General features: G+C 33.7%; 1 protein-coding gene and 3 long non-coding RNA genes across 5 annotated transcripts; 1 reads left to right on the forward strand and 3 right to left on the reverse strand.

Annotated features, from left to right (window-relative positions):
* Window positions 1-10,648: 10,648 nt before the first annotated feature.
* On the reverse strand, window positions 10,649-31,855 carry LOC119643441. The gene is made up of 3 exons (XR_005248289.1): window positions 31,389-31,855; window positions 11,655-11,843; window positions 10,649-11,594 (listed from the first exon to the last, which is right to left on the reverse strand). It is a non-coding gene; the product is annotated as an uncharacterized LOC119643441 (long non-coding RNA).
* Window positions 31,856-32,063: 208 nt separating this feature from the next.
* LOC119643443 lies at window positions 32,064-33,556 on the forward strand. Its single transcript, XR_005248291.1, has 3 exons — window positions 32,064-32,221; window positions 33,174-33,289; window positions 33,347-33,556. It is a non-coding gene; the product is annotated as an uncharacterized LOC119643443 (long non-coding RNA).
* LOC119643442 lies at window positions 32,647-34,459 on the reverse strand. The gene is made up of 4 exons (XR_005248290.1): window positions 34,257-34,459; window positions 33,202-33,235; window positions 32,828-33,132; window positions 32,647-32,741 (listed from the first exon to the last, which is right to left on the reverse strand). It is a non-coding gene; the product is annotated as an uncharacterized LOC119643442 (long non-coding RNA).
* A 12,192-nt stretch (window positions 34,460-46,651) lies between these two features.
* On the reverse strand, window positions 46,652-120,031 carry LOC119643437 (paired box protein Pax-6-like). 2 transcript variants are annotated; one of them, XM_038042781.1, is made up of 10 exons: window positions 119,977-120,031; window positions 102,162-102,327; window positions 97,698-97,895; window positions 87,579-88,258; window positions 81,527-81,627; window positions 80,685-80,922; window positions 75,018-75,113; window positions 49,395-49,958; window positions 49,036-49,143; window positions 46,652-48,956 (listed from the first exon to the last, which is right to left on the reverse strand). In XM_038042781.1, exons 1-10 carry the CDS (start codon window positions 120,029-120,031, stop codon window positions 48,787-48,789), a joined length of 2,376 nt encoding a protein of 791 aa, XP_037898709.1. In that variant the 3' UTR covers window positions 46,652-48,786. The 2 variants fall into 2 exon arrangements, with proteins under 2 accessions (XP_037898709.1, XP_037898710.1); XM_038042782.1 differs by lacking the exons at window positions 49,395-49,958; window positions 75,018-75,113.
* Between the last annotated feature and the right edge of the window lie 10,785 nt (window positions 120,032-130,816).

Raw genomic sequence — 130,816 nt, forward strand, 5'->3', positions numbered from 1 at the left:
TAATAAACTGTAATTGTCAATTAACTGTTAGGTTATCCATAAAGACAAATACATGAAAAATAAGTTGGTTAATACACACACATATACGTTTGTCATCCCCTTAAAAATCGCAAATGACAAAGCATAAGCATCTTAAATGGATTTTGAACCAATTTTAAAATTTTATTTAAAATAACAAGAACAAAACTAATAATTTTATTATAAATGCATTTATTTATTTATACAATATTCTCATAGTTAAGATAAAAAAAAGGAGAAAAAAAAAGAAACTATGTAAACAAAAGAAAAATATATAAATAAAAGAAAAATAACTCGAATCAAACCAAATTAAATGTTTTTTTGTTTTGCATAAAACTAATTCTTATAATTAGACTGTTATACTCAAGAAAGGAAAAAATAAAAGAAAAAAGAGTTATGAAGTGTCGTTAACAAGTCTAATGGAAATATTCCTTTCTATAAAATCTATCGAAGAGCTGAGCGTAAAACGAGCATATCAGATTGTTTTCTCTTGCAGTATGGGATTTGATGGCTCACGATATGGAGGGTATTGGTAGTGTGCCAGCAGGTGTTATAATCAACTACCTAACTTGACCGTGGATGTGGTGTACGGGTTTGTATTAGATTTCCTTATGCATCAATATTTTTGTAGCTTTTAGGTTAATGTTGATTACTTGCTGGTTTGATTCCATAGTTGTATGTTATATGTGTCAAAAAAAGAAAATAAAAAAAAGAAAGAAAAGAAAAAAAAGAATGATGCTAAACTAAGCAGTCTGCAGGTACCGCGGAGACGGGGCATGAGTGGGTGTGCGTGTGAGTGACGATAAGGGACAAGGAATACGGATTTAAGGACCAAGAATAAACCAACAGATCGCGAACGGATCTTACGGACGGACTTACGTCAAGTTATGGCTTGCGAATGGAACACCTTAAAGAAAAAGAAAAAAACATTTTTTTTTGTCATGCAGCATGTGCTATAAAAATCATAAAGCTCTACTGCAAAGTAACTATGGCCATAACAAGTAAAAATGATGAACTAAATGACTTTTTCTGGCAAAAATTGTAATGTATGCCTGTTTGATGGAAGGTGAACTAAATCAAACACAAATATATGGTATTCAAACGTAAAAGAAATCGGTTATAGCAGCTCTCAATTTACACTGCCGTCAAAATCTGATGATCGAACGCTAGGTAAAACAAAAAATAGGTTAAGATAAAATTTTCGTTAACTTATATACTGGGCTTATTTACGAGTCACTGGCATTCATATTACAGATAAAAGTGCCCACCACTTCTAATTTATAATTGTCTTATCTGGTAATTTTTTTTTGCGTTTCTTAATTTGTTCCTTTTATGTGTATGTGCCTTGGTTCTATTGTTTACATATGCAATCTCAAATACATGGATATCTGCTGCTATAACTGTGGCTTTTGCAGATTCACTGTAAGACGAAAACTTGTTTCAATGGCCTGCTCATTGTTCATTGTAGTCTTGGTTGGCAAAGCACTCCTCTTAGTCAAGACGGCTTCGAAGGTGAGCCACTCTCTGGCCGAACAGAGAAAGGGATGACGTGTCTGTTTTTTTCAGCACTGCACCCGAAGATTTTGCGGAAGTTACGACCACAACGTTATAGTTTATTTTCTTTTGGAGTATCTTCAAGTGCTCGACGTCTAGATCGTTTTTCTGACTCTCCAGAAAGTTTGCACGTCCGTTACTCTTGTACTACTTGAATAGGGAAAGTATACGACGAATACATGGAGACGAAGTATTTCGTCCTCAGAAACGGCTTTTAGCGCGATGTCCCAGAAACGGAACTCACCCTAGACCAAACTGCCTAATTCCATAATTCTGACACATTACACTTGGTGTCAAAGGCATCGCTGGCTCAACGCTTACACGTTCGTTTATTGTTTCCTACTTCATTTTAAAGTTTCATATTTTTCTACAGCGTTTAAAACGCTTTTCGTTTATATTCTCTACTCATCCTGCGTAGTCAAAGGCACGGTGTGATGAACTGCGACGTTAATTGCAAATATTCCAGCGAATAATCTAAAAAAGTATTATGAAATGAGAAGAGGCCCGTTTCTCTAATGCTGATAAATTACTTTATGAAATTAAAGTGAACAATATATTTGTGGGCGTACGCACTACAGCTTAACTCAGCTCGTTCGATTGTCATATATTGATTACCCCGGACATTCAATTCTTTCGCCCGTTTCAGCTAACCATGACACATTCAATAGTTCACAAGGCGATCGCGAAAGTAAGCAAAAACCTTCACGAGTAAATTAATGGCAAACATTAACCGCATTGCAGACAGAAAAAAAAGAAATCATATGATCAATACCCTGATAATAGAATTTCGAATCGCTCGTCCTGTGAAGGAACCTACTTTATTTAAAACGAAACAAAGTTGTAAACAAACTTTTCCCAAAGTCATCAAAACCATAGCGGTTCCATAGCAAGAGCAAACGGAGGGAAGATGATGATCAAAAGGTCAAGATGCATTTACCTTTTCACATGGACAAAAATACCCATGCATACAAAGCAATCAGCTGTGCGGTATTATGTCTGATGAACAAGAAACGACAATAATCGTAGAAAAAAAAGTTAAAAAAGAGCATATTTATGAAATATTTGCCAAGGCTAGTACATTTGCATTAAGGACTTGTAAAAATAAGGCATTTCATTCACCAGAATGAATAGTGGGACGCGATAGAAGACATTAAAAATAACAATAAGTAAAAAATAAATATGCAATTTTACGTTAGTCAGTATTGTAACAAAAAACCGTAGGTTACAAAGTGTAAAGAATTGACTGACAGACTAAGAGCAAACTTCATTATATCCTACAAAACTTAAAACGCATGCGGTGCTCTTAAATGAAGTTCTAGAGCAGCAAAGGTTTGAGTTACAATGAAGTGCAGATGATACCGAAAAGTCTGTGCCTAGTCCTATTACCCTTACGCTAGCACAACCACCAACGCCCAATAACCACTAGCTTAAAAACCAAAACGCACACACTCTAAACCAAGGAAGGCAATCGAATGAACGTTATTTTCAAACTTTTAGGGCAAACTGCATCGATTTACACAAAAAAAGGAAGTATTATAGATTTGAATTTCATTCATTTTTTCTTTAGAAACGAAAAGTTATCTTTGACAGATTTTCATTCTCTGTCGTGAGGTAGTACTAACCAATGTCACTAACAATTAGGGCTATAAAAACACCTATCCCTGCCTATCTCTGGGAAGAGTTAAATTATTTCAAGTCCACTGACTCACACTATGCCCTTATTAAAGAGGAAATAATAGAAAGAAAATAACAGACTTCGAGATTGCGTGAAAATTTCTACTCCTATATACAGCATCTGGCTTGTCGGAAGAAGAAGGAGCAATCTGCGGGCAAGTCGATAAAGATAATTAAAGCTAACGATCAGTCCACTGTCGCCAAGTTTATTGTTGGGTGCAGACAAATAAAGATTCAAAATCGAAAACAGAATATTGTAGTGTGATCGCATACCGTCATATGCATCCACTTTGAAGTGCGACAGAATTATGCTGAATTCGAATAATTCTGTAGCAAGAAAAGAAAAACAAAAATTTTGTCGTACTTCAACTGGCTGGGTATTGCATTACGAAATGCAATACGATGCCAGGCGCCCCAATTAATTAGTGATTACGTTAGCATTAAGTCAACTGTTAGAATTAAGTATAAATAGTGGACTTCTCAATAAAGAATTTTAATTGTTATCAAGCAATTCAAAATTACCAAGCGTTTAATTCGCTAACAAAGTAATAGGCGTTAAATCCGCCCAAGGTTAAAGTTGTAGAGACCGTCTCATGCCGAGATTCATTGGACAATCTATGAGACGGAACGACTTGGCGTTCTTCAGCCGAGTAGAATAGGGATACACTTACACCTCGTCCTTTTTCTAAGTACCTTTACCAGGGAAGGACCCATAGGGAATCCTTCCAAATAATACTGCAAAACATTTTGTCAACACTACACTCTGTTGCATTTAAACATCTTTTATATTACAATATAAACAATCACAAAGACCGATAAGAGAGATCCACACTAAAACGAGTTTCTTGAGCAAATTGGGATGGCCGAATGTAGGAACAATCCGATGATGTGGCAGCAGTACATACTATCAGTCAAAGGGGCATAATTGCGAGTACCTCACGTAGACCTAAATTCACACTTTTAGCAGGACTAGCAAGTCTCAGCATTTTATGTGCGAAAATTCACAAGATTTTAACATTTTTTTTCTGCCAATCGATTTAGAATCAATTTTGCCAAATGTTTGTAGTTGAGGATAGTATCGTCTTTACTTTACTGCTGCATCGGTGAATGTGCCGACATGCATAAACACTAGGGTTTGTAGACGTTTAATACCATATTATTTAATGACTTCGAAAAAAATGATGGCCTATGTGTGCAAACGGTCGCTGCATAATCGCACTTATGTGCACACATGCCAACGCAACTACAAACAGACAGATTTATAGTAAGAGTATATTAAATACTAAAAAAAAGGAAAAACCATGCGCATATATCTATGTGCATGAACAACTATGTTAGGTAAACTGCTGTAAAGTATTTAATGACCAACCTTGTCCAGTTTCAATATTTAATTGTTTCAATTAAATCTGCTTTGCCGAAAAACTTTTTCTTTCATAAGTGTTAGTAGAACATATAATACTACCCCGTTCTTTTTTATTAAACAGTATTATGACTTCTTCAAATTATCTTCAAACTATCTTCATGTTTTACGCTGCTGTATAAGGCATCTCATAAAATGGTTACCAAATAATATTTTTCAGTTTTGGATCTTTTGAATAAATTACGGGGCAAAAAACAGCAAGGATGGGGTTAAGAGATTTGTCGTGCTTAATTCAAAAGCGAGTTTTGCTAATCGTAACATCGACAAAAAACCTGAACATGTTACCACCTATCTCTAAGCTAAGCAGATGAAGAGAGAAATTGGATTTAGTTCTTCTAATATATACAAGTAAAACTTTTCAGTGAAAAATTGAAATCTTAGTTTGACAATTCGTTTCGGCTAAGCTATGCATACAAAGTCATTAACGAATTAAATTAAAATGAGCGTTTGTTGTTAAGCTATGCTCAAGTTATTTCAAAATATTTATTCTCTCGTATATTTCACCTACTTCTTGTGCTATTGTCAATAAATACGTTAATGACAATATGCCTTTTCGCATAATAGTAAAGTAATAAACTAGTACGAGCGTCGAAGATATGTAAATTTACAATGCAGGCTTACTTCCAAGTGGAAAGCCTGTGACATGTAGTGCAGTGCTTGGAACAGGATTCTTCAAAGTAAATTCTCACACGTTCAAATCTTACGCTGCGGGTCAATCTAATGTTGCATGTTCACATATAAGAAGCTACTACGGCGTAGGATGTCCGAAAAAACTAAAGAAAGCTTTCCGAAACTCCGGCCTAACATAAGGGGTAAGCTTGTTAAGAAGACTCACAAACAAAAAAATGGAAGAATGTAAATCTATAGAAATATATGTAAATATTATAATGTCGACTGCAATAAAATTACCGAGAGGGGGCCTTGAGAGCTAAGGAATTAACACATTATTATGTAAAAACGAAGTTGTTCGAAAATCACATGCATAACTTTTGTTGTAAAACACCAAAAATTACGCAAAAGTAAAAGTCTAAAATGCTATAATTGATGAAACTATGCCAGATGAAAGTGAAAGGAATTGAAAGAGAAGAAGACTTATTCCAACAAAAACGGCAGAAGGAAAGAACAATGCTTCCGCGTTCTGAGCGGTAAATGCTACGAGTAAATTCCACGTGTGTGAACAATTTGAAATAACTACCATAATCTTTTGAACAATTATTACAAATTCCAAAGTTTTCATTAAATTATTATTAATATGCATGGATTTGTTGGAGGAAAGTTGTTAGAAGTCGAACTACTTTTATACATTCCCGAAAGTCATTAAAATCTTATACAAAAATGAAGTCATTCTTAAGGGAATTAGATATTTGGTCATCTAACTTTAGTGGTATACATTTAAAAATGGGGAAAGACATTATGCATGGCGAAAAGAAAGCTGTTTATTTGAGTAATTAAATCAATATATGAAGGAAAGGAAAAATAAAGAGTCTACCGTTTAAGGATACAGATATAAGGGCTAAAAAGTTCCTAGGAATTAAACGCACTGATGTCTGCGATCCTATAAAAGAAACTTAATTTAATAGGTCTCGATCAGTATCTTATATTAAATTATTTACATATCCTACATTTTAATATATTTCAGGCAATATATATTCATATATAACACAATATGTACATACGTGGTTATGCACTTCGAGTAATGTCGTAAGGAAAGTATCATATTTCTAATAAGGAAAATACACTATTGACGATAAGGAAATATAGTATTAATAATTGGGAAAAATGTAATATATAAAATATGGAAATATAGTAGTTATAATGAGGCAAAATATAATATTTAAGAAAACGAAAATATATTCCAGGTGTGTAACCAAAATGACCCTGGGACTTTGGTCCTCACAAGATATAAAAGAAAACAACTAGATACACCCTCACCCATATATGAGCAACGCAAATTTATATATACTTGTAATTGGAAAACATTAGATTTCTATGTAAAATAAAAAAGAAAATAAGTGGAACGTGTTGTATAAGTAAATTATTGAAGTCAAAAGTAGAGGCAAAACACAAAGGAGAAGGAAATATAAGTCTAGGTAACAGGTAAGCCTGTGAATAAATTTAGGCTGGATCACAAACAGCTTGAAGCAATGAAGCCAACTGGTTACTCTACGTAAGTCAATTTTGCCACTTAAGATAAGTAATAATTTTCTTTTCACACTGTATGTATACATATTGCTCTACAAAAAAAAATGTAAGGCTATTGATGATGAACATGGAGTAATTTGGTGCCAATTTTTGTGAGGAAGGCTATCTAGAAAAGTTAGTTATTAGCAAGTGTACGATAAGAGCACAAGCCGTGATTGAACGGATGCACAAACTATAATGGACGAACTGCAGGGAGCATCAGACAAGTAACGAATGAATAGCTGAAATAGGACAGACGATCAGTCTTTTCATCATTTCTTTCTCCTTTTTACCACCTTTTCTAATTTTATATTTAAATGTTTTTTGCTTGCATTGTAAGGTCAGATGAGCTAGCTAAGACCGAATTAGATAACCTAATAAATATTAAATACCTTCTGACCGTTAGAAAACATAAATCAAAATTAAAATGTATTTCAAACAACAAAAACCATTGAACGGGAAAATTGTGAAATAATGTAAAGCGCTATGTAGCTGCACCCGTCAAATGCTTTCAGGTAATAGCGGCTGCCGTTTACCGCGATGGTCAATGACCATCCTTGCAAGGCAAGGAACATTGTTGATTCCTTCACAACAGTTGCGTGCACTCTAAAGTGCTAAATCGTGAAATTCGTGATTTAACTCTTGCATCTCCTATTTTGACGACGGTGTCGACGCTTCGCAAGAGGCTTTCTAGTTGAGACGAATAAAAGAAGAACAAATAATCTGCGCAGTCAAATTGAATGTCTTGAAATAAAAGATTAAGGCAATAAATCCGATTTAAAGCGTTTTGTGAAAATGAAATTGTTGGCTTTATTTGTATAACACAAGACTAGGATTGATCTGAAATCCATTTTGTATAATTATAAAATAAAAATATATAAAATTTAAAGTTCACTATTCAAAGTTTTTTTAATAAATATTTTCATTTTTAATGTAAGCATTTTATAAAATTATTTAAATTTATTTCATGTTATCAAAAATTTTATATAATTTTGTTTTTATTTCGTCTGTGAGCGAACAAACGTGAAAGTTGCTTCTCATTTTCTCTTCATTTTTTCGAAATAAATTTAGAATGACGGAACCCATACATAGTTTACCACCAAATGCCTTTGAATGTACAGATTTCAAGTAAGTTACCAAAAAGGTACACAATCAGTGCCCAGTATTGCCAAACCACCTGAAGGATTAAACTTGCTCTAAATTGTTATAAGTTAGAATATTGAAACATATTATTATTATACACTATTTTTAGAAGTTATAATTAGATTTGATGTGAATTCTTTTGAATTTAATCTGATTAATCTAATATTAATATTAACCAATTTTTGTTGTAAAATTATTATATATTATATCTTGATTTGTAGATGAACTTGGATTTCAGAACGCTGCTTTCTTATTAATGTATTATAACATAGTACCGACGATGATGTTATGTGATACCATAGCTACGTAGACCACCATTTATGCGAACAATAAGTAGGCACAAAACATGTTTATGGATATAAGATTTTGCAATCCCAAATAAAAGCTGTGATGCATTTATTTGAAGAGTCGAACAAGAAGTGACTATAGGTATATAATTACAATAATGTTGGGAACTACAATATTATTTTACAGTTGACTGCAAGAGAAGTTAACAACACTATACAAGCTGACTTCATAAATTAGGGCTTAATTCGTAGCGTCAAAAATAAAATAAAAATTCAGGTAGAAAAAGAAGGTATGGGGAAATTCACCCCAAAAATTACTTTTTGGTTTCTTTAATCGTAAGAAGTAAATCTCGCGATGTATACCTGATTTCTGCTTTACATTTTCTTGGTTTAATTTCTTTTCAGTACGTTTTTGTACATCCTTATCATTAGCTTATTCGATTTCTTCATTATTTTGGACATTTTTGATTATGGACTCTCTAACATGGATCGAAGGGTCCGACATTCAATGTGATCCTTTCGTATAGAAAGACTACGGCCCCGTATAGGTGCTACTTTGATGTAACGTAAAAAGTGTTTGCGATTTGATCCTCTGTGTAATGGAAATTATGTATGTCGAAAAAGTCACAAATGTCTGAGTTTGCAACGGATACACGCACGTGACATGGTAAAGCTAGCTTGTGGCGTAGCAATTTTGGGGATTCAATTTTCATCTAACAAATACTTCCTCGACGGTTATACGCAAAAAATAAACGTGCTAAGACCATTATAAAGACAGATGAATATTCGAAAAATTCTTATCGGGCGTGCAAGTGTACTGCTCCGGGCTGTTTTATATCCTACCCAACCAATGATTTCTTTTCGACCAAAAATGTTGTGGGACATCCCGAAGTGCGGTCTGACGATTTACCCTGTGCTGACTTTAAAAAAAAACTCACTCATTCTTTTTTTTGTTAGATTAAAAAGGGATAAAAAAGGAAATATTTAATAAAAGCAAATTAGCATATTTGTTAATCTTTTTATATATAAATCTTATTTCTTTAAATGTATCTAAAATTTTCAGTTGATTGTTGACGAGTTGTTAAAAGAAGTGCACACTGGGACAAGCAAAAACGTCTGTACATTATTAGTTATTAGTTTTCGAAGGGAACAGATCTGACTCGATTTGAGGAGCTAGTAGTTTTGGTTGAATTAAAAGTAACGTGCCATGTTGCCTATTGCATTGTACCCATGACTATAAAATATTTTGACTATTGTCCACAGCTTTTTGGTTCTCTGCTACCGCACAACAACAATACTATTTTGTAATGTGCATGTCACTTCATAAGAGCCTCTTTTAATTATTTTTATGCCCATCATCGCAGTGTATATCCATACTGTTTAAAGGTTCGCAAGCAAAAGAAAGCTTCAGAGATCGCACAAAGTATACATATTCTATTCACTATCTGTTATATATATTCTCCTTGTCGCAAAAAGGCAACAATCGACATGAATTTCTATTCATATTCATATTTCTATGCCATATTCTGGCACAAATCCGCTACGCCTCCTCATTTATATGATGTGTCATATTTTCCTAATTTGGAATTTTTGAAGACTTAGAAGCAAGCTTCAAAATTCGAATAAAGTATATAAGTTTGATCTGCCCGTTAGTGCATAGTAGCTGTGGTAAACATTCGGCCGTTTGCAAAAATACAGACATCGCAGAATACAGATTAAATAAAAAATTTGATATAAATTTCCTGTGTGTCATTTCCAACTTAGTTTTCTCGAAAATAAGTTTTCAAAAAAAAAAAAATAATTGTAATAATCCTTTATGCTTTGCCATGTGCATTCTATGTTTCCACCATAAGCTTTGATTTATAATCTATTTTATTATGCCACCATTTAAAAATATACTTTTCTTAATATTTGTATCATTGCTTGACAATACATTTTTCTTAATTTTCACATGATTGAAAAATCATAATGATATTTCACTATCGCGAAGCTTCAAACTCTGCACCTGAAAATTTATTCTTTTTTTTACTTCTTAGGTACCAAATTTTCCAAGCATACCAACTTTCTTCTTTACTAATAAAAGGCATTGAACTTGACAAACCAGGATTGCAAATGCAATAAATGTTGCAATTCTCGTTTGCAATTTGCTTCTTTTTCTTTTTTATTTACATCATGAGTTTTATGGCTATTGACGCTTGATATTGATCATTCTGCTCCCAACGTTTTGATTACTATATTTAGAGCACAAAATTTTTTGATGTGAGTGTCTTTCCAAGTCTGTTCTTTACAATTTCTTACAATGTCTGCTGTCCTACTTACTTAATGATGGTGACTCTGGCGCCAGATTTGAATAAGTTATTATTATTATATATTATATAAAATATTTTCGTGGCTTACATTGTTGCTTTAGAACAAATTTTTTATTTTTATTTGTATTCTGCTGTTCTTATTTGTATACGTTAATTAAATCGAACCTGTTTCTTAAGTATTTTTTATAAAGCTGATGCTTTCAATAAATGAAGAGTGTTTCGATAGTCTTTCGACGAAACAACATTAAACGATATTGAAACCATATTTTTAGGTGTGCTTCAAGGTATCTTTAACGATATTGACTGCATTTTCAGCCTGACCATTAGTAGCTGGATTGCCAACAAGGATAGTGATATCTATGATTTCATTAGTCTCCGCAAAACATTTAAGGTCCTTGGGAAAGAATATTGTGTGTTTATTTGGGTTAAATATTTGGGAAGACCACAAATGTTGAAAGTTTCCCTTAATCATAACAGTGGTTTTATTTTGTACTATTAGATATAAACACAACTCTGTAAAATGCTGTTAATCTTTGAAGTATGCTTTGGCAAACTTTTGTTAACGTGGAGAGTTGCTAAGTAACTGCGGTAGCGATCAATGCGTTTATTAAAAGCACAAACTCTGACGGCGATTTCTCCAGTTATTAATGTTCTTCGGTGTTTGTAAGCATTTATAAGCGGTGATTTAGCAGTGTACTAATAACAAGCCTAAATGCCTTATCGTAAAAATCGTTGCTATATTGCAAATACTGTTAGGAATACTAATAAAATAGAACGAATAATTGATTCAAGTGTAATATATTTAAGCAGAACTTTACGTATTTTTCTGAGCGTTTGAGAAAGGAAAATTTGCAAAAGAACATATTATCCAGCATTTTCTCGAATAAGATGTGTTACAGACAGCTGAATTGCTGAGAAAATTACGATTATTGTTTGGTTGCGTCAAATGTACAACAATATACAAAACTAACAACAGATATAAAAACATAAATAAATGCGATCTGAAAACTGAAAAAAAAATGTTTTTATGCTTTTAAATAATTTTAATCAAAAATAATTTATATTCACCAAATCAACTTGTTCACCGTTACGAAAAGAAGCTATTACGCGTTATGTGTGTTAAAACCTCATCGTTAGTGTTCCATGTTCATATGAATGCTATTACGTATACAAATACACATATTCTTGATCTCAGGCGTCATCAAAATATGGAGTATGACTGATGCGATGAAAGGAGAAATAAGCGCAACGAAAATTCTAGAAAAAGATATATGAAACGAAAGTAATCAGATGAAATTAGAAATGATTGCATCATAAGAATGCAATTAACAAAAAATTATGAACGGAAGAAATAAAAATATTTTCATATTATTGTGATTGATTTCAATATGTAAAAAATTTCAGTATGCTAACACACTAATGTAAAAATGAAAAAAATCTTCAACAGATTACACGAAGTTAGATTGAACACTTATGTCTGAGAATTATTTTTTAATATACATAAAATCATACTGTTGCTACAAATTCGGAGAATTATTCCTAATATATTAACACTTAACGTATTATGTGAATTAGCTTGTGTTTAATATCATGCTAATTTGGCTTTATGTCTACTACCCCATAAAAGTATATCAGGACTAACTAAAACTTTGCAAAGTGGTCCGTAAAGAAATTTATTGTAAAACAATCATTAAAAACGAATAAATTAATTATAAAGTTATAAAGTTATAAAAACAACAACAACATTAACGACAAAAAACATAATTTCAATTTTTCTTAGTGATTTTTGTCACAAATTGTTCATGCTGAATTTCTGAGTTTACGAAACATTTAAAGTATACATTAGCCACATTGAATTAGTATTGGAAAATAAGTTAAAACTGAAGTTTAAGTTAAGTAAAGTGAAATAATTCTACAAACGGCGGGTGCTTTTTCTGATTTGATGAACAAACTGTACTTTATATCAAAAATATACGATTTTAAGCAAGCCAAGCTAAACCAAAGGAAAAAATGTAACCGTGCAAAGAATAGCAACTACATATGTACATAAATTCGTGGGATGTATGCCTAATGTGAAAAAAATTAAAACATACTCAAATGCCCAAATGAAAGGAGGAAGAGCGGGAGACATTTAACATTTTATTATTATTTGCGCATTGTTTTTATTTCTTTTTTTTATAGTGTGTACAATGCTATGATTAAGAACTAATCGATGTACACTTCCTAGTAGGTTTTTTTAAGTTTTTTATTATTGTAAAATAGCGTAAACTAAGATATAAAAAAAAGTTGAAAGATGTTCAGTGAGTAGAGGAAGAGACAGCTTCGTGAAGATAGAGTAAGTAAGTGAGTGTGTGCGTGTATGTGGGTGTAATCACAGACGATGAGATTAACGGACAAGGGAACAATACCGAAGGACCGTACGACTATTAAGTGACGTCATGCCATTATTGATCCCGATAGGTTTACATTATTTATAATTTATTTTTGTAAATGTAGCTGAGCTAGCTAGGCCTTACAGCTCTATCTCTATTACTACTATTACGGTTTATTAATTTTATTTGCCTACACATTTATCTTTGAAATATTTTATCCGATTTCCATATCGCACGTTATTCTACACGGTTGTTATTACATTATTTATATTCCAGAATTAAACAATTAATTAAATTAGTAAACTCTTAAAAACTAGTCATTAGTATTACCGTATGCAATTGGTACTGTTTTAATTCTTTTGATAAATTTTAATCCTATAGAAAATATATGGGCTGATCTAAAAGGTCGAATAATTTCATGCGAAAAGTTGGTTTATCTCAACATTAACAAAATCCGCTATCCCCATCCGACATGGGTACAGTTTTGAATAGATAGGTTTGTCGGGAACCATTCGGATGCGAGCGACGATACTGGTACTATAGGGCACACACACAGGATTAGCAAATTGCTAACTCTAGTTTTTATCACCTTCTGAAAATTTATCTTTACAGCCGCGTGAATATTCATTTAGTCAATTTCAAGAAAGTTAAGTTCCGTACAGTCAAAAAAATTAATTTTTCATACCAGCACCATGACGGAATCTACTTATTCCCATATCAATCGGAGTATTTAGTCAGTTGAACAGATGAAAACCGAATATTTCATCAAAAGTAGATAAAGATTTTAATACAAAAAACGTTGCGTTTTCCCTAATAAGCGTTTATTCCTTAGTTAATTCTAGTCATGAATAGATTGGGCCATGGAAGTTGTATTCACAGGCGTTATTCCTTTTAATTAGTTTAATGTAGTTTCATCAAGTGGTACGAATCCACTCGATAAAGTGGTACATGGATAAGTTAAAACCCCGTTATCTGCGTATGTAGCTTTTTTTTCGGCTTTCATATTGTATACGCCTTAATTGTATTACGTGACACCACAGATACGTATTGACGTCAACGAAGATGGGGCTTTTATAAACATGTATGTAACATATGCGTAAACATGTTTCATTTGATAATAAAACCAATGTAAAAAGAAAAACAAAACTATACTCCAACTACAGCGGTATGAAAACAAATTGCTATTCATACTTCATCAAGAGAACATTACAAAATACACATGATAAAGAGTGTAAAGCAGAGTGCGGCGAAAAATATTCACTAAGAAAAATTCAGAAACTAAAAAGTCTTACCATTGAACCAATAAAAATGTTGGTACAATACAATAGGGTAGAAATATACAAGTTCTTTTTAATTTAAATGCATAAATTTGCGCTTCTTTCATGATCGTGTTCATGTTAGGTGATATACCTCGGAGCAAAGAAAGTAGGAATATATATAAACACTTATATATGCATATATCAAGGAACTAAAATCAAAAGAAGTGTGAAATATAAATCACTTAAAAACAATGAATAAATGTATAAAATGAAATGGCAAAGAAGAAATATCTTACAAATTTTACATAATTAAAGCTAAAGATTTCATTTAAATTTGACAACTTATGCACATGGTGCATCATTGAATACAAAATAAACCGAATTAATAACAAATGCAAGAACAACAATATTAATTTTAATCAGCAAGAAAAACATAATTACAACAACCTTTACAAAAATAGTTCATCATCACAACAAACAATATTTTGAATACGCGTAACTGATGTCCTGCATGTCTGCAAGTTGCGATTCTAGTAGCACTCTGAGCAGTTCCTAACTTGTAGCATCTGTGAAAATCATTATCAATAAAATGTACGGCGTTTGCAAGCAGTAAAACCTAAGAAGTTTTCGCCAATTTACCCGAGGGCTTACGAAGAGCGCAGACAATTAGATATAAGCTTTTTTAAGTTATTTTATGGTACTACAGTAAATAGGAGCTTGCGGTGGTTGTTATTGAATTTGGAATTGTTCTCAAAAGTCAGTTCGAAAACATTTACGTCTCTTGCTCATATACTTCTCCACTACCACTTTCTATACATTTGAATCACGTTTCCTTTTTTTTAATTATCGAGGGAAAGCTAGACACGTTGCTTCATAGAGTACTTCGCGCTATGGCTATTGCTGTTCCCGTAAATCACTTTTCTCATTATATACCGTTCCCTGTTTAATTCTCAAAAGAACCAAGAGGCAATTATATATAAAAAAGGGTTTTTTTTAAGAAATTCAAGAAGTAAAACCCCTTTATTAATTACACTTAGTGCTTTTTCGCATCACCAAAAATTTAATTTATCAAAGCAATATAGTAAGATCTCCGACGCCTCACCCACTTACCGTTACTACAACACCAAATTAACATCTGCCTCAATCACAGCAACAACATCAATATGAATATATCAAACAAAATCAAAAGCATCACCATCATCCGCATCAGCAGCAACATCGTCATCATCACCGCAACGTACAGAATCAGCAACAATCGTCTTCACCTACATAGTCTTCCGACAACAGTATTACGGGTCTTAATTTAAGCACAAATGCTTCGCTGACTGCAACACAATTCCAGCACATCCACTACCAAACGGCCGCTCGACAGTGATAAAGAGTGAATTTGAATTGTCTACCAACACGGATGATGAGAGTGTTAATGATAGTAGCAATAGTCTAACACCGTGAGACTTGGCTACGGAAGCTTAAGAGATGTTCCAAAAGTCGGGGAAGTTTGTTAAGCATGTTGCAAAGAATTTTAAATGAGATTCAACGCTATCGTAAGAAAAATCAACAACTCAAACAGCTGCTTGAGTTACGAAATGAATGAGATTAGTAAACTTAATCACGATTTGCAAGTTTGTTGACGTCAGCTAGACAGTCGGTAGAGCATGAGACATTTAATATCAGGGTGTGGGTTGAAGCCACACGTTGTCTGTAGTTGTCAGTGTGTTAACAGTCAGTCGGTCCACGTCCCTTTGGACGTACACATTCCATATCGCCAGCGATATCGATGGGTTCAAGCTGTAACGTCCGCGTACAAATACTGAGTAGGGGCTTTGCCGGTCTGCCTTGACCAGAAATGTCGTAACAACGTTATGCCGTTATTTGATATCGCATGATCACAAGAATAGCGGCTTGCCGCTATGCAAAAAAAAGGAGAAAAGGTTTGGAAGTAGATATTTTGATTTTTTTTTTTTTTTTGGACAGCAAAGCGGAAAGTCTTTGTAGAGCAGTGAAAGTGTAAAGTTAAAGTTATTGAAAAGAAGATAAAAGCCTTTTGTTATAAGAAATATTTAAGAAAAAAAAAGAAGAAAAAACAAGAACAGAACTTTTTTAGAATAAATAGAATTCACATAAAAATTTATATATAAAAAGAAATATAAAATAATTGAAATTACATTAAAGTTGAAGTAAAAAGGAACATCTTGGCAACCGACGCTCAACATACATATTTTTTTAATGTGTTATTAAGTTAAGCGATTTTACACAGCATATTAGTGCTTTTACTTACTTTATAGAAAAAATTGTGAGCCGACTTTTTGCAACTTGGTGATAACCTATTAAAAAAATTTGTTTAATCCATCTGAAATATTATTGTTGCTTTTTTTTGATTATTCGATTTTAAATAATCGCATGAAAATTTTATATTGTCTAATGAAAAAATTATGGGTTATTGGCTACTGTGTGCAATGTATAAAACCAATAACGGCACAACATATACGCACACAGAGAAAACAGCAGAAAAGAATTGCAAGCGACAAATGTACGAAAAGAAAAATTTTTTTAAAATTAAATTACAAGTTGATCTACTAATAAGAAATATAATAAACCAAAAAAGAAGACTTTTGTTTTGGCCAAATATTGAGGTTGCGCTCTAATTATCGTGAAAAGGTAAACATTGAAATATAGTTATTGAAACGATGAACATACCAGCACAAGGAGGTTTACTATTAACATGTGGTGTTCGTTAAGGCGGCTGAGCAAATTGATTACGACTTAATAACTTTCCTGCTTGACCTGCCGCCTGCCCTGCTTAGAAAGGATGACGATATTGTAGGTAGTGCGCCTACATGTGGTTTTGTAAGACCTCAGAAACTGAAGCAACCATCGGGTGTCTTTCACGAAGATGTTACATCTTTAGCTGGCGCCTCATCTCTCAAGAGTCAGGTTTTATTGACGTTAATCAAAATGCCGGCAGTAATGAATAAAAATTAAAATTAGATGTGCTTGGCTACACAAAAAAAGGAAAAATGTGTGGCTAGGCGCCATACTCTAGTGTGGGTGAGTGTACACACGAGTGCAGGTAGAGGTACTGGGAACTGTTACTGACGGGCTAAGAAGGGATTAACGAACGACGTACAGGACGAACAACGGACCTCACAAACGGACATACACAGTATGAACTCAATGAAAGGTTTGACTGAACCTTTTCTTTTTTTATTTGTTTTGCCCTATTTCAAGTGCAAATTTTTTTTTTATTGTTTTCATTTTTTCTTTAAAGTTAATATATTTTCCTTGTCATGCGGCAAAGCAGGCCGAATATTTTGCAAACGCTCTACCGAAACCTGAGCTATGCCCATGACAATGTCTATCTAGCACATCATAATTTTTTCGCGCAAATGTTGCTAGTAATATATCAAGAAACTACAACCAGAATTTGTGTCCATACGAATAATCAGAATGAAAGACCAATCTGTTAAATGGCTGCTAATTAACAGCTGTTACTGCTGTTATTTATAACAGAAACACAAATGCCCGTAATAATTTCCTAATTTAAATTTCGCTCAAAGTGTTCAACCATGTATATATTTCGTTCTCTGATAACTAAAACTGTATGTATAATTATTAAGTTAACATACGTATACCTTAAAGAGGTGGTAATTGAGATAATCATTAGCGAAAACAAATGTGAAGTACAGATTGTAGACTAAAAATCCCTCGTGGTAATAACCCAATAAATACCAAATACCTTCTAAACGTTACAGAATATAAATCAAAATTAAAGTAAGAATATACTTGAACAAAATCAAAATACAAACGTACATGTTGAAAGTAAAAATCTGAATTTCGTAAGATAAACTACAAAATTAATAGAGGACACTAATTCGTTGTTCATTTTGAGAATCTGTGCAGACGAGATCCGTATTTTGATTACTAGGACTTTCGGTTTATCTTTACAGATTAGAAACAACCCTTACGACGTGGAAGAGCAGTCTCATCCTCCCCCTGCACAAAACTAGTAAAAGCCACTTATTTGCTAAATAAAGGGACATTTCTAAAGTTGGCGCTTTACCAAAGTTTTTCGAATATCACATTCTGCGTCATGTTTAATACACTAGGCGTTCTCTAATCGTCTTCAAAGCCATGTGGTTAATACCGATTTCTCCCAAGCTCTTTCTCTCTCACTCTGCAAATTTTGAAACTTGATTTTATGGACTTTCCTCCGTATTTTCTGAACGGAGTTGCTTCATATTCAAGCATTCAATGCATATTCAAAGTATTCAGAATATTTTATTTGGATCCATCAAATTGGTAGACATCATTGTTTGTGTCCTCTCCTCTTTGCTTTATGCCTCAATGACTTACCATCATTCATACGACTTTCATATATTTTCATGTATAAGGTCGATATCAAATCGTTTCCATCGTTTAACACGTCGCAACTTCGCCATGCGTTTAAGTGATTTAAATGTATTTACTGAATGGTGTTACGTAATCTTTATGTCAGTTAATTGTAATAAATACAAAAAATAACACTGAATAGACGTGCATCTCTACACATTTCCTATTGCTCTCATCACGTCCACTTGTTACGTATACTTTACTTTTGTATTGGTGTCATTCTTGACTGTCTGTTACGTTTTAATCTACTCATTGACCAAGTAGTCAATACTGCGTAAAATTTTCTTGAATTTGTAAGGCAATGGTTGAGTGAAGTTTTGAATACGTATATTAAAAAGCCGCCAGTCGTTAAGACATGCTTTGATAGTGAGGTTTTGCGGGTTGGCATATCGATTTGGACGTATTTTAAGCACAGGCTTTTAATCAAATTATTCTATAGCTAGGAGCTCTTTTAAACTAAATTAGCCTAAATGTTTTGCATACAGCCCTTAGGCATTGTCGTCTTGTTAAGCTTGATTTAAGTATGCAATCACGCGTTGTCCAGCACCGTGAACATTACCATTATTCACTTATTCTTATGTGATTTCTTGTCGAACATATATCATTAATAACGAATGTTTGACAGTTTACTATCCAACCCATTTAAAATAGGTATTAAATAAAAAGGCCTAGAGAGTAGAATGTTACCAATCTACTGTGCTATTTTTTGATTTTATTTATTTATTTATTCCATATAATAATAATAGTTAACAACAATTAATTTTCGACTCATAATGACTTTTTAAGGTTAAAAGTTAGTTCAAGTACGACATAGGTAAATCGTGGAATGTTGCTTTGATGGACTTTAAAGAGTCCGTTAATGAGAATAAGTGATAGACATCATTTAGGTTCTTACATACTACTCTGAGCTAGTTAAACAGTTCGTAATTATATTTGCATTGACTAAGCTTTATCAAGATAAAGTGCCTAGAGAAGCGGTTAGGGGCATTAAAGCCTATCTCATGAAGTAATGCGAGCAATTCAAGTCACTTTGAAGATGATGTGATTGCGATTCTACGGAAAAGGAAGAAAATAGTTTCACATCATCAGCATACATTAAGATCTCGCTGAATTTCGCCACGGAGGGCAAATCGTTGATGTATAAATTAAATAAAATGGGTCCTAAGCGGCTACTTTGAAGTAGGCCAGACGTCACGGGAAATTCATCCGAGATAATGAGGTTCAAAAAAACCCTGAACGATCTACCATGCAGATAAGAGTTTAACCATTCCACTAAGAAGAAAGTTTAAATATAAGTAAGTTATGGTTAACCAAATCAAACGCTTTGCTTAAGTCAGTGTATATGGCGTCAGAGCGAGAGCCACTAGAAAAAGCCTTGAAAACGTGAGAAGTAAACTCTAACAGATTGGTGACCGTAGATCTTCCCTTTCGAAAACCATGTTGGAGAGGAGAAATAGAAGATTTAATGGCAAAGGCCAAATGCTGAGTCACTATTCCCGCAAACAGTTTAGGCAAGACACTCAGTTTGGCAATGCCTCTATAGTTTTCAACAAGTTGTCCACTTCCACTTTTGTGAAAAGGAATAAGGAAAGAACTCTTCCAACATAAAGGGAAAACACCTAAATTCAGTGACTTGTTGAAAATCTTTAAGATAATACCACATAGCTCGCCAGCACCAGATATAAGTACGCACGAGGGGATTCCATCAGTTTTATTGTGAATTAAATTTTGCGGATGCCACCATGAAGGGGATTCCAATTTTTAAAATGATCTTGTCGATATCGACGTCAAGTAAGCGTGCTTTGCGAATAGAAGGCGAATTCTTGTAGAGTAGAAAGTGTGAAATAAACTGTATAACATTTTTTTTTTTAATTCAGTTATGGTTGAAGTGAACTTAAAAGTGAAAAATAAATTTAATTCTAGTATTTGGCTATTAATATAAAACTACTAAAATGCAACTACTATACAGTAGCAGTAAATTCTTTCGCACTTGGGAACCGATTCATTATTTTTTAGGAATAAAAGCCTTAAGTTTCGTTATATTATAAGAAAGAAAATTTTTCCTCGCTTCCTACTATATTCCGGATCTATCTCTCTGCGTACATAGAAATACGAAGTCGAGCTCTTTGATGCTTCCTACAATTTGGACTACTGTGCCACTACTGAATCCTTTTAGTACAATAATTTTTTTAAGAATTTTATATACAATGAAGCAGGTTCGGCAGACTTCGGTAATTTCTTTGGTTATTGGTGCGGAAAATATAACTCCGAAAAGTCATGTCTTAACGTCTTAGTACACTTTCATACTCTTATTGAACGTGACATTTTTTCTTTTATTGAGTATTCAAACTGAATAAGGAGAGCTAAATTTTTCGGTTAGTAAATTGTAGTCACACAATGTGGAGAAATTTACATTAAAAGCTTGTGATTTGACACCAAAAGTATGTTTATTTGTAAAATGAACTTACTGTATGATCCAAAACTATAGTTTCATCTAAGGGTTGAAAAACGTTAGATTGCGTCAAGTTGAGTCAAGGCTATAACGGTTTATTTTTTCTTAGAATAACGTTAACGTCGCTTCAATACATTTGAAAAAAAACCATCCTCGGCTGTTATAAATGGAAGCTTGGCTGCCCTACCCTATTATTATATAAAAACTTACTCAATTACCGCTTCTGTCCAACATAATATTTGTTCTAATCAAACCTATAAGTTAATACTACGATAACAAAGACAAGTACTAGCTTAATCAGGCTTTTTAAAATTCAGTTATGTCCATATAGAAAGCACTTAAAGCTTGGCGTCTTATACTAGGCGATTAAACCAATCTGCTTCACAAACAGTTTAGACACAAGTACAATGAGGTACTCCGCAGCAAAACAGTGCTACACTAACTCGAAAATCTTTCGCCGTGAAAAAACCCTACCGCATAGATTCCTATTCTCTTAGAAAACCACCACATAAATTATGGCCCAGTTGGTATAATTAATATGCTGACGAGATTGTTATTAATTGAATGACAAGCATTGTTTTTTCTTCATCCTCCTCTCCTGGCGTTCACTAACTACCTCTTATGTGCTCCAGTTTTGTGTGTTCACTTATTTATGGTGAGGATCGCCCGCCGGTCCCAGACCTTCATTTTACTGAGATGGATTTGGATATCTTTAGGTGGTCAGATGAGTAAAAGCTCGTACAATTTCCATTAACGTTGCAAGAAATTTAAAATTTATATATTAATTTACTTGATGCTGCTCCTAGACACTTAATAGCTATTACCATGCGCTTTTTTAAGTATCCATACATTTTATGTATGTTACCTAATTTTAGATGTTGTCATTATGTAATTCTTTCATATCCTTCCTTTTCTATTGTGATAGCCAAGTGGTCTTTCACACTTATCTTGAGTATTATAAAGCAATGAATCTCGAGTATATAAATGTCTAACCCAATCCCTTCTGTACTTACTTTTAACATATGCAGCTTCTTCTAAATAATCCAATTTAGGCATTTCAAACGATTTAAAACTCGGCACATTTAGTTAAGGTATCCCTGAGCAAAGGCGTAATGTGGGCTGTGTTGTGCTTAAGGATATTCAAGGCAAGTTCTCCATAAAGATAATAAATTAAATCCTCTAAGGCACACTATCGCGAATCTTCGCTTTTTAATCGCACTGCCTGCTTTTGGAACAACTATTAATACAGGTCCTCCCCACTGCTCGTCATGTTTTCATTTCCAAGTAGAACGTACGCAAATACTATTCCATTCTTTCCTCGTCCGCTTTATAAAATCCTTCCAGAAATATATAGTATAACGTCGACGAAGGTCTACTGTGAAAAACACAGCAATTTCCATCCAGTTCCAATCTTGTTGGTAGTTATGTGAAATCTATGATTGAAACTTTTAGATTTACAGAACGGCCTAGCCATAGCCAGAGTTACGACACACACGGCTAAAGCCATACTTAGAGTGATAAGACATGAAATACAACAGAATTAGCTTGCACGTTATAATATATAACACCGGTTGAAGTTATTTATCAAGTTATTATCAAAGCTATAACATAGAGTTGGCAGCCCTGTTCGGTAATTTACAGTATACTCTTTTGCGGAATAGTTGATACTGAAATTCACACTTTTTTTTAACGTTGCCTTCATTTTTCATAAAGTGACTGGAAATATATACGCTACATTTTTACGGATTGTTAGTTTGGGCATGAATGCAGGCATTGGGAGTACTGGCGCTTCTGATATATTGAGCAACAATAGTAAGAATAATAGTATCGTCAACTTATTGTATTATTGTATTACGACATTGTTGAAGTTTGCTTTACACTCATCATTTATCAATTGTTGCACCATCTACTGAAATATATATTGCGCACAACCTAATTGCCAAATTAGAAATCCTGACGAGTGTTATTCAGCTGGCCATTTGTGCGACAAAGTCTTTCACCGTAAAGGTGTCGGCATAAGTGGCCGCACATTTGATGTGATCATGGACTAATCTGAAGGCTTATTGTAATGCGTATAAGCAGAAGGAGGTGGAGCACCACATACTACTTTTTCGAAGCAGGACCGGTTTTTAAAAAATTACTAAGTGCTTTATGGAACTGAACAAATTGTTCGAAGATGTACAGACTGCTTTAGATGGATTTTAGTGCTTGCATGATGTGTGGTTGAGCGCATATCTGCAGCCTCGTCTAATGTTGAAACTAAAACCAAACGTCCACTTTGAGTCTGGCAGCGACTGATATTGATAGGACGGTTCCCAACTTATTGACAGTAGTTCCAGCCCGGAAATCAATATGTTTATCATCTCTCGCTGCGGATACAACTTTGGAGCAGCTTAATGATCATATTAGAGCGACGTTACCTCATTGTGATCTTAGCAAGATTGACTGGCAAGGGATATTGCTTAATGTGAGATTCTTGTGGCGACTAATCTGTATAATATTATATTCTATAAATGCTTTTGGCTTGAGAGATGTCTCGTTTGGCATGTTAGACGTTCTTAAGCCTTACACCAAACTAACCCTTAATCAACGTGGTAGCGGTTCAAAAAAGTAAAAGGCTCCATCTTTTTTATCAAAATGTTCGCGGTTTGAACTCGGAATTATGGACAGTGCTTCTTAACTCTGTTTACTGTGAATTTTATATGACTGTATCTCTAGAAAAATGGTTTAAGCCATGCATTCATAAGGTTGAGATTGTTCCTACGGACGGTACAGAAAAGAGAGAATTAATGATAGAGCCAGATAAAGTTGTTTTTGTCATATGGAATTCGCTTGCTACTCATTTACTTATACTATCAGTTCAAGTGAGTGTTGAGTTCTGCTGTGTCCAAGTAAAGATTGCTAATATTTTTATTTATATTACATGTTTATATATTAGTATTGATATTTGCATTAGTCGCTTTTTACTCCTAAGTGGGAAATGATCGCTTTGAGAAACGTAGATTTATTCTTGGTGTTGCTTTCTTAATTAAGTTAATTAACGGTAGTATCGATTCGCCCACATTACTTGGTGAAATAAGTTTTAATGTCCTTAATCGCTTCTCTAGGCAATTTATTTACATTAGTCAATGTGAGTATAATTATGAGCTGTGTAATAAGTTCAGAATTGTTTGCAGAGACTTAAATGATGTCTATCACTTAATCTCTATGTCACACTCCTTAAGAGTATTTAAATCATTGTTGTCGCGACGTGTAGTTTTTGTGCAGAGGTACTGCGTATTCCTTTAAAAATTGTTAATAGTAGTCTCATGAAGGGATACTGCCCTGAAAGCATGAAGCAATCTTATATTATACCGCTCCCTAAGATCCTAGAAATCTGATAAGTAATTACAGAGGTGCCGCAAAGCTAAGTGTAATTACTAAACTTTTTGAAGATTTATTGGCGGCCAGAATTGAACTGTCTATTCGAGTTATCATCTCGCCTCAAAGCATGGTTGTTTACTAAGGGTAAGTCTAGGACGATTAATCTGCTGGCATTAGTTTGTAGTGCGTTTTGTGGCTTTTCGGTAAGAATGCAAATAGATATAATATACACTGACTTTTCAAAGGCTTTTGATAGAATGCCCCACTCTCTTCTCCTACATAAGCTAATGTTCATGGGCTTGCCCTTTAACTTTATTGAATTGGTCAAATGGTATATTTCTGGATGTAACCAATGCTTTATTTTTAACGGTTAAATTTCTCACAAGATCGCAAGTTATATCAGATGCACCGCAAGGACGTCACCTTGGTTCTCTCCTTTTTTTATTGCGCATTAGTGACCAACCTTCCTGTGCAAAGAATTCTAATCTTTTAATGTTTACCGCGGAAAGAGCGAAATCTCATTAAGTTATCAAATTGGTACAAGGATAATGCTATGACCTTAAATCGGGACAAATGTAAAAAGTTATCAACATCTAGATCTATCCCGATATCTGTCAATTACCATTTAGATTGTCATTTGGTGGGCAATGTTTCGTTTGAGTTATTGATTCGAAATGGATTCCATTTGCAGATGATCTCGGTGGTTAAATATATTGTGGGTTTCGTTAAGTGTTGGCATAAATAATTTTTGGATGCGTATGTCACTAGAAGGCTTTATGTTGTACTAATTAGATCTATTCTTGAATGCACGGTGATTATATAGGCACCAAATTATAATATATACATCGCTCCATTGAATCTTTTCAGAAGCTGCTTATGAAATTTGGATTACGCGGTTTGTGTTAGGATCCTGAACGAATGTTTCTCCCCTTATGACAGTCGCCTTAAACTTAGTAATTTCGCCGTCTCTTCTGAAAAGACACACTTGGATCGGGGTATCCTTTATTAATATGAACATAAGTGTTCTGTCTCGATGTAGAAGGCATAATGTTCTTGTTAAGTTATCTCAGTGTCGAACAAATTACGAATTATTTCATCTGTTGAGAGTTCTAATTTTAATGAATACTATAATTTGTACCACGTTCCCTTGACTTTCATAAATTATGTCTAGGGTGGTATTCTTGAATAAAATAATGAAACCAGGCATGCATTCAGTCTATGTTCACAGGCATCTTGCAAAGAAATTTGTCAATCTGATGGAACTATTTGTATAGATCTGTACACATTGGTTGAACTATAATGTCCGCAAAACTTTTTACTAGAGTTACTGGATTTTTATATGCATCATCTAAAGATGAGGGATATATTCATTTTAACAAAACGTTTGCAACGCCCAAAAGGAAACCCCACGAAGTATATATACTCTTGATGAACATCAAATTCTGAATCGATTTAAGCCTGTCTATTTGTCTGACCGTTTGTCTGCGTAATGTCTATTGTAAAATTTAACTTGATAGTAAGAATAACGCTATCAACTACAAATTTGTAACAGTAAAAGTTCTTGCACGCAGATTGGTATTGAAAATGGGGCCAAATCGGCCGAAGGACACGCCCATAGCATCCCCTCTTTTTCAAAGGGAATGAAAAATTGGTTTTTAGCTCACTACTCATAAACTATAGCAAACAAATGCACAAAAATTTGAAAGCATATTCTATGCGCGATGCTGTACCATCTGTGCAGAAAAATTGGAAAAATTGACCACAACTACCCAATATTAAAGTGTATCAAAATTGAATAATTTTTTCAGTACTTTTATAACGCGCAGAAACAAGCTTCAAAGTATATAAATTTTTGGCTTGTTTCAAATTTGGAATGCATCTAAACATGTCCGTCTTCTGTCCATCTGTCTGTTTGCCCAATTTAGTGTGGTAAATATTCTCCCGTTAGCGAAAATGACGATATCGCCTACAAATTTGTAAAAGTATTTGGAATTGACCTAAACGTTTCGAAGGATGCGCCTACAACGCTAATATGTGTTTATGACAAAAACTTTTATTTTTAAAATAGAAGAAAGCAACTGCGCCCACTCCATATTATAGAGCATGAAAATTTTGTTATTTTACTTCTTTTGCCTTTTTTGCGGTAAGCGATGATGGGTATACAAGATTCGGTTCCGACCGAATTTAATTTTCTTACTGGTTTCTGTTTATACCCACCACTGTTGGATATAACACCACTGGAGGTATACTCATTTTTACTTCTTCATAATGTATGTAACAACCGAAAGGAAGTTTCAGAGACCTTATAAAGTATACATATTCTTGATCAGCATGCAATTTTCAATTGATTAAGCCATTTCTGTCCGCCTCTGCGTGTGCGTGGCATTTGTTGTTGGCACTTTCCTAGTCGCAAATATAGAGATATTTTCTTCAAATTTGATAGATACATTGGAAGTTTTTGCATGCATGTTGGTATTCAAAATGGTTCAAATTGATCAGAGCAAAAAAGCGCGCTAGAACATAAACTGAACGCGACACCGTTTTTCTTAACTAAAATTTGTTGCCTTTTGCTTGTTACTCAAAAATAAAAAAGTTAGTAGGCTGAAATTTTCCACATTTGCTTTATGAAAAATTCTACCCTTTTCGTGAAAAAATGGAAAAAACTGACCATGCCCACACGAAGTTACAAGTATAACATTTTATTTTTTTAACTTTTTTGAGATTTTATACTAATTTATCATAACGCAAACAAGAAAGAATATTTAAAACTATTTTGCAGATTCCTCAAATGAATACATATTATCTGCCTAAAAATGGGTTTATTCTAAAATAAATATGGTAGCCACCACGATTACTTTTTTTATTAGTAATACCATCGATATGGGCATCAAATAAAAGAATTTGGAGAGTATAATCCGAAAAGCATAGTGGCAAAAAATTAACTTTCTTACTTGTTTTACATTAAATTTTCTTTTAATAAGGCAAGCGTTTCTCTCTATTGACCTTATTTCTTTCTACGTTTTTTTTGGATCTGCCACAAATTTGCTATTTTCCTCCGCTTTTTCTCTTTCAGCAATATATGCTTTGTGTTTGCGATTGGCTGGATTGATTGCGTCTGTAAAGTAAAAATTTGCTATCATTTACACTATATAGAATTGGGTCAGTTCTGAACAGAATTTATTCAATTCTGTGTAAAATTGCTTCAATTCAATACGTCAGTATAAAGACGCGACAAGATTGTTTATGCGGTATATAAATTGTGCCATAAAACATAAAACTGTGTTTCTTTTAAGCAAAGATAGGGTAATATATGCAAGCTTTGTTCGAACGGAGCGAAATGGATGCAAAAAACTGTCCACAACGAATAACAAAAATTATTTTTGAATGGATTCGATTTTACCAAAATAACAACGACAAAAGTTGACGACACGACCGAATTGTATTCAAGCCTAGGCGACCAATCCGAAAACTCCATCGGTTACCTAAGACCACCAAATCTTCTAAAACAACGCGTAATAAACCTTAAGAGCAACCAAAGCAAAATTTGTAAGGCGGCCTAAAGCGGAGATGAGTCTGGCAGCGAATTAGAGGTTAAAAAATATTCGCAGGTCTAATAAGTTATGATGAGTAAAAGACTAATTTTAAGAGATTGTTGATAGTTGATCAGTCGATAGCAAAAGCTGCTTGGCTAGTGATAACATGTCCCTACAAATTTGACAGTAAATTCGATAACTCGCTAGAATTCCCAATAGAATTTGCGTTTTAATTTTTCTGTAATGACAGAAAAAAATCGTTCGACATGTCATTAACAAGCTCATCTTTCGTGAATGGGTCGAAATTTTTAATACCGTGTTATTTCAACTCCATAGGAAAGAGGTTCTTTTGTGACCGAATGTGTAGCAGTATCTTCAATATGTTAGATCTTGGCGTTTTGACAAAAAAATGTTCAAGTTAGAAGAGAAAAGAATATCTTTGGTTTTGTATAGATAGACGGAGTATACTATCGAGGCAGCAGTTAAATTTAAGGTACTCCGACATTTACTACAAAACAAAGAAGAAGAAATTAAGGTGAGATTTTTTCTAGAGTGGAGGGCCTACAATTTTACAAAAGTATTTTGAATTGACCTTAACTTTCAAAGGACGTACCCACGACTTATACGACAGAAGCTTTTATTTTGAAAATAGAAAAAATCAGCTGCGCCCACTCCATATTATAGCGCATGAAAATATTGTTCTTTTACTTCTTATGTCTTTTTTAGGATAACGGTGGTGGGTACAAAAGATTTGGTCCCGATCGAATTTGATTTAATTTGGTTGATATTGCTACATAGTTTTAAGATCATTACATCTAATTAGTTAAATATTAGATACATTTTGTTTTTTCACTTTTGTTTTATTGCGGATGTATTCTGACTTAGTATGTATGCTATACTAGTTATTGGTTACAAGTTTTAGATAAACATGGTTATAGCTCGGATGACGAAAATTTGTAGCCGAATTTTGTTGTTTGAAATAAATAAATAAAGATAAACTATAACAAAACTAATTTACTTTGCAAATTATAGTCAAATAATTCTAAACGACATGAAGAAGTTAATCCCAAACTTTAGTATTTTTCCAGTGGTGTAGGCCATTTTACATATAACGATTAACACGCTAACAATGGTAGTCATTATCTATAAAGCAGTGAGCAACCGTGAATCTGTCTTTTTAGTGTAAAACGTCATAGAGTTACAAATCGGAACTCAGAAACTGGTATGCACAGTTACCATTCCCGAAACGCAGAAAATTGAGCGAACTGTCAAAATTCCCGTACGTTTGAATTGAAAATTTTTATCAAGATACGAAAAATTCGAATATTTTCTTTGTTCTTGCAAATAAATTTTTTAAAACGGATTTGTTGGAAACCCGTTAGACCAGTAACATCATTATTAATAATAGCGCCTTGTATTAACTACAAAGAAGAGTTCCGGTATAGATAAATCTGTACAAATAGGCGGTACTTTTGCCGCTACTCTGTTCCCACTGGCCCCACAGAATGTGTAACATATTTTAATGCACGACTGCCAAGTCCTTTTTTAAAAAAAAAAGTATAAATAATGTATTAACTAATGGTTGGTACATTGAAAGATTCCCGCACCACTCGATGTAGGCAAAACGTAAATAACATAATAAGAGCCCTTCTATATGTCAGTGGAAGATGATAGGAAGCCGATTGCGATTTGAAATATTTTTAGCAATTGAACTGTTTAACATGGAAAAAAAAATGTTGCTTGAAACACCTGTTGATAAGATGAATAGCGCCATTGTAATTCCTATTTCTTCTACAGGCTAAAGTATTTTTTTTTTTTTTAATCTGAAAGTAAACTGTTGCAGTCGACAGTTCGCAACCATGTATGTATGGCGACTCCGATAGTGTAGCGCAAGCATTTATAAATGCAAAAGCTAATAATTCTACAGTAAATAAGACAGTCTAATAGTTGTTATAATTCCAACATCTGTTAATTTTAATCGTTAGTGGTTCTAGAGAATGAAGTCGGTATAGCATGGAAGAGCCGAGTTTTTCACATGGCGACGAAAAAATTAGTGTAGAATGAAACCTGAATGCATTACTAAAAAATGAAGATTGAGTATTTTATTTTTATAAACAAGTTCATATAAGACAAATAAAAAACCACTAAAAGCAAGTGCTAGTGAAATAATAATAAATGTCGCAAATTTTTGATACGTTATTGTTCTCGTCTGTGTGGCTTTGTCGCATTAATTAGCACTTCCCATACTACACATAACCAAGAAGAGGATAAGTTCTGTTACCGTTATTTTCTCGCGAAAATTTAGGTATGGGACAAAGTTATCAAAATCTAAATTTTCTACAGATATTATATATATATATATATATATATGGATATGAAAAAATGTACGGAATTAGAAAAATAATAGAATAAAAGGGAACACAGAAGCAAGTGTAATATGTATGAGTTTGAGTGCATATAAAATTGAAAACTACTGCATTTTTAAATGTTTATGATGTCATTGTTAGGTTAGTAGTAGGACAAGGAAAAAGAAACGAAACTGAAAATTGTTTTTTGTATTGTATTGTATTATACAAATTTGAGCACAAATAATTTTTCAAACACATTTGTTGAAAATTTCGCTAAAAATGTTGCTGAAACTAACGAAAAAAAAAAAAAACGCAAACAAAAAAAGAAAAATCCAAAAAAAGAAACAGTTAAAAGAAAAAGTTGAAAAAAGAGAAATGTTTTTCACGCATAGATGTTGAAAGTTTTTAAGAATTTACACACTTGTTGATACGAACATTAATAATCACCAACATATATGTATATAATATGTATTCATTTGTTGGCTACTTTGTTGGAACTATTTTTTGCAACTGTTAAAAGAAAAGTGAAATGGTTAAAAACTAAATCAGATGGTGTTTTTTGAAGCAATGGTAAGGTAGCCATAAATGTGTTTATCACCACGACACAATACAATCGTCAGCCCCAGTCTTATCAACAACAATTGTAACATTAAATATAAATAAATATTTATTTGTTCTGTCAGTTCTCTAAACCGTAAAAATGTTACCTGCACAAAAATGAGGGCAACTTTGTGGTACCATTTGAATAGGAATAGATGCCTATCAAGTAAGTCTACTTGCCACAGCTGAGCTAGCTAGTTCGTGAGATGTGGGAGGGGTTCTATAACTTGCGCATGGACTCTCCTAGGACAGTCACACCAAAGAATTGACGCATACTTGCCCATATTTCCATAAGTAGCCATTTTTAATCAACCATTAGAGTAAGTAAATGCTCTTTAAACAAGTCAAAACAGATGTGACTGCTTTCAGCCAACGTGCAGTCCTTATCAAACTCATAGAATTTAATATTTTTCAAATACAAAGAATAGTTAGCCAAAAATGTCGTGGTTTTTGTTTGCCTAGTGAAACTATAGCTGTTTTGATTACCTGCCTTATATGTGTGCGCGGTATAAAGCGATGCAACGACACACTATTAATGATGTCTCCTCAATTTGGCTTTATTTAGCGGAAAATCCAGTTTCCTTTAAAGTGATTGTACAATATTCATTATTCATATGCGGCGTAAAACAAGAGGGACCTTTCCTTTTTTTCACTTTTTTTATGCGTTAGAGAGCACAGAAATATATCGCTTAATTGTTTATCGTTTAATGTTATAGCTATTTTTATATTAATTTGTGGTATTGTCAAGCACATTCGAACACGATAAAAACAAAGTGTAGCACCGTAAATATGAGATATGCCCATTTGAATTTGCGAAGACATCCAATGGTATAAAAGACAATAATAATAAATGCTAAAATTTTTCTCCAATTTTATATTTGCTATGTGAGTTAATTAAATGTACACTTTTGTGGTTGATGTTATTTTCTAAGAACGATTTTCTAATCAAACTTGGTAAATTCCACTTTTAAATTTGTAAGACTCTTACTTTCATTTATTTACTCATTTTCGATCAAAGAAAAAAAAAAAACTTTATTTTTTTCATGATTGTAAAATCTTTTCACCGCTTTCACTTTCTCTTTTTTTCCATTTTCTTCACTTTTCCACGTGTCAAAATTGACTTTTTTTCCCACACGAGAACTTTACAATCCCTTTTTGGCGCAGAGTTGCATGCTTCTTTTAACAACAATGAAATGAAATACGATTGTGAGAGAAAAAAAGATAAACCTTATATTGCGCAACGTCGTTATTATCGGCGTTATCAACAGCACCAGCATGTAGACATTGTTCCAGTGTACGTCGACACACAAACCCACAAGGTATTTTTTTATTTTTACCTTTTTATATTTAATATTTATTATATATTTAATATTATATTTGCAACTTAATAAGATGATGTAGATATATACTTGGTTCTCTTTCTTTTATTGTTTGAACGGTCAGCAGGAGACTATATTTCAAACACTATTTTACACAAATGAAATGAGAATAGAAATTTTTTTTCTAAATAAATATCCATATTTTTTATTCTATATTTTTCTAAAATACTAGAGAGGCGCTAAAATTTCTATTTAAATAAGAAAAGTAGGCTGGAGGGTTTCTTCGGTTTCTCCCACTCAAAAGTATGGGCCGAAGGTATATAGTGGCCCTGGGCATTAGATTAATCCTTTCCATAAGTAGGCCTTGTCCGTATGTATGTCTGTATAAGGGTAATTGGACGCGTTCTTCTTGAGTGTAACTGCTCGTGGAATCGGCTATATTTAGCCTTCCCATTGCTGCCGAACTACCTAGCTTTGCGATGACATGTGCATTTATCAATTACAACCTACAGCGATCTGACTGAACGAATTGGAAAATTTTTATATTAGATATCAATTTTTCTTTTCTTGTTATTTGTAACATTTTATGAAATAACAGTGACGTACCTTTATTAACCTGTGACTCATATCTTCACTACTTGCTAAATATTGTATAAACCGCTTGGTCCCCTAATATACGGTTGGGATGCCACCACTGCATTTAGTTCAATTATAATTTTTAGGATCAAATCTAGGTAATTTAACACCGTATTGCGATTGACTATTTTTTTACTAGCAAGTATCATTCCTTCAATTTTCCCGCACTCTTTATCTGCAAGTTCACTTCCACGTAGTATTTTCAGTTAGCAGCAAAGCTATAGGCACAATTATTGCTTAAACTATACGGAAACTTACTTATGACGAAATATTTTCTGTAAAACATAGGATAAAAAGTGATATCTTAACTTTTCAGCGACAGACACGCGAATTGTGATAATTACCCATATAATTATTTCCCATTGAGCTACCAGCTTTCTCCGATAGTTTGAAATGATGGGAGAGAAAAAGAAAGTACCCGATAAAAGGAGAGTATGTATATATAGAAATATATTGTAAGACTAAAAATAATTTACCATTAATCTTTAGGCGTAATAAATTAAACTATATTTGCGCATGTAATTATCTGTCAGAGTTATATGGCACACATGGGTCGCGTGGTAATAGCGTTTCTACTTTCACGGTGGTTGAATATCTGTGAAGCAGAATTTGAGATGCAAAATCACTGGAGTACTGACTTCAGCTTTGTTTAACCTTTTGTCATTTGCTCAGCTTCAGAAAAATGTTGCCATATATGTCAAATGTGCAATAAAAAAGAGTCGGCTCAAGTTTAAACCTTTAACCAACGTAAATTTAGTCTTTTAACCACCTTAATATATACAATAACCTAAATGATCTTTTTAATACTCACAACGATGCTCACCTAAAGGAATTAATTTGTAGTTACCTCTGATAATATTAATTCGAACTACTACATTTCTCCACAACATTAATACTTTGAATAATGTTTTTACCGAGTTTATTATACTTATTATTTTTTTCCTTTGTAAAACTGCTTTTAAATCGGATTAAGCCTTGGAAAACCTAAAGTCATACATTTTAATCTGACTGCATATAACGACTGTTACAAATGTTCCTTAATTTGGACATACAAGCTATATCGCATTGGCTTAGTTCTTATTTGCTTGTTACTTACAAAATCGAAACAAAGTAGAAAATTCGAAAGCAAAAAAAAAATTTTAAGAGGTAAGTAGTATAATGTTAAATGTTAAAAAATAATCGTTTAGTGTAAATCAATATATAAATATTAAGCAGAATTTTTTTGATATGTTTGTGTTACGTATATATATGCAAGGTGGTGGAGAGCTGATAGCGAAGAGTAAAACGAATGAAGTAACATTATATAGAATCACAGAGAAATAAATATTGTTATATGTTATATGTGGAGTTAAAAAATACAGTCAAAAATACAGTACAGTCGTTAAACGTTTGTACTTACAATCATCATAATTATATATATATTTCCATCGTATGGTCGTCAACGACACTTTTACCAATGAATGAATGTAAAGTTGTTAAAGATAAAGTAGAAGAATGGCTGCGAGTTGGAGTTACTAGGTCGCCCACATCCCAATGGTAGAAAAAAGAGGATTAATATACAAATAAGTCGACGGTAACGACGTTTGGTTGGTGTCAAATAGTATTGAGCTGAAATTATTAAAAACATACGCGATCAGGCTCATTCTGCTGTACAGAAAACAATTCAAGGTTTTAAACAACAATACTACGTTACACACGTAGAAAAAGATGTAGACCAATGTATTGCGAATTGCGTTGGATGAATAATTCACAACAGTGGATTGGGAAAACGAGGGGACTTTTTAATTTGCATACAAAAACAGGTTACACACTCTACACATCGACTACTTAGATTTACTAGACGCAAATAGTAAAAATTAAAAGTATGTTCTATACATTATGGATATTTTGCCGCAAAACAACAGCCTGTGAAAGAGATATATAAAATTTTAACGTGTTCTCAATGTCTTTGGTTATCCAATAAGAATAACTACCAATAGAGGTTCTACATTCATGTCGAAAAAATTTATTAGCCTTTGTTCAGAAAATAATATTAAAAATATTCGGATAAAAACTGGTGTGCCTCGGGATAATGGTTAGATAGAAAGAATAACTCCAAGTATAGTAGCAAATATGATGCAATCGCCATCGGTTGATTCATCGGAGTGATATAATGTTGTTAGACAGGTTGACAAGGCGATAAACTTCACTTTAAATGTTTCAACGAAGTTTTCACGAATTGAAACATTGCTCGGAACACATATGAAAAGGAATAAATTATGTCAAGGGGCTAAAAAGTAAATACAGTAGGCGTCAGATGCATGTAAGCAGCACTACGATAGACATCGCAAGAAATAAAGGAGTTATGAAGTTGAAGAAGTAGCGACCATGAAAAGGGCACAATTAGGCTCAGGGAAAAAGCTGGCAAAAAAGTATTTAGGTCCATATCGAATTGTCAATATAGAACGTAACAGGCACTATGATGTTGAAAACGTCGCGTACATTGAAAGTGCTCGTAATACAACCGCCTGTTTTGATTATATGAAGCCATACAAATCTTTAGAAGATGAGGAAGAAAACTATTATCATCTTGTAGAAATGATGAACAGAATCGCCAAATGTAAAGTGCAGGTGCCTCGCAGACCAGTAAATAGAGGAGAGTTGATAGAGGAGTGTACAACGAATGATATAAATTTGCAAAGAAGCACAGAGAAACTAGAGTCAGTCATTAGTCGGTCGTCAGTTCTAAATTCGCACAGTCGTTAAATTAAATTCATTGAGTTAAGTTGTAAAACGTTGCAGTCGTCAAACCTTCTTGCTAACTTCTATTATTTCCTTGTAATTAGTTAATCGTGATATTAAACTCCACATTAAACATTATTCTAATACCATTATTTCTGATAACAAATATATCACGATTGTATAGACACATAACGACGCAGGTGGATTTCTGAAAATTTTCGCGTCTTAAAAGCAGCTTTTAAATATGTATTATAAACTTTTGGATCAAGCAATGTTTTAGGAGCAATACTTATTCTGATTCCAGTAGTTTATGTCCTTTATAATGTCTTTATACATGACACATATTTCCTGTTATTTTTAAGCTTTTCATGTAGTGTGTTTTCATTTTTGCTAACTACTTCAGCATTTCCATTAAATCTTTCTTAAACGTTTTTATTTTGTTGCTGCTCTAAATTATATTTGCTTACACTTTACTGCTTACTATTTTAGGCTATTTTTGTGAATTCTCAGCCGTCTTTTGCATCTTTTTTTTTTATAGTTGCGACTGATAAATCTTTGTGAATACGTGCTTCTAATAAAAAATGACAATAATACCAAAAACTATGAAATGTGTTAATATGCATTCTACCAAAGTACAAGATTTTAACTAAAAACAGAAGTGATTTAAAGAAAGCTTAAAAATTGTTTTCATTGAGTTGAAACAAGGAAAGGAACTATGTACTATTTAAGCTAAACTTTTCAAGATAAAAAAATTTGTCTAAATCATTAATTGTCAGTAATTTCTAATGTAATAAAATAGATTCGCTGGGGAGTTGCTTTCACAAAATCCATGTCTGTTTCTAATGGAAGACGCATGAAACATGGTTAATAATATTGCATAGCGCTTTAATGCACAGCGTCAGGAGTCTAGGAGAGGACAAGCAAATCGCTGTTTTAATAGATAATTTTTTCCATTTGGCGATTGATTTTTACTTACTGCGGCTTTGATTGGAATTTGCAACGTTTTATAGTTTTCATAGTAGCTGCGGCTACTATTTCAGTAGGTTTTTCACAAATTGTAAGTTTAATTAATTAACTTGACTTAAACTTAAAATGAACTCTTAAAATTTAGGTATTGCCGTTTGTCACACTAAAAGTTTAAAATGTTTAAGCACTTTGAACTTTTTTTTTGCTTGTTTCCTTATTTCATCGGAAAACCCAATGTCGTTATTTTGGTTTTGACAGTCATAAATAATAAGAACAAAAATTTCCTTCTTTTTTCTCCTGTTTCAATCCACATAAAATATATGTAACTATCCTCAGTACAATTTATGTCAACAATACTACTACACATTCGCGACCATGGTCAATGCAATTCCACCACGGAAACATTACATAAAATGGATCAATATATATGTCATACCCAAAAGTGTATAGCTGCTTCTTGTTTACTATATTATTATTATTATTTTAACTTTAGACTAATGAAATGAATTCTTAAACTAAAAAAAGACATTGAGCACTAGCAACACAGGCTATCGGCTCTAATTAAAAAAAAAAAAAATAAAATTTACATTAGATAATGAGCTTAGTAGTGTTAATAGAGTAATGTATAGAATTGATATTCTGTTCTGAAGCTGATTGTAGAATGTTCAAAGGGTTAATCGTTCCAAATGCAATACTTCTAGCCAAGGAAAAGTTGAGGGAGTCGCAGAGAATGTGCTTTATGGTAAGAGTTTGTCCACAACAGCAATCTGCTGGAAGAAGACTTCTTCAGGATCCATTGGTGAGTTGCAACTGTATGGCCAAGGTGAATTCTCGAAAATGTTTGGGTCTTGATTCTCTCAACATTTGTTGGATATAAAGGTGGAATTAATTGAGTGTTAGCAGAAGAGTAGTGCTGATGATGGTATTGTAGATTTCCTTCTGTAATTTTCTCTTTAACTTTTTTACAATGTATCTTTGAAGATCCAACATTTCCATGACATCATCCATAATTAGAGGTGCATAAGCAGCATACTTCGCCGCTCGATCAGCCGGCTCTTTTCCCGACATGATTTGGTGACCAAATCATTTCAATTTTTTCGCCGGGTGTTGTAATGATATTCCTTAATTTGTTGATGGTGCTCCATCTCAAAGTCGAAGGGTTCCGAGTAGCTTGTAATACAGACAAACTGTCGGTAACAATGACGGTTTCGAGTTTGTTTTTATGGGCAAGGTTGGCAGCGTGAAGGATAGCTCTGGCTTCGGTTATGAAATTTGAAGTACTTTCGTGAAATATGTGGTTGAGAAGAACCCGTCCTGTAGCATCTACCACCGCACAAGCAGGAGGCAGACCAGAAAATTTTGAGCGTGTGTGTGTATAAAAGATTCCAGCCAGTACTCGCCAGTATTTGAGTTTTCTCAGCTGTTAGATTCTCGAAGACGTAATTTGGAGTATCTTCTTTCTTGTGCATAGACAGAGAGATGTCAAAAGAGCAGTCTTTCAAAATCCAGGGAGGTTTAACACCAAAAGAGCGGGCAATTTTTAAGGGAATGTTCAATTGCTTTGCGATGCACAAACAATGGTCAATTGCAGATGGTGACTTTGGAATTTTCTTCGCAATAATAATCTTTCTTACGTCATCACCGAGAATGGATTTGTTTGAATTAAGAAGCCTAGGGAATATTTTAGCTTTTAACTCATAAAGTCTATTTTCTAAAGTTGGGAGACCAGTTTCAATTATAATATTATTTATGGGCGTCGTCCGAAAAGCATAACAACTTGCTCTAACGGCTTGGTGATAGACCGGTTTAAGGATGTTGATATTAGATATGCAGCTATTGCCATAAATTATCAAAGCACAGTCAATCTTGCTTAACACAAGCATTTTGGTAAGATAAGCGATAGTGTTAATATGCGCATGGCTTCTCCAAGCAACGTACTGTATGAAATTTACCCTTGTTAAAAGGGAGTTTTTTAACCGAAGGCAGTGTGCTTTCCAACGATAATTGTTTGAAAACGTGAGCCCGAGAACATGGAGCGTCTGCACATTTAGTACTGGTAAGTCGTTAATATGCATCAGTAGGTTTCCTGCATCGCACATTTGTTTTCGACAAATGTGCATTTTTTTTGATTTTTGTATAGAGATTATAGCTCCTGACGAGTTTGCTCATGTGGTGATCTCACATGCAATAGATTCGAGGATGTTGATTGCTTTCGTGTTGTCTTTTTCTTTTGTAAAAATGTATACATCGTCCGCGTAGAGACAAGGTTCCACTCTTGGTACACGGCAAAGAATTTCGCTAATTTCGTTGAAAGCGATCTGGAAAAGCGTGACAGAGAGAGGAGATCCTTGCGGAATGCCATTCATTAGCGGAAAGGAATCAGAGAGATGATTGTTGATTCTAACTTTAAATCGCCGAAGCGACATGGATGACTTGATGTGGTTGAAAAATTTGGGTGCAACATTCCATGATTTCAAGAGTCTTAAGATAACATGAAGACCAACTCTGTCAAATGCTTTTTCGAAATCTATTGAGAGAACTGTTACGTGAATTCGTTCGGAAATTGCATTGCTTGTGAAATAATCAATATGTAGCAGAGCGTCGATGCATCCTCTACCCCACTTGAAACCAACTTGTTGCTTTGTTATCAGGTTCTTGGATTCAAGAAACCAAGATAATCTAGATGCCATAATCTTCTCTAAAACCTTAGAGAGGCAAGATAAAAGAGAAATTGGGCGATAATCAGATGCGATGGAGACATTTTTTGACTTTGGAATTGGAACAACTGTTGCCAGTTTCCACATGTAGGGTATATGGCCAGTCATAAATACCGTATTATATAGGTCCAGTAATTTCTTTTTACTAGTTTTAGACATAGCACTGATCATTTGGTATGAGATGCGGTCTAGAGCAGGTGTCTTCCCCTTCAAATTGGAGAGACAACTTCCAAGTTCTGAGGTAGGTACGCAATTTTCCAGGAACATGGCACATCTGTCAATACTATTTGAAGGAGATATTGGAGTCCTTTTATTTTCAATGAAAGCACTGGAGAAGTTGCTGTCAGAGGAGTATTCGCACCACACTTTTCCAAAGTAATTAGAAATCTCATCTGCGTCAGTTAAAGTTCCATTGGGAGTGCAGATGGCAGAAATTTGGTTCAGGTTTGAAGTCCCATTAAGTCTGTTGATTTTGTTCCAGACAACTTTCATTGATGTATTTCTGTGAATTCGTCTCGAGAAAAGTTCGAAACTAAGTGCCTTTGATTTCCGTAATTCCTTCCTGAATAGAGCACTGGCCTTTTTGTATAATAACAAGTGATTCTGATCAGGACATCTCTTAAAGCGGTGCCATAGATCCATTTTATTTTTCCTCAAAAACGGAAGCGTGTTGTTCCACCAAGGAACCCTAGCTCGTTTAAAAGAGGTGTTGGATTGAGGAATAGAAAGATGAGCAGCCGTGCGAATCGCTTTAGACATAATAGCAGCATCATGGTTGCAGTTCCCGTTAAATGGCTTTGAATTCAAAAATGACTCCACCTGTTTGGAGTAATTGATCCAATCCGCTTTATCTAGGAGGAATTTGGACTGTTTTGCTGGAGTAGCAGAGGACGTTGAAAGTTTAAGATCGATTATGATTGGAAAGTGATCACTATTATATTTTTATAAGTTTGTCAATTCCAAAAGAAAAATCTCCATGTATCCCCCGCAGGTTCCGTTGAATCGTTTCGATTCCTGTTGGCATATTGCTGAATACTTCCGGCGTAATTTTTCAACTGCTGCTTCTGATTTAACTGTTAACTATCCGTATCCGCTAACCAACTCGATTTCAATTCTAACTTGGTCATTTCAGAAAACGACTGTTTACATATTTGAGGCCCTCAAAATATAGCTATGAGACGGAGCCTGACGGCATTCTATCATTTATTCTGAAACCATCCTCTGATAAGCAGTATGTCGTAGTTTCAAAGTTTCTTAAACACTCCTTGAAATCATCTGTTTTCCCTTTGTGCTGAAAGAGTAGTTTCCTTAATTGCTATATATGCGGTAGTGCCGTCTTATGCAATTGAATTTCCCACTACTCCCGATTTTGAATTTATCGCCATTCGAGCGAAATTTCCTAATAAATCGTTATATATAAAGTACACTTATATTCCACCAAATTCGGATAGCTCCATTTGTAAGAAACAGGTCGCCCTCATTTGTGAAGTGGCCAAGCAATCTAGATCTGCCGATATAGTCATTGCGTGGGGTGACTTCAATTTGCCTCAAGTCACTTGGTGTTACAGTGAAAGTTCTGACTATTTGCAGCCGTAGACTGCTTGATCTTTGCTTTGCCAATTTTTCTGCGATTGTTGTTAATCCTACCTTTTAGTTTCCCTGAGGATCCTTATCATCCAGCAATATGTATTTGCTTTCATTATAAGCATGATGGTTCGTTGAACGTTTCTACTGTTCTAAATTCGACTTTTTCAAATAAATATTATGATTTCATTACAATCAATATTTCAATGCTAAAGTTATATCTTTCACATATTAAGCTTGATTTCTTAGCTGAAAGTATTGATAGCTTACTGTAATCGTTCAACAATATATTAAATCTAGCTATTTCTACATCCATTCCAATCAAGCAGTCTTCGCAGTCAGCAGGTGTCCCACGTGGTTTAATAAGAAAACTAAATTTTACAAGAATAGGAAAAACCAGCTTTTGAAAACTCTTGTGGAAAAGTGGTTCTCCCTTCGACTATTTCTTTTACTCAGTGGCAAAACATAGATTTAATTCCCTCAACCACCAATATTATTGCTGATACCTTCAGTTCATTAAATCCTCTCTGTTTGCTAGTCCTAAATACTCTCTTAAGATTGTTAATTATAAAAGAAAAATCTCTATAAATGGCTCCCATTTTTTTTTTAATGGCTCTGGCTTCTCAGATGATACTGAAACTTCAGATCTCTTTGCCGACAAAACTTTTCGACTGCGAACTCTGATTTATCAGCAAACTACTCATTACCGTTTACTAACTTGGTTTCAATTCCATATGTGCTTATTTCTGAAAATGACGTTCTTGGAGGGCTGAGCTCTCTAAAATATTGTTGCGCGCCTGGGTCTGGTCGAATTCCATCATGTGTGCTTAAATCTTGCGCTGTCGAGTTATGTGGTGTGATCTCAAAGATTTTTAACCTGTCTTTGAACTTAGGTGTTTTCCCTTCGTGTTGGAAGAGTAGTTTCCTAATTCCTATCCACAAGAGTGGAAGTAGACAATTTGTTGAGAACTACAGAGGCACAGCCAAGTTGAGTGTCTTGTCCAAGCTGTTCGAGCGAATAGTGACTCAGCATTTGGCCTTTGCCATTAATTCGTATATTTCTCCACTCCAACATGGCTTTCGAAAAGTAAGATCTACGGTCACTAATCTGTTAGAGTTTACTTGTTATATTTCGCAAAGAGTTTGATTTGGATAACCATAAACTACTTATCTTTAAACTCCAAGTCTCTGGCTTCCCTTTCTATTTATTGAAATGGTTAAACTCTTATCTGCACAATAGATCATTCAGGATATTGTTTAACTTCATCACATCGGATGAATTCCCCGTGACGCCTGGCGTAGCTGAAGGCAGCCACTTAGGTCCCACTTTATTTAGTTTATACATTAATGATCTCCAATCTGTGATTAATTCCAGCCAGATCTTAATGTATGCTGATGATGTTTTCTTTTTTCTCCGTAGAATCGTAATCACATCAACTTCAAAGTGACTTGAATAATTTGGTTGCATGGTGTTCTTTGAATCTTCTGAAACTAAATCTAAATAAATGTTAGAAGCTTTCTTTCTCAAGAAGGAAGTCATTCATTACTCAGTATTTCATTGATTCGCACAAGTTGGAGGACGCCGATTTGTTCACAGATCTAGGCGTTCTATTTCACGATACGTTTTAACTTGCATATTGAGTTCTCGTTAAGCAAAGCTAGGTCTGCATTTGGTTTTATAAAGAAGTAGTCCAGAGAGCTGGAAGATCCTTATGTTTCGAAAAGGCTTTATATGTGTTTGGTTAGACCTATATTTGACTATGCCTCTGTTGTGTGGTCTCCTTCATATAGGTGCTACGTAGATTCAATTGAATCTATTCAAAAGCAATTCTTGCTGCTTGCCCTTAGGAATTTGGGTTGGGACCCGATTGCCTCTCTTCCACCCTATGAAAATAGGTTGCTTCTATAATCCTTACCGTCACTGGAGAAACATAGATTTGTTCTTGGGGTTTCCTTCGTAATCAAATTAATATATGGTACAACTGTCTCGCTCGCATTACTTCGTGAGATAGGCTTTAATGTCCCTAACCGCTTCTCTAGCCAGTTTATCATGATTAAGCTTAATCAATGTAATGTCAATTATGAGCTGTTTAACCGACTCAGAGTTGTTTTCCCAAACCTAGATGATGTCTATCACTTATTCACAATATGAGCCTCTTTAAAGTCTATTAAAGCAACTTTGCTTAATATGCGCGACTTAAGCTATTATTTTATTCTTAATATCTCATTTCTTATTTAAAATAATATTGTGTTGTTAACGTGTTGGTTGCCAAGCTAACGTATGGTTGTAATCGTTTAGGGGTTCACTTATAACCTGGATCTGTTCTTGTTGCGGATGTGATTCTGTGCTTGCTGTGTACATGCCTTATTTTCTTTTTTTATTTATATATTTATACATGAGTCATTATTTTTAATTTATTTTTAAGTTACTTTACTTTTAATATTCTTCTTTTTTCATCTTGCTACTTATTATACTAGTTTTTTCCGTGTAAGATTTACTTTTAAGATGCACGGGTTTCGCCCATAATATTCTTTAGTTGAATTTCATGTATAAGTTGGTAAAATAAAATAAAAATTGAGCATCTCACCACAATTCGTTAACTAACTGGCGTTTTTAGTGTTATCGCTTGCCAAGTTTGTGCATGTTTGCAATGACTTATGATTTCGCTCGCAATTTGGATCTGTACCCATTGTGGGTGTGCCTGTGTGCTACTGCATACTTCTTCTTTCCTTTCTTATTTATTTATATATGAGTTGTTATTTGCCTCCCTTTTTATACGTTCTACTAAACTTTTAATAATAATTAGTATAATATTCGGCTGTTGTTATTTTAGCTGCAACTAGTGTGATGAACTAAATAAATATCTACACTAAATCAATATCTAAACTAAGTTATATACAAAGAAAATACAAGTCATTTTTTTAATTCGCACAAAAACCTTGTGTTCTGTTTCGCTTGTTTTGCCAATTCAAGGTAATAGAATCGGCTTTTCTGATCACTTTAAGTCTTTCGAATCATACTGAATAAACAGTTGGTCTTCCGCGATTATGTTTAAAACGGCAAAAAAAAAAAATACGACGTTGGCGTAAAATTGCTTTATCTATTAAAAAATCAAAATCGGAAGTGCGAATAATATCGATTCGAAAATAAAGGTTTTTTCCAGAGACAACTAAATGTGAAGAAGTGCTAACATTTCGCACCAATATGGAATATGGAACGTACCATGCGCAGTCAAATAACCGTTTTTAAAATTTTGTTTAAAATTTCTCGCATTCAACGTTATTGTATCATCATGTAGCTTATTGACTTTTCGTAAAATATACATACATCGAAAAGCGGGGAACGAGTTTTTATTGTAGCATCAGAAAAATATTTAGAGAATGCTTACCAAAAGCTAGATTTGTTTGATAGAAATAAACAAGAAAGCAATTAACCAATTTTGTGAAGTGAAAAAAGGAGTTTTCTTAAAGTAGATAAGTGGCGTTCGGTTACGGAACATTTTATATAGTGAGTGTTCGTTGCGCCGTTATTCTCGATTAACAATAAATCAGGCAACACCTCAACTTTCATGTATTATACATTGGAAAATTAAAATTTTGAAAATAATCTTTGAATTTTTAGAAACATATTGAAAATACAAAGTTACGTGCATTAACATATTCGCTGATGACAACTTTGAAAAACTTCATAAAACTGACAGAATTTTTATCATTTATGCGCCATATTCTTGACATATGTGAACGGTGCAAATCGTTCAACGGCAAAGTTGGTAAATTCGCAAAATAGCTTTAGTTCTTTGAACTAAACTTGAACTTTGAACTGGTTCATCATCATCTTCAACGTGATTTTCAGAGGTTTTTAAATAAAGCGTTATATGGGTCGAAAGAGTTGATACCAACCATTTTCACTAGGGTTCGTCCTTGGTCACTGTACCAAATTTCATCAAAATATATCAAAAATTGGAATCTGTAGCTTGAACATAACTTTACAGGGACAGGCCTCAGACGAGCAAACGAACAGATGGACAGACAAGCTTAATTCAAAAAATGATTTCGAATTGAATAATATGCAGGCCTATCTTAAGCTCTCCCGTGTGTTAAGCACGTCCGCAAAACCGTATCACAGGGTGTAAAAATATTGCAATTCTTAACTTCTTTCGGCAAATCTTACAGTGTAGTGATATTTCCACATTCTAAATCCGTTTGTACCAAAAGTGAATTTTTATATGGCAAAAAAGTTTAATTTTTAATATTTCGTTGCGAATATGGGTTTATAATAGTACATTAACCAAACTTAGACCACACAGGTCTTTTTCTTGGGTACCATCCTATATAAGAATTCTTAAGATATGTAAAGATTTATATGCCAAAAAGGTCTAGTTGCTAATGTTTTATGATGAAATTTTGTTCATAATAGTAATTCGACATAAAAATAAATGAGGCTATTTTTTGGAACCCACTTCATATAAGATTTCTCATCAATAGGAAGTACTTGAAAAAAAAGGTATGATTTATAATATTTTATGATGAAAATTGGTTAGTAGCAACTGAGCAAAGAAAGTTTTATGGAATTTGAATCACATAGATCTATTTATTTACACCCGAACGTGTAGGTGTTATCATGAAAAGCAAGCCATTATGTAGATAAAGTCTAATTTCTAGTTTTTTACGAGAAAATCTGAAAAATAATTAAATTTTTGGTCGTCCTCCAATATACGGGCTTCCACGAAAAGTATACTTTTGTATGAAAAAAAATGCATATTTTTTTGACGTATTTTTACCAAATCGAGTGAATTACTTGTATTACTTTTAATTTATTTTGGAAAAGAATACTATATATGATGGTTACTAGGTATGCAAAGTAAATATCGACGCCATCGACGCCATAATATAGAAGAGAATGATGAACAATCAGAGGCAGGAAGTGAGCCAGTGCGTTCAAAGACGTCGTGAATATATGCAAGATACTTTGTTCACAACATACTGGGAATGTCTAAGCTTCCAAAAGAAACACAACTTACTTCAACAGATTTTTTTTTTCAAATATTAAATGGCATCACTCTCAATAAAAGTCCTAGTATTATAGGCCTGTCCAGTACGGGGTAAATGTGGACTAAGTCACATTGAAAAGTTTTAAATATATCCGAATAAATTATTGAATTATATATACAACTGCCTAGCGACCTTTTTACTAAAAAGTGGCACAAACTACTGAATGTAGATGTACTAGAAACCATAATATTTAAGTTATAATGAAAAATAGATCATGAAATTAGCTTATTCAACAACATTCTTATAAATTAAGTTTTTCTAAGCGGTAATACATAATTTTGTTCAACCCTTTTTGCGATATCTAACTTTAATTTTCCTCCGGTGCGTACATCATATACACTGTATGAATCCCAATATCCTTTTGTTCCTTTGTGATTATAATGATGTAGGTTAAGCAAATAATTACTCTAACTCACTCTTTCTGCAATAAAACTATAGTTCAAACTTCAAATTTCAATGCCAAGGTATATATTTTATTTATTGGCGATCAGTTTTGCACAAATTAAGGCGTTAAAAAGTGCCTTAACGTTTCAGTCATGTTTAATTACATGTCCAATGTCATCAAGTTTCACAAAAGCATTAAATACTTAAAAATTAAGTGTTTATAAATTATATGTATTTAGATTAAATTCAAATGTTTAGAAATAAAAAAGAAAATTAATTTTGGTAGCTTCACATTAGTTACGTAATAATTTTTCTTAAGTGCATTTATTTTACGCTATACTTTCTTTTATTTTTACATGTAGGAAGAATAGCTTCGTTGTTCATGGAGAACGATAAATAGCAAAAGGGTAGTTGCTTCTTTTATTAATGTACACTGATCTCATAAGTTCAATTTAACTTCCTTAGCGGAAGGAACTGTGCATTCCGAATCAACGTAAGTTTTAAGATAGATAGTTCTATCTATATCTCTTTACCAATTGGTAAAGAGAAAGAAAAATAGGTCGCGAGAGGAAGGGAGAGAAAGAGTTAGGAGCCTTTGATACTTGCCTATAAGTCTTTTATCAGACGTATCTATTCGCATGAGTAACCGAATAGGTAAAAATCGCGACTATCATGTGAGTGTTTCCGAGGTCAAATCCCAGTGCGATAGAGTTTACTTTGGTCGTAACTACTCGGAGTATGAAGGCATTGCACTTTTTGATTGGGCACACATCCACTAGATTGCGGCCAACACTACCCTATTTCTTTCTTCCTTCTTCCGTCCTCAATTCTTTCCTCAAACGTTACGGGAATAGGGGACGTCCCTTGAGTGATTGCTCATATAAAAAATATATCAGACGAATATCTTTACTTCATACCTTTGTTATTTCTCTTAGTTAGGTGTTATGTGTGTGTAAGCAAGGCGCTTGCGTTCCTCTCTTTGTCTGACTATGTTTGGAAATAGCAAAATAGAGAATAGAAAATTTCAAAGTATTTACAGACAGGGCCATATTAGGTCAAAAGCCAAAATAACTTTTAAAACTGAAAATTTAAACATATGTTTGTTAAGAATGTATAAATATCTTGTATTTTTCTTGATACATTTATTGATAATTAACAAACCAACAAAATTTTAATATGTGATATGTATAGAATATCTGGTCGTAATTAAAATTAAATTTACACCGAATATATAGCTATCAAAACATAAATTTACAAGGCCAAACACATTTTGGTTTATGCATCTTTGCTAGCCCTAAATAAAAACCTAAATATTTTCATAAAATATGCAATCCCAAAAGAGAAAGTGAACTTTTGCAGTCGCGGTAGTCAGCTGTACACTAGAAGTACCTCGGTTTCACATTAATCATGTCCTCGCTTAAAACCGGGTAAGCAAATAAATTTATACTGAAAAAAAAATTTTTTTAGAGATAAAGTACTTGAGCATATTGGACATTTTGATATCGATCGAATGATATTAGCCACATCACCTTAAAGAGTTATCTTCTTTGTGCCATTTCTGTATTATTTTCTTTGGGAGACGCATAAAACCAGCCAAATGACGGTCATTGCATTTCAAGCTGCCTCATTGTCTTAAAGTTAAATTATTGAGTCGTGGAAAATGTGCGCTAACATCCAAAAAGCTTACCATGATTTTATGTAGAATACATTTTCTAGCCACCCCCGGATACGACTTGGAGGATTGATTGGATTAAAATATGCGTGAGTATTTTTTCTCCAACAGTTATATTGTAGTCAATATCTTTTTAATAATACAATGCATTTTTATATACTTTTTATATATATTTTTTAACGACTTGTTTCATATGTTAATAAGTATGCATAGCCAAATCGATGTAGTCGTGGTTTAGTTATATAAGTCCGCCTACTCAAATGGTAATTAGCAACTCAAAACTACTTCTATAAGAACCAAAATCGTTCTTATCACTTTTTCTAGATTATGTTAAAAGACCACGCATATCAATCCATACCTATACTTTGCAAAAAAATACGATCTTCCATTTTTCATTAAATTAAGTTGGGAGTGTTAACTGTGGTCCTAGATTTTTGTTTATTCCAAGAACCATGTCGAGTTCAAAACTTTGATTCTGCACAAGGATCCGTACAACTATCGAAAAATTTTCATAAAATAATACATAGCGTTTAAATCTTAGTTTGTACTAATCTATCAGATGGTACAAAATTGGAAAAATATAGAACATACAACGTATATGATGCAATATGCGACGTACATCGAGCTTCGATTGATTTGCTATAATATTTCATATATTTATGTAAATATATATGTACGCACGCTAATGCTACTTATCGAAAAGTGCGGCGCACGCCGCAAAAACACATTTTGCTTGGTTTTGGTAATTTAGCTAATATGTAGCAGAGTTATCAATCCCTCGCTCTTCTCAATTGCCTATAGATGATTATCTGCTGCAAATACTTCAAAAATCACTAGACAAGAAAAATATCCGACGATTCAGATTTAGTACAAGCACTGCCAGTAGGTGAGGCTGCCGATGCCAACGAATTAGCCCGCGTAGCCGCTAAAGGGGAACGTATTTCCTGATTTGAAGCAGTTGGGTTCGTGGTTTGATTTTGTACACCCTCATAGTAGTACGAATCTGCAATATTTGGGAAGAAAAAGAACTAAGTTAATTAAATCTTATTTTGTACTTTTCTTAAAATATTTCAAGAACTTACTAAGTAAGCCACTACTTGATCCGTAGCCATAGGTTCCGTAGGCGTTGCCATATTGTGCATACGTTGGGCTGTAAGTATAATCCGTGGATGGTACCACAGAACCACAAGCTTTGTTTTTGAAAGAAAAAAAATATATAAGTTCATTATCTTTTAGCAATTTTGCAGACTTTTTACACAGCACCAAAGATATGTTCTATTTTTGTTTAAGTTTTCTTTCTATAAGGCAAATCAATTAGGAAATATTGAACTTTATTAGACACAAAGAAGGAGTGTATTTATATACAAAACAAAATACTTAGCCAAGAAAAAAGAGTGCAATTTGTTTTTTCAAAGAGGAAGAAAACTTGAGGAAGACTTGCCTTCGGAGTAATGCTGGCTAAAACTCGGTAGCACTGTTGAGCTTGTAGTACTAATGTAGCAATCATTCCGACCAACAGCTGATGTTCCAGAATTTGGCGGGCTATGAGTTTTATTTAGAGGTTGTAGTAATATTAAAGAGGTAATGGTGGAACTTTGCGAGGTATTGTTATTGCTGTTATTACTATGGTTAGCCTGGTTATTGTTGTCAAAATTGGAAGAAATATTAATCTGCCTATTTTCGTTGTTGAGGTTTTTGATAGTTAGAACTTTAGCTGCCTGTATTTGTGAATTTCCAACAGTACCGACAGTAGTGGACACGGACAAAGTTTCCGCAGGGGAACTCTTTTCTTTCATTCCATTGATGCTATTGCTATGGTTCAACGCGCGTTGATGGATACAACGTGGGAAAGCAGACTCATCATTTCTTTCTAAAAGAGTCGCCGGCAAATCCATAACTGCAGCAGTCACGTCACTGCCTACTTGCGCTCCGTTGGCGTGCTGCTGGTCTATGCTGTTGTCCATATTCGCCATCGATGAGTAACTAGTATTTTCCAAAGAAATAGCTAATTCCGTATTTGTAAAATCGCCACCAATTGAAACCAAAACAAAAAAGAAAATAATAAGTAAACAATGTAAAATTCGATCCTCAAAGTACACAGTATGCTATAGAGTTCCTAACATAAGTTGACATTGAACAAAATGAGCTCTTTTTCTACAATAAATTTAAAAAAGAAGACTCAAAAATTTTTTTTTGTTTGTAGAGAGTCACTAGAGGAAGCCAATAAGGACGGCCTATATGTTCACTAAAAAAAAATTGTGGAAAAATATTAAAGGAAAAAAATGTTCTTGCAATTCAAAAAAGTGAACTGCCGCTTGTAGCAAAAAAAATTAAGTCAAGGTGTGAAAGAAGCAAGACATAGTGATGATATTAATAAAACTCAAAATAGAATCGACTATGTAATGTCATTCAAATATTTTTCCTTTTTACCACACTAACTCATTTTGCCTTATTCATTGTAATGTTGACACAAATTCGAAGTTATTAAAAACTTTCAGATTCTATTAGCTGAAGGAGAAGTTTCAGAACGCAAATTGAGGACATATTTGTGTAATTTTTACGAAATATGAATAGAATTCTGGGGAATTTCTAATAAAGTCACTATGGATAATTAAAGACTCTTTTATTAGTAATACAAACGATTTAAAACTTATATTGCCATCTTCATAATCAAAACATTTGTTAGGAAAATGCTAGAAGGAAAAATATAAGTAAATGTTTTCTTTACGTTTTATCTAACTTAAGCGGAATTTTCCACGCTAATATGATACTTTCATGAATTTTACCAACCGTTTTCTTTGTACAACTCTCTTTCATTATGCAGCGAAAAACTGTGTATTGTAAATGTCATAATTTTCTTAATATGAGCTATAAAAATACAATATTTAAAAAATGTAACGACTTTTTTATGATGGATGTAGGGGAGTCACATGATATAAAATTAGAACTTTAAAGCTAGAAATAACATGCAGTAACAATCTATTTGGATTAATTTGTCAAAGTACGTTCAATTCGTGGACAAGGTAAGTGTTATATTTTCTTTTTAATACTATTCATATATTTATGATATAAACGGTCCTATTAGCAAGTTTATACCTTTACAAGAAAAGGGATAAATAGAAAAATAAAAAAAAACATGCACATTTGCCACAACAGAAAGGATAACAATATGAGTGGAGTGTAAATTAACAAAGGAAGATATGACTAGTAATTATTAGTTGTGGTTTGTTTCAATTAACCAGACAGAACGAAATAAATTATAAAAATCAGAGACAACGAAAAAAACGGACGGTACGAAATTTTGTTCAAAATCCAAATTAGGAAATTATTACGGACTTTGTGTGGTATGGATAATAATAGTAACGTGATTAGCTGCCATTTGATAGCTTGCTCCTTAGTCCTCCTTATTTCTATGGTCACAGATTTTGTTATTAGTTTCTTGACGTCGCATTCTCTCAAACGATTGAAAAGCAAATACAATTCTGCATACAGGTGAGTAGGTACGAAAAAAGACCAAAGAGCATGTATATATGTAGTAAATATAATTTTTTTTTTTCATCATTTACTTTAAAGAATTAAAAAATTCTAGATTCTGTCTTCGCAACCGCTTTAAAAAATTTCATGTCGGAAATATGAAGAAGAATATTTTGTAGTTTATTATATTTATCTTCTTCTAATGTACTTACTTTACTTATATATTTATTAATTTTATTTGCTTACACATATATGTACATATTTACTTATAGTAACCAATTTACCATATTTATTTTATGTAATTATCTATTTATTTTATATAATTATTATGTAATTTATATTGCAGAATTAAACAATTAAATAAATGACTGACGTATTAGAAACTCGTTGTTAATCTAGCTTATGGAATTTGAACTGTTTTTTATTTTCTCGATTATTACGCTTTAAATCGGCTTGCTATCAAAACAAGAATTTCGAATTTTTCTGCAAGAAGACTCTTAATGTAAAGACCAGTTCGTAGCGTCTATGCCATCGAGTAAACCAATCGTTTATTTTCTTATTTCGTTCCATTTTTCCATCAAATTTTGATTTTTCGATACCTAATTTATATTTATTTTTATAATTATCCTTTCCAGATATAGCCTTTCTGCGTTATAATTTTCGTGTTGTATGAAAGCTTCGCACACACGGCCTGTAAAATCTCGGTTGGTCACGAAAGTCAAATACTGAGATATCTGCATATGTGGTTTATCCAAAAAAGTACCAGTGTATCCTTTTCCGCTTTTTTGTTATCATCAATATGAATATTAAAGCGGTCTTCTTTTATAGTTAAATATAAAAACAGGGCAGAAACATCCGAACGTTTTGTTATAACAATAGCATCTATGATAAATCTTGTAGAGGATATTTTTGGGTGTATATGGAGACGTAATTTTTATTTTGGCCGGAAAATTAAGCTAGAATAGCTTTGTAAATTTGTCGTTTGTCCGCCAGTTTACGAGATGTAGTTTCTCATGGCAGGATAGTAGGTATGAAAATTCTCCGTTCGTAATTCGAGAGCTCAACTTTGGACTTAAAAGAGGACCATGATATATTTTTAGATTGAGTTACAGATTGAATAAAGAAAGGTTCGGGGATGTATAGCTATTGGAAATAGGTAACCAATTACGTAGCAAAGACGTCCGTGGCAATAGTTGCATAGAAGAAAACGACTTTAATGTCTCCTATTACGCCCATAACCTCGAAATAAAATACGGTTTTCTCTTCAGTTCATAATTCCATACTTAATTTTAAATCAAATTTTACTTCCGTATTAATATTACAGTGTGTCGTGAGTACATATATAATTAGAAAAAAAGAAATCATAGCTCAATTTTTAACAGAGTGAATATATATATACTACTTATACTTTGCAAGCGTTTGAGGGGACGTGAGGTCATATTAAAAATATATTGACGGAATCTTTGCCAATACAAATAATAAGAATGAAAGCGCGAGCTGTTAAATGACTGCTAAATTTCTACTTTTATTCATAACAGAAACACGAGAAGTCCGTAAGAACTTCTCGTAATTTGAATTTTGAATAAAAGATCGGATCATCTATATATTTCGTTGTTTCGTTGCAATTTTGGTGAGAATTTGAAAAAAAACTGTAGATAGCATGACGTTTAAACAAAAAATTCTCTTTGTCTCTTCCTTGTGTTTCTTTTGTTTATTTATACACAGATCTTGCTTTTCTTATTCCTTCTTCATTTTTTGTGGTTCACGAAAGTTAATTCCTAATATTCAACATAAGATTTATTTTTAAGGGTCTACTTAACGCGGCTGTTATTTTATTGGAGCTGAATTTCATGTGTAAATAGATGAACAAAATAAATAGGGGATTACTACTAAGTATTTGAAGCTTATTTTAGACAACATTCGCAAATTTCATGATTGATTTAAGGTGACCGATAATCATCTTTTAATATGCGCATTGAACTCTGTGTTAAATTATGGATATAACGACGCTTAAAGTCGTTTTTTGGATTAATGTGAGCATAAGAAATTGAAAATCTGTATTAAGGACCATTGGCAAGCGATAAACAATTCAAATCAAACCTGCAAATGCAGCTGATGAGTAAAGAAACTTGGTTTTACAATATCAACAAACGTCGATGGAGAGGACCTGTTCAAGAAATAGATTAACTTTCAATCGAATGGCATCCCAATATGATAATGTAATTATAAATCAATTAATCGTGTTATTATTGTTGCGCTGGGTAGTGGAGGACCTTCAGGTTAATTTATGGAAGGCTTGTTATTTCTTTTACAATATAATGTTTTTCTATATTATTGTTCACACATTTTGAATGTAAATTAGCATTTCAAGAATCAAAACAGTCAATACGTGTAAACAAAAGTCGTGTTTTCCAATGGCGTTTTTTGCTGCATACGTTATTGTCCGTGATAAGTAGATGACAATATTCCTCATTCAAAGGAAAGTTTACCATTTTCTTGGTTCTATGTTACCACTAATATTGCGGTCACATCATATTTATTTCATAGTTAGTAAAAAATGCCATGTTAATTATGAATGAGAATCTGTAATGAACTACAACGACTGATTGTCACTCAATTGCAGCAATATTTGAATCAAAATAAGCAAATAGTAGTAGGGGAGTAAAAAATAACAATTTATGCCGAAAAAACACCAATGAAACCATTGCAAATGCAAATGCATAACTAATGGACTCCACCATATTCACTCTTATTATTGGAAAGATAAAATCCTTACGTTAATGTGGAATTCTACCATTCTTTAAACTCAATAAAATACATTTGCAAGATCAAAATAATGTTAAAAATGTTGAATTTGGTTGGTGAATCAATTTGTATCAAAAAGATCATTCTGTCAGAACAACCGACGGGCTCTGGCGTATATACTTTTTCCAGTCTATAATCAAAGTAGTATTCTCATTGGACGATGCGTCTTTAAAATGCACAAAGCGCTGTATTGAATCCACAGAACGCAAATTAAGAAATTTGAAATAAAAGTTCTGTTTATTTCTCTGCTAATTTACTTCAGATTTGTTTGAAACGAAGTTCAACGACTGTGCTAATTATTACCCTAAAAAATTAGGCAAAGCGAAAAGATTTGTAAAGCAAAAGTAAGAGGAATATTCCAAAGGCAATAAATGTATTTACGAATTCAGTTAACTAGCACGTTGATTGCTTACTTTGAATGCTGATCGTAGTTTTGAAGAAGAGTAAAGGAATATGTAGGAATAGTGTAATTCAGACGTGTGTTCACAAATCGTAACACCGGTTAATATCTATACGTTACTCTCCGTAAGTCATTCGTTTTCGGTCGATTATTGGAACAAGTAATTTGATTTAGAATAATGTTTTGTTTGTTATTTTTTGATATTTTATATTTTTAATATATATTCCCTATGGACTAGTACAGGGTGCACTAGGTTCAATAAGCGTTTATTTTTTGTCGAACGAGAAAACCCAATATTAGTGAGATTGCGCAATTCGTCATACAGAACGATTTATAGAGACGCTGGAAAGTAAATTATCTGCCATCCAATCTAGTATTGTATTAATATAAACAACTAAAACAACAACCAAAAGTTCTTTTAGCTCATAGAAAAATAACTCATTTTTGCATGCTTTTACTCTTTCCATTCTACTTTGTCTATCGTTTATTTACACATTTAAATAATAATAAAAAAAATTGTTCACCGTGTGCTAAAATGCCAGGCAGGTCATAATTATATTTAGGGTTCATGTTTGCAAAAAGGTTAGCAATCTCCTCTAAGTTAACCTTCTAGGCAGAGTACTTTTTGTTGAAAAAATACATTGTAGTACCTCGCTACGAATTTTTGAAAACAAAAATTAAGCTTAACCAGACATGCAAAGGCTGCAGTTCAACAAAAATCAGATTAACACATAATGTTCTAAAACGAAGGCTGGGTTTCCACCAAAAATTTAAATCATGACCTGGTCGTTTCCAATCCCACGATTGCGAGCAATGCAAGTTCAGAAACTTCATTTGCCATAAAAAGATCACATTGCACTTATACGTTTATATCGACAGACAAGTTGAGCTATGGCAAAATTTTTTTAAAGACAAGGCCGTACCTTTTGCGCAGTTTCCAAAACTTAAAAAGGAAATCGAGCGTTTAGTGAAGTTTGGTGAAATTATGTTAATACCCATTAAATCTAGTAATTGGGTCTCTCTCATTACGTTCGTAAACAAGCCCGGCCGGGTACTAAATTTCTGTGTAGACTTCAAAGAAACTGCCAATGCACAAATTGATACTGATCAACAACTCAACTATCGACTAGAGGAACTTTAGTTAATATCTTTCGCATTGGAAAATATTTCAGAAAATTGCATTTGAAAGAAGCATATTTACGATTTTTTTTTTTTTAATATGAAGCAGTCACTGATGGCATATCCGCTATTCTTTTAAACACTAAGGATCAGTAAGAAGAGAGAAAAGAGAAAGAAGCAAGAGAGTGACGGTTGCAGCCTAGTTCCCCATTTACAATTTTATTCCTTAAGGACAGACAACCAAGGTAAACTCTACCACGCTGAGATTTGAACCAGCGAACGCTGGCTTGGTAGTTGCGATTCTTACCTATCATACGTATATTTAGAAAATAAGTTTGACGAAGAGTCCAAGGAGATTTGGATTATAATACTAAACTGAGATTTTTCCCGTTCCAGCGTCTACTGTACAAAATTGCTAGTGCACTACCTATTTCCCAAAAACTTGTTGAATAATTTGCCCTCCGATCAAATTATTTGTACGAGATCGTTAGTTCTATTCAAATGTTATCAATTTACATGCATCGCTTTGGAAACCTAACGGTTGTAGAGCAATTTAGGAGAATGTTACGAATAATATTAGTTTGGGGAAAAAGAAATCTATTATTTTTTCTGTAGATGGCTGCACTGATAGATTTCTCGTAAAGTATCGATCAAACAATTTCAGATACTGTACATTTACATACTGTACATTTCGCAGTAAAAAAAATTCTTTTGCTGTTTTTTGTTTGGTGCATTCAGTTGTGAGTTACAGTGTGTTAAAAATGTAAGTGAACAAAGAGAAAATTCGGTACATTTTACAGTTTTTCTTTGACAAAGGCGAAAATGCAAGCCAGGCGGCTAAAATTGTGAATGGTGTTTATGGTTCCGATACTGTAACAGCCAATTATGTGCAATTTTGGTTTCGTAGATTCCGTTCAGGAATTTTTGATGTTAAAGATGTACCTCGCACAGGTAGGCCGGTCGTCGAAAATGTCGATAAAATCGGGGAAATGATCGAACTTGACCGGCATGTTAGCAGTCGTAACATCGCCCAGGAGCTAAAAATCGACCATAAAACAGTTTTAAACCATTTACACAAAGCTGGATTCAAAAAGAAGCTCGATGTTTGGGTGCCACACCAATTAACAGAAAAAAACATGATGGAACGAATTTCCATCTGCGAAGCCTTGGCCAAACGGAATGAGATAGACCCATTTCTTAAACGGATGGTGACTGGAGATGAGAAATGGATCACATACGATAACCCTGTGCAAAAACGATCGTGGTGAAAGAGCGGTGAAGCACCTCAAACGGCCGGGAAGGTTTTGCTATGCATTTGGTGGGACTGGAAGGGGATTATTTATTATGAGTTGCTTCCATACGGCCAAACGCTAAATTCTGATCTCTACTGTCAACAACTGGACCGTTTGAAGACAGCGATTGACCAGAAACGGCCAGAATTGGCCAACAGGAGAGGTGTCGTGTTCCACCAGGACAACGCTAGGCCACACACATCTACAGTGACTCGCCAGAAACTTCGGGAGCTTGGTTGGGAAGTTTTAATGCATCTGCCATACAGTCCGGACTTGGCACCAAGCGATTATCATCTTTTTCTTGCATTGCAAAATTTCTTTAATGATAAAAAATTGGAATCTAGGGAGGATTGTGAAAATCGACTACTAGAGTTTTTTTGCAAATAGAGACCAGGACTTCTATGAGAGAGGCATTTTGAAGTTACCTTTAAAATGGCAACAAATCATACAACAAAACGGTGCATATTTGACCCAAATCGGACAATCCGAAGCATGTTAAATAAAGTTCTGAAGTTCATATAAAAATAATGGATTTCTTTTTACCCAAACTAATATAATGACGGAGTATAAGCGAGTTCAAGTTATAAAAGTATTTGAAGCAATTAGAAGCGTTTCGAGAAAAAATATGTTATTACTACAATTTTATGCTTAATTTTGTTACAGTAGCAGCACATTTCTAAATCTTTTACATAGAAAAAGCGTTAGATTCAACTAGAGCGCCGCTCAAAAGAGAGCATTTGAAGATTTTATTATTACTACTATAATACTTTGAGACTAATGGAATAAATTGTTGGACTAAAGCAAAACGAATTGAGCGCTACCGACATAGACTAAAGGCTCTATTTTGGAATAGAAGATTAGATGCTGAGCATCTCCGAATTTCGAGAAAGATGTTGCGTTCTGTAGCTGATTTCACGACGTCCATTGGATTAGTTGCGCGGTATGCGATTCTTCTAATGAAGTAAAAGTTCAGACGATTACAAAGAATGTACTTTATTGTAAAAATATATCCACCGTAAGAAGAAAAGTGTTGCAGAAAGTGTGTTGCAAATTTATGATTAAGGCGAATTCTCACAAAAGTTTTTCTCTTAATATGTTCAATATTTTTGATTTGATATGTTGGGGAAACTGGGTGAAGGCTAACAGAGAAATAATGCTGATAATAGTACTGTAGGTTTGGTTCCCTAACTTTCTCTGAAATTTTCCTTCCGACGTTTAATTAGTGGTGCAGAAGCAGATTTCGCTGGTCGATCCCTGGACTCCCTTGCAAATAAACCGACATGCCTGGGTAGCTAAAGCGTTTTCATTTTATCAATGCAAGTTGTGATGGCAGTTCTTAATTTGTTAATGGTGGTCCAGCTAGAAATCGAGGGACTTTATATAGCTTTTAACACCAAGCAGACTGTCCGTGACATTGACAATTTTGAGCGTGTTTTTATGAGAAAAGTTCATAGCTTTAAGGACAGCCCTAGGCTCGATAGTGAAAGTTGCAGCACTTTCGTGAAATGTGTGATTGAACTGAACTTAGTTTTCTTCAACTAGATTCCTGAAGACGTAATTTGGAGTGTCTTCTTTTTTGCACATAGAGAATGAAATGTCACAAGAGTAGTCTTTCGAAGCTCATGGAGGCTTAACACGAAAATTGCTAAGAATTTTTTAAATTTCTTCGCGATAGCGACAAACTAGCCAACTGCGGATATTGGCCTTTTAATTTTTTTGGCAATAATAGCCTCTTTCACCCCTCCGCTGGAAATAGATTTATTTGAGTTAGGAAGCTTGGGATGATTTTAGCTTGTAATCAATTTAAGGATGTTGATATTGATTAACTTAAGGATGTTGTTGTAGCTATTTCTATAAATTCCTAAAAACAAGCATTTTGCTAATGTTAATAAAACCTTTAACATATGCATTGCTTTTTCAAACAATTTACCGTATATTAGTTAAAATGAAATGTTTTGGATGCGGACGGTATGGTTTTCAACGACATATGTTGGAGAACGTGAGTACAAGAACATTGAGTGCCTGCACATTTTTTATTGGCGAAATATTATTATTATTAATCTTTTAGTTTTATCACGTATATATTCTGCTGTTTAAGATAGTAATAGTAAGCTGCGCAAACGCTGAACGAAAATTTTGTTAATTTTTGAGCGATATCAACCGCCTTTTCTTTTACTTAGTCTATATTATTTATTTATTTTATTTAAAATTAGATTGTTTATAAAAACCGTGATATGGTTAATTCAATTTATTAAACTTTATTTTATATATTTTTTTCATACATATCAATTTGTAAACCAATTTCTTTTTCCAATTTTATATTTGGTTTGTTTACATACTTACTTTCCTTCGTCTCATTTGGTATTATTTTGATATACATGTACCGATAATATCAAAAATATTTAATTATGCAAGGAACGAGAAACTCGGCTCGATACGAAAACAATCGAATGAAAAGATGTTAGTATCGTTTCAGTTCTTCGTATCGTACCGTAACTTGATAACGGGAACAGTTAATCGACCACCGATATGCTTCCGTCGCATTTATAATCGACACAGGAGAGTCAGTATCAACGTCAAATTTTGGGTCGTCGGTGTTTACCGGGTTTATCGGTTGTATGACTTAGCTTATATTCTTATAAAAGTAGCATATTATTATTTAGTAGTATATATATTATTCTTAATAAAGTATTATAAGTAATAATTCTATGTGAGAGTTTCTATTTGGTTTACTTCATTTCTGGCTTTGGAACACATTTTTCAAATGTTTGACTTTCTGCCTATTATTTTTTATGTATAAATCACATTTCTTGCTTTTGTATATATATGGATTTGTTCGGTGTTGTCATAGCTTAAATATTTTTTCTCCATTTGTGATAGTATCTTTCTGGTTCTTTCTTTTAACTACTTCTTTTGCGCACTGTAATATATATTTTTTTTGATATTTTGAACGTGAGAACTATAAGCCTCCACCTTGCTCTACTGCCTCAAACGTTAACCACCTATCCAAAGTCAAGGTTTTTTGATGTTTTGCCTGCGATGATTTGCAAGTCGGACAACAAACTGGTTGCGAAGATTTTTGCTTAGATATTTACCACAGTTTGTTGACGCACGTGTTAGTGACACTAAATGAAAATTACTTCCTCTGGATGTCCATGGCTGAAGATGTACGTAGGGGATTTTAAAAACGTTGAGTTTTGCGCAGTGGGGACGATTTAAACGAAAGGTTTAATTTTTGACCCAGAAAAGGAAGTCTTTTGGCAATAAAAAAAGCTTAAATTAACTTACGAAAAATCAACCGTGTGCTTCTCTTTATAATGTTATTTTGAAGCTATTGTAAAAATATGGATGAAAAATATAAAAAAACAGGAGTTACATTATGCTTGCCATTCTGAATAATCACATATGAAGAAGAGTGCCTTCGAAGCTTTGCAATGGTTTATAAACATCTCTATATATGGCATAATATGGTTTGTGCCATTCCATGCGCTATTATGTTCAAATATTATAGCGCAATCTCTTCCCTTAGGAATTTTTTGCTAGAAGGCGCCGTTATTAACGCACCTGTCGAAACCAGGCACGCTCGTTTTCCACTTAACATGCTGCGAAATAACAGAGAAAATAACAAGAAGATGTTTCGTGACCAAATTGATAGACCAATCCAAAGCTACATCCTAAACCTTTAACTTCTTAGCAGTAGCATTGCTGGCTTTCGAGGCGCTCTTATTCTCGTATCGACAGTCATTGGTTTCAAATTGCTTACTTTTTTTTCCGCAAACGCTTTCAAATGAGCACGAATACTTTAAAGACACCTGTTAGTGTTTAAAGGGAAATCAACGGATGAGACATTAGGCTGAAACTTCCTCGCATGGATTCATTTAAAACACGCAACCCTTTTGTAACGCTTGGTAGAGAGCGTGAAACTTCATGGGAAAAACTTCTTTCAAATAATATTTTCTTATATATTCTAGGTAATTCAAAGCAACTACTAAAAAATAGTTTCGTGGAAAATCACAGCTACGTAAATCTACTAGTTCTGCGCATAAACAATAAATATGCAGTCTAATTAGTGATCAGTTCAGTGGGGTACCAAAAATGTTATATGACTGTCTTTTAATCGTTCAATGTTATTTTTATACTCGGACAGCAATCGCGCAACGGAACCTTTCATTTTCACCGTTTGAAATAACTTTCAATTTGGAATTGGCCACCATTTCAATTTCTAAAACGGCTGCAAACAGTGAAGTAAAAAATAGTCGAAGAAATTTTCTACTAAAAAATCTTGCTAGCACATGAAGCAACCTTCTTTAAGCAAGCAGTGGCCTTATCTAGCATAACCTTTAAATAAAAAAATGGTTAGAATTACCACAAACTGCTTGATGAAACAATAAAGCAAACCAGCTTCAAAAAAATGTAAAGTAAACTTTAACAAATTTAATGAAGTATATCACGGTTTATATAAATTGTTTAATTACTTTTTTTTGAATAGAAAGGTTGATATATTTATGATTTGGGTATTAAAACTGCCCGTCCGTATTCTGCCCAAACAGGTCCTACATATCACCTTTCCAGAAGACTTTTGAAACAGATTCTAGTAATCCTGCATTTCCATTTTTTGAAATTCCCAGAATTAATGTACTTTTGTTAATTCCTTATTCATCTACCCCTTTTAGTTCACATTGAAAAGTACTAAATTTTACGTTCAACAAATTTCAATCAAAACGTTTCATATCAAGATATATGAAAAGATGTTGTACTATAAATCAACTATGTTGTAGTTTATTGTATTTATATCTGACTAATTTAGTTATTTTATATAGACATTGAATCATTTTATTTGCTAACAAATGTTCGTCGGTCCGAGTAAGCATCATTTACGAAAGTGTTAGGCGCCTAAACTGAAAAATTTATTCTGCTTACCTAAATTCAGCGATCATGAAGTTTGGTTAAAGTCTGGTCTGTACTCGTCGAAACTTTTTCACAATTCCTTCCTTCTTGGTGTTGTCTTAAGAGACATATCACCTTCTTTCCCGCTTATGCATTTGAATTTGCTACTATTCCCGACGTTTAATTTATTGGGCGAAAATTCATAGTAAGCAGTAATAAGAAACTTGATCCTATATTCCCCCAAACACTATTATTTTTAAGAAACCTGCTGCCCCTATTTATGACGTGAAAATGTCTAAACCTACTGATATGGTCACATTGTTGGGAGACTTCAATTTGCCACACTTGGTGTTATAGTGATAATTCAGGCTTAATGGTCCCCACTTTAACATCTGATAGAGCTATTGTGTTTTTCAATAAATTATTTGATAGTAATTTGCTTCAACACAAACGTACTTTTAACTGTAGCTCTAAATCGTTGTCCACATTTAAGTTTACCTGAGGATCCGTATCAACTAACCAATTTCATTTCCTTTCATTACAGACATGATGGTCCGTTGAACCACTCAAATGTATCAAATCAAACTTCCTCAAATAAACAATTTGATTTTAATATAACGAATATCGTACTGCTTAAATCTCATCGTTCACATATCATGCTCGATTCTTCTGCTGGGAATATTGAAACCCTACTATCATCGTTCTATAATATATTAAAGCTGGCTATTTCTGCATATAACAAATATATTAAATTTAACAAGAAATTTGAACCCAACTTCCGCCAATAAACATTATGTTTAAATCTCATCTTCCACACATTATGGTTGATTTATCTGCTGGAAATATTGAAACCTTATTGTCTTCCTTCTATAAGATATTACACCTAGCTCTTTCTGCGTCCGTTGCGATCAAACAGCCACGCCATCGAAGCAAGTGCGTGCCATGGCTTAACAGGGGGATTAAATATTACAAAAATGGGAAAAACAAACTTACCAAAAAATTTATGAAAAGTGGTTCTGCTTACAACTATTTTGCTATTCTGTTGCAAGGCATAAATTTAATTACCTCAACCACCAATATTATTTCAGATAACCTCTCTGCTTCTTAATCTCAAATATTTTTCAAGTTTATCAACTCTGATGATATTGAAACCTCAAATCTCTTTGTTGAATACTTCCGACGAAATTTTTTAACTGTTAATTTCGATTTAATTGTAAACTATCCGTATTCGATATTTCATTCGGTTTTGATTCCTAACTTGGTAAATTCAGAAAATTATGTTTTGAATGGTTTATGGTCTCTAAGATATAGTTCTGCGCTTGGTTCTGATGAGATTGCTTTATGTATACCTAAACCATGCTCTAACGAACTATATGATGTTATATCAAAGATTTATAATCAGTCCTTGAAATCAGGTGCTTTCCCTTTGTGTTGGAAGAGCAGATTCCTTATTCCGCTTCACAAAGCTGGAAACACACATCACGTTAAGAACTACAGTGTTGTATGTGTTGTCTAAATTGTTTGACCGCAATGTTGCTCAGTATTTAACGTTTGCTATCAAATCTTATATTTGTCCATCTCAGCAAAGCTGAAAGGAAAGGATTATCCACTCTTACGAATCCCTTAGAGTATGCGTGCCATGTTTTCAAGGTTTTTCTAGAGGCTCTCGTACCGATCTTAATAAAGCATTTGACGTAGTTAACCATAAATTATTGACCTTCAAACTCTTTGCCTCTGGCTTCCTTTCCTACACAGTGAAATGGATAAGCTCTTATCTTCATAACAAATCCTTGAGAGTTCTGTTTAACTTCATCACCTCAAATGAATTTCTCTTGACGTCTGGCGTCCCTTAAGGCCACGATTTACGACTCTTTGTATTTAAATTATACATTAATGATCTCCTTTCGGCGACTAAATCCAGCCGGATGTTAATGTACACTGACGATATTAAACTGTTTTCTTCCTTCTTCTCTTATTCAGTTAAATCTAAAAAAGTGGAAGAAGCTTTCTTTCTCAAGGACGAAGTCATTCAATATTTAGTATTTTTTATGATTTCTATTCGACTAAATTCATTTTAATCTGTATACTGAACTCTCTTCAATAAAGCTAGGTCGACGCTATATTTCATTAAACGATGGTCCAAAGAGCTTAAGTATCTTTACATTACTAAAAGGCTTTATATATGTTTAGTTAGACCAATACATGAGCATGCCATTAGGAATTTGAAAAAATCTAAACGATATCTCGATCTCAATATCGGATTCTATTAATTCTATCCTTTTTCCGCCCAATTTGCTTATATCGTTTTTAAATTAACTTGCAGCCTCAACATATCACTATGATTTAGAGATTATCTAGATTTCTTTACTATTATTAATTGCCGAGCTTTTGCATGTTGCAACGGCTTAGAGCTTTACTCAAAAGCCGGTACTGTACTGTACTGTACTGGCCTCTATACTAAAAGTGTATATGCTTTTCTTTTTTTTTCTGTCTTATTTTTTTATACATGCATTTTATTCTTTTTATATGTTATGAAAATAAATAAATTAGGTAATGAAAATCTAATTTATGATAGGATTATAGAGAAAACGAACGATTGATTTACCACTGCCAATGGTAACTGGCCTTTACGTTAAAAGTCTTATTGTAGAAAAATTCGAAATTTTTGGTCCGACAGCCAGCCGATTTAGAGCATATTAATGGAAAAAATAAAAAACGGTGCAAAATATAACAGGTAGGACTAAGAAGTAGTTTGTAATATTTTATTAATTTATTTAATTGTTTAATTTTGGAATATAAATAATCTAATCTATATATAAAATATAAAATAGACGCCATGTAGAATAACTGAAACATGAAACATGTCAAATATATATGTGTAACCAAACAAAATTAATAAATATATAAATAAAGTAAGTAGATTAGATGAAGATAAATATAATAAACTACAATATAATTTTCGTTTAAATAATAAAAATTTATAAAAATATTTTTTGAGATGAAAATTTTCACTGAAAATTGTCGAAGCATTTAGCGAACATAAAATCTAGAATTCCTCAATAAGAAATAAAGGGGGAAGTGAAAAACCACGTTTGTAACATACATATATAGTGTTTGGTTTTTTTCGTACGTACACACATAAACGAATACTATCCCGCTTGTTCACTTAAAAACAAAGAGTTACATATGCTTTTGGCTTGTAAACGTTTGAGAAAATGCAGCGTCCTATCGAGAAACTACTAACAGAATTTTTGCACTTACAAATAGTGAGATTGAAAGAACAAGCTGTCAAATAGCTGCTAATTAACATAGTTAATACCGTTATTCATAACGGAAACACAAAATATCTATAATAATCTCTTTATTCGAATTTGAAGCAAAACATCTATACATTTCGTTGTCTCTGATGCAGTCTTGTGCAAATCACCATGGAAGCATTCACAGTTGTGGAGCGCAAAGTAATAATTAAAATTTGTTGCAACAGTAATGAATCTATTCGAACTACGTTTCGCATATTTATGGTAAACGTAAGCCATCTACTATGAGCAATATATATGAACAAATGGAATCAAATAGTACTATTTGCGACAAACATTATTGATGATTCTTTGTGCGATGAATTAGTTCATTTAGATTTGGACGACATGAGCTTTCAGTAGAAAGGTACGTCATGGCATAAATTTCATAAAACTGTTAGCTCTTTTGGGGTTTAATGACCGTGCAATCTTCAAAAATGTCGATGTGAACCGGTCGTCAGGATCGCGCGATTTAACTCTATTTGACCTTTCCCTTTAAGGCTATGTTAAGCCATCGACTTACTCCAATGAACCACTATTCGCAGTGACCTTAGTTTCCACGATCATTCATCTTATAGGTGAAATAAGAATTTCCAAAATTGAATTTCCATACAAACACTTTAGGCGGTCATTTACGTGAAACCATTATTAAATATAACTACCGTGAACTAATAAGTAGAATAGGAAAAATCATAACGTAGATTTTAGCAACGAACCCCTTAACGGGGCATCCATATAAGAACTTGCTAACTGATAGTGCTAAATATGGTTAGTTTAATTTTTGGAATCTTAAAAATTAATTTACGACATTGCCAAGACGCACACATAAACGGTGAGCAGATTTGATCGTGGGTATATGTAAAAAGTCTGATATTGAGATATTATCTACATCATCTTTAGGAGATACAGATATGATTTAGATTTTTGAAAGGCTCATAGTTATGTTTTTATGAGTTGAGTATTATAGTAATCTAAGGACTGGCTAGAAACATTGAAGTTTCTCTCTCTTGACAAAGCCGGCATAAACCTACTTTCCTCTAGTGAAAGTAAGTTCAAAAGTGGTACTTCATTTTCGTAGGATAACAAAGTCACTACCCAATTCCAACTCAAATTTCTGAGATTAAACTGAATCTGGTGAATCAGCATAACGCCTGTGAAAAAGACCAAATGGTAGAGTCGTTTTGAAGTATTGGTATTACGAAGCTCAAGTATAGTTTTTTTGTAACGCATGGTCCGCCGACCTTTCTTGAGTTCCGTTTAACAGAATCTAGCGGTGACCTCGCCTTATTTATTAAGAGCTCCATATGCAGATTAAAATCTAGTCTTTTGTCCAAAAAAACCTTCTTACATATTTTGAGGTATAATGTTCTAAAACTAAATAAGTAACATACGATCAAATTATATAGATCAAATCAAAAGAGGTAAAGAAAAATAACGGTTTAATATCATCGCCATACATTAAAATATGCTGTGACCGATTATCGATGTACAGAACGATAGAACGTTGTCTCCTTGAAGGACGCGTGTCGCCACAGGAAATTCATCAGAAGTAATGGAGTTGAAAAGAACTTTAAGAAGACGAGAGATTATCTATTTTAACAAGATAACAAAAAATCGGATGATTCACGTTTAAAAACCAGTAACTTATAATTGATCGATCTTTTGCTTTGCTAAAGTCCTCATATACAACATTCGTTTGCGAGTCACTAGGAAATACCTGGAAAACATTATAAGCATTGTCTAAAAATATAATTGTAGTTTATCCTCTTTTAAAAAAGCGTCGATTAATTTGCTTAAAAAATCTTGGGAAAAAACTCAATTCGCAAATTTCATCAACATCAGGAAAAATTGAGAAAACAAAAAAAAAATAAAAAGAAAGCCAGCTGCAATGGATTTTTATACCAACTTTTATATTCGTTTTGTTAAACGTTTTTAGTATTTGTGGTAAAGATTCTGACCTTACCGAAAATAAAGATATCGCCTACAAGTTTGCAAAAAAATTTGGAATTGAGCTAAAATTTGCAGAGGGCCTACACGCCTACACGCGTCTACCACAAAAATTTTTTTTTCGAAAATAGAGGAAATCAACTGCGCCCGCTTCACGTTACAGAGCATAAGAATTTTGTTCTTTTTGTCTTTTTTTGAGATAAGCGGTGATGGATATAAAATTTTCAGTCCCGGCCGAAATTAATTTTCTTACTTGTTCTTATTTTGTTATTACTTCTGACCCTGAGCAGTGAAAGAAGACATTTTGGCGGCATTCGCGCGATTGATACGAGAGAAGTACTCCGTCCGTTGGTGTCATCAACTTTGTTGGCGTTAAAAGAACATTGTTTTTTTGCTGACAGACAGGGATGAAGCGCTCAGTGTCATTAAGATATTTAATGACGAGAGGTTTACAAGCGTCACTGTTACATGCAAAGAACAACGATCACAAGCCACGTTATATATTGGCCCCTTACGATTTTAAGACAAAGTACAACAGTTTGCATAGCGACGTACATTAAACATCACATTTTGAAATCTATAAGGCAATGTGCTGAATTTTTTATCTTAGATGAACATGTATTGGTCCGCACACAAATCGTATTAAAGCCTCCGCTGCGCCTTCTGCCGGGATATGACCAGCACAAAATTTCAAAAGGTCCACGTGTGCATTCGCAGCTCATATTTCGAAGGACCTTTTTCACCTACCGAACAGGAATCGAAGCAACCACAACCTGGACCTTTTTTAAAGAGACATGGTGTATATAAACAAACCAACTTAACGGAGCGGCGGTTGCTGTGTGCCAAATATATGTGGTTAGTGACTATGGGTTAATATTCTAACTTAAGACAGAAATTTGTTATTAAAGTTAAACAACTAAAATTTGATACGACGAATTACTTTAAATAGTGTTTTTGATAGAATTTAGTAAACGTTTTTTTTTCGGCTTAGTGCGAATGACGAGAGAAACGTGTTCAGGCCGCGGCTTCTAACCGTTTTTCCGTTAAAATTAGAGATCAACTCCGTCTCGAATAACTTGGTTTGAGTAGAGGAGGATTCAATAAAAGTGAGAACTTTTTTCAATAGCGCACTTACTCCGCCGGCTCTTCTGTCCCGTCTGTCGCATGGAATACCGTTGAAGTGAGTGGCAAAATCTAATGCTATCTGATACCCAATACACTGAAATTAAGCAAATATCAACATTATTATTGACCAAATAATTAAATAAATGATTCAATACATCTATTATGAACATTTAAGAGTTCAAATTGCTAGAATTACATTTTCCTAACTTAGTAATAGTATGAAAAGTGAGTCCTGTTGTTTCTTGTTCAGAGAAACGGCGTTTTTCTTGTGAGCAACGTAATAGCGTTTACGTTGTTATAGTTGTATTTGAGTTGTTAATTATGAGAATACATCGGCGCATCGTTAGGTAAGTAAGAAGATAAATATAGTTTCCTATTTTGTATTTGCTTCTGATTTAAACAAGCTCAGTAAGATATATTAGATACAGGAATCTTATTTATACTAGAGTTTAGTTTAATCAGCTTAGATATTTGTAGAAGTAAGGTATCGGCCGCTTTATTAGGAAAGGTTCCGTAAAAAGTTTGATAATCTATGTTACAATTGGCGCGACGACATTTATTTTGTATCCACATTCATAGGTTGAATATCTTGCAACACAATTTGCGCACCTGGTTTTAACGCAATAAATAAAATAAATTTACCATGACCGCACTTTTGTGAATCATGACTGTGAATCATTAAATTGAACCACTCTATTTTTAATTTTCTTTTGACTAATTTTCTTTTCATATTCTCATCTTGCAATGATTTTAAATGGAACTCCGCGTTCTCGGTTTAAGTCAGCCGTGTCTCAAAACTCAAAATGATCAGTATTGACATATGGATGTCGTACTCCCTAATGAAATTTTTAGATTGCTTACACAGCATATCACACGACGAGATTTTAGAATTTCCATCATTGGTAATTTTGTCTTCAAACGCAAACAGAACTGTTTTAAGAAAGTAATCTGCAATTGACTTTTGACTTTCTTAACGGTGTTTGAGTTATCGCAAACAATTGTTGAACACTTTGAAATTTTTTGCACATTATTAAATGCCAGTAATATGTGCACAAAAGCAGCATTTTAGATTACTTTAACTTGACGCTACAGAAATTTTAACGTTCACATGTCTCAAATGATTTTTGCTCTTTTTTATATGCAAACTACATAACCGTAGCCGCTACAACATAAGCTATTTTAGAGATGCTTTGGGAAGAAAACTTAAAGGACACTTTAAAAAAAAACAAAATAAAAAAATCATTATTATTATTAATTTAAAATTTCGTAGGTGTTGGTCTTGACCACAGAAATTAATTTATTTAATTTCCTCAATAATTTGGAGAGTCTCTTTCGCCGTCCGTGTAAATCGTCTTTTACATTAACTACATTTTTTATTTTTCAATATTCAATATTCACACTATTTCATGGCAGATGCTGACAGATAATTCATATATATTTCGTACATTTGTAGATTAAGTTTCGGAATTATAAAATAAGCAAGGATCCGAACACTTTAGAACATTGCTAGGTACAACATACGATACATACACAACGCCCACATGTATGCATACAATGAAAACTAAAATATAATTTTTTATAGTATAAATTTATTGTTAGTAAAGAGGTAGGAAAATAATAATTTTTAAAAGAAAAAATATTAGGTTTACTGACACCGAAGTACCAAACGTAAATGTCCAAATACAGATTAATGAAAAATTGCCGATTATATTGCTTCTGCTTATACATGTAATTCATTTTAATGCAAGCGTAGCCATAAGCGTTTCTACTGCAATGTAAACACACAGGGTTAAGAGAGTACTTGAAGATAACCAAAGAGCAGCCCCTTACCAAAAGGGACAGGAGACGAGAGACGGCTGAAAAGACTAAACAACCATATAATTCTTCTACAATATGACGAGTAGGCGCCGGCCCCTATGTAAGTAGTTTCGACTTCCAATATGGGAATGGGAACGTGGGAGAGAAATATCCGCATTAAACCTATGGGTGGACAGCAAGATCAAGCTCGGTAAACTTTTGGCTATGGTATACTGGGTAGAGAATACAAATAGACGCTATCAAGATGGTGTAGGCAGTATTCCGTTATCTGAGCAAGCAGAAGTTACATCCGTGTAAAATGACTTTCACGTTAACGCTGTCCAGAAGGTCAGCCAAACTCATTCGAAGCACAGAGAAGGACAATAATCTCATAAGGGAAGTCTACACAAAGCAACGCAAATAGCGAAGAAAAGTAAGAAAAAGCGCTCAAGCAACCGTGATCGTAGCAGGCTCAAATAAAAAGCAGTTTCACGCGGTCATTTTGAAAAAAGTGCAACAGAGGCAGTACTAAAAAACTTGAGCGAAGTGTTACTAATACATGCGGAAGACAGAAGAAACACTTTAATCATCGGGCTATAACGAGAAGAAGAGTATGTATGGTAAGAACGCATTGTGAATTTAAAGTCATTGCATTAACATATTAATTTCACTGAAAGCTTTTACATATTCTTTATTGAAGCGGAATACCGCATCCTTAAGTCATAACTGATTTAATAGACGTATTAGCTTGGAGAAAAAGAAATCCATTATTTTTTCGGTAAATGGCTGCACTGATAGATTTATCGTAAAGTATCGATCAAACAATTTCAGATTTAAGCTCGTTGGAAAGCTGACATTTCGCAGTAAAAAAAATTCTTTTGCTTTTTTTTTTGTTGGCCAAACACTAAATTCTGATCTCTACTGTCAATAGCTGGACCGTTTGAAGATAGCGATTGACCAGAAACGGCCAGAATTGGCCAACAGGAGAGGTGTCGTGTTCCACCAGGACAACGCTAGGCCACACACATCTACAGTGACTCGCCAGAAACTTCGGGAGCTTGGTTGGGAAGTTTTAATGCATCTGCCATACAGTCTGGACTTGGCACCAAGCGATTATCATCTTTTTCTTGCATTGCAAAATTTCTTTAATGATAAAAAATTGGAATCTAGGGAGGATTGTGAAAATCGACTACTAGAGTTTTTTTGCAAATAGAGACCAGGACTTCTATGAGAGAGGCATTTTGAAGTTACCTTTAAAATGGCAACAAATCATACAACAAAACGGTGCATATTTGATCCAAATCGGCCAATCCGAAGCATGTTAAATAAAGTCCTGAAGTTCATAGAAAAATAATGGATTTCTTTTTCCCCAAACTAATATTATCTGACTTAGATCTATGATGAATCGACCATACAAATTGAGTAGGCCTGAGAATATACGTACCCTCCATAGCATCAATTTTACTTTACAATTTGTAAACACTACTCAATATAACCTCGGAGGAATTCTAACCTATTCATACTTACTTGCTGTTTGCTTAAACAAAACATATGACATAAAATTAGTTCATGAACTTTCGCCCACTTTACTGGTATATTCTCCATGCCAAATGCCGTCCGAGCTGACTAATATAACTCCATGTCGGCATTCTATGTCAGTAAATGACGCTCACCAGGGTATATTTCCAATTGCAGATATGCTTTCGGTAGATCCATTTTCGAAAATTTGTTTTCTATAGCCAGCCATGAAGGCAATTCGTCTATTGTTCATAATGGCCACATCTGCCAGCAAGGATGGTTTTAATGCACCTTTATAGTCGTCAAATATTCTGATTGCGTCGTTTATTTTGGTAAAACTACAATAGACGGGGGCCATCAAAACTGATTCACTTATTTTAAAATACCCCCTTCTACGCGATTGTGTGGTCCATTTCTTAAGGAACCTAACACTCGAAAAGAACGCGCCTAAATTTTGCAAATTTAACTGCCAGCTTTGATTTCAAATGTAGCCTGGATTGACAAAGTTCAATTTGAAAATAACCTCGAAAATATCCTAGTTGGATTTTATCGGCCTGTTAGACTTTTATTTTTCAGCAGTTATATTAAATCCGTCGTTTTTCTAGTAAATTCATATTCTTCTTCTTATATTAAAAAATGAGTGGTCGATTTAAGGTCAGTACACCTCCGCAGAAGGACTAGTAAACATCTAATATACAACATATACGTCTTATTCCAGTTAATGCAAAGTTGTGCAAATACGGGCGGTTGATAAGGGGTATTGAGCTGATTGCAAGGGGGATAATCCGTAGACCTCTCTCTCTCAGGCAAAAGGGAAGCAGCAGGTTAGGGACTCAGATGAAGTTGCAGAAAAAACGATAAAGAATGCATTTTCATTGTCAAATCGAGGCTAAGAATGCGAACGCATTAGGCTGTTAATTTTAAGATTGGGTGGGTAACCCCATTAGATGGCTCCGATCCCCAGAGATCGCGCACATAGCAAATCAATGCACATTGCCAAAAAACAGTTCTGATCTGCTGAAAACAAAAAAAATCGTGCAAGACGGGGCCCATATTATAGGCGTAGTAATGAAATAAACCCACTAAGAAACTGCCTAAGATCCAGAAAAAATGTGCAGCAATTTGAGATGAAACAGAATGTAGGTATTTTCTTAACTACACATAAGAACATTCACAACAACTCAAAGACGGTGATGAAAATGTACAAGAAAAAACTTCGATCGCACATGCTTAAGAGGTGGATATTAACACTTGGCGAACGGCATATTCTATCAAGTTCCGACAAACTATGTCAACTCTGTCCCCATAGAGGCTGCTCCATGCTGTTGTAGATATTAAAGACAGAACAGATAACCGAACCCTAGTAATCACTACGGGACAGTTGCTGGGTGGTAGCAGAAAAAGTTAAAGATAAAAGATCTTGACTTCAAGGGCACACCAAAATATGCCCCAGAAGATCGCGATCCAAAAGAGACTCACGAGCATCGTTAGAATGTTTCAACAAGGCCCGGAAGAAAGGGCAAAGTCGTAAAGCGATCACTCGATAGGGGTGCCCTTGCGGAAAGCCAGTACGCTTTTAGAAAATTGCGGTCCCCACTACCATTTTGGTGTGCGAGGTCGATAACCGTGTAGAAGGTTGCAAGGTTGCAACAGGCGTTCCAGAAGAGTTTGTCTTATGTCCACTACTCAGGAAGATTATGCGCGACGATCAAGATGCCAATGCCGCTTGGCATCGACGTTGAGGCGGCTAATACGAAGGGAGCAACACACCGCAAACTTATCTACACAGGTTCGGATATTACAGCTCAGCAGCATATCCGAAGTGTGAAGACTCAGAAGAGGATACTAAACACGTAATGTTTAATTATCCAAGATTTGCAGCTTGTGATTGGTTTTGATGGCGCTCCCACGAGATGTTCAAGGGTATGATCGGCAACCCTGGGGTATGGTAAACGAAAGCAGTTTTTGTTTGAGACAAACAGCAGTTTTTGTTTAAGACTCTATTTTTGATATGGGGAAAAAACTATACAATAAATTACGTGTATTCACTGGTCATTGCAGATTGTTCGATATTGATGGCTTTCAACGTAATTGAAAATTGACATCGACTTTCGTTCATATGGAAAAGGTTAAACCGGTCGCACTTTGAAGTTTCCAAACCTCAGAATAGAAAAAGGTCGTAAAAGATAGCAAAATCAATTTGATGTTTGCTAGCGATTACTTACGGCTTGTTTCTTTGCGTTTCTTCAGACTAGAGATGTCAATTGTAATACACTCATGTACTTATATTTTAATCTATTACCTAAGCTAATTGTTTTTTTAATAAATCAAATATTTTGCTGTCTTCTGCTAGTTTTCTTCCATATTTTCTTGCTTATCATCCTTAAATTTCCTTTTCCTACTTCTCTCTTTCCTTTGTAATAACACTTGGTCTTTGTTTATTATTGGCTTATTATTTTTATCCATAAAGCCTAAACTTTAGGTCATTTGCAAATTGTGCATAAGTTATATAGAATTGAAATAATTGTATGTAGAGTTGCACTAGTGCTTTGTATTCCACACAAAGTGAGACAAAATCCTCGCTACTTTAAATTCCGGGATACTGACGGTCGATAATTACAACACAGAATACCCTGGGATCAGAGCATGGGAATCAAACTCGCAGCAAGATTGAACTTATCACACACAAATCAATCGGATAGTACTAAGAAACTTTATGAACCATGCGAGCTCCCCTTTGGCCTAAGGTGCTTTTTTTTTCTTTCACGTGAACTGTTTTTATAGTATATTAAGCAACAAAGTAAATATGTAAAAACGATTGCTAAAGTTCAGTTAATTTAATGAGTATATTGGCCCAAACCGACTGGACACCTTTTAGTTATAGCTTAGCTATAAAAAGCAATTACGAAGTGAATCGTGTTGCATAAATCAAGTGTAAAAACTATTTGTTTAACTTATTTTATAAGCAACATACGATCTAATAAGTGAATATATTGGATTATGTATAAAGAAAAAGTTTTGAGTCTACATTAACCAAAGTTATCTTGTTTCCACGTTATTGTTGACATCGGGCGCCTTCAGATAAGTTTAATCTAAGGAGAGATCTATAAAAATTGCATTTTAATATGTCAAGCAAATTCAACAGCAGACAATAAAGAAGACATATTTATTTTACAAAATGAAGTGTATTTCTTTGAACATAAATAATATATAAAAATATATAAATATTCCTTTTTACTAGGTAGTAATGTAATTTACTAGTTTAAATATAAGTTGGCCAAAACACTTAAATCGTGGGGTAGGTAAATAGCGAAGAGAATTTCGTATTCCTCTGAACTGATATTTTTTTAATTTTTGAAAATAAATTATTTAATCTTGATATTGTTTTCATGATATGTGCTTACCTGTATAATAAGGAGATAGGGTCTGATCCTGTAAACTTTGATCTATTTTTATGTCTTGCATATTTATTGGCACTAAAGGAGTGAGAGTATTACCTCCTGGTAAGAGGAAAGACGTTAATAAACAAAACATATAAGAAATCATACTTTTTAATGAAATAGCAATGAAAAATAAAAGCAAAAAATTAAGTTATAAAATATAAAAAGTTTCTATTTCGTCTCCGAGCAAGACTTGGATACCCATTACCTGCCATATTTTAAGTTTATGCTCAGAGTATCGCAGTGTTGAAGAAATGCATATGTAATAAAACTGGTAAATTACAGGTAAAAATATGTGCTTAGTGGTTGTGAATTGCGGGTGCTTTATTAAGCCACTTCAAGTCAGTTTGGTATCAAACATTGACGAAGACATATCCAATATGTGTCATTCTAATTATTAAAGGAAAAATGCTTTTTTAGTTTTGTAAGTCTTAGAAATGGTCACTGAGGAAGATTGCGGACAGCACTCGTTTCATCAATGAATCAGTTTTCATTATATTTAAAAATAAAATTACTATTAGGACTAGTATTACTTAAAGTCTTTATTTAATTTGTTAATTCTACATGTTCAGTCTATGATATCTACAGCAAGACGCCATCGTATATTTTGCATTCCCTGTGATTTCCCTTTTTCGCTTCGATTACATGCAGTAGTCCACTTTATATCCACGTATTACATTAATCAAAGAATAAAGACTAAGTTTTTTTATTGATAGGATTTTATAAATCCCTGCCGCTCACAATTTTGTACAATTTGTGAGCTTTGTGATAATGCACATTTCCGTACTGCTTGGTTGCTTAGACTTTTGATCAGAAATTCAAGTCATACCCTTTCTCAACCGCCTCATTTATTTAATCGGGGTTTGTGTGTTTTTTGGCTGTTTTCGAAGCTCAAAATACCGATTCGGAGAAATTGTTCTGAAAAGAGTAATATCTCAATATGAAATTTGACGCAGCCTTTACTGGCAGCACTCTTCATGTTAAGGCGCATTTTCTGAGATAAGTAAGGATTAGAACTAAGATTTCGTAAACTTTTTTATTTTAGTGCTAGGCTAGAAGATTAGGACTGTATTGAACATGAATTTATTTCCCCTTAGCCAAGAAATATTCGCATCGTGGTTTATTTAGCACAAGCCTTTTGTGGCTTCATAATACGTATAATTTAAACATTTACATTAAAACACATGATGTAACATACATGTAACAGCAACAGTGAACCAAATTGAACTATTTTTAATTTGAGCTACAATAAACAAACACACTACCGTAATAGTGAAACCTGGAGTTTTTATCGTATCATATTTACAGCACATGAACAAAAAAAATTTCTTATTTTAGAGATAATTTTGGCTATTAATTTAAAAATATTCTCAAGTATTTATAAATGTCCATTAATAAACACGTAGAATTGAGGTTTACGTTTATAAAAGTTATTTATTTTAAATTAGATACTTTTTGTCGCAAGTTCCTAAACTTTCATAAATGTGCATTAATAAACACATTAAATTAAGGTTTATATTTATAAAAGTTATTGCTTTCAAATTAATTATTTCTTGTTTAAGTTATAAATAATTTGAATGAAGCAGACCTACTGTTATTTCATCAGTAAATCAAGCAGCATTTACATTTTGTGTACAGTTGTTCATTGTTATTTGTTCAAGAGCATGCAGAATAAATTAAATTCAATTAGTATACTTTTCCTTCATAATAAAGAAGAGTGCACAACATTAAAGAACTGAAAAATAAAATCTGTAAGTTGATACAAAAATCATCGCAGGTCAAAGCAGGGAAGGAAATATGTATTACGACAAGAGTTGATAGAAAAGTGAATTATATAAAAGGGTAATCACATTAGCACAGCATTAAAAATTGTCCAATACTTCCGATTGTTAGCCTGCTTCGTAAGAACAGAAGGCTAGAAAAACCAAAGAAAAGGATAGGACACACCCTCTCTCTCTTTTGGTATGTTATTGTGTACCAGCATATGCATTTGTCAATGTCTGTAAACTGCACGTTCGTTAATTATCGTACCAAAGTGATAATATAACAAAAAGTTTAAATTTAAACATCTTTTATAAATGAAAAAAATTTAAAAAAATCCTTTTGAATTTGTATTGGTAGAGGATTTGAAATGCGACTAAAGTTCATAAATACGTTATCAAACACACAAGGAAGCAATATTAAAGAAGATGACGATTTAGTGCAATGTTATAGAAATTATACAAAATGTTAATGTGATAAATCATCTGTGGTTTAAGATATTTTTAAATAAAATCAAATGTATTTGAGATATTTTTCTGACAATGGTCTTCGCTACGTGTGAAATCTTCCTTTCCGACATAGCTCGCGAAATCTTCTTTTCTGCACAAACCGATGTGGTATTTTGTGCTCATGTATCTCTCCGAAAAAAACATGTACTTAGTGACTACATATTATTTGTTTTTTTAGTAGATATAAAAATGTGCGCTCGTTTTAAATATTTATAATTTCATGAACACATGTTTTAAAGTTTCTTCCGTTTACTCAATGAGTTCATTACTTTGTACATTAGAATTCAACCCTCAATTGTTTTCGGTCATATTTCCGACGATAGTTTCGTTGCTATATGCATTAGGCCGCTCTAAATCCAATTTGTTTCGACGGTCTTGAAAAAATTTGAAACCCGAAAATCTTTAAAAAAACTAAAGAGGAAACTTTTATGATGTTATAGTGCCTCTTTAAAATAAATCCTCAACATGTTATATAAAGAAGTACGGAAACTAAATGCAGTAATGGCGGAATCTTTTGTACTCACGGCCTTTTTCTTGAAGAAAAAACCACGAAAGTAAATAAAATTTTAATACTATCTACTCTACAATATTGGATGGGCTTGACCGATTTGTATCCGGTTTGGTACAAATTGCATCGAATGCACATCGACATTTAGATCATTATGTCTATTTGAGGATATCAGTAATGGGCAAAAAATCAAATCCATTCTTTGGTGGTAAGTAAACTTCTTACGAGCGCGCAGAAGCTATTGATCATAATCCATCCGCGGCGCACAACCCTGATTAAAAAAGTAGAGTAGTCACCTTCAAATATACTTAGCCACTTCCTATTCTCGGAACTATAGCATTAATCGTTTAATGCAATCCGTGACTGGAAATTTTTCTCAAGTACTAAAATTTAAAGAGACCTGCTGCTCGCCATTTGCTTTTAAAAATATCTGAAGAAGGGAATCTTAAAACTCGATATTGTATCTGTATTTGGCTAGTCTGTAAGCAGTAAAGATTAAGGCGTAAATAATATAAAATCTGATACATACTACAAAATCTCTTCAATACTCTTGTGTCACTGATCAACTTATCAATACGTCTCAATCTGGATGGGACGTTATCCTATTGAAATCCATTAGTTTTAATTATAGAATTATATATTGCATTTAACTTCTTTTGTGCATTAACAAAACAAATCCTTATAATCTAAAGCAAATTGTGCGACTTAATTTTCCTCATATTCTCATATTGAACGTTTAGTGTATTTTACATTTACTTCAAAGTATTCATTAAAAATTTCAAATTACCAGTTTATACTTATGCAATAATCCATAAAGTACCCTACTGTATTTTTTCTATGTATGTTTATTGACAAATATTTCAAAGAAGAATACGCACGTTATTGTGTTTTCGAATTATTGAAAAAATCTGTCAATTTTGTATAATCAAAAAAATAAGTCATGTCAAAGTTTACTCGTTACTTATAAGCCACCAACAACTATATGTCCGTGTAAATTGCATGGAGATATCGATGTGTGTATTTTTACGTTTTGAAATGGATACAGCAAGAGAAAAAGTAGGTTTATTGTGGTGCGAATACTTTATACTTACCATCTACATTCTATTTTTTGTTTGTAGGAAGGTCAACGGGTTGATCGGAAGTAATTTTTCTAATCAGTCTAAGTCGAACTCGAAGTGTACCGATCGTATACTGTTGATAAAAGCACATTGAAATTTTCTGGACAAATTATGTTTGTTGAGTTTCAACTTTTACTTTGGAAACCGTGGCAGTTCATACAAAAACAGACAGGAAATAGATAGATAGACCTTAAGTCGATCAAACATATTTTATGAATATATTTTACACAGTGCAAGAGACTATTAAAATGTATGTTAAATATCCGTCTATCGTTAACATGTACTATATAGAAATACGAACAAAAACTTGAAAAAGTGGACCAAACTCCATGGAAAAACTAACCAAGTTAACACATTCCCGTCCTTTGACAATACATTGAATTAAAATTACAGTACAATATTTTGAAGAACATATTTACCTCCAAACAACATTTACACTTTCAAAGCGAGCCAAATTGATTAGTTTAAGCATGCAGTCTGACTCATTTGTGGCTGCTTATATACAATTGAAAATAGTAACGATAAACAGATATTTAATATTTTTTTAATGTTTTCTTATATTGCATGAAAACAAAAGGATCGACATTTTTGGGTTTAGTGATGTGTTTTTCAAAATATTTCGAATGTTTTCAAATTTTCAGTAAAAAGAAGAGATATTATTAAAAATTAATTGAAAAGGCAATGAAATTGTTTTTTCATGTGGTTTTAAGTCCTTTATAACATTCTATTTGAAAGCCTTTAGGAAGTCAACAAAATTGCTTCTAGAGAGAGTCTTCAAGTTTAAATGTATCGCTCTTGTTCCCCAATTGCTTTAATAATCTGATAGGTTGTGACCTCATTGATATTGATTAATGGAGTAGTTAATAAAGTTTTTGTAAACCCTCACCTTTGCTAAATCTCTTCAAGATCACATAAAAGTGTTGCAAGTATCCACCCGTTAATTTTTTTTAAAATTTTTTTTCTAATTATTGTGAAAACAAAATTGAAATTTATAAATTTCTGATTAGAAATTAGAACACCACTTACAGAAAATCGTCAAGTCAATTTAACGTTTGCATATGACTACACCATGAGTTCCTCTCCGTGTGATATTGTTCACAATAAAATTACGGGTAGAATATTACTTGCACGATAACGTTCTTCAAAATTTGAAGGGCATTTGTACGTACTTTGGCGGTAAGGTTGTACGGAATGAATCAAACTGTTTGTTAAAAGTCTACTTATGTCAGAACGCTACAAAATACCTATGTTCCTTTAAGTACTTTCGTTAAACAAAAGACGATTATTTATTCCGATTTATTGTAATAACTTTTTTGAAGTAACCAAATTACGTAGAGAAATCCGGGCATCGACGTTGTTCTATAAATAAAGACACATTTTGCAATTTTTGTACGTATATTAATATAGCAACACTAAAATCTAAGAACGATAAATTTAAACACTTTTTGATTGAAAGGAAGAAGACCGGCTGAAAGAATATTATTAAAGTGCTGTGGTAGCGATGAAAAATGTGTTTAATTGAGTATAACTTAGACTTTGCAAGCAAGTCAAGTGACCATTTGCAGGAGTTAAAATATTCGAATACATATCATGCAAAACATACACAAACATGCTTTTCTAGTACGAATGTGTCGTTGGTGCTGTGTGTTTATTAGTATGTGCTATCTATCACTGGTTTAGTGCCTTCGTATGAAATACTTTTTTCTATTTTTATTTCCCGTCTACTTCAACTTACCAATAGAAGCACCAATTGCTGGGGTGTATAATGAACTTTGGGTTCCGGATATGCTGGTTATGCTGTCGTATAGCATGCTATCACTAACGTTGGCTGTGTGTGTGTGGGACGACACCGCTGCAGGAAAACCGCTGTGACTGTCGTAATAAGCAGCTACGCTACTACTATTTGTTGTTAAAGTACCTAACTCTGAAAGTATTTTATGTTCGTCTTTAATGCACCATTTTCCAGACCAGATCTGCAATAGAAAGCAAAAGCAAATCGGGAAAAATAATAAATAAGTAATATGGTCTACCTCTACAAAATAAATTCTGTTTCAAACTTGGTCATTTTAACATCTTGGGTCAACTTAACAATTGTTTAGTACCCTTCGGTTTCTTCTTATTTAAAAATTAAAAAAAGGTAGAAAAAAAAATACAAGCAACTACATAAACTGACGTCTGGTAAGACATGGAAATGTGTTCGACATACATGATCGTAATATACTTCTATGCAAAAATAAGTTGAGATTACATGAATGCAAAAAGTCGTCCCTGTTCTACCTTGGCTTTCTTAAAAAATTCACTTTTGCAGATGATGGTTCCGCCTAAGCAGTATATATATTTTTTTATTTTTGAAACGCATAAACCTAATTTTCTTTCTCATATTCTGACCTTCCATTGCCAACGTCGGCTAAAAAGAATAATTCAATCTTTTACATATTTCTATTTATTCCTCACTTGCACAAGTTTTTATTTCTACAGTTTTCTTATATATAAACGGATAAGCCCGAATATAAATTTCTATTCTATATTCCGCGAGTAAAACCGTGTACGTAAATATATAAATTAATTTTTACTTACGTTTGAATAGATTTGATCGCTGCTGTACGTTAAACGCTGACGTTTAATGTCTTCATCCACATGCATGTTTATATCACGGTTTTCATCCGAAATCAGCATTACTGAAATACATAAAACATTGAGATGAAATGAAAATGAGAGCAAGTGAATATAAGATCTGAAATTTAGTAACTAATTTCGTAGGTAATGCATAGGTGTAGATGTGGGAAGAACGTAATTTATTTATATAAGTTTGATTTTAAGCTTGAACTTAACTCTCATTATCTGCTAGTGGCATTTATTATCAAAAGCCCTTGGTAGCCAATCATGGCACTAGAGATTTTGTGAGAAAGTGTCATGCCATATAATTAATGAACTTATTAAGAAATAAAGGTACTTGATTACCATCATGACACATATATCGAATTTTGCTAAAGGGATTGGCTAGCAATTGATAGAAATAATTTTAAATCGAGCAATTAAGGCGGCAAATGATAATAATATACAAATTTTATAGCCTTAATTCTGCTCTTACGATCTTGGAAATTACAACAACAGAAAAATGGTTAATGAGTTAATTTTAAAATCCGACAATAAGCTGTACGTAAGTTAAGTGAAGCGTATTTAACTTTCGTCTCATTTTTCACTTGTTCACACTGGCTCAATGAAAATTTAATACGTCGCGTCAGAGATCATATTCAATGCGTGTTTGTTATGTGGAAGAAAGCACGTGTCACTTAAATGGATTTTGTTATAAATCAACAACCATCTCTCAAATTAGATGTCACAAATGTCAACGGAAAAACAATCACGTGCCCTAAAAAAGAATGGAGTGAAGAAAATGTAAAAATATGCCCACCCCTGTCCGAAGCAAACAGAATATATGCAAACTGCAACGTATTATGTACATGTATATGATATCCCCAAAAGTCCATTACTTCAGTTGTTTTGAGAGTGTCACTGCCATCTTTCTTTAAGTCCAATAGAGAGGTTGAGATTTTCAACAATTTTTCTTGTATTAGTTTTATCCTCAAAAACCATTTATAACGTCCTCTAGTTTTAATTTTAAATGTTCTCAATATAGTGCCTGATTTTAATGTAGGAAAAACAAAAGTAAGGCGTAGTGGACGTAACTGTAGAATAAGTAGATCTTGACTTTTGTTTTGCTAACATTGATCAATGATTCCCGGAACTGAAACATATATGTCGTCTAACATAAGAAATCTCTGCTATTTTTAGAATACACGAACCCTTGAACGATCTCTATTAAGTTTTAAGGCACTTTCAATGATTTTTGGATGGTTTACGACGATTTATGATCAGCGACGCTATCTTTGGTATTTACAAAATAATCGTGCCAATTACGATTAGAGCAGAAAATATCACAACAATCCTGAAAATATTGTCGGCAAACACGCAGGGAATTACCATCCTAAAGATTAAGCCAAGTATTTAGCACTTTGCATAAAAATTTGAGCCTGAGAAAGATGAGTACAGCGCTTAATAACAATAAAACAAATGCACCATGTCAAAGGTTAAATATTGCATTTCGAGATCTGGATCCCAGCGACTATCACTTATTTGAAAATTTCAAGAAGATGTTGTAGGAAAGAAACTTGACACCTGGCAGTTTTAACAAATGGTTCTATCGCATCGAAACGCTAGAGAATCTTTGGATATATAACTATAGACGTTATGTTCACAAACCAACGAAGGTTGTGAAGAAAATTTGTTGTCTTAGTGTTTGGAATTGTTAACCGATGTATTATTTCACTAAAATTTTTCCAGACAAACTTCAAGCTGTGATGTGAATAGGAACATTTTTTTTTCTTGTTTCAATTAATTATAGCGGTGATTCGTGTCAGACAATTGATGAAGTATTCGCTTGCGGATACCTTCTCGAATTTAAATATAATAACTTTTGAGAACCTTCGTAAAGCTGATAGGCAAAGCTGAGAGCAAAAAAGAAGCAACTATAATTTGTTTAAAGTTTAATTTTAAAACCTAAAATTGTTAGTTAATTGTCCGATAGGACATTTATGACAAAAAATCAAGCGATGTAGTGGTTGTCGACAAACAAAATTGATTTCATTGATAAAAATAGGGATATATTTGTTGTAATATTCAAATAACAAAGCTAAAAATTTCAAGTAAAAGCAAGTCACACAAACACTTGTTCAAACTGCCGAAGCTTGAATAACTCACGTCTAATCCCTATTTTTTATAACATTCTTTTACTTTTAAAAATAAAATTTTTCATAAAAATAAGCGTCTTTCATACTAGGCAAAAAAAATGTTGTAGGCGGTAAGTTAATGTAAAAACTGAAGTTGACTGGAGCTGTTATGCGCAGAAAATGTAGGCTACTGCTTTTCTCCCAGTAATCTTCAATATAAGTAATTTTACAGCCAGAAGCATTTCTATCAGTAGATCATATATGTATCCATTATAAAGACAGTTTTAAAAAAGCGTGGATGAAAGCAGAAACGAGGCCTCTTAGTCTCAGATTATAGACAAATCTTGTAGTCCGGTTGACGATTTGCTTAAGTCTACCCAAGTTACACCACGTAGTTGACTGGATTTAAGTTTATTATACAATTTTTTGATAAGTTTAGTATGTATGTATGTTAGATCAGGAGTGACACTAAGCTAACACCTCCATTGTTAAGATTATTTCTCATAACTTCAATGAGGGAAATCAAAATCATAGACGTACTGACCTACTGTTGAAATAGAACAGTAGTGTAGTAGTTTAATAGTACTGATAGTGGAAAAAGAGTCATTGATACCAGGCCAAAATTGCACGAATTGAAGTTTGACTCGTTGTTCCGTTAACCGTACACTTCAGATTTGGGATTAGCGACTATTATCTATTTACAAGTCCCAAAATGCTGCTCACAGAAAAAAGATGATTGTATGCTCCAAATTATCTTGAATTCTATAAAGTTCAAATTTTCTTTGTATGTTCCGCGGCTTTAAGATAAAAGTAGACTTTAAGACGTTCCAAAAGACCAACGTTGGGGCAAATTCTTAATGCGACGAATTACCTCGCCTATATTTAATTATAGTAAACGAACGCTAATACAATTTTACGTTTCGAGTGTTATATGGAACTGTTAAAGTCATCTTAATCGTCTTATTCTTATTCCTTTGAAAACTATAATACTTGCTCATTTTTTTCATAACAAACGATTGCCATGACGGATATTATACAAGCGATGATTTCTATTACTGCAGAGATGTTATCAATAATTTTATTACAGTTGTTGATTTTGACATTTGTGGTATGTATTTATATGTATTAAGCACACATGAAAGCCTTCATAGTAGAAAACGAGAAATAAGCAACGACCGGTACAATATTGGCAAAACTAAGGGTGGACGTATTAAACTTACCGCAATATCCTATTTGAAAAATTTGCTTTTTTCATTTATAGCTATCATTACACTATGTCCAGAGTGTTAAACTTGTTATAAAATATAATATATATATATATTTAATTGAAAAGGAGTTTGTCAAGAGGTTTGACAAAGAGATAGCACTTTTGTTTGGATCCGAATATTCACGACTTAGGTCTGAAGGTTCCTTAACACGCCTTATTTTACCAACCAACAACCGTATTGATTACATATCCATAACCTTATATTGTGTACAATAAGGATAAGCCTCTTATTTTTTATATGTATCACGATGGATATGCTAGATTCTATTCTTGCTTTCTAACACCCAGAACTACAAATTAGAGTCTCAAAAAACATATATATTCTTGTATATTTTCTTGTTTAAACAGAGGTTTCAATTTAGCTATGAAATAAAGACCTGAAACCGAATCGAAGTTAGCGGCCGCGTTAAAGTCGACATAGTATGGCCGCAACAAACTCAACTCGTAGTCCATGAGTGCTGTGAATCTACAGTTTTTGAAAGTTTAATGCAAAAATTGACATGACTACGTCAAAACGAAACTCTAGTTCATAATCCAAACTGGAGATTTTAGCGCAATGGGGAATTTGATTGGTCAACTAAGATTTCCGTAAGTTAAATTATACTTTAAAGATTTTGTATTACACTAAGGTTATGCGTATTAAAGTGAATTTTATTTTCTTACATCTTTCTGGCTGTTGATTAGTAAGCAACCAAGCTTCAATTAATTGTTTTTTTGTTTAGCAACATTTTTTGGTTTGAAATAAGCCATTTGGCACAATAAGTTTTCGTGCTGTTTGCCGAAAATGATTGCAACCACTTGTCGTTGTCAATAAATTTCATAATGGCTGTAATGCGAACGGATGGTTGGAAAGACTACCAATTACGCATTTTTTTGGCAGTGTCAGGGTAAAGTTACATTACATCTGTTGTCGTTCACGGTTTAAAGCACCAATGTTTGTGTATACATACGTGTGTGGCTGTTATTCAATTCATAATAAATAATTTTGACATTTATTCGGGGAATATAAATAAAGGAAAATACTCTTTCTGAAAGAAACAGACGGGCAAAGACATTATCATTAAAGGATGAAAACAGAGCTAAAAATGAGATGCAGCAACAACCCCCTTTAAGTGTGCTCCTTATTGTAGGGCTGTCTTTGACCACCATTTGTTAATGAAGCGAACTTAAGAGTTTCTGATTTTTCGTGTGTTCAGCGTAGTCGACATTCAACGCATATTTTTAAAAACCATAAAAGAATAAATCGAGATGTCAAACTTTGGTTTTTTAATGTTTGAATTTGCTTTGTTAGAGAAATTTTATAGAAATTTTTAATTTTCATACCATTGATGATATAATAATAATATAAGTGATAATAATAATACACTTAATAATAACAATATCCTTTTTAGCCTAAAGGGAAATAGTTCCTTCTTATAAAATTTTTTTCCTTCATCTTTTCAAGCTTATTGCACAATTCTTCGTAAGAGCTCTCGCTGTTTCCATTTTTCCATTGAAGGGTGACACTTCATCATTGATTTTCTCTCCATTTCCATTTTAACTGGACCTAACTTTTAAGCCAATCATCGAATTGGACCATCGAAATGTACGCCTTCTTTTTATATATGACAGTGTCTCTTTGAATGTACGTCTTCTTCTCATCTATTTCATAGTTGGTTACATTACGTTATTTCTCAACCCGGGCAGGATAAAACAATTTTTGTTTACAGGCGTGCGCACTGCATGAATTCATGTCTTCTCTCAAGTGTTTATTAAACATATGTCACAATTTTGTTTTGCATTTCGACGGTAGCACATTTTTTCACATTAGTTGCATCTTAAGTATTGCATAGTAGCATATTTTGATTACAATTGAATTTGACTTTGCCGATTTCTAACAGAGAATATAAACAGTACTGTAGGGCACTAAACAAAACTGTGACTCCTTCATTTTAAAGTGCCGCCTTTAAGCTATACGACACTGTATCTCGCTGAAACGTGCCCGATATGGTTTCATTGAACTTTTAAAGGGTGTAATTATGTGCCAAAAAACGCAAAAACGCAAACGGAAAGACTGCGAAGTGCTTACGAGCGATGAGCACCTAATGCCTTACGAAGCCCAAACAATGATGATGGGAAGAAAGGCGAAGAGGTGAATATCTACGGTAAGGTTATAGCGTTTCCTATGTCTTAAAAAAAAATGTTGGCATCGTCGTATAATTTTTAATGAAAATTCTTACAGAAAATTTCTGTACGGGTTGTTCAAGACTTCGTTTTTGTTAAAGCACTTTCGAAGCCTATTTGAATGCTTTTTATGGATACAAATGGGCCCTTATTCAACATTTTCTCAAGAAGCTTATAAATATTCACATTATCCTTCGACAATTGAGATTTCACTCTTCTTTTACGAAACATCCATATATTTTTAAATACAGTGACCTTTTTTAAAAATTCCGCACACGTTTAATTCATATTTTTGCCCCTATTCTACGAATGAAAATTTTTCGGATGTGGCGAAAATTTATTTTTCGCAAATGCAAAAAATGCAATCAGAGGGAGAGGGAGAGAGAGCGAGAAAGAAAGAGAGACAGAGAGAGAGAGATTTATACCGAACCTCCTTCAAGACTTAACATAACTTCAAATATTAACTTACCATGCTCTTCAACACGTTTCCGCTTAATGTTGTTACCGTTGGGATCAGTTGTTGTTGTTACTGTTGTGGAATTGTGGATATGTTGCTGGCCCTGGTTCTGAACATGCTGTTGAGTATGAAGCTGATTGTGATGATTGTGATGATGTTGATGAGCTTGATGATGCGACTGGTGTATACCTAAAATTCCATTTATGCTATAGCCGGTGGTACGATGTTCACCGATAACATTGTTGTTGTTATTACCGCTGTTATTGTTATTTGCATTATTGTTGGCGCCATTATGAATACTTGCGTTCGCGGAGCCTGTTATACTGAGTATATTTTGCTGCTGCAGTTGTATAGCCGCTGCTGTAGTTGCTGATACCGTTGATGTAGCTCCTGCTGTTGACGTTGGGGCATGTCCAATCACAGATGAAGCACTTAGGCTGTTATTGATGCTATTGCCGCCGTTATTAATTGTGCCGTTGTGATTGTTGCTCGCATCGTTTTTGCTATTGGTACCATTTACCAATTCATTGTTATTATCCATTGGATCTAGGTTTGTCGCGCCTCCACCTACATTACTTGAACCCACACTTCCTCCACTTGCAGCACCTCCACCGCTAGTGTTATTGTTATTACTTTGTTGCTGCTGATGATGCACATGTTTGGCTTTTTCTGCTGCTTTATTACGCACAATTCTGTAAGATTAAGAAGAAACCATATCTATTGGTACAGGAAATGCATAGATATTTTACATACCTAGCAAATGATATGAAATAATAAGATTATTATACTGTTAACGTACTATTAGTGCCGAATTTCCAATATATATATATATAGATTTCCTTTGTCTATGTCAGCTATTTAGTAGTTCTAAGAAACCCTCCTTTTTTTACTTCGAGGATATGCTACCAAAAGAGGTCTTCAATTTATGTAACACATTAAAAGGTCAAATTCAAAATATATAAACATACTACAAATGTTATCAAAAATTGACATTATTGTCAAAATATCCGCATCTTCTTGCTCATATTCGATTATTAAGCGAGTGAGGGCTGGTGAATCAATCAGTTCACCGAACCGAGTGAATTGGACAAAATCTTTTAAATTACATTTAAAGGTTGTTAGCCCCCGGGGAATTTTCTCAACAACATATGTCTCAATTGTGTGCATAAAAATAAACCAAATGCTTTGTTTTTGGATTTGCAATAGTATTAGTAGGCTTAGGTGGTGTCGCCATTATCTTAATCGACTAAAATAGCTGTTACCATACCTGATGTTAAAATCCATTTGTGTGCAAGCAATGGTGTCAATGTTATCTTATCACATTACCATTGAAAACGGGAGGCAACTTTAAGGAAAAAAGAAGTTGTGTCTAGTCACAAGCTTATCATGCACGTAACACTTACATATAAAATTCAAGTTGTTAAATTAAACTAATTGATAAGGATTTTTACGTACGATTCACCGAGATTGTGAAGCTTAATGTGTCTTTATTTTTTTTTTAGTTGTCAAGAATTTATTATTTATTATGATTTTATTTGGTGGAGAGTAAGATATATATAGAGGAATGTACATAAAATCTTGACTTCATCCATTCGTCTTTGTTCTTTAATTAACATACATATTTTAGAGTGTTTTCTTGCATACATGTCAAGATCTTTCGATTACTTTTATTGATAAGTTACAAACACATTTTTGAAGTTTTTGTGTTGAATTGTATTATTCATAGCACGTAGACACCTTTGCTTTAATTTAAAGTTGTTGAATCGCTTTTTGCTGTTATCGATGAAAAATTCGGACAGAGTTTCTAATTGTGGTATTATAGAAATATTTGGAACAGAATGACAAAGAAATCGTATTCGATTATACTGACCGTTACGCTAATATAAGGGACATAGTAGTTTCAAAACTGTGTTGCGCCTACTTAGAGACACTCTTTATCGGCATCGTGGATCGTGTGTACTGCTATACAGAACAGTGTTTTTATAAAAATTGCATATGCTCAGTTTAAAGTGTAATGAACTTGATAATAAGCGATATATTCTTTTATTTGAAATAAAAACAACAGGATATAAGACAGCCATGTGATTGATTTTTATACCCTACACCATTCGTTGTATAGGTTATATTAAGTTGGTATGGATGTATGTAGCATCCAGAAGGATTTAAGTTGAGCCCACGTTTTCATCAGTATATGCATGTCGATCTATCGGATCACCTCATATCTGTCCATGTATTTTTGTGTTCAGATTGTAACCTTTGAGATATTTTGAATCAGTTTGGCATCCGAATGTGTTTTAGCACAGAGATGGATGCAATTGCAAATCGGTTGGACCGGATCCAAATGACTAAATAATCGTATTTCGGCTTATTAAATTGATGGTAAAAATTTGGATAACGGATCCTACGAAAGGCAAGCCTTTTTATGGGAGAATGGTCCAATATTTCGTAGTGAGCCGTAAAAATTAACATTGAATAAATCGTAGCAAATTTAGACCACATAGGTCTATTTATCGGATCCCAATCCACATGAATGCACTCGTGATAAGTACAGCTATGTGCCGAACACCCGAATTTCATTAATTCTTAGAAATAACGCTTAGTGCTGTGACTAAACTATTACAAAATGTACACAGAAAAAGAAAAAAGCATATAGAAATCTAGCACAGAGGCACACTCGCAGCAGGTATAAATACTAGTTGCGAAGGAACTCCTAAGCAGTTGCGAGCATGCATAAGCTCGTCAAATGACAGTAGTGAGCAATTTGCAAGTCACACGAAGCTTTTAAGATTAAAAGTTAATTGAGAAAGTGAAAAACGCGTATGAAGAACAATTCAAATAGTCCTACATTCAGATCTAATTGCTAATCTAACATAGTATTTGCAATGGAACCAAAATGGTTTGAAAAACTGGTAATTATGCGTTGCGTTGATTTTGGTAATTTTTTGGCTTGAAAAAGGCATTTATTGAGAAAAATTAGTACAATATAGATTAATCAAAATATTTCCCATCATTTTCTGCAACTTTTACGAATCTTTTTGGTGACATGGCGATATCTTGGTATTTATATTGGTTTGGCAAGCCAATACAATCATAAACCCATTGTCGCACATTTCAAATTTTGCGGAGCCGCGTGTTAGACAAGCCACGTTGCGTCGATCTGAACAAGTGGTACTCAGAAGGTAACACGCCTGGTGATTATGCTGAGAGTGGCAGAACTTCCCATTCGAGCTGCAGCAGCGTATCGTTGACAACAATTGGCCAAAATGACATTTTCAGTCGATTCGTATTGTAGTCATTTCAGATGCTATTCCTGGTTTTTTTTGCAACAATACGCCCATTCAATTTGTTCAAACGATTTCAATAGACATTTTCGGCAACAGCTCTAATTGGTGTCAGGAACTCGTAACACACAACATGTTAATGATCCCACCGTATGTATACCAAAACGTTATGGCCTTGAATATTCCGCTTCGATGTCGATGTGGGTGGCTCTCTTGAACTAACCCACGACTTTTTGCTTGGGGACTTGGGATTTTCAAAATCATCAAATTTAACCGTCGTGTATATTAATGCTTCGCATTACCTTATCATTTTCACTAATAGATAAATGTGACTTTACATATATGCTAGCAACGAATGAGACTCTACAAATGGCATCGAAGAGATCTATTTTTTAAGCTAATTTCCATGGATGAAATATTGAGATACGCAGTAAAGGTTTGATAAAGTATATATATCTTCGTGCGATCACTTTAGACTCATTTATTTGCCCGTCTGTCTGTTTTCAGTTACTAGAACGTGCATCGTCGCATCGTCCGGGTTTTTAGCCAGAGGTTTTTGCTTATTGTCCAGAGGTATTGCTTTTGTCATCAAATTAATTGAGCGTAATTTTCAATAGTTTATTTTGGCATATATGCAAATTTTTAATGTGGGTTACTCGGCAGCTATGCGCCACACTGGTATAATATATAATTGACTTAAAAACCATTTAGACTATTCAATTTAGTATTTCCGTTTATTATAGGAGATAGCTTTTTCAATTTAAAAGCTGTTGATTCTACAACTGCAAGGCTTATAAAAGTCAAATCCGTGCACGGTTACATAGTTTAAGTATTTTTCAATGTTCGAGTAGTTTGACAATTACATTACGACCTAGTAGTTAAGCTCATAAACCTTTTGCAGAGCTTTTAAAATAATATGAATGAGACGCCATAGCCAATATGTGTAATACTTATAGATTAATCAAGGTAGTTAATCCTTGCTTAACAGCCTTGCTAACAGCTTGAATCTCTGGTGACAAATTGTTCCAATAACTATCGTAGCGTACAACGAACGACTTTTCAACAACTGAAGCCGTTAGGAGGGATTAATTATTTGAGAATTCATACTAAATTGCTAAACTGAAACCGCCTATTAAGTGAGATTATCCAACTTAATAGTTTAAATTTGATAATTTTAAATAGATAAACGAGAAATCTATATATAAGGTAATTTTCAAATGAAACATTTTAAGAAAGTTTGATGATAAGCGGATGCATGATCTCTGAGACGAATATTATAGATAAAGCGTAGAAATTTATGGGCAGTTCAAGCGCAGTAGTTTATGACTTTATGATATGACTTTGTATGACTTTAAAAGAAAGTAGGTGAGTTTAGATTTGATGTTGAGTGGCAGATAAAAATTTAGACTGTAGAGTTTTCGCATAGTTGGAAAAACTTTCGTGTTACTATTATGCATATTGGGCTAAAGTTTAATTCGCTACTACTACAAATAATACTCCAAGACGTCACCTGGACTGGAGAGGGAATTGTTGAATATCCAGTTATTCATTATTCTTGCTAGATATTCCTTCATTTTAGTTTAGAAGACTTGGTGTACGTAAAATAACTACTCCCATTTGTCTCTACGTCAGTTAAATTATTCACAAAAGAATTAAAAGAGATCCTTGAGGAACTTCTGAAATAGCTTAAGCTGCCCGAAAAAAATATTAATAATAGATATGGGTTGCTTGCGGTTTAGTAGGTTAGATTGCATAAGATTACATGCACTTCTAGAGAGATTGAAATTGCGATAAAAATTTTCAATCAGTATGAGGGGATTTGCCGAAAACCTTGGAAAGGGCCAGCGAGACCAGAATGGAGATTTCATAATGATTAAGAGTTTCTATTATTAATTCACTAATAGAATTAGAAGAGCAGACGTGTTAAGGCAAGGAACAAGTCCAAACTGACAATCTGACTGAACACCGCCTTGGTCGCAATAAAACTGTTCGATTTGCTGCTTAATAAAGGATTCTGCAATTTCAGAAAAGGACGCCAGACAACTAATTGGTTTTAAATTGTCTAAGATTAATAAATATCTGTGCTTCGGTATCTGTATAATTTTAGCTGTTACCATAGGGTAATTGTATAAATAAATTCTTGCAAATTGCTTTAAGTAGACAATGAAATACTACGCTTAACTTTAAACTGTTAGATGCTCAGATGGTGACGCCTCCACCCCCGTTCACAGCACAATCATTCCTGCATACATTGTAGTTTTGAATTAACAAAGCGTTCTTAGAAACATGCTTCTTGTGCCGAATATAACACATTTAACATAATTATTAATATTATTATCTTAGTCAGCGTAATTATATTTAATACATTTTGGTCATCTACTTTAATAAACAGTTAAGCTTTAATATTGGCATAAACAATTATATTTTTTTAGTGTATTCATTTATACTCTTTTATAAATCTACATATTTTGTCGCAATAGTCTTTATTAATATTCATATATATTACTAATATTCTAGTATTAACATAGCGAAGAGCAGCTGTGAATTCATTTCGTGAAAACATTTGCGAAGCTCAGAAAGAAGTTCCACAGACTCCGTAATGTACATATATATACACGCCTAAAGCAGCATGTAAATTTGATACCTCTTTTTTTCAAGGCAGAAAAATTGCTTATTCACAACCGACACCGGTTAAAACAATTTCCCAGCACATTCTGTTCGGTTCTATAATACCTATACCAAAATGTAACATATAGGTCATGCTCATTAAATATTATAATTTATCAAAATTTCGTCTTTTTGTCAACACCTTTGCACCTCATAGAGAGCAGATATTCTTCACCAGTGTCAAACTTAAGATTCAGTTAAGCCGTCTGTCCGACTACATGTCCGTCTACTCATCTGTGTTATATCTATGGTAAACATGCTCCTAATTGGGAATGTAAAATTTGGCAATAAAGATTCGGCCACAGCCAAATATAGCTTTCTTACTCGTTTATTTAATCCTGATATCTGTACAGGTTTATTGTTCTAATTGGGTGAGGATAACGTCTCTTACTTTTTTCACCCTGCATAAGACTTACTTATTATCGCAAATTATATATGTAAATAAATAAATAAATAAAAACTGTTGATTATAAGTTTTCTCATATCGAAAAAAAATGAGATGTAGTAATTGCCAAATATTGGAGCCCTAATTACAACTGTAAAACACATAGGTAAACACAATTAAATAGGCCGTAGAATTTATGTACTATAAGTCATGTTTTATATGAAAATTCTATAAGTTTAATTTAAAGAAGCTTTTTCAATTTAGCGTAGTTTCTAATAACAGAAATGTTTACTTACAAACCAATTTAGACGATATTTTTTTAAAAATATTTTAGAATCTAACCACGCATCTTTTTTATTGTACCGAGCGTAGACCCTAACGTCGACGAAAAGAATTCTTATGTACTTCCGTCTACACAACGTAACTTCCAAAAACTAATGCACAACGAATTAATTCTGAATGCTTGCACGTGGCACGTATGGATTTTATCAACGTTGACGGTAAGAGCATTAATGTCATGTTTCATAACAAGTGGCAAAACATGTGTATGTGTGTTAATGTCAACTTGTTTTGTCTTAGCAAGAACGTCTATCTATCACTCTCGCAAGTGTGTTTTTAGTGATTTATTATGATAATTACGTATATATTTATAATAATAATATATAACTGAAGTGGAAGGTTACTGTTCCACCATAATTAGGTATTGTCAAAATATGAATCAGAACATCGAATTATTTGTGACTGACTTGAAATTGTTTACTGGCTGTTGTGCTTCTGAATTCGTTTTTAAGGAAGAATTTTTGGTGTAAATTATTGCTTTCATTGCATTTCTTGTTATAATATAAATGTGTATGCATAAACCTTCTATATTTAAGGCTTTGCAAATCCTTAATAATGTTTAGCTTACAAATGCAAACATATATGAAACTGGAAAAGAGGGATATACTTTTCAAGGAATTGAAATGCTCGAATCTAATCATCATTAATACGTATATCATATATTAGTAAATAAGCGGGACTTGATATATATACCGTATAGTAACGAGCAATATAGCTAGAGTTAGGGCGTGAGGTGATACGACAACAAATAAATCCCCAATGACTGAAAAATTGATAGAGCTTGGAGAGACGCTGACGTTTTCCAAAACATTTTTGTAAACAGCGGTAGTGGCACAAAAATTAGCTTTTCAATGTGATTCTTTCCAAAAAAAAAAAAAACGATAGGTTTTAATTTTTATACTTTTTCCTGGCGAAACAAATCAATATCAAGGTAATTCCTTGAATTTCCTTGCTTTGAGACTTTTAATCACATATACACGAACTGTGATTAAATCATCTACGGGTTTTAAGCTGATAAGTTACACATATATTTTTGTATATTTGCACATTTGAAAATGTGTGAATTTGGAGAATTTTAAGATACGTCAGATACGACATCATCGTCTCAAATAAATATCACCGCCACTCTACCGAGACTGACGTGGTACAAAAACATATATTTTCATTGCTTTACCTTTCTTCCTTTTGGTATTTACATTTAACTTGCCGGTAAAGTGAAAACTTTTGATTTTAGTTGAGAGATTTCACGAAAAAATTCTTAAAATTCCAAATTATAAAAATTTTATAGTTTATATACTTATAATTTATTTTACATATTACATAGATCAATTTAACATAATTAAAAGTTGTAAATAGAACAAGCAGGAATGTTGTATTCGACTGTGACTGCATCTTTTATACCTATAACCGTGGTCCTAAAAAAAGAAAAAGATATAACTTTTCATACTTTAAACCGTGCCTACCGATTGATATTATTTGGTTTTAGAATAAAAGTGGAAATTTATATGGTGTATGTATTGTACTTTATAAATAACCAGCAAAAAACACGGAAAGCAAAGATGTTCATAGTTTTTGTTTTATACACGTGTGAATTTTGTAGTCGTGTTCTTTGTAGAGTTTGGGTCATTTCAAATTCTTTCGCAAGTTTGTAGGCAACGTCTTCGTTCTTGTGAGCGGGAGAATGATTACCCCAGACGTTACGTAGCTGCGCAAGTGGACAGATAGGCAGATAAATGGGCGAACACGCATTGAAGCCGATCAAAAATTTATACACTTTATGGGAGTTTGAACTTGGCTTCTGCGCGTTATAAAAGTTTTAAGAAAAGAAAAGTATTATACACTATAAAAATAAACAAGCGTGGCCGATTTTCCCTATTTTTGTAGAGAAACGTCTGCCTAGCTATGTAACATCTGTGGTAAACTAACCCCTGCTTGGGAGCATGAAGGATTGGAAAGTGACCCATACTTTACAAAGTACACACCTACAACGCACACGCATCTACTTATGTAGGTTTTTATTATTAAAAACCTTTGTTTTTCGTGTGTTTTGCTAGTTACTCGTAAAGTGCGACACATGTTCTCTTTTATTCTAAAAATAGAAAAAATCAACCGTGCTTACCCGATGTTGTAGAGTATGAACATTTATTCTTTTTTTTGGGGGTTATGGAAGTAGGTGCGAAGAAAAGAAGAAATATAATCTGCTTACTTATTTTTCGTGCAAAATGAATACGAAATCAGCTCGGCTTCAGTCATATGTGCGTACAAAACTTTTTTCAAAATGTACATGCGGGCAGTATAAAAAACCACTTGTATTACTTTTCATAATAATATTGTATAAAACAAGTAAGAAGATTATATTTGGCTATTACAGAATTTTTTATAAGCAGCGCCTTCATTCCAACAAGTACTAAAAACGAGAAAACGAACTCGTCGTACTCCATAATTTTGAACGGGCGTACCTAATATTTTCTGTTTTTTAGTATAGTTATGGGAATTTAGGTTGTGTGTCAGTTCATAAACAATAAACAAAAAAATCATGGGGTAAAGGTACTCTCTGCTTACGCTGCACTCTAGGCATGTCCTTTCAACGATTTGCTTTATTTTCAATTTGCAAAACTTGCAAAAATTTGGAATATTTTCACCAAATTTTATTGAGAAAGTCATTTTTCCAACGGGAGAATTTTTACTACAGATGTTACATAAATGCGCAGACGGATAGCAAGCGAACAAAAGGATACACTTAGGTGCTTCAGTATTTGACATTGTTCAAGAAATTATGTTTGTATGAATGTTTTGGCAAAAAGTTTAGATTTTAAAAGACTATTATATTGGGTAGGCATGGTCAATTCTTTTCACTGCTATACCACATCCCATAGAATATGGGGCTATACTTTAGTAGCTTTTCCTATTTTAGTTTGTGAGTAAAGAGCAAAAAAGTAACTTCTTTTTCATTTTGAAAACGGAGATTTCCTACTAAAGTGAAGATAGCCCACATTTTTAAGATTCGCGTCTTTGCTGAAAATGTCTTCGGTAAGTGACGGTTTATTGCGAAATAAAAAACAAACATGTAAAATAAGTATTAAAATTAAATAATATTAGCAAACGTCCTCATATAAAGCAAATTAAACTTTTAATTAAACCAATAAGGCTAAGTTATTGTTACTAAATCTTATACCAAATTACAGTACAAATACTGAAAGAATCCAATATCTAAATCGTGTTATAACAATTTTCAGAGACATTACGCCGATATATGATATGTCGTGAAAAATGCTAAAACCTACTAGAAAAACCTTATTACATTACCATGGCCCCGGTAGATCACCGCCAAATTCGGCCCAAACCTGCCCTCTCTATATATGCAAGACACTAAATGCAAAATTTGTAATAAAGTTGCTAATAAAATGTTCGATATTGGAGAAAACAGCCAACTCTTTTTTGTATATATATGACACTTACCGATTTATGGATGAGACGCTCGGGACATTGTCCTGTGAACAAATTCCCTCCGATAGTAATCTGTCACGAATTTCCCAAGCAAACATTGTGGGATTTTCGCGTTTATAATTTGCGATAGCATCAACTACGGGCGGTGTAGCAACCTTAGGTTTAGAGCCTCCTATCACACCAGCTTTAAAGCTGCCAGTTTCATAATACCTGATGAAAGGTTAATCAAACAGCATAGTAATATAATATTTATAAACCATAAAAAAACAATGAAAAGTGAATAAGCTTATTATTGTTTACGTAAGGTTTGCTGTCTATTAAATTGCGTTTCATACAAATCATCGTATGCACTTAATATCGACATATATTCGTCTATGTAATAGCAATATGTAATTGTATTCAAGTGTAATACTAAAGCTTGATATCTCCATTAGTATTCCTTCAATGGAAGTGACCGACGGAAGAAGCCACCCTTCTTATTAAAAACGATTCATTTATCTCTTCAGCCCAATACAATTTTTCCAGCGGTATTACAATCTATTTTGTCTACAAATTGGTTCGGTGCATTTTTTTGCGGTCACATTTGCGTTTGTTTCAGAACAAAACGATCCAGATTTCTAAAAATGTTGTCCATCGCTGACTAGTAGGCTTTGTCACTTCTCAGATAACTTTTGAATTCGAATTGCGAGCACACATTTGGCTATCGTCACAACAATCGAAAGACCGCTTGAGCAAACAATAAGTCATCTGTTGAAACCCGTGTTAATTCGAAGGAATATTTTCTGCTAATAACAGCAGGGTTGATAGAACATTCCAAGTTAAAACTGCAAATATTTCCTAAGCGAGTTTTGCTATAAGGGCTCGAGTGCCTTCATACCATATCACGCCTTTCGGAACGCCAAGTTTTTATCTCAATTGTATCAATTAGTTACGTACCTCAGTCAGTTAGTTGGAACGAACAATAATACACTACATCCAGCTGCCCTCCCCGAATTTGGGTGACATCTTCATTTTTATCGATAGGGACCCTGTAACCAGGAAAACGAAGCGTAGCACTACCCATTCAGAGCTCCAAGAAACTAACGTGTGTACGATTTTTTTTTATTTATATTATTCTATGACCAGTATTTCAGGGATGTGCACTATTCGTGTAATACGATCACGGTCGGAAAAAAGTATGAAAAGAGAAAGGGATAGAGAAGCGGTTGCTGTCGAATCGATAAATGTTAAGCCTTTCCTGGTTGAGCGTGCACTACACCTACGACCAAAGTAAACTCTACCGCACTAAGATTTAAACCCGCAAACACAGGTTTGGTAGTCGTGACTCTTACCTACTCGGCTACTCATACGTGTAGCTTAACGATAGTGCCTTCAAATGGAGCTGTCGCAGTTTTATTCTGCACTCTACAGTTCCGTTCACCCTTCCTCTTAAAACACAAACCGAACCATTTTGTAGTCCCAATACTAATTTTATGCCTGAATTGACTTCGTGAAAACGTTTCTAGGACCCCAGTTACGACCATTGCATTTTTTATTTGGCGGAATAAAAAAACGGATGTCACTTTAAGATGCAAGCTGGATAATATGATACTGCAAGAGATTGTAGCATTCAATATTTAAACTGTGCGAACATCACGCGCGTTCAAAATTTAAACTTGCAGTTCGAATGATATGTGCACGTTGCAATATCCTCCGATGATTTTTATATAACGAATTCGGAACAATTTTTCGACTTCTTTATGTAATCATACGCTAGTCCATGTCCATCCAAATACAAATTTCAATCGTAACATATTTGTCAACTCACTAACTAACTATTATTGAATGGAGTGATTTTAAAAGAATTTATTATTAAAAATGCTCGAAAAGACTTTCTACATACCGATATGTGGTTTCAAATTTTAAATACCATGAAGAAGAAAAAAGGACATTATACGCGGATGTAACTACATTTTTTATACCCCCACCTTTATCGTAAAAATTCCTGGAGGAAAATGAACTTTATACTTGTACTAATAAACTGACCGATTTGTCCTATTCTTGTGCAGGTGCTAAAGGGTCGCCCACAGAATATACAAATTTTTACTTTTTTAGCTTACTAGTAATAAACGGACAATTCATTTTTTATACCCACCACTGTAAGATGGGAGTATACTCATTTTACTTTTTTCCATAATGTATGTAACACCCAAAAGGAACCTTCAGAAATCCTAGAAAGTATATATATTGTTGAACAGCATGAAATTTCGAGTTGATTTAGAAATGTCTGTCCGTCTGTGTGTACGTGTAGTGTGTGTTGTTGGCACTCTTCTGGTCGAAAAAATGACGATATTGACTATAAATCTGGTAAAAACATTGCAAATTGCTGCACGCTGGTGCGTATTGAAAATGGACCAAATTGATTAAAACAGAATAGCGCAGTAGGGCGTAAATTGAAAGCAAATCAGTTTTCTTCAACAAAAATTGCCGGATTTTGGCTCGTTACTCGGAAATTGTTACAGTTAGAGGGCTGAAAATTTCGTCGTAGCACTCTACTTTTTACATCCAAAAATGGGAGTAATCGATCAAGCCCACACAAGGTTACAAATAATTACATTTTATTTTTCTCACTTTTTTAAGGTTTTATGCTTGTTTATCATATGACAAAGAAGACATAAAACTTTTTTGTTGCACTCCTCAAATGGAGATATATTATCAGCCTAAAAATGGGTTAATTTTAAAATGAATATAGATATAGAATAAACACCGCAATAAATTTTTTCTTAATAATAGCAGCGATATGAGTATCAGATAAAAAACTTGGGGAGTAGAATGCGAAGAGCATAGTGGTGGGTATGCGAGATTCGGCCTCGCCGAATACAACTTTCTTACTTGCTTACTTAAAAAAACACAGCTTTTCTCAATTTTTGTCGCGCAGTGAGTGTCTCTTTTGACCAATTTGGTCCACTTTCAATACTAACCTGCGCACAACAAACTTCTTGCGTTCTTGCCAACTTTGAAGCTTTAATTTTTCACTGAAGTGTATCTTTGAATGTTGCAAACGTTTTGAAAACTGAATACACGGGTATTCTTCATTGTTAGATGTAAAAAGATAATAAAATTATATTCGGTCACGGCCGAATCTTTTATATCCATCACCGTAATCCTAAAAAAAAGAAAAAAAAAAAAATAAACATCATCTCCAATATAGGATAGAGGCGGCTGATTTTTTCTATTTTCAGAGTAAAAATTGAAATTTCTATCTTGTATGTTTTGTATTTTATGAATAACAGGCAAAAAACGCGAAAAAAAAACGTGGTCACAGCTTTTGTGACATAGACGTCTAAGCTTTGAAGGCGTGCGTGTTAAAAATGTTGGGTCATTTTCCAATTCTTTCGCAGGTTGTAAGCGATATTTTAGTTTACCATAGATATTCCACACTTGTGCAGATGAAAAGATGGACAAATGAATGGACGGACGGACTTAGATGCTTTCGGAGTTTGAAGCTGGCCAAAAATTTATATCCTTTATTGATTTTTGAAGATTGTTTCTGTGCGCTATAATGGTTTTCAAAAAAAAAGTAAAATATGACGCCCTATAAAATTAAGCAAACGTGGCCAAACTTTTCATTTTTGTAAAGATACTGAAGCATTGGCCATAGAATAAACGTTCAAACTAATGTAAACGTGTCTACCGTAGTTTATAAGTAATGACCAAAAAACCAATTTTTCTCCTCACTTTACTTAGTACTGTAGACGTGTCCTTTAAGCGACTTGACCCGTTTTCAATGCAAACCTGCATGCGAGAACTTCTAATGGTTCTGTCAAATTTGAAGTTGATAGCTTCATTTTTGCGGACATTAGAACGTTTGCAATCGACATTACATTGACGGACATGGTTACGTCGATTTAGAGTTGTATGCTGATAAAGAAGATATATAATTTGTAGGGTTTCTGAAGCTTCCTTCAATATAAAGGGAAATGGCCCTATATATCTATGTAATCCGTCACAGTTAAACTTTTATACTAAAAATTAAAGATTTGGTACTTTGATAGTATATATATAGTGGCCGTAGTCACAATTATATAGAATCAATTGAGTGAAGGAACCAACAATTTTAACCATATTCAATTAACAACAATATCTTTGTCATTGGCGACAGAGTGTAAAATGAATTGTCGCGTCGCGCTCTTCAGAAAAATATATACATATGTTTGTATATACATATATATGTTTGTATATACATATGTTTGTAAATATATTTATATATGTGCGTGTTTCTATATATGCCTCACTTCCACTACATGTGTGTGCGGTTTCATAACATGAATATTTATTGCTCTAAAATTTTTTCGCGATCACACGAGTAATTATGCTTTGAAAAATTCCATTGCATGCACAACCAATTAAGTGCAATGCCCATTCGTATTTACCAGAAATACTGAAGCGAACACATTCCAAATAAATATATTTTTCCTTCTGCATGTTGGAACTTACCTCGACAGAATTTTTGATACACAACCATGACTAACGCGCAGTTGTCTTGATATATCACATGGGCGTACGCCGTTGTGCGCCAGCTCTACAATACGTTGCCGTACCACATCTGGCAGAGGCCGACCATTAACGAACACACCACCTAGCTGATTAACACCGCCATGACCTGTATGTAAACGAGATGAATTATTTACAAAAGGTAACTAAATAAATAATTTAAAATTGAATGAAAACTGGTTATATTGTTTACATTCTGCATATAACCGTTAGTTAACAATCGACAAAATTTCAATAATCTAGCACTTAACAACAGAATTTTAATGATGTTAATTTTGTAGACGGATCAAAATTCATGATTAGGAATTAAGAAACGATTTGTTCTAATCCTAGTCCGGGATGACTAAGATCGCAAGCAAAGTCCGGACAGTTATACGAGAATGATAGGTATAATTCATAGGCCTTGCAAGAGTTCAGAGAAAGTTTACCAAATCGACTCAAGAATGTACACACTTCAGGAGGTGTCTAATAAGCTTTCTTGAGACTTTGCTAATGGAATGACAGAATTAATATATAATGGTTAACATCCCCAACACGAGTCAATATAACTTTCCACTGCTTTCCATTTAGAAATTACATTTTACCATGCACGGCTATGACAGCTTTAATGCATCGATTAATAGTTCTCGAGACTGACAAAAAATTAATTTTTTTTTTTGCAAAATTTGACTGCCTTTATCAATATTATCTTCCTCAAGGGTTTCGATAACCGTCCATACCTTTCCTACCATTTCAATGGTCTTTTTATACAACGATTTGTCGCGACTGTGAATTCTCGCAACGTTCTCATCCTTTGACACAAATTCTTTTTCTTGGTTCATCCCTTTAGCATCTTCAAAAAAATAATAATCGCCGCGAGCTAGATCTAGAGTGTATGGTGGGCTATGCAGCAGTTGTTATCGTCGACTTGTAAAACGACGAACATTTGGATAACAGCTTTGTCAAACTGAAACTTTCATATAAATTAGGGAATGTAGTCCTTTTCGATATCGTAAGAATGCGATCTAGCTGTTTAACCTTAGTTTTCCGACTATTAACAATAATTATCAGACCCCGTTCAGAATTACCAATCCATTGACAAATTGCAATTTTTTTTCTAAGGAGAAAAGTGGCCACAACATTTTCAAAGTCAAAATATTGAATTTGAACGATATTTCTTTTACCAAAAATGCACGCCCTAACCTTGATTTTTTCATTGGTTTGAAAAGAATGAACTTAACATCACTAAAATTACTACATTGGAAACGGTTGAAAAAAACGACAAAGAATTTTGAGAGGCCTCATTTGATGGCACTTTGGTAAAATAACGTCAATGTTTTCTCAAATAAAACATTTACATATCTTCTGTTGGAATTATTGACCGATGTTTTATATTTTGTAGCAAATTTCTTGCTCTTACATCTACATCTACAACATTACTCTTAGCGCTCTGTAAACAAAGCAAAGATTGTCAACGAATCCAAAACAAACTGACATACAAGACTGGCATCTATTTAGTTCTAAATTATCAGCTTATAAATTTCGTGCAAAAGTTGTCATTCATTCTGATGATGAAATCACACCAGAGAAAAGTACTGAAAATCAAAGCGTGCAAATTACATCCAGGTTTGAAGTTAAAACGTATATAATAGGTCTAAAATTAGATAAATATTGAAAATATTTTCTTCTTATCCGAAAAGTTCACCTAAAATGAGTATTTTGTCGTAGAAATCCATTCATAATATACACAGTGTGTACAGTCCACCATGATACACGCTGTGCCGTATCACTCGTTAAATCGCGTCACTTACGAAACCAGTACTTATCGCTCTAATACAATAAAAAGATTACCAAAGACTAACGTTAGTATTTAACTACATACCTTCTGTCTGAAACCCTGTGGAAAACAGTATAAACAGCGTCTTTTCCTATATGTTTGGATGTAGAATTTTAGTTTTCGCCGGCTACCACGTCACACTTATAGTTTAATGACTTTGGCTTAAACTGATCAGAGGCAGATAGATTTAAACTTACAATAGGCCGCTATAGCTGACATCGGTGGACTCAAACATTAGCCATCAAATTAAAATAAGTCTCATAATATCAACATTTCACAAAGCATATTACTGACGCCAGCAAGAAATTTCACGTGCTTGGGACCAGCTATAAAATGTGGGATATTTTACCACTTTTTAATCCCTTGACTCATACTGCTGACTAATTACATAAGCTATACAGTGAAAAGACTAAGTGGGTCTCTTTTCAATATATTGTCTGCCATTCACTAAACTTTAAGGGTACATTGAATCTCAATAATGAATCTATGTACATAATTATAGCTACCAATACCATCTAGTGTTCTGTATGGATATTTTATCACATCCAAACAAACTACTTACATATCACATAAGCTAAGAGATTGACACAAGAAAGGCATGATAAACTATTTAACCTGAGTAAAAACTAACCAAATTGAGTTTATTGCTGAAACAAGTTGGTAATCTAAACCAAACACCATTCACCTATTATATATGAGGAAAACTATGAAAACATTAAACGAAATGGTCCAGTTAAACTGTCTTATACACAAATTTGATTACTTCTAAACAAATATTAATAACGTAAAGAGCGAAAGTGTCAATATTTGGGGAACAGGCCGAGGAACGAGAAGACGACCATGCATGCGATTCCTTGACAAAACTACTTCCCAGTTTTTACTAAAATTATAAACGTTAGTATTGCGTATATGATCAGAAGTGGCAAATAGACAGGTCACTGCTAAAATCAAAATGTATCTAAACATCTTTGTGAGCAAAGAAAGAACAACTCTCTAATGCCTGTTTAAATCTCAAGTTTCTCTTTGATAAAAGGTACCCCTTATAACTGACATTCAAAAACTAAGAAGAAGCGAATGCTGAAAGAATGAAAGTTACACTATCATCTACAACGTTTACGTCAAACCAACACAGAAAGTTTCAAAACCACCAGCAGGGGAATTATAAAATAATATTACGTACTTGTTGAAGCCATTTACAAACGCTTTTTGAAGAATAGTATGCATCTATTTTTCTAAATATACCGAAAGTATTTGACAGATTGCCACAATGGCCTATAGCTCAAATTGAAGAAAATATTACCAGTATAATACTATCTCTTCCTCCAAACTTACCTGAAAAGTCGCAGCGTCTACGTGAAAGGAAGCAATGAATTCAGCGATCTTAAAATTGTAAAATCAGGTACGTTGTAGTTTAGTATGTCATGTCCATTATTGCATCTGGTGTTTACTAGCGATCTACATTAGTCTGAAAGTGCTCTCACGGGCACCTTTTACGGGAACGCTCTTTGATGACATTGATGGTTCTGATGCTGATCCTAACATTGTAAGCCAAACACCAAAAGCGTTTGATGTATCAGTGTGGTCGCAAAAAATTGATAACTAAACGCAAAGAATCTAAATCGGTTCAATTCGTTTTATGCTTACGAAAGGATTATGTTGTCCTGTGAAGTTAAATGGCGCACAAGTTTTGCATCACGATAACATTAGGTATCTTAGAGTAAATGTAGACAAAAACATAACTTGGAAAAAATTTTCAAAGGCGTTACACGTGCAATTTAGAATGCTTCGCCCTACTTAATTTCCATAACTTAAAGTCTGTTCGGAAAGCAATCTGCCATTAAAACGGCGTAAATATACGTTATATAACTATACATAACAGTAATTAATTAAACATTACAAAGTTTCCAATCTAAAGAGTTCTGAAAAATTGCCAACACTCCCTGGTTTAGTTTGTTAAAAATAAAATTAAATCGCTCTTCCAATTTGACAAACTAACACTCAATAATATAAGCCAAGCAGTCTTATTACTTATAGCAGTATCGGAAAATGAATGCCGTTTAAACTGCGAGGAACGGTAGTCGACCTGCAACAAAACTATCTATATACTAACTCAAAGGCACATTAACAGAAAAAATAAGTAAAAAGCAACTATTATTTATCTATTGTTGTGATCTGCTTCGTGAAGTGAGTGTTCAACCGGCTTCTTAAAGGAATTTGTGAATAACGCTTGTTCGTTTTTGTTGCTTTTGTTTTTTTTGCTTTTGTTTCGTCTTTGTTGCCTTAGATTAACGCAACTGTTTTAAATGTAAGTGGAGAGACCATCAGATAGTAACGTAACGTAAGAGTTTTAAGATCTCTTAAGCCACCATGTTCTCCAAAATTCTGAAATTCTCAATCCAATGGAAAGGGAAACCAATTCGTTGTAAGCAAATTGCTATGATGCTAAAGAAAAGGAGTCCAAGCCCTCAATAAAACTGCTACCTTACTCTCTATTCTAATTCTAATTCTGAACATCAAAGAAGAGAGTGAAAATAATGGAGATTTAAACCCACCCCCATTCACTCATTCCGGTTGAGTTTAAGTGTAATAACATACGATCATGGGGGGTACCATTTACCACGTACGTTTAAACACCCTGCATAAGAATGTTAAAACTTCGTTCCACACTCTTATTCGCTGAAGTTACTTGCGAAAACAGAAAGCTGAACCAGTTAAAAGTCGAAACTGCCAAATTTTCGGACGTGGCGAAAGCTTAAAAGCGCACTATGGAATCGTTAAATAAATGCTTTAGACAAAGTGAGCAAACCATTTTGAAATATAAGGCAATTGTTGGATACGAAATACAATGTCTTTTCCCCACTTAAATATAGAGAAGGCATACTTTTTCCATGCAGTGACAAAACATAAACTTTTGCAGAGAAATGTCAATAAAATCATGAAGGGTCTCTTGTCATTTAAGCTTTTGTGCGAGTTAGCTCTTGTGCAGTTTATGTCTCAGAGAGACACTACATAAATGATGACGCCGTTAAATGTTTAGTGCGCCTAATACACCTCAAAAAGTCTCCTGGTGTGGATGACCTCGAAAATAAAGCTTTAAAAAATATTTCCCATGAAGTAATCTATTTTCTACTTCATGCATCAAACTCCAGTATTTTCCAAACATTTGGAAATCCTCTGCAGTTATGCCAATTTCTATACCAGTTAGACACCCGCTAGTCTCTTGAGTTCTCTACGCAAAAATCTTTGAAAGAGTTATTAAAAGCAAATTAGTAAAAACAATTTTTGAGAAAAATATTATTCCAAATGAACACTTTTTTAGAAGCCAGCATAATGACATCATATAGTGCGCATATGCCGCAATGTTAAATCAAATTTGAAGCTAAGCAATCCACTGGCTTAGCCCTTTTTGACGTTAAAAAAGGCTGTGGCTCCGTTAGGCATAATGCTATGACTTTTAATAAGGTATTTCATAGTATTCAGCTTCTTAAAGTTATATTATTCGGAAGATTTTTATCTAAAAGTTATTTTTGTCTACCTATTCCTGCAAGTCTTCCGAAATGATCGGCTCTGGGTCCAAATTTGTATTCGGTTTTCTGTTCCGACTTCCCAAAATGTTATGTCTGCCACTTTGCTTTATACACCGATAATATCAGTATATAGTTGACAAGTTGCAAATTGCCATTAATATAAAATATAATTACCTAAACGGATGGGATATAAAGTCAAAAGCAGGTAAGTCGAAAGCCATCTTTTTTACTCTAAAAAAAAACCCTTGCTTTGTCCCTTCATTTCATATTTTAAGATCATAAAATTCCTTTCTCTGACCATGTTAAGTAATTGAGTAATTTGCACAGTAAACTGCTATTATAATACAAAAAAGTTTATAATAAATTGTCACTTAACTGACAATAAATTAACTTTTTGTCAGCCTCAATACTCCATTTTACAAGCCGAGCTGTGAGGGTTAAGTTTCATCGGAAGTTTTTACTACTAGATTTTTCTTCGCTATGAACACTATACACATTGTATGAACTCTAAGACTCTTTATTTTTGGACTTATAATGGTGTGGAATGAAGCAAATGTGTAGTATTATAGTATTTTTAAAAAAGCGTGTAAATAGTTCATACGAATAAACTCTTCTTATATTAAAATCAACTTTGGACTTTGTATTATACGAGTCTACTCATAACCGAAACATTTGCAATTTAAATTTAGCACTCATATCAGCTCTCAGATTAACATTTTCTAAGAACTGTTTGCAGTAGAGCAGGTCCATTTTTAAATAATATCTTCAGATAAAAATTTGGCAAACTTGGATTTCCTATTATTAAATTTTGGACAATAAACATCCCAACAACAGTCGGCACACGTAGATGCAAGACGGGCGGACGTGATCCAATCAGAATTTAACCCTCACCAAGAACATGTATATTTGTGCATTTGTGCAGATATATTAGTTTGGGGAAAAAGAAATCCATTATTTTTTCTGTAGATGGCTGCACTGATAGATTTCTCGTAAAGTATCGGTCAAACAATTTCAAATTTATGCTCGTTGGAAAGGTGACATTTCGCAGTAAAAAAAATTCTTTTGCTGTTTTTTGTTTGGTGCATTCAGTTGTGAGTTACAGTGTGTTAAAAAGGAAGTGAACAAAGAGAAAATTCGGTACATTTTACAGTTTTTCTTTGACAAAGGCGAAAATGCAATCCAGGCGGCTAAAATTGTGAATGGTGTTTATGGTTCCGATACTGTAACAGCCAATTATGTGCAATTTTGGTTTCGTAGATTCCGTTCAGGAATTTTTGATGTTAAAGATGCACTTCGCACAGGTAGGCCGGTCGTCGAAAATGTCGATAAAATCGGAGAAATGATCGAAGTTGACCGGCATGTTAGCAGTCGTAACATCGCCCAGGAGCTAAAAATCGACCATAAAACAGTTTTGAACCATTTACACAAAGCTGGATTCAAAAAGAAGCTCGATGTTTGGGTGCCACACCAATTAACAGAAAAAAACATGAGGGATCGAATTTCCATCTGCGAAGCCTTGGCCAAACGGAATGAGATAGACCCATTTCTTAAACGGATGGTGACTGGAGATGAGAAATGGATCACAGACGATAACCCTGTGCGAAAGCGATCGTGGTCAAAGAGCGGTGAAGCACCTCAAACGGCCAGGAAGGTTTTGCTATGCATTTGGTGGGACTGGAAGGGGATTATTTATTATGAGTTGCTTCCATATGGCCAAACGCTAAATTCTGATCTCTACTGTCAACAACTGGACCGTTTGAAGATAGCGATTGACCATAAACGGCCAGAATTGGCCAACAGGAGAGGTATTGTGTTCCACCAGGACAACGCTAGGCCACACACATCTACAGTGACTCGCCAGAAACTTCGGGAGCTTGGTTGGGAAGTTTTAATGCATCCGCCATACAGTCCGGACTTGGCATCAAGCGATTATCATCTTTTTCTTGCATTGCAAAATTTCTTTAATGATAAAAAATTGGAACCTAGCGAGGATTGTGAAAATCGACTACTAGAGTTTTTTGCAAATAGAGACCAGGACTTCTATGAGGGAGCCATTTTGAAGTTACCTTTAAAATGGCAACAAATCGTACAATAAAACGGTGCATATTTGATCCAAATCGGACAATCCGAAGCATGTTAAATAAAGTCCTGAAGTTCATATAAAAATAATGGATTTCTTTTTCCCCAAACTAATATATGTATATTTTTGTTAATTTGCATAAATTAAAAGGTTAAATTAAAATGACGTTTATTGTTGATTTCCTTATTGACTATGGCTTGAAGGAGGCTCACGTAAGTATTTTTGAGTGTTATAAACTGACATTTCTAATAAGTTTGGTTTATGTTGCAGTCGATATAAAAATTAACAACATACGTCATTTTGACTTAACTTTTTAATATATGAAACTTACATCTTTTGCGTTTACTTAAGGGCTAAGGCAACTGTAAATTTTTCAACAAAAAATTTTTGCTACAGGCTTAACATATTCTTCGAAGCTGCTAGAATATGTGAAAAAAACATCATTGCCTAACCGATATGTTTTTCTTCAAATTTCGAGCTTTTTTCCGAAGCCCTAAGTATTGACGGTTTCAAATAAATTTTTGCTGAGAAGTTACAGAAGTTACAGGGCTGACCTGTTAATTTATAGCTCTTCTATTACCCAGTCAGATATATTTAGAAACTTGTTACGTTTATTTAAAAGCATTTCCAAAATAAAATATGCTTGTGTAGCTGCACCAAGGTGACCGTTGTATAAATATGAAAAAAAAAATTAAAAAAATTAAGTCTTTGGTATGAAGTTTTTGATGGTGCTGAGTTATGCATTTTCTAGCCATTTTCTTTATCGCTTCGATATACGCATAGTGTCCACCACGCGATTTTTCTTTAACACATGCAGCAAAAGAAGTTCTTTTGAGCAACAAACCGTCGAAGAAATAAAATGGGAGGCAATAAAGGTTTGAATTTTGAAGGATACTTTAATAATCCTAAAATCGGAGGCTAATGGAAAAAAATAAGAAGAAAGTTTATTGTGATAAGAAAATGTCCATAGAAAATCTAAAAACGTCCATAGAAAATCTAAAATCTCGAAACCCAAGTTACGAACATGGCACTCAGCATAACTCACATAACTTTCAATATTTTCAACCGTTTTTTTTTTTTTTTAATATCGTTACGAAAACATTTTCTAATGATTGACGTACAATATTTTTGATAATTTAGTCTAGCCTTGTTTTGTTTACAAAGTTTTGGATGGAAAATTGAACGTTTTAATTCGAAAATCAATCAAACAAGAATCAACATTTCCAAAAGGTCGTGCGTGCGTCATTCACCAAATGTGGGAGTGTAGGCTAAACAATTTCTTTTCTTCAACCTTGTACCAGTCACACTGCGTGCTAGGAAGCCCTTGGAGTTGCAAAAGGCTTAAGAGAATGGCTGTGGTGTTGGCAATCAAAACTACAATCAAATAAATAGCAACAATTGTTAAATAATTGTCATAGTTTAACAAACGACATGTGTATAAACACCTACAAAGTAAGTGCTACAAACTTTATTAGCTTTAGAATGCATTCCTGCAAGTTTAGTCGGTTCTGTTTCGTGAACAAATGTTAAGCATATTATAATATCGATCAACACATCAAGTAGTGAAGAATGCCAGGCGAAAATTTGTACAGACTCATTATATCCGAATCTTCCTCGTACTTATTGAACTAAATCGTAATCAATGATGCTGCTGATAAAAACTCGTGACTAAAAATGACCCTTAGACAGCCCCGTAACGAAAAACGAAATAATGACACTAATATATTAAGTGAGAATAATAAGACGAAACACAAATAAATATGGAAATTACCACTGACATGAAATGATAGCTACAATAAGCCATTGTTTCCACAGTGAATTAAATAATAGAACGTTTTAGAACACATTAAGTAAAAAATGTGCAACAAACTCTGGAAAAGTTTATAATAATGTAAAATACTTGTATCATATACGATAAATTTATTAATAATCATTAGGTAAATCATATTAGGTTTCATATTTTGTAATTAATTTTTATGTTTTAAGACTTTAAAGTGTGCTTGGTACTTAGTGGGACTTTATTGACAAGTAGTCATCACTTGGATATTAGCTATAAATATAAAAATAACATTTTTCGACAAATGTTGGGTTGAACATTAAAACAACACAATTTCGTACTTTTGCTCAGGCATGAGAATGGAACTTAGAGATAGAATGCAGTAGTGTTGAAGTCGTCTAATATAAAGCCGTACAGGATTGCTGATTGCTAATGGTTACTGATTACAAGACACCATACCTATGCATGCAGAACATTTTCATTCCGCTTCAATGGATTACTTGCTTAAATAAGCAACAAATATATATAGTAGCGTATATTTTATAAACAAACAAAAAAATATTTATATATGAATGAACAAATTTTTTCAAGGGCTTGGTAATGTAGAACACGGAAACTCGAAATGATCATCTTGTTGCTTTCTAAAATTTCTGGGACTTAAAATAATAAAAGGATGTTAAAAGAAAAAAACTGCAGGTTCATCCATAGTCTCAATATTGTCTGCATTAGTAGTTCGGGCGAAATATAAAAATAATGATATATATATATATTACATAAAACAAAACACTGGAGCCGTTTAGTCGTAGCAGAGTATTTATTACTTTTTAAGTAAGCTATTAGAATAAAAAAATCCACAAAAATATTACTGTATACTGTTTCACTAAAAATGTGTGAGGGCAATCCAAAATCAAAATACTGTCAAAGCGTAAAAATTCAATTCTGCAATTTTGATATAAAATGTAGAATATATACAGAATTGTTTTGCACACACAGTTGAATACGTAACATGTCTAAAGCGGGTAATTACAAAAACGACAGAAGGGCGTAGAAATCTTACTCTCGAGCAAATCTATAGCTCAGTTTGTTATTAAAGTTATCTGATGGTTTTGTGCACACATTTGGTGCTTACAAAAAAATTCAGGAATCCTGAGAAGAATCCTAGTATTTGACAATACTCGCACAATCTTGCAAGTGCTACGGGAAATTAATATTTTGGTTTGCCGTCAAATAAGAACCGTAAACTCTATGAAGTTGCAGCGTGCATATATATTCGAACATATGTGATATTTAATGATTGTGCATACTGTCGAAAACTTACTAAAACTTTCTGCTTTCTACTTATTGTTAAAAATAGAAAGTAATAATAGCAATAACTTTATTCAACCAACACCAAAGTTACCATATGATTTTTGTAACTGTTGTGTAATTTTTTGCACACTTCGTAGTGGCGCCATCCTCTACCACTGTGAATGCGTAAAAAATGTGCAAAAGTTGTAAAAGCGAAGTAAAACTACTACAAAATTGAATTCACACTAAGCGGTAATACAATTAAAGAGCCTTCGCCATTCCATTCTTTCTTGTGGGTACTCAATAAACAGTTCCAAACGGAATGTCTTTATTGCAGGGAAAGTATTGATAAATAAGGAAAGACTGTTAGTTTTCTATTAATTGCTTTTCTGTTATATCTCTAAAGTGAAAAAAAATTTTACCACCTTCTTACCCATAAGTAATTCGTTCCTTTGAAGGACATACCAGAAGGTCTGAAAAATACCCATGTAGTCTAGCCGTAATCTTCTTTTTGGCCGTCAATAGCTTCCAACATAAAAGTTTCCAGAACTAGAATAAAGGAAAGTGAAGGCATTTTGAGTTTGGTAAACAGGCCAGACATCCAAATCATTTTATATGCCATCGTTTTACTAAAGGTTAATCGTCTTAATAAAAAGGGCCATCACCTTTTGTTATCGATGTCCTGTCGCAGGCGTGTTATAATGTTTTTTTTAAATCGTATTACATGTCATGAAAGTTATAACATATGCAAACATATTACATCACATAATAATATTTGTTTTCTAACTTTCCAGTTTTTATGTTAAATAAAAACAATTTCTCTTTAACTTTTACATTTATTGGGGAAATATCTTCTGAACTTTGTGGTAAAAGTTCAGCTTGGCCTACTACCACTAGCACTATTGAAACTCGAATGTTAAACTCCCACCATAAACTTTGGAAGTAATTAATCTTTAAATATTGCCTTTTTGCGTATAAAATATTTAAGTTGCACCGAATGTAAATATTATTGTTGATAGAATTTTTTAATCTTAACTAAGTGGAATGCTGTTAATATGATGTTGTACGCACCTGTTTAAACCCTTCCCTCCTCCCCGCCTGCACAAGTGTAAGTAGGATGGAAAAAATGTATTGCGGCCAAACGCATATTTAATTTTTTTACTTATCTGTCGTTAACTTTTTTAGTCCCTCATTACGTCTACATTATATTCCCGACTAAGTGCAAGCTTTCTACATGATGTGGAACGCATGTTCATCATTAAAATTTTAGCAGGATGTGTGATTCTTGCAACGCTTGACAGCTTATTTTGATTTTATTTAATGAGCAGCAGCATGCTGTCGTCATGGACACTCAATAAACTCATACACTGTAAGTAAATTATATTTTTACGTTACAGTGATTAGTGAAAATTTACCCCATGCTAATAGTAGCACAGAGGGTCTGCAGTAATTTAAAAAAGACTGAGTTTGACTAGGTGCTGCTATAATATTCACCACAAAACGAATTTGAGATACCTAACACCAAGGTACATACGGACAAGCACGGAGGACAAATTATGGATAGAATGAGAGTATTCATATAATTAATAAAACTGTTAAACTTAAGACTCTTTAAATTTTAGAAGCGAAACAGGCCGCTTTAATCATATCAAAGCAAAGTTATATCACATATGTCTAAACTTAACTCTTAAGCTTAAAAAACTTAATATATTGCGATATTAGAAAAATTAATACAAATAACACATTCTAGTGTGTAGTATGTATACTATAATTTTAGCAAAATTCAATTCATTAAATTTTCGGGTAGAAATGCCAAAGGAGCTGAGAACGTTAGCTTTATTCAGCACTACAAAATTATTTCACTTTCTTTGAAGTATATTCATTACAAAAAAAGGAAAACTGTAGGGGGTCATTAAATACACTACAACACCTTACCATTACCCATATATCGAAATAAGAAGTTATATGTTCGAAACGTTAAGTGTTCGAAAAAGCGGCACCATCCGAACCGTCTTCAGTAGCGTTCTGCTTTGGACTAAAGCGCGTTACTGTGCCAAATTTCATATATCTCAAAAATGTCGGCCTATGTAATAAAAAAAAGGCAATAGGAAAGACAGGCAAACTAAGATCGATTCGGAAAATGAATCTAAAACAGGTTCATAAAGTGAATCTAAATCGTTCGGCATAGCAAAAAAAGTGTCTACGGCAACTTCTTCTGCACAAACACTTCCGCACATACTCTTGCACCACAAGTGGTGTAACATGTAAAAAATATTGAATTGTATATACAAGGTAAAACTTTTGGAACTGTCATTAATGAGTAAGAAAAAACTGATCGCTATAAAAACTATGCGAAGAAAATATTCAAATTTAATTATACATAAATAAGCATGTTGAATTAAGTTATACATAATAAGTTTATGCTGAAGTAATGATCCAAACGTAGATATGCAGAATATAGTCGTAAAGCTCTTTTGAATGTATTTTTAATGCGCTGTATAAGTAGGAATATGCAAAAAGCAATTGCAAACGAAATTGTAGTTTTGACAACCTTCCCAAGTCTGTAGAAGAGTTCGAAGCCTTTAAACCAGGTCTTGTTCCAAGCTTCGCGAATTATTGTTTATGAACCGTTGGTGAAGTTTCAATAGTTTTCACTGCTGTCTGGTCGTATTTTGCGACAGCAATATCTGAAACAATAGTATGCACATCAAATATAACAACAAATGCAGCAACAATAAAAAGAACAACAATAGCCCAAACGGAAGCAATAAAATAAAAAAAAAATAACAGCAATAACAACAGCAACGACGGCAACAACAACAGTGACGTCGCCAGAATTAATAGCAAGTCTGAAGAAAACAAAAGCACAAGTAACAGGAACAGCCGTAATAACAACATCAGCAATCCCAGCAGCAATTATGAACAACAACAAGAATAGCAATAATGACACGCAGCAACATTAACAGGGGCAGAGCCAGGAACAAAACTAGCACCACTATCAGCAACGAAAATAATACCAACTACAACAACAACAGAAACGAAACAACAAGACAAAAGCAATCATTATAGCAGCACCATCAATAGCAGTAGCATCAACAACAACAATCGCAGAAAACATAAAGTTCCAGGAATAGACTATATAACAATTAGAACATTATAAACAGCTACGCAGGCGTTTCACATTCTCGATACAACAGTAATAAAAATAGCCCATCCTCTATCTGGCATGGTTACCGTGTAAACACATCTGGCGAGATGTCGGTAAACGCATAACATTCAGCAATGTGGCAATCGTCCAGAACTACAAGCTACACCACTTTAAAGAGTAAGGCTTCCAACATGGTTAGGATTATGGTGAGCAAGTTTAGCATTTATTACTTCTTTCTGTCATTTGTTTCGTCATAGGCGAAATTCCTTGTCTGGGCGCACACATTGCGTTTCGGATTTGTTTAAAGAAGCTCAAACGCAGATAGAGTGGTTTCCTGTAACGGCTTTATCACATAGTATTCTCCATTATTAATAATTAATTTGACCGCAATTTCAAGGTCCACAATAAAAACTGGTTACGCCAGTCGACTCATGTAACTGCGACGCAGAAATTTTCGCAATTGAGACCTGCTTAACGAAGCCTGCAAAAGAGCCATAGCATATTCTAATTTAATGGGTTACAACGAAACTCACTACATCTTTTTTCTATTTCGTATCCCTATAATACGAAGTTAAGGTCCTTGCTTTCTTCTGCAGTAACTCGATACTGTTTCTGCATACTTTTCGAATACTATCCGCTACCACCTTCCCCTCAGACCCGAAATGGGATTTTATCACATACGATAACGCATTATGGGCAGAACTAAACAACTTTTTGAGACATTTGAGGTGGAAACTAAATAAAAAAGTTAACGCTGCTACAGAAGTGACGCAAAATATCATCAAACGTGCAGTGAGAACTTACATTTCATTCAAAAACCTTCGGTTAAACCAAAAGACAACTTTTGTTTTAACAATTTGCAGACAAGTAGTAAGGTCCAGAGAGGAAGAATTTAAGGTATGGCATATTAAGTCCAACGAAAAAACTAATCTGTTCCGCAAATAATCATGGAATATAGGCAAACAGGTAATACGGCGCGAAAAACTTTACAAGAGCAGAGGTACGTAGCCTTACCGCACCGAAAAGCAGCAAGAGTTTCTTGTCAAATCTTCTCAACAAAAACCAAATAATATCCGACTCGGTTAATAAAGCTAACATGCTGGCTGAAATGTTTGCTGCAAAGTTCCATTTACCAACCAGTGCCCAGCTCCAAGAACTAACATGCCCGATATCTACCTCATTTTTTCGAACGATCGAGTAAGTCTCTGCCAGTCTTAATACTGGGAAAATTCCGCAGCATTGTAATAATTGTGTGAAAGAAGTGTGCTGTGACACTTGTCAGGTCATTAATTATCATATTATATTAGTATTGTCTTAACTTGCTGGAAGATTGCGAATGTTCACCCCGTACATAAGAGAGGTAATCTCACAAACCTACACAATTGCAATCCATTCTGTCATAACCAAAACAATGGACACCATGTACAATTACAACCTGATGAGATAATTAAAATCCAATGATCTAATTTACGATAGACAATAGAGCTTTTGCAAAAATCGGACAAATCGGGTTACAATGTCCTTCGTTGCCACAAAGTGAAACCGACGCCAAGGCCATTTTGGCGAAAGGAAAGTCGTAATGCTGGATATGCTAAAACCGTTTGACAGAGTGTGCCTTCTCGTTCTCAGAAAACCCTATTTGCTCAGTTACAGATAAGAGCACCATATATCACCCGTTCTCTTTTACCAAGACCAGCACCGAAATACACAACAAACGTTGCATGATGAATGACACATTAAATCGTGAGATCGTAAAAGTAACAGAGAATGGTCAAGCTAATAAACTTTAATGCTACTAAACCACAGTGCCGTCTTTTAACTTTTAAAGGAAGTGACGAAAAATCGCTCACGTTTAGTGAGCCCGACGTATAACGATCGACAACCCTTGATCTTCTATTAAAAAATTGAAAAAAAAATTAAAATTATTTTAATTTTTGATTTTTTATTAATAGAATCTTTAAGAAATATTGAGCAACTAAATACTACTAACAAACGTTACCAATTTTAAATATCCTCTACATTTCGAGGACGAAGCAGTCAACCAACTTGTTCACTAACACAATACAACAAAAGGAATGAGATAAAAAATGCAATAAAAAGCAAGATAGAGAATTTTAAGGAAATAAGCAAATAAAAGAAAATAAAAACTAAATTGGTAGTCGATTAATGAAACCTTGCCAGATTTAACTGGTAATGAATGCACAAAATGGTGGAGACACCACTGACATTAACGTAGAGGATGAGAGAAGAAGAATAATTAGATGAGCACGATCAGTTCGCATTTCGTTACGAAACCGCTCTGCACATGTCTAACGAACTTTAGAAGTCTCCCGGGAACAAACCCACCTAATTTGTGACCGCGCCTACTATCAATAAATAAATAGAACAAAGAGCCAAAAAAGGAACGTATTAAGAAACATAAGAAAACTGTTTTCATACTCCTCAAGCATGTTATAAGAGGAAAGGTGTTGCCATTAAAATTAAAAAGCTGAATGTACTAATAATGACTGACTCAAAAAAAGTATGATATGATATCACAGAACACGTATCATATCCGCTTCTAAATAGCATAAGTATCCTATCTAGACGTAAAATACTTTTCTAGCCCATATAAGTAGCTTTTGTAAATTACTCAAACATCCTGTGAAATGACAAACTAGGAAGTAGAAAAAAGTCATCGGCATATCTTTAATAGATGATCACGCCCAATTTATAAAGTACAATTTACATATGGCTGATCCGATTCATCGAGGTTCGTAGAAATTTTATGGTATGCAATATTTCGAAAGACAAAATTAGAGCAAATCTAAAATGCACGGTGTGCCGCATTGTAAAAAGCTTCGTTTATTCTGTTATGATTTATGTTAGATAAAACTTGCTTCCAATTTGCTCAATCTCTCAGGATACGTCTTTCCCTTACCAAATATGTCATGATTCGTACATATTTTAAGTTTCATTTTGAGAGGAATTTTGATTGAAATCAGGACTTTGAAGACAATTGGGCTATTCAAAAGCCATATACAAATACCTCGCCTTAGAACCTTCAAATTAAAAGTTTGCAATAGATTGCACATTTTTTTTATTTTCTAATTCCGAGCCTATTAACGTGTCTGAAGATTAACCTAAAAAAATGTGCTAAGCAATTTAAGGTCAAATTTTTTCTTACAGATAAGCTTTCTGGCTTCTAGTCAGAATTTAAGCAGACAGAAAGCAAGAAGATGGCTAAATAGACATGGTAAATTGACTCTTTTATCAAAGCGTATCCACATATTATGAAGGCTGCATACAATGTTTGTTTTAAGACCTTACCAATATTCAAAAGTTTTAAATTATCCATTGTAATGGACACAACAGATTAGTTTCAACAATCCGGAACCACTGAATCAACCACTTCTTCTCACCTCATATAAAATATTGAAGGGAATCTTAAGCTAATAAAAGAATACGGTATTGTTCAGAACAAAAAGGAAAAAACAATTTTTGTATCATGGGTAGATCGAATCGATATTCAACTCAACGTAAGTGTCATAAATACAAAAAAAAATTTTTTCTCAATAAGATGATTTCTATCAGGAGATCACCTTGGGCTTTCGTGTAATCCAATTAAGTCCACAAACATAATTTATTTTGTTCGCGATTGATGCGAGACATATCATTAGGCCAATTATTTAACCTTATTATAGCGAACACGTAGGGGTTGTAACAGTATTAAACGCTGAACTGAATGACACCGTCCCAATTCAAATAATTGACGAAATAGCTGAACTATTAGAATCGAAGCTGGGTCAGAAATGACCTTACTGAAAAACTCTGTAATCTGTAAGAGATTAACAGAACTGATAGTTTAAATTAGATAAATATACCTTTCTTTTTTTCTATCTCGGTATATTCTTTTCTACCGAACCATCTGCACATTAGTAGAAAAATTTTTAAAGATCGTTTGTGTTTAGCATGATAAACTAAGATTGGGCTTAGCTTTTGTAGTGTAATAATACACTTGAAAAGTATTACCATCAAACTGACATTTATGTTGTTACGGTCAAGAAATTATTGTTCATTCTTCTTTCCCGTTTTACATTATGCAAAAATATTAAGAAAAATATAAAAAGATAAAACTCTTTACATGTGTAGTATTCCATCATGTTTTGATTGTAGCGATATGCAGTTGATAAATCCATTGTCGTGTCGTAAAGGTGGAACTATTACTATTCCTGGCAAATAATTTTAAAATATATATCTGCAGCTTCATTCAATTTAATCCTTTTTTCTTGTTGTCCTTATTTTGTTTTCCTTATATTAGGGTTGTCTATAGTATTGATAAATATTAGGAGCTACTATTATTGCACTTTAACATTTTAGTTATCTATTTGCTTTCAATTTTGAATGTATTTATTATAAAAGGGCCATCGCTTCGCGTTCACTCCGACGGAGATTGTATTCCAACCGTGTAGAATATTCAAATCATTGCCGACGATTTTCAAACTGCTATTTTAAATTGTCTGGCCATCGAGTTCATAAACGCCAACCTTGTTTTCTAATTAGACAATGGTCAGAAAAACGTCGAATTCCACGAATTTTTGCGTGATCTCCACTTTTAACTAAAATGATTTTGAAAAAATTTTTTAATTTTTATGTTTTTATTTTTTTTTGACGTTAACTACAGAATATAGCCGTTTGCTTTAAATTTCACGTTGGCACATTTGCTGTGCAATATATGTCAAATCAGGACGAGGCAACGAATAATCAAACCAAATCAAATTACCGAAGTTATCTGCTTAGATAACCAACGAAGAAAAAGGCGGCAAATATATATATATGAATATAGACGCGCAACACGCGTATGTGTGTTTGTGGAAATATGTATACATACGTATCTATTTACACGCGCACGAACATATACATATATATATACAGCGCCATATTTTGCATCTAAATAGCTTAAAAATATTAACGGCAGAAGCCGTGTTTTTAAGAATTATAGTAGTTAACACTTTCATTTGCTTCGTTTTTGAGTTTGAAAATTGTTATGCAGTTTTCACGGTTTTGGCAAGAACGAAACAATTCATAGATTTGTGAATTGAGCGATGACATTATCGAAAAATCAAAAAATTTGTAAATCGTATAACATATAACTACAGTTTTATGCAGTAAGTTTTCAATTGTGTTCTTAATGCTGTAAGAATTATACCGATTATGCTTTCCCCGTTTATGTTTGCCCGTATATGTTTTACTGCGTTTACTGTTAAAGCGCTAAGTCAGACCTTCTCCTCACGGATATGGCATTCACATATAAATCGACGGTGTTACTAAGCTTTGCATTTCTTCTACTTAACTGTGGAAGCTGAGACGGTAAGTGACTGAAATATCCTATGTATACTTAAGATTATAACTGCAGAAGGGAAGAGATTCTGCCAGCTGCTGCTACTAATGTGAAGGTGGGGGCATTTTTCCCAATAACGATAACTAACCACCGCCCAACCGCATTTGTGTGCCAACAAAAACTTTACTGTGTACTGGCTATGTTATAAACTAACCGAACAATCAACCAACCAATGAGCGAGCCAAAGCAGGCGAACCCCCTGCAAGGAATCTCTTCTCTTTGCCGCACAAATTCTTATTATATGCGTGTATAAAAGTTAATATGTACTTAAATTAATATAGCGTTTGTTTGTGTATTGCAACAATAATAAGAATTGTTGTTGTGCCATTCGTCAACAGCAGTCTCTTCTATACGTATATACAAATATATATATGTATAAGCATAAGCAGATAAGAGATTGAAAAAAAAAAAAACTTGAAACCAAATCTTGCGTACGCTAGAACATTGCCTACATTTTTGCTAGTGTCTTGCTGTTGTCACTAATATATGTGAATGTACGAAGAATGGACAGCTAATAAATAAATACACTCGTATAACGGTGATTTGTACGAATCACTTATGGTTTTTTAAAAATAATAAAATTAGATCCCGTTTGAGCTTTTAAAAAGTGGACCAGTAATGACTTGTTTCATTGCGGTTCGGCGGTGTTAACGTTTTCTGCATGGACTTTGGTCACTATGAGGTTCGTTATGCTGTATATGCACTTTAACACGCTTTATGGCGTATGGTAATAGAACATGTAACGATTCATTCAATAAATCAGTCAGTTATTATTGGTAAGTTTGACAGCGACAGTTTAGGTCGCTCCTCATAAATTATACCAGCATTCAAAGGGAGTACGATTCGAGCGATATTCGATTCTACCCCAGAATTTTCGAATTTGTCTTGTGCATTTGTTCTCATCCATCATGGTTTCTTAAAATTAAATTGTAAAATAACGGTTCTCTTATTTTGCGACGTATAAAGTGCACCTACCCGCAGTGAAAAAAAACCTTTCGCATTCGAGCGAGGTAACTTTTTCTGCGGCATAAGGTTTAAACGTGTAGTCTGGCATAATTCGCAACGTTCAAAACTAAAAATATATATTAATTAGATGAGTACTTCTTTGTTTTTTGCCATGCGAAGTGGAGTTTGGAATATTCTTCAGATGTTACAGGTTTGCATCATTCGCATCCACGATTTGTCAGCTGTGATGCCTACATTCTTAACTTACTCTTCACACCACTTGGCATTACCCCGCGCAGGCTGGTTGCAATTAGTGCGCTCCTTATATGCGGGACATTAATGGAATACCTTGTTCGCTTCCAAGTCCTCTCTTTTCTGTCTTTTGCTGTACTTTCATAGTGCGATTACCATCCGTTCATATGCGTCAGGCGATCCTTCTTCCTTATAATGGCATGCTGCGCCCATCATAGTTGGCTTTTTGTAGATGGAATTAATCTCATCCATCAGAATATTAATTGGTATGCGATCACTTGAGCCGCCTCTTTCGAGGTTGTTTGGACGCCGTATGTGTACATGGGTGTGCATTTTTAAAAGGTGTGTAAATACAAGTCAACCGAGAGGAAACGTTGTTTATTTTTTATTTTTAGTAAAGTATGCTATTTTGGAGGAAGTAATCAACCCTTTAGCATAGCAACCCATAATCGGGCATATTTCTGCTTGAAATGGAATGAAGCCTTCTAACAAGAAAAATTATGACTTATATTAATATTCAGACCGGAGTACTTGGCTTAGATTTTGCTGATAAAGTAAATGAAAATGAGAAAGTAAAACACCGTTTCGAAGGAGCATCTTACGAGAGCAACTCTATAAAATTAAAATGTTATGTTCTAATAAGAGCCATAATTACATGTGTGCGAATATACTGTTTGCAACCACCAATCAATACCATTCAATGAAACAAAGGTTGTCGCAACAATTTCAAAAGTTAACCAATCAGAAGATTCGGTTGGCGTTTTGAATAATTCGTTATATGCACAAGAAAGAAGAAAGCAAACAACAGTTTATAAGTGCACCAATAGCTTTGATTGCTGCTATTATAATAATGTGTCTCTGTGTTTCATTCGTTACGGTTTCATATTCTTTTTATTTTGTTTCTTGCTTTTAATATGTACACATGCACGACAACTAAACGGATGACGTCGAAACATACTGCGTTAACGCAATAATAAGTAAACCCATGTACATATATAGCCCAGCGTGATAATAAGCGCGCATATCGAGCAAAAATTTTCTTGAAAAATGTTTTGATATCTGTTTTATTCGCACAACTAATGAAAATCAAACATTCTTGATTATTATATAAAAAGGACTTAACGTTATATATTACTGACCTAAAACTGGCCAACTGTAAATTACAAAATATTTAACAGCTAAACGTTTACTCTAAATTTTTAACACATCGTAGAGCTATTGGAAAACATAATTTCATAGCGACGAAAAAGACACGTCATCTCATCAATACCACTCATACTTGTGATTAAATAGGCCAAGTCCACTCCGTTTTTTTGTAAAAGTTTTATTAGTTGAATAGATTACTGGGTACTCTGAAGTGAGTGCGTACGCTGCGCTGCTTTCTGCTATGACGGAAGTGTTTCTTGTTAGTTTTGGGTTCCTCTGCATCAAATAATTATTGCCAATTCGTAATTTGCCTAGCTTTCATAGTGCGATAGTTGGTAAACATAAATGGAAATAAGATTTTATGGGAAAAATTTACAGTGTTTTCATCTCTTAAGATTCTCGATTCACTACCCTATACGTATACTTCATAAAGTTTGCATTCGCAAATCTAAAAAAAAATTAGGTGGATATTGAAGTACCCTTAGTTGTTCTGTGAGGTTAAATAAAAGAAGGGGTGCTTGAGTAATAAATTAAAAATAAAAAAAATTGTTTTTTGAGTAGATATTTATCCACAATTTAGAAAACAGATAAAAGTGAAATTGCTTTACAGCTCTCTGTTTTTAACGTCCCAACTTATAAAAATGAATTAAGAAAAAAGTAAGAAAAATGTCGCTTATCACCAAATCTCTTATATACTCCACCGTTATCCTAAACTAGCCGAAAAGAATAAAAAACATAAATTTTCATGCTCTATAACATGGAGTGGGGCCGGCTGCTAGCTGCATTTTGAATTTGAAAGTTGCCAACAATTTATATGCTTTATGGACGTTTTGAGTTTTATTTCTGCGCGTTGTAAATCTTTTGACAAAAAATTATATTTTGATACTTTATACTATTGGGTAAGTGGTCAATGTTCTCCAGTTTTGTACAATACTACAGTTTATATTATATATAATATAGTTTATGAGTAATGATCAAAAAAGAGTTGTCCTCACTTCGTGTAGCACTGTAGGCGACCGATTGGCCCATTTTCAATGTCAGCCTGCGTGCAAGAATCTTCAATAGTTCTACCAAGTTTAAATACGATAGTTCCATTTTTGCGGCTCCGCGAATGTTTACGACAGATGTTGCGGTGCCGGACAACAAGCCAGGCGGACAGACGGACATGCTTAAATCGATTCAGAATTTGATATTGATCAAAAATATAGGTGCTTTTTAAGCTCTCTGAAGATTCTTTCTGGGCGTTGCAAACATTTTGACGAAATAAATATATCCCTCATCCTTTCGTGAGAGATATAAAAGAGTTTGGCGATTCCTAGTTGCATTTTTAATAGCGGTAAGACGTATAAAAGATGAAAAAACGTGGATGGGAACCGCTCGGGGCAAAGACGTTCTTTTTCCTCGTTTTCATACCTACTGCTGAATACAATACTTGTTTACTGCTTACAATATTAAAAAGCAAGCTTCATAGATCTTAAAACTTACATGAAACTTGAATGAATGTTAAAGCTCTTTAAGAAACACTTTAAAAAAGTCTAATTTTTCTGCTGTCCACTAGATCCCCATGTCGCCGATTAGCGATAAGATTTCTACTATACACTAGACTCAAGTAAGGTTGACAAATTTGCGAAAATAGTTAAAATGCAAAGTACACGCGAAATTTTCACACAACTTAGGAATTGTTAAACCTAGCGGTTGGTTGCTATATTTTTAAAAAGTTGGAACCATAAAATAAAGACAAATTATTAATAGTAACCTACAGTTATTTTTATCGCCATAAAATACACTAAATTTGTTCATTCGCTTATAACGTGCTTGAATGATTGTCAGAAACAAAGTGTTGTGTATCAATGGGTTTTCGGTTGATCAAACTAGGTCCGTCTGTTCGTTTTGCGATCGCTCGTTGTACGATATAAACTCTCCATGGGAAAATGGACAAAGCTGATGATGATGATGGCAATGACTGTTGCAGGAAGGAAAAGATAACAAGCTACGCTAGCAGATGTTAGCCGCTAATTACATTTGTGAAGATTTAAAACTGCAGGACCAATCGACGTAAGTTTCAAATATAATAATGCTCTTCTCAGAAAATGCCTATTCAAGTTCGTATCTGGCGGTTATAATGCATTTTGAAATGAAATGTCATAAAGAGTGTTATATATTGGAATCAAGACAGAATGTATATTTCTTTTATAATGCCCTCAGTTGACCACCCAGATAAGCAAAATATATCTTCAACCAGTAGGAGGTCTCGGCTCATAGCAACTGCTAGACTGCTTATATTCGCTGCCGCTAAATTGTAAACTAATGCAGAGGATACAGTTTCAAGAACATGTGTTAATAATTACTTTACTAAAGCAATATTTATCCGTTTCAATGCCCGTCGTGCTCAGGACTATTAATAAGTAATGAGGTTCTAGATAAAAGTAATAAACATTCATATGTCTGATATATTTAATCGATTTGTTTTTTTTTCTACTTGACTGTTGTTGATCTTGTTTCATATTATTAATAATAAACTAAGGTAAGATGTGATGAGAATTGTTAATGTAAATCGAGAAGCATTTGTTTGTTTGAATCTTTTCTGTGTGTATTGCTTTTGTAACTAGATGGAATGCCTTCGGTGTTGGTTACTCTGAGAACAACTAAATAAGGAAATCAAGACATTACTAGTATAAAAAGAAATTATACCTTTTCCGGCTTATGATAATTCAATCTGACGGCCCAATGCGTTTTTGCTCTAGTTTTGCGGTTAATTTGATTCACAGCCACATTATCTTTTTACATATACAAACATATCATGAATAAAATGCAAAATAGTGTGAATGAATTTATATGAAAAAACTTTTATGTCTGCATGAGCTCTGATAATACCATTAGTGTCGCATTACATTCCCGATAAAAAGCCGTAATAATTCAGACCAACTAAATATAAGGGGAGACTTTGATCACCGCGTACTATTTCCTTTTGATAAATCCTTCAATAATAAATGAGCATATGAGTATTGAACAACAATGAAAAGCCACCTAAAGCATCTAACCGCAAGATAAACAATTAATACCGCAAAACTATATGTTTTTGTTAATTGGCTTAAAAGTTATTTCCTTCCCATAACCACAAGTAACTATACCCTTATGCAAGTTTGTTCGGTTTTTGGTTTGCAATTTAGGATAGGAGAAATCAAAAGGTGGTACGTAGGCTTAAACAGAAAAAAGAATACGTTCACTTTTACAAGAAAATGGAAATTACCGTTGCACATATCTGTGATTCTTCACTTTCTAACTTTCTTCTATTATTCAATCTAATAATACCGTAAGTTCTCATGGTTTTTAATTAACATATTTTGTACAACATAAATACAATATTAAATAATTTAATCTAACACTTATCGCCTTATTCTTAACGGCCATTAGCAACAAAATTATTTATAATGACCTGGATGTTCTATTTGTTAAAAATCTAATTTAATGCCTTTTTGGAAAACATCTCGTTAGAATGCGCAAATTCGGAAATACTTTGACATTGTCTTTCCCAGATGAATCCAAAGTGATGAGAGAATTAAAAAGCCACCATGTACCGGATATTCCACATAGAAATTAAGTTATCTTTGTTCCTCAAATTATTTTAATGAATTTTCTAAGTTTATATACTTTCATTTTATTTATTTAAGCATGACATATGTAGTATTATATTATCCCCCCTCTATTATATTTCTCAACGTACAATAACAATTCCCTATTTCTTTTCTTCTAGGATAGATCGTAAATTAAATATGTAATAAAAGAAAAAAAACTTAAAAAGAATATGAATAATTAGAATTCAGAATGTGTGTTGATAGATCTTGTTATCTATTTAAAACGTAGTTCTAGTTACTTCTTTCTGTGATCCTCTAATGACACAGGAACCCCAAACAAAAACACTAAAAAATCCAAATTAAAAACAAGTGGAGGTATGCGTTAGTGAAAGAGTTGAACGCTAAATCGAAGTTAATATCCTCCATTACGCAGATAGATATAAAATTCGGTGTGTTAATTTAATTTGAGTTCATAGTTCCAGATATAAATATTTTGATCATTTTTAATTGAAACAGGTGTTTTTACATTTATATTTGATCACTTTTTCGGAATATAAATGGTTTCATGTTCTTTTGACAAGCTGTTTATAATAGTTAAATGATAATATTATTCTCAAATGACTACCATTATCATGTTGATAAAGCGGAAATGCAAAATGTTCCTATTTAGGTAGACATATCCCCATTAAATTAAAAATAAAATTAACAGGCAGCTCTGAGGATTCTGTAAGAATCAAAAAAAAAATTAAATCTGTGGCAAAAAGGAACAAACAAATGGGAAATGTGTTTTTTAGAATAATGTTACAACCCTCATAATCATCAGATATGAATGTATGGCTACGCAGACAGATTATACTACTCTACATACCGAAAAGAAAATAATCATCGTTTACGATAGTAATAATATAATGTGAATATGGGGGAAATTTTGCTGTTCAATTGGAAAGTCACTCAGGCACAGACATATATTTAAAAAAGACATATGCAAATATTCTCCCTTGGGTACGCAATTTTTGACAAATCACTGTTAACTTATGTGTTGACTTTTTACAAGAACTTCCTGTGGGGATTAACTCACTAACATATGTATATTCTTTCTCTTCTTATATCTTATCACTAAAAATCATCTTACTGTGCTTCCTGTCTATCCAAAAAAAATATACAAAGTAGGAAATGGTCTTTGCAATTTTTATACCCACTGGAGAGTACACTAATGCTTTTGTCCGACGAAAAAATAATTTTGTTTTCCTGCGCTTTTGCGTTTATACATCTATAGAAGCATTAAATACCCACAGAATATATTTCAAAAAAACTTCTTAAGTCTTCAAAAAGCAACATTACTTGTTTGACGGCACAAGAATATAAATTCCTTGCACAAATAGTCTTCTAGTCGACAATCAATTAATTAATACCTGTACACTTCTGATACTATCTGCGAGCCCAAAAGTATAACACTGCAAAATATATATTCAAATTGATAGATATTATAAATGAGAGAATACTCCATTTTTACACAAACACAGAAGGTTTGGAAATCTAAAAAATTGCGTAAAGAGTAAGTCTTCTAGCAGAAATCAACGGGAAAGGACTATTTTAAGAAATCCTGTCCGAAGGAAGAGATATGGTTTTTAAACTTGACGCTGTAAATAAAACTTGTTATACGGTTAACAATACTTTAAAGCCTATCTAAGGTATATCTTGGGCACCCAGAATAGACTACAATAATATAGTTAACATGCGTCATGAGAATGAAATGCGCAATGGTATGTTTAACCTTCAGAGGCAGGTATGGAATTAGATTGTGCAGTTTGCGGAGCGTTAGAAAACCTTTGGCAGAGACATTGTCAATTTAGGGACAAAGGTTATCAAGGGTTATCCTAAGATAATGAATTGAATCTATAAAGCCAATGGAACCTTAAAGAGATTCAATGACCAGCATAAGTAGAATTAAAGAATAAAATTCTAGTCTCAATGGAGTTAATAGAAAGCATATTATCTATCATCCAGAAGTAAACAATTGCTAGAGACTCGTTAATACTGTTTTTGAGCGAATAAAAACTATTTGCTTGCTCTTTTTAAAGCAGCAAGATCTTGTCTGCATAGGCCAAAAAAGTCGTTACCAACTAAATCCTCAAGATTATTTAGGAAGAGAGTAAATAGTAGTGGGCCCAAAATGGAACCTTGGAGTGCACCAGACATAGCCACAATTAGGGAAGTGTTAGAGTCATTCACAGAATTAAACTGTTTACGATATGAAATGTAAGAGCACATATGCTTGCAGAGCATTTCGAGGAGGGTTAAGACTATCATACAATTTGTTAATAAGTGTATGGCACACTATCAAATACTTTTCTTAGATCGAGAGCGAAATGAATACGTCTCCTATCAACATTGATGTTATACACAGCGGGATCCATGACGGAGATTAAAATTTTCGACTCGAAAACCGAACCGGGTATCATGCAGGGCATTACCACTATTCCAGAATGAATGAAGTTGTTCCTTCTTGATGCGCTTTGTAACTGAAGAAGGTGGGTAGGATGCTAATCGGTCAAAGATTATTATGTGCAAAATACGAGCCCCTTTTAGAAATCAGTCTTATTCGATCTATTTTTCACTCCTCGGCAAATTTGAAGGTAATTAGCACCGCATTCACGATCTGTAGTGGATGGTTAGATATGTACGAAAAGCTCAATTTAATAAGTTAGACAGATACTCCAGGAACCTCAACCGAGGTACACGCTACTTTTCGAACAGCACTATAAAGAATGTTTTCATTCACGTTCTAGAATAAGAAAGGGAAATCTCTAAACAAACTCTTGAATAGCGTTTACGTCTACCTGATTAGGGTCATCACTACTACAACCTAATACATTTTTAAAACGACGCATGTGCCACATTTGCTCAGAGTTAGCATTTCTGAGGAAGTTAGCATATGCTTCATTCCTTTCCTTTCTTATTGTATACTTCACCCTATTACCCAACTTACAATAGAATCGCCATTCAATAGCATCAAGGAACCGAAGATATTGTTTATACACAATATCTCAGAGAGGTCTACTCTAGGGGATATTGCGTGAATAAGCTCAGTTAAACGTGGTGTGCAATATATTGGGTAGACAGTGTACTGGAAAGTCTACGCAACATGGAAAATATGTTGCATTAAAATCACCTCCTCGTAAATAACTAATGATTGCGTTAATATTAGATCTTTTAAAGTTAAAGAAAGCGATAATGAGGTTAATGCGTGATGTAAGACACCAGGGGCAACAGCATAATATTGTACATAAGTGAAATTCTCATTATAAGAAATTAATCAATATGGATTGCTGCTGAATATTAAAATGCATCGGTAACCAATTATACGCGCTATAGAGACAATTTCTGGAGCACAGGGCTCGTACGTGAAAGGCATTATCCGGATGAAATAAATCGCTATTTAAATCTCCAGTTATTACAACACTGGCGTACGTGGCAAGCAGGTCACAATGCATTCTTTCGAAAACGGACATATCTCCTCTCGGCATATAAACAACACCAACGAGCAAATTAATTATTGTGGAGGCTCAGCTGAACGAAAAGAGATTCATTGACCTCCCGCCCACGAATTGAAAAACTGTTTAGACGAGTCATGTAGGGTAACTCTCTCACCTCTAGATAGTACA

The sequence above is a fragment of the Glossina fuscipes genome, unplaced genomic scaffold (assembly GCF_014805625.2).
Source record: "Glossina fuscipes isolate IAEA_lab_2018 unplaced genomic scaffold, Yale_Gfus_2 60803, whole genome shotgun sequence".
NCBI lineage: Eukaryota > Metazoa > Arthropoda > Insecta > Diptera > Glossinidae > Glossina > Glossina fuscipes.

Coding starts and splice junctions, on each gene's coding strand:
- LOC119643437 (XM_038042781.1), bottom strand. CDS start 120,031: ATGGATTTATCAACTGCATATCGCTACAATCAAAACATGATGGAATAC. Junction 102,328..119,976: donor CATGATGGAATACTACACAT/GTAAAGAGTTTT, acceptor GTTTACATACAG/GTCATGGCGGTGTTAATCAG. Junction 97,896..102,161: donor GTATCAAAAATTCTGTCGAG/GTAAGTTCCAAC, acceptor ACCTTTCATCAG/GTATTATGAAACTGGCAGCT.